Here is a 144,179-nt window from a genome sequence, read left to right as displayed (position 1 = left end):
AGCCTATAAGAGACAGAGTACAGTGACAGATATTTCAGCCTATCCACATAAGTCATGGTTTGAAGGCCTGTACTTTCTTGGTGAAGAACCTCTGTGGTCTCTCTAGCTGCTGCTAGTGTCTGGTCAGGTACCTGCAGAAGGGAGCATTGTACTCTATTAATGGTCTGATGAGGGTTGAGTACAGTGGAGTTATAACATCCTTAGACTTGGATGGAATGCTCTTATGTATGAGATGCACAATGTAGAAGGCCTTCCTTACCACTGTGGACAATTGGTGGTCGAAGTTCAGACTGCCATCTACCTGTGTTCCCAGATCTCACACCCTGAGTTTGAACTTAAGGGGGGGGGGGGGTGCTGTCAGTATTGTAATTATCAGGGAATTCCATTTTGCCAAAGGGAATAACAGTGCATGTTTTGCATTTAGTTTTAGTCCATGGCTTTGGCACCAGTCATTTGTCCAGGTTAGCCCCTCCTATAATATGTTATCATTGGGGGACTCAATGATTGCACCCAATTTGCAATCATCAATGAACTTGGTAAGCCAAAGGCAGTGTACTTTAACTTGGACTTCCAAAGAACAGATCCCAAACTGTAAAGGGTCCAGCACAGATCCTTGTGGTATGCCACAGGCGATGAGTCTACTGATAGAGGTGGAGTTACCAACTTTGACCGTATGTGTTCTGTCAGTGAGCCAATTGGTTACCAATCTAGTGACAAGGGTTAATCCCCATCTGGAAGTGTTTCTCAAGGATAACAGAGTTGGGGATTGTGTCAAAAGACTTGGCTAGGTCAAGATAGGCAGTATGCACTGTTTTACCATCATCCAGGGTTTTGGTAACTTTCTCGAAGACATCTACTAGGTTTGAAAAGCATGATTTACCCTTAATGATGTCAAACTGGGTTGGGTCTAGAGGAGTATTAACGTCACATATGTCCTTGTTGATAAGGTCTATGATGATTCTTTCCATTTTCATGGCCTTACAGTTGAGGCTAGTCAGACTTATGGGTCTACAGTGCTCAGAGTCGGTTGACATTCTCCACTGTGCTGGAATAAAAGCCAGTTCTCAGGCTATGGTTAGAGAGAACACCAAGTGGGTCTTCTAGGTACTGTTGTAGATCACTTAATAAGCAACCTGGGATGTTATCTGTTCCCACTGAGGTCATGTTTTTGGCCTGGGAGTGTGGAGATATGACCTAATCTCTAGAGATACCAGGCAGAGGACTAGTGTCAGGTGTGCTTTGAGATGACTGGTGGGACAGGGGGGTGAAGTTCGAGCCAAATCTGTCAGCTAGCAGGTTGGAAATTTCCTCAGGTACAGTATGACTGGTACCATCTACAACCATTTTGACATATAGCTAGGCATTCCCTTTTAGATTTTGGATGCTATTTTACCTTTGTAATCAGCTTTAGCAGACCTTACAAGATTTACGTTTTGGTTGTTCAAGATGTTGAGGGAATTCTTCCTCTGCTGAGTTCTCTCTTGTTCTTAGACATCAGTTTCATCTTTTTTCTGCTTATACCTTAGGTCTACCAGGGTGGCTTGTTTTTCTGGAAGGACCTGGTTTTAATCCAGTCAGGCACAGCTGAGTTTATACACAGTTACATTTTTATACAGGACATTTGTGTACACCTCTGCATAGGAGTCATTGTTGTCTGTGATTGCAGGGGCTATAACATTTTTATACCATTACTTAATTGCTTGCTTTTGAAAAGTTTTTTATATTTTTTTTTTTTTGCTCCTGTGGTTGTGACAGGTTCAACAGTTACTTTGGAGAAGACTGATTTATGGTCTGACCTTACTGGAGGGGGGGGGCATAACACAGAGGGGGTGGGAGTGCAGTGACCATGTTGGTCAATACTATGTCTAGGACACTGGAACCTTTTGTTGGGGTGCAGACTATCTGTTCCAGAGCATTTGTATTGACAAAATCCAGAAACCTCTGGGAGAGCATATTCATTCTTATGTATGTCACCAAGTCAAAAGAAAGATAGTTAAAATCTAAGGTGATGGGCTATATGGCGAGTGACTCCAGTAAGTTCAGGTAGGTGGTATGCTTTTCTTGGTTCCTGGTTGGGGACCTATATTTAGCAATTATGTGGTAGGATATTTTGACTATAGTTACTTGGACATGGAGTAGTTTGAGATGGTCATACTCTTTGACCAGTCTCAAAGTGTACTTGGCTTTAATGAAGCAAGATATGCCTCCACCTTTGGTTCTTTCATGCTCGTTTTGAGGTCTGAACATGCGGAAGGCATTGTTGCCTTGCACAGCTGGGGTGTTCTCTGTGGCCTTGAACCATGTCTCTGTGACTGATGAGACATCAGCATCTTCCAAGGTGAGGAGTGATTCCAGGAAGTGCAGTTTCATGTTTAGATTCTGACCATTAAGCAGCAGAACTTTGAGTTTGTCTTGAGTGGATTTTGCTACATCGGAAATTTTGTTTTGACACTGGCTAAAAAAGGTACTATGGGGGAGTCAAGCACATTTGCCAGTATCTGAAACCCTAAAGGAGATGGGCGCAGAACATCTCTGGCAAAGCAGCATAGCCTGACGACCATGTCTTACCAGGTGATGGATACTGGATCCCCCTAGACTGACACCACAAGCTAAGTCAATTGTTAAAGTCAATCATTTTTTTTGTGTCCTGGCATCATCCTGGGTGAAGGGAGAAGGTTGCTTAGGGCTAGAGTCATAATGCCTGGGACCCATAATCTGAGAATTCAGTCATGTCTCTCTTCATATAGTCCAGTGAGGTATGTCTAAAGTCATTCACCACAACATGGACTATGACAGAGTCATAACGGTACTTGTTGTTGAGAGACTGGAGTATGAGTGATTTGATGGATCCTGGCACCTGACAGGCAGCTTACTGTGACCTTCTCCTTGTTCATTTTGGTGAGGGGGATATGTGTGTGTCTCACTACAGAGTTGCCTATGGTCAAGACATTAGGTTTTGAGGCGTTTTGCCTTAGGGGCTTATTTGCTGAGACACTATGTGTTGTTATGCATAGTGGTCTCTATTTGCATAGCATTGTCTGCAAGTGGTTTACGTTTGGGAGGTCTCTGATCTTTTGGTAGGCTTCTAGTTTGTGTCATGACCTCATGTTGTGCGAGAGGTGAAATGTGTGTGCTGACAACCTGTTTGATATCCAGTTTATTACGGCATGACAGAACTGCTTCCAATTTCACAGTGTAATTAAATCTCTCACATACGGCATTTGTTTTAGAAGTGGCTGTCACTATACATGAGGCAATTACTACATTGCCTTAGAATGGCCGTGTCACTCAGACTGGCTGGTGAAAAGATAGGAAACTGCCCATCTATAAGAGCAGGTTTGTACTGTATGTACTATTAGGGAAGGGACTGGACTAGTTTGACCAGTTTTTGTGCTAGGATTAAAGATGCTTATTCTATTGAAGACTATGGATTGTGGCAATGCTGCTCAGTGCACCTGAAGTGCAGTAGGGAAGCTTGGGAGGGTTCAACTGACAGATGTCAAGGGAAAAATTGGGTTTCAAGTGTTTGCATCTATACAGGACATCCCTAACCCCTGTTTTATGGTGCACTGCAACACTCAAACGTGAGGCTTAAATACAGGTGAAATGAAGACACTTTTAAGCTAATCTACCAATAGAAACGCACACAGTGAACCTTCCTACAGCAATCCCCAGCTCAGACCAGGCTGGATCCACACTCGTCTGTCACAAAGGTGCAGGAAAGCCCTTCTTAAAGTTAGGTGCTTCAGCAAAGTATTAGTTTAAGGGTCTGCACACTTATGCAACCAGCTTATTGTATGTTTTTTGTTTTTCATATTTTTCCCCCCAACAGATTTGTTTGCTTTTTAATTGAATTGTACAGGTTATAGGTCACATTAAAGGTAGGAAAAGTTTTGAAATTATTTATTGTGGTCTCATTTTTTATATCACAAAAACCTGCCATTTTACCAGGGGTGTGTCCACTTTTTATATCCTCTGTAGATGTTGGCCGATAGTTTTTTTTTTTTTTGATTTATATATATCCAAGAGGAACTGGTCAGAGCTCCTGAGAGCTAGGAGTCTATAAGGAGACGAGGGATGAGATTTGCAGGGCAGGGGATAGGTTTATTGAGGATAGTGTGAAAGAGGAGAAGTTGAGAAAATAAAGAGTTGGTGGGAGAGTTCAAGCCAGGAAAGAAATTTGAGGGAAAGGCAGTGGTGAGAACTGAAAGGGTGGTTTGTAGCAAATCTAGTGAATTCATTGTAAGCGAGTTCAAGCCAGGACTTTAGGGTGGATTGTAGGTTGGTTAGGACTGATGAGGCATAGAGTAGACTGGGTAGAAGGGTATGCATGGGCAAGGGAAAGTCTAGAATCCTTGGTGAGGAATTTTTTTGTTATGGTAGAAGAGGCCCAGTTTCTGGAGTTTTGAACGAGATCATCAAATTTAAGTTGATCGTCAGTTATAGCCTCCGGGATCTTTATAATGAGATTCTACACTGATAATAGTGTTGTCAAGCAAGTAAAGATATGGTAAATGATTTACACAGAAAGATTTTGGGAGGAACAAGAGAAATTTAGTTTTCTTGGGGGTTAAGAATTAGTTGATTCTCAGTTAACCAGTTTTCGACAGATGTGAAAGAGTTTTGGATTAAAGTGTGGAGGTGAGGCAGACTGTCTCAGATGGAGATGAAAGTTGAATCCTCAGCATACTGGATGAGAGAGGAGTGAGAGCAGAAAGTGTACAAGCCATTAGTGAATATATTAAATAGCAGTAGTCCAAGAATGGAGCCCCTGGGTTACACCTGTAAAAACAGACAGGAAAGAGGAGGAGGCAAAGTGCCATCAAACAGACTGCTGACTGTTAAACAGGTAGCTTATTAACCATTTTAGTGAGGAACAGGAGATACTGAGATCAGAGAAGAAGTTTCTGGTGAGAGACCATTTCAAAGGCTTTGGAGAGGTCAAGAAATAGACAGGAAATAAGTTTATTATTGTCTTTGGCTTGGCAGACAGTTTGCGAAAAGGAAATTAGAGCAGTAGTTGTGCTGTGGTTAGGGCAGAAGCCAGGTTGGGTAAGACTGAAGAGAATTTGCTGAAGAAGGTAATCAAGGAGCTGCTTATGTATACATTTTTCAAGAAGGTTGGGGGAGGGGAATTAGGGCTACAGGTCTGTAGTTAGAGGTCTGTGGATTGTCCTCCCTTATGAACAGGTATAGTAAAGAATTTTTTCCAGATAGAGGGGGTGGTAGATTCCTGAACAGATCGACTGATCAGGATAGAAATAGGAAAGGCTATTGAGTTATCAGCCAGTTTTAGGAAGAGGGTTGGTAGATTGTCAGCAGAGGCAGAGCATGGCTTTAGTTTAATGAGTAGGGATCTTATGTAAGCAGTGAGAACAGGTTTCAGACAGAAGGTGTTTTTGTGATCGGGATGGGGGGAATAAAGAGGTTAGGTGGTGTCACCACATTGAGTAAGTTTGCTAATGGAGTCGAAGTAAGAGTTAAGAATGGTGGCTGTTTCAGTTAGAGAGTTGCTGGGGCAGGGATTGGTATTGTGGGGTTACTAGGATGTAGAATCTTATTTATGGTGTTCCAGAACATTTTTGGATGTTTACGGTAGTGGAAATTTGAAAAATGGGAAGGAGATCAAAATTACGGCTACAAAAGATGGCAAGGAGACCAAACTTATGGGGTACCTCTAAAGGGATTCACACCTGAAGAAAACTGAGTCATTATTATGTAAGCATGGAGTGGAAAAGATTGACATCTGGTAAGAATCAGGTGTGCACCAATCATCCCTGACAGGAATCACCTGCTCTTATCCCTACTGCTGTCACAAATATGATGACCTTCAGAGGTGTAGGCATGACCATTTTGCCGAGTGGGTAGACCAGGTGACAGCAACAGGGCCAGTGTTGTATAGTAAGTATTTTTACATTTTGTTTTAAATCTTATTAAGGCAAGGTTTAAAACACACAGTACAGAACTATTCCATAAATGTACACAAATGCAAAAAGAAAATGTATGTGTAAGTGTAAATGTGTGTCTATATGTAATCCAAAGGCATGAATAAGTGTAAACATATCTGTAAACAGAAATGCATCAGTATAAAAATATGACATGTTTATGTGCTGATCATCTTTTGTGTATAAATACAAATTTATAAAAAAAGAGTAAAGAAATTGGTTGCACTAGAGTCAATTTTTAGAAACAAAAGATTTGGTTTGTGCAGGCCATAAAAGATTTATTAATGTAACAACTGTACAAGACATTCATTTCTTCCAAAGCATTAACTGCATGTACAAGATAGCTGAACTCAGTTAGCCACCACACCCTAGGCAGCACAGTGGATACTAAGAAATGCACTGTTTGATTAATTCTGTACACATTTCTACTTAATCCTATTATATACTTACATGTGTTAAGTCACAAATTATCAAGGCACACATTAACATGAAATATTTCTAGTGCATCCATCTGTAAAAGTAAATATGTTTTATTTCATGTAAGCTGAACTGGAAGGATGTCATAACTTACTTTGAATGGTTACATTTTTATACATTTGTCCACAGTTTGTGTACAGCTTGTGTTTTGATGGAAGGTAAAAGCAGATATAATTCACACCATATTACTTAAAACTGCCTGTACAGTATGGAAAACATGGTGTAAACAAAAACTACAGTGGAATTGTATAAACAGCGTTGCAAACAATATCCATCCCTCAAAGAGGAAAACTGTGCAGAGACATAAAAATGTAACAATTGGAAGGAAGCCATTCAATCCTAGTTCCACTTGCACTGAAATACTTCTTAGTAAAGATGGACTGGGTATAATGAATTTATGAAAATCTGTGTTTTGTTGTTTTCCTGTTTAATAAATGAAAACCTATAGGCAAAACTCTCAATATAAATATGAACAGAAATAAGCACACATTAAGCAAGTTCAAGAATAACTTCAGTGCCTTGCTTAACAGTAGATGTAATCACATCTGAAATATTGCAAAACACCCATCTGAGATAGTTAAGTAAACATCATCTAGCTGTTCCCTATGCAACAGAAGTGTAGTTTTCTTATAATAGAGCCTAGTAGAGCTAGAGATTAAAGAGACTGACCGAGGATACTTGTGTGTATGCAAAAAATAATACATATTTCCATTACAATGTTAATAAATGTGTTTATACTTATTTTGTAACTAACTATAAATGCAAAAAGTTATTCAAACACAAATAAAGTGGCTTCAATACACTACTGCAGCATAATCCACATAAGCCAGAAATATAAACATATCATTTCTTTTGTAATATCATCATAAGTCATAAGAATCAGTAGACTGCAAATGTAAAAATCACCACCACTAGATATCAATATACTGTTACCGTATTTCCAGAATCATTCCCCAGAATTTTTTTATTTGAATAAGGTGTTCAAAAAGGTAAAAAAAATGACTGTTAAGAAAAACAGAGAGGGAGGGTAAAGGGAGACAAACAAGAAACTCAAACAATATATTGACTCTAGAACTTTTTATTACCTTAATTGTTCACTACTTTGTCCTTCTTTATTTTCTCTCTCTCCCATTTTTGCTCCTAAATTAAAGCAATGCTCTTGCAGCCTGGTCACATATTATGGGAGCAACTATTTCAGTATACTGGCAGATCAGAAAGGCATTATTGTCCATTCTTTAAATATTTGTAAGTATATATGCATGTATGACAGGGGCAGTGCCAATCCACACATACTTTTTGAGACTCATTTCCTTAGCATCTCATATGATCAGAAATGGGTTTACTATAAAAATTTGGAAAATCAAAATAATATTCTACCTTTTGATCGAACCAGTTAGCCAAAATTGGTAGTAACTAATTACCAGAATTTCAGAAACAGTAACAAGGAATCAACATGTGAACACCGAATGTTCCAATGTCAAAAGTCCATGTTACCGGTAACGTTTTTGTAGGGAAAGAAGCCAACTCCGAGATCACACTACAGTGAGAAAAGGGTAGCTTTCCCGATCCCCAATGTAGTGCGATCTGTTATCAGAATGTTGACTGCACATTCGCTAATGTGGAATCGAACATTTTCCGGATTGGCATTATGAGAACTTGTAAACAGCCTTTCATCCTTCCAGGTTCTGCCTAAGTGCCAATCTAAATTTTGATAGTAAACTTAGAAATGGCATCATCACATAGTGCCTCTACACTTCTGCACTTTTCTATCATTTGTGAATCATTAAAATGAGTTTTCAGTCAAATGTGTTTTATCTATGTGAATTTCATTCAAGTGTAATTTGATCAACTGTCAGAACCCCTCCAAAACACACACACACAGGATCTATATATATATATATATATATATATATATATATATATATATATATATATATATATATATATATAGATCCTATCAGTTGACAGAGTTTTCAGAAACTCGAAATTCATATGGTCGAGTCCATATGATTGATCTTTGAAAACTTGAAGCTTTTGAATGAAGATCGCGGTATAGTGAGGATTGGGAAAATTACCCTTTTCTTCACTGTAGTGTGATCTTGGGAGTTGGTATATATAATTTGCAGGGGGTGCGGAGGGGCATAGCCCCTCACATAGGAGATGTAGGGGGGGGCTTACCCACCTGCATAAACACAAACAAAAAAAAAGTAGATTTTTGTGTTTTTTGTTTTGATGTTTGAGTTTTCAGAAACTCGATCATATGGTCTGATCTGTATGAATTTCGATTTCTGAAAACTCTATCATCTTGGAGCTATATATATATATATATATATATATATATATATATAAATATACATACACACACACACACACACACACACACACACACATTTATAATCAATAATGCTTGAAAAGGTCAACACTGTGGGGAAATAGTTAAACAACATCCAGGGGTATTTTGAGGCCTAATGCTGCTGACAGACAGCCTCCCTACACTAACCAAATTTGTTTTGTCCTTAAGGAATATCCTGGGGGATATTATTGAATTTGGACATCAGCCTGTGTTGTTTGTTTTCCTTGTGGAGTTTATTTTTTTTGAACTGCACATTTTATAGGATGGTTTTGTTGGCTTCTTGGTGTTTTTATAGGGTAATTTTTAACATTTTGTAATTTTACAAGCCTTTAGATAACAGTGAATGTATGTATGTATTGTATTACAGACCCGCATGAATGCGCATATGCTTGTGGGTGTCTGCTCATGTCTGTTTGTTTCTGGGTCAGTGAATTCTGTGTGGCTCTATGCATGTACGAGTGCTTTACTAGTTATAGAAGCAGCATTTAGCACTTTAGTACTTTTCTGAACTTGTTACTTTCTGCTCTTTCACAGTTTTATTAGAAGGAAGACATATTTTAACTTACAGAGATATAGCTAATGTGAGGTGAAGGCAGCAGCCGCTCTGGGATCAAAGGGTTAAGGGGTGCAGTCAGGAGATGCAGACCAATTGCTAGTGAAGTGCTGACATTAATTTATGAATACTGACACAGAAATGAAAGCGAACACTGGATGTTCTTCGTGTTTCACTGTTGCAGTCATTACATTTGGGTTATCTGCTTGCAGGTAGCCCACAATTGGCCTGATTAACAAAGTCTTGTGTCCTGCGTCGGTTGCTCTCACTTCTTCCATGACGTCAGGTTGTCAGGGTATAAAGCATGCAGCTGATGCCATTACATCAGTTTTTCTTGCCCCAGATATCAGGTTCCCCCCAATGGGGAGCAATTAAATATAAAAGTACAATGATATACCTCCAACAAAAAAGCAAATACACCAAAAAGGCTTTTAAGCATAGTAAAATAAAGTAGAGGTATAGCAATAAGAAGTTAGGGAGCTGGATGGAGGGTAACCAGGACTGCAACAGTGAATACACTCGAACATCTACATTTATGGGACACAACTGTACTATGTTCTTCGTGTTTCACTGTTGCAATCATTACATTTGGGTAGATTCCCAAAGCTATGGTTGGGAGGAGGAATTTAGATAGCATTAAGACCAACTATAAGGCCCTGCAAGACTGCAGTGGCAAAGCCAGTTCTAGATTTACAGAAAAATGGCAAATGATAATGCTTGGTGAAAGTATGTACAGAACTCCAGGTAGCAGCTTCTAGGATGTCTCTGGTAGGGACGCCTCTGAGAAAGGCTGTAGAGGCAGATGCAGCCCTGGTGAAGTGAGGTCTGATCCCCTGGGGGATAGGTTTTCCATGGTGCTTATAACAGAAATTAATGCAATGGCCTATCCATTTAAAAATGGTTTGCTTTGAAATAGCCTTCCCCTCTGTCCCTGCAGCAAATGCTACCAGCAGTTGTTCAGATTTCCTTTGAGGCTTAGTCCTGTCCAAGTAGAATCTGAGTTGTCTGTGCACATTTAAGGAATGCAGTATCCATTTCCCTTTGTTCTGTGGATTGGGAAAGAAGGTTGACAAATGAATGGACTGATTAAGAGCCACACTGGATACCACCTTGGGCATGAAGGATGGATTGGTTCTGAGGGACACCCTGTCCGCATGAAAGATGATGAAAGGCTCCACTGCCATAAGGGCCTATAATTCAGATACCCTTCTAGCTGAAGCCATTTTCCAAGAAAGAAATTTTAAATCTGCAGTAGCAGCTGGCTCAAAAGGAGGTAGAGTGAGTTTTTCCAAAACAAAGTTGAGGTCCCAGGCTGGGGTTGCAGCTCTCCTGGGTGGTCTCAAATTTCTGACCCCTCTGAGGAACTGCTTGAGCAGTGGATGAGAGAAGAGGGGGGGGGGTTCTGTGTTATAATGAGCTGAAATGGCTGAGGCGTGGATTTTAATGGAGGATAAAGACAGGCCCTTGTGAAGCATCTCTGTTAAGTATTGCAAAATCTGATGTAAATTGTGCCCTGCTGTGCTTATCCCTTGAGATTGGTTTCCAGGCACAGAATCTTTTCCATTTTTCAGCATAAGATTTTCTAATGCTAGGCCTCTTTGCCTCTAAAATGATATCCATCACAGGTTTACTGAGGGAAGGTAAAGGAGAGGCTATGTAATTAGCCAGGCTGCAAGATTCAGTGTTTGAAGCTGAGGGTGCAGAATCTGGTTCTCCTGCTGAGACAACAGGGAAGGAGTCTGAGGCAGGTGCCATGGGGATAACCGTGACACACTGTGCAGGAGGGGGTACCAGTGTTGGCATGGCCAGTCTGAAGCAATCAAAATCATCCTTGGTTTGTCCTGTTTGATTTTTATTAGTACTTTGGAGAGCAGAGGCAGAGGGGGGAAGGCATAGACTGATAGGTTTTACCAGCTGAAGACAGAGCATCTACTTTCCAGGCTTGTTTGCGGGGAGTCCTTCTGCAAAATTTATCCAATTGGTAGTTCTGGGGAGAGGCAAACAGGCTTCCCCATTTGCTTGTCAACATGTTGAAAATCCTTGGTTCCAGTTTCCACTCATGTGGGTCCATGAGGTTTCTGTTTAGTCCGTCTGCCAGTGTATTTAATTTTCCTGGCAGGAACTGAGCTTGTAGGTGTACTTGGTAGCTCTAGGCTGTGTTCCACAATGCCATGGCTAGTCTGCAGAGGGGGTAAGAATGTGTACTAATATTTTCTGTTAAAGTGAAAGATGGCTAGCACAGCTTACCACAATGCTAAATTTATTATATAGTTTTACTGTGCTCTCCGCTACAGAAGGAGACTTTATACAAACCCAATTAGAAACCCTTTGAAATAGTAATCAAATTGATGAGAATATTTACGCAAGTCTATTCCAGCACAATTTCTCCCCAAATCGCCAGTTTTAGAAGGTGTGGTTGTTTATTTAGTACATTTGTTTACAATCAATGTCTGACCCCCCTTTTCAGTGAATTCCTGGGGGAGTACAAAAAGAAAATGTGATGCAAAGTACAAATAATAATCAAAATAATCTGATATAAACTACAAATGTGATATAAGAACAGTTTGCAGTGTAGGCATGTTTACAAAGAAATAGCAGCTGTTTTGTGCACCTAAAGTACTAGTACCCAGTGCATTCAATCTGGAGTAGTTTATGAGAGTTTCAGTTAACAATAGCAGTAAATGCATTTGAGAGGAAAATAAAGGACATTGTAGCAATATTATTTAAGGAGGATACTATGCTGGTGAGATAAATAATAGATCAGTAAGAGGTGGAGATATATTTATTGGGTTGGAGAGCATGTGCAGAGCCAGTTGTTGAACTAATGATACTTTTATTTGATTTTGAAAGACTTTACATTTAGAATTTGCCTCAGATGCTGCTGGAGTATAGTGAGTTGCCAGCAGTGGTTTAGGTTTTAGTTATATTCAGTAGTAGTTTATCTTTGGAGCCTAAGGGTTTGCTAAGATTTTATAAGCATGTTCAGGCTTGGACAACTTTCTGGAGTTTATGGGCTAGCAGTAGTTGAGTGAGTAAGAAAGTGGGTTAGTCTGAGGCAGTTAATGGCTATACAGTGGTGGGTCCAACTAGGTAGGCTGGATACAAATTTGGTTATTAGCTGCTACAGCGGTTGTTAAACTTGTGAAACCTGGAGCAGCATATAAGATGGCGGGTATTAGGTAGGCTATGGCAATATGACTCCTAGCAGTTTCTGTGAAGGAAAGTTTTGTTTGGTAGAGGCTATCTAGCTTTTGGCTTGTCTGAAATTCACTAATGTGATGGAACTTTCTCCCCGGACCTCCGCTGAATGTGCTCTTAGTTCAACTTTCCCAGTCAGCAAGTTCAAATAAATACATGCATTTATTTTTTACGGCTTGTTGGAAATGGTAATCATATTTCAGTTGGTTGTAATTTGGTGTGTGATGTCCTTAATTTTTGTGTTATTCACAGGTTGTTGTGAAGAAGTCTTTTTTGCTGAAGTCTGAAATCAGGTCTATCATAAGCTATATATTTTCATCTAGATCTCTCGTTGTTAAATGGATAACTATCCCACCTTTTAGTTACTCTAACAGGATTAGCTCTACACTGACATATAAACATTTCCATAGGTCATCCCAAATTTACAGTACTTGCTGCTACTGTGTGCTTTCAAAGAAGGGTGCATTTCTGCCCGGTGTGACTGCACACGCGCTTACCATGTAAATATTGCTCTTACTGCTGCTGTAACTGTCCAATTGACAGCTAGCATCCCTAACGGGGCTTGTTTCCAACAAGCAGATACACATTTCAACTGGCCCCTTAATTTCTCATCTCTAGCTGCTGTGGTCATGCTTCAACAAGTGTGTTTCTCTGCTTGATGATATTTGTGATTGCAATGGCAATGATCGGGTAACTCTACAGTATAAATGCACTGTAACTGAATTATTTGTCTCTTTCTGCACTTGCAGATTATTTGGTCATTTAACAAAGCTCAGAACTGTAGCAAAGATTACAATCGTTTGGATGTGGTGTATGTAGTTAGTAGATGGGGCCGCACCTGTATAAACAGTCATCTAGTCTCTTGGGCTGTAGGGAGCCATGCTGTGTGCTGTGAAATCATGCTTCGGATTACAGAAGTGGGTGCAAATGCTACAGTACATGCAGAGAAGTGGAGAAAAAAGTAGAGATGATGTCTGAGAAGTGGAATTATATAATTTACATTCAATTTTCAGTAATAAACCTTAGCAACAACTCTGGTCTTTCTGTGGGACATCGGTAGTGAGGGTTGTACAAATGTAAAGCTGTTGTGCCGCACCCCCATTTATCGTGATACCACTTTAATTAGTTGTAGTGTGATAGAGAGCAGATTAATGTGTGCAGTAATGCTTTGGAGAGTTTGTTTGTTTGTGTCTTTTGGCTTTTCCCGGTTAGGGGTCGCCACAGCGGAACTCCAGTCCGCTAATGATTTTTACGTGCCGAGTTACCAGCCCTGCTTTGGAGAGTGACGTGTGTAAATACAGAATGTTGACTTGGAAGTACTGTTTTTTCTTTAAAAGTTGCAGTTTGTAAATGAGGCTTTTCCATGAATGATCGATAGTTTTCTGTAATGTTCTTTTGCAGTCATACCTCCCAAGTGTAATTCATTATTGTCAATGTTTTTAACTGGGAAATAAAAATGAATCTGATTAACCCATCAAACGAACTATTCTAAAAGACCTATTCAAAAAGTGAAAAAATATCACATTTAACCACCCTGTGATCTTCCTAGTGTTCCATATTTTGCCATTTTCCCACATTTTAAGAGGTAGTGTTTATTTTGAATATGGAAGGTTGAGACCATCTCCCTGATTTTAACTCAAGTTTTCACTGCATTCCTCCTAAAAAGGGTTGACTTTGGGAGAAAAGGTGGTGTATTACATAAGTTTAGAATTCGGACCAGATAAGATATCTGCCACTCACAACTCACTAATTTTGAATAGAACAAGGTACTTGGTAATTGCTTTTATTTTTAGTTTTTTTGTTACCTTCTGGATGGTTCACACCTTGCTTCTTATCTTCAACTGTGGATACTATGTGTTGAGCTGTGTATCGAAGGCTGTGGTTTAATAAACACGAGGTGCTGTGATTTTTTTTATTAGAGAGAGAAACATTTTGTGTGGAAATGATCTTTATGTGCTGTTTACTGGCCGTGCTTCTGCTCTGTGCAGATGACACAACCTTTGTTAATGTCCAAGACATTTTGTAGTAAACTTGCATGTGAGTGGTTTACATTTCCATGGCAGTGTTCATACAGGTATGTAATGTGGTGTGTACTATATGCATCTGTGTGTCATGGACAGTGTCAGATCGGGCTTAGACTGCTAGCTGCAGGTTCACCGTTGGCTGGGTAAACCTGGTATGGCTCATGGTCCTCTGTTTTAGTAGCACCGTCACTTTTATCCAGTTAGATTTGTGAGGCAGTCCTTGCTTTAGATGTAGCTATGCAAGCTGCTGGGAAAGTCAGTAATACCTTCTCTTTATTTTTCAACTTGTAAAAGAAAAACTCAGTAGCCCTCTTTAAGAGCAACCTGGATGACTGGATGGGAAACAGAAAATACACCCCTGGGATCCCAACTGTGTCCCTGCTGGACAGGGGTAACAGGTGCTGACTTTGTGGGAACATGGGTGAAATTCTTGGACAATAGCCTAGTAGCATGCTATAATCATGTGACTCACTTAATTAGTAGCACACCTGAATTGCCATAAACCAAGAGCTGGCCTTTGTTCATTTCAGGACCAGAAACTCAAAATAAACTTTGCATTATACTTGAAGAGGTTGTTTACAGGATCTCAAAGTGCAAGGCATGTGGTTTCTATTTCACAGTGAATATCATGAGATAAGAGTATTGTATCGGCATGAAGGAAAATAGTTGGCCATCGATTTGGCTGAGACAGTCTTCTATTTATTCAGTTGCTGCTAACACTAGACCAAATGAGAACTTCTACATGTAAACATCAATGCACCTTGCAAAAAGAAGTTAATACTGTCTTTCGTGACTGCAGATGAACGCTACACTAGCAACAAATCAAGCAGGTTTATTAAGGAGAATTCAACCTTGAATTGCAGTCAACCACACTACAAGGTATCTGTTACAGTATGACTGTTTTTTCATGCATTTAAACATTGAAAGAACTGGAGTGGGTTTTGTGGGAGTGACCCATCTGTGGGTGTGGCTCAAATACGGGTGTTCCTTGAGTTCGGTGTGGGTGGAGCTTGAGGGGCGCCACAGCAGTACTTCGCCTAGGGCGTCGTTTCAGCTAAGGCCGGCCCTGAATGTAGGGAGTGTTTAGATGTCAGGCTGGCTTCAGTTCTGCCTCATCTACTGATGGGGGATTCTGCTATAATCAGTTTTGGTCCAACAGACTATTCATTTTTTTCCCAGACAGTCCCCCTTGGTGTATCACCTACAATCCCTAAGGAGCAGGACATAAACACATTCTCTTTGGCTATGAGGATGCTCTGTGTGATCAATGGAGAACTACACTTGTCAGTTTCAGGGGAAGAGGCAAGTGTTTTACCTAATAGCTGAGATAAGTGGCCTTGGTCCCTGAACAGTGTGCCTGATTTGGGTTTGTCCTATTTCAAGGGAATCTCCTAGGAAAAAAAAAAGAGAAAAATAAAACATTCCTGTTTCAATTTCCATGGACAGGGAAGGCTGGCTGAGATTGGATAGGGAGGATATTTCTGCTTTTTCTGCTCCCATTTCCTCTGCTGTGAAGAAAAGAAAGTGTTTCATCATCTTTGACAGATATTCAACTAGGAGAGCAGAACTGGAGTGGTGATGTTTTGCTTCTGGATTTTCTTCTCAGTCTGAAGATTCTGATTCTGCTTTTTTTCTTGAAGAACCTTTATTAGTAGATATTTCAAAGGAAAAGAGAGAAATAATAATGTGAGGTAGAAAAAGAAAATCTTAAAAGAAGTCTGAAATGCTTGTCAATGGGAATGTCAAGGTAAGCATCTTTCAAATCAGGATTTATCATTTAAGCTAGTAAAAAAAAACAGAGTCAACTCGGTCTCAGAGGACAACATTTTGAATTTTGGAACCTCTACAAAAGACTGAAAATGGAGAAGTGGTGCACAGGCCTCCAAGTCTTTTCTCTGTTTGGCACCAGAAGCATCCTTATATAAAATCATTTGCCATTCTGGTCCACAAGAATTGGTTTTATGACACTCTGAGGTAACATTGGTTCTAGTAAAGGAGGAAACAGGGAAACACAAGTTACTGGAAAGGATCCAAGAAATTCAAAGAGTATACAAGAATGCCAGACTCTTGAGATTACAGCAGGGAACTTACAAGATGGCAAAGACCCTTTGAGCTGATTGAGAAAATGAACAAAATGAGCTAAGAAATAACTACAAAAATGACTGGAAAAAAAGAACAAAGCACATGCATTATTTATATTTTTTAAAACAATAGAGGGATGCTGAAGCTTTTCTATTTAGTCTGGAATCAAAGCTAGATACCAATAATAAGGGACTGAAGAATACTATCGCTGTATAGTCACATGGCTGAGATGTTGTATAAGGACCAGAAATAAGAAAAAAAAAGAAATATCCCTGGGAAATAAAGAATGTCTCTCAGAATTACCTGGAAGAACAAACTTAATTCAAAATTATAGCACAGTCATTAACTTGGAAAGGTGAACCTAAACCATATAGAGTACCAGAGTCCCACTGAAAGAAATAAGTAAGGAAGTGAATATGAAATATGCTTAAACTGTGAGTTACTGAAGATTGCTAAAGTGAGTGGGACAGTCCCAGTAATGATTTGCAAACTGGAGATCTTGAGACTTTGTAATGACTTCTGGAAATTGAACAAGATATCCAAGTTTGACACTCGCACAATACTCAGTCTGGGTGAGCTCATCAAAAAGTTGGTTAAAGCAAAGTCTGTAGCCACCCTAGGTTTCACTAAAGGGTCCTGGCAGATTCCCATTACTCCTGAAGCCAAAGAAAAGACAGCCTTCTCAACCCCTGAAGGTCTCTTTCACTACTCAACTACCAATGGATTTCACAGACGTACTACAACCCTTTAAATGGTCATGCACAGTTCTGAGCTGAATTCTTTGATGAAGCAGAAAATTTATTAAGAAGACTGGCAATCACATTTATCCAACAAAAAAATCTATGCTAGGACAAAAGTAAGTCTAATTATACAAAAGGTAATCTCTGAATAATGGAATCAGGTACTTAAGAGTATGTGATACAAGAGTAATCAAACCCCAAATAGTTAAGATAGACATTGTGAAGAAACGACCCTTACAACTATGCCAAGTACCAAATAAAGGTATTTCTAGGGCTAGTAGGCTATTACCGGAAGTTTGCATCCAACTTTGCTTCTATGAAGTATCTTCTAATAGACACCATGGAAAGAAAGACACCCATCCAAGGCAGGTGGACTGCAGATGATACCTTTAATCAGCTAAAAAAAGACATCCTGTAATCAGATCAATCCCATGCTAGTTGTCCTTGACTTTGACAAAGCACTTATTGGTTTTATTGTTTATTCCAAAGACATGCATCTGGAGCATTTCTCCCCAGGCCTCTGGTGAAAATGGGCTCTGTCCTAGTTGGACTTCCCAGTCAACAAATGTTAAATAAATAAATACATAAATAAACATGAATGCATCTGAAGTGGAAGTAGGAGCTGTAAAGTTGGCAGAGGAGAGATGAAATATTCTACCACTGAGTATAAGTGGCGGAGTAGAGATTAAACAATGATGAATATGCCGTTTTTGAGTAAATGTACTGTTTCTGTGTTTGTGTGTGTTTTTATTTATCGTTATGATGTGCAATGTACTTTGCTATTTTGGATGTCTCTAACCTGTAAACTTGAAAAGTGTACGTACTATTAATGAACAGCAGAGAGGACAACACTTACCTGATCAGAGGACAACACTTACCTGATCCAACGCAACTACTAGTAGGGAAATGAGAGCGACTGTAGCCCCACACATCGCATACGTTTGCTTCTCAGTGTAGAAAGAATATTTGTACAGAAAAGGGAGAGAATTGTCTGGAAGAGGTGTTTGCCTCTCAGGACAGAGAGAACATTGCCTAGAGAGTTGATTGCCTTTTGTTTAGGAGGATTCTTGCTGGAAGAGAGACTTGCATGCTGGTACAGTGGAAGAAATTTTGCAGGAGTAGAGAATCTTATTGCCATATAGCAGACTTTCTAGAGGTGGTGGCCTGCAAGACTTGTGTTTTTTCTCTTCCCCAATACAGAATTCCTTTCATATGATTTTGACTTAACAGTATAAAAAAGGGAGCAGACTTAAGTAAATGGTGAACCTACTTTTAGTAGACTGTCATTCATAGATACACACATGCACTTACCTGCATATCTATAAAACTCACTCAACCACAGGGAGGACGTGGACTCTGCACAGAAGGCACCCCAGCGAGAATCAAACTAGAACACCTCTTGCTGTGAGGCAGCAATGCTAACCGCTGCACCACAGTTAAGGGACAGGGAAGAGATTTAGCAGGGTGAGTATGTGTATGTATGAATGTGTGTGGCAGAAGGACTGAGGGGATGCAACTGCCAACACAATGTATGGCCCCCAAAGGTGAGGTAGTGGTAACAAACTGGCCAATAATGACAACTTCCCTCATTGTATCTAATACATCTCTGAAGCACATTTGCTGAGATTGTGGAAACAGACCCTTTTGCCTGCAGTGCTACACCAAAGTAAGCCTTTTGGAGTCTGGTCTCTGATGTAAGGTTTCCTTATTGACAGACCTTACATCAGACTTAGTCACTTAAAGCAAGAGCAAATCATTTTTGAAGTGGAGCAGGCTTACTCTGGAGTAAGTCATTTACACTGAGGTCAAGTCTTTTGGAACTGGCCCCTAATGTTTTGGTCAAGAAAATTAATGAAGAGCTTTTGAGGAGTGATTAAGAATAACTTGGCAAACAGATATTTCCCTTATACAGCAGAGGTTATAACACTGTAATTTTGTTAAGGCAGAGATAAAAACTGAAGTAATAAAGATCACACGTAAATATCCTTGTGAGTCTACAGTTTACTATAAACTGCTGACTAATAAACATTCTTCTCACTGCAGAGTTCATTATAACAGTAACACTGAATCTTAGTTATGCTCTGTTATGTGTATATAATAAGGTTTACACTGGAAGACTAAAAGCCCTGAGGCATGTAATTTCACTTCAGTACATAACAGGAATTTTTTCTTTTTTCTTTTCTTAAAGCTATTTTTGAAAGTCTTGTAACAGCATTACATTTATTCAGGATTTAAAAATAAAACAACTAAGGATAAACAAAGCCTTTCGATATTGAAATCGAACACTACAAACTCTTATAGGCTTAACAGTGAATTGTCATGGAAACACTTTATGAACCGATCATATGCTGTTTGTTTCCTGTTTCACTGGTTACTTGCTTTGCATTCTGTCTGTCTGTTTACTGGATAGTGTGTAATATATTATTGTTTTTTACCCCTGAGTAGAATGCAGCAGAGGTAACAGGGATAATAAAGTTTGATGGTGCTGTGGTATGTCATCACTTTAATTTACTTTTTACTTTAACATAATTAACAGCACTGTGACCTCAACTCTATAACAGCAGTAGTGAGACAGTGAATGGAAATGAACTTTCACACCTTCTACTGTTAATAATTTTGTAGATGATAGTTTTATACCTTGTAACAATATATGTGGTGTTCCATTATAAACAAGTAATAGTCTCCTTCTTTATGGCCGCGGTGGTGCAGTGGTTAGCATTGTTGCCTCATAGCAAGAGGTTCTCCCGTTAGATTCTCGGCTGGAGCGCCTTCTGTGTGGAGTCTGCATGTCCTGCCCGAGGTCGAGTGACGTTTAAAGACATGCAGGTAGGAGCGTGCACGAATGGGTGTACCTTGTGTGAAGGCTGGGCATCGGGCTGGCAACTCGGCACCGTAAAAATCCACTGCCAATCATTAGTGGATCAGAGTTCCGCTGTTCATACTTCTTATTTAGATTGTTTATAATCTGAACCTGTTTTACAACTTATTACTTTGGGGATATCTAGAAATTGTAGTTATATTTTGAACTCCAACATATTCATAAATATTTTGAATTATTAACTTTCATTCTGAGGACTGTTACATGAAATTAAGATATTGGGTAGCTCATATTTTTTCCGCAAATGTGCTATTGCGAATAATGATAATGCTTATATTTGTAATATTTCCTAAGTTTAACTACTGAATACTCTGAATAGTAGTCAACAAACAAGAGCTTGTAGGCTTCCTTAAAATGGAACTAGTCTGTCTCAAGGGGATCATCTGTTCTCATGGTACCCGATTTTAGTAAATGTTACATACTTCAGAACTCCGAACTACCTTCTAATTTGTTCCGACATTCCTTTCAAGTATGTTTCACCATATGCTCTTTCATAGCATTTTGCTGTTCACAGATGAGATTTCCTTGATTTTCACAAGCATTGTCTCTCTGTGCTGATTCAGTACCAAGATACAATCTGATTTAAAGAAAAAGGTGTGTATACAACTGATCTCATTGGCTAACATTTTTTTTTACTTTTTTTCCTGGCATAACTGGCAAATGTCCTTCTGCTTATATTACTTACATTCTTTTGAGTTTTTCTGACATTTCTGTTAATTGCAGTATGATCCAGGTCATTGTTCAACAGATTTCAGCTTTCTTGTAAATTGCCTGTACTCAGGAAATGTGCTAAGTACATCCATTTACCTGGCTTATAGGTTCATAGGTAGGTACTAGGCTATCTGCCCGAAGGTATCTGTAAGCCTAGCCAGAATGTGTTGGCTTTCGCCACCCCCTTAGATTAGTTCCCTATGCCTCTGTCCAGCAGAGCTACTGAAGTGATCCCTGGGGTAAACTTTCTGTTTCCCACCCACTCGTCAAGGTTTCTCTTGAAGAGTGTTAGCGAGGAGCTCTGCCTAATGTATATTGGAATCTTGTTCCAAAGCATGGGAAGTCTCTGGGACAGGAATCTATCCCTCCAGCACATCTTATTGTTGTGGTGAGGTTTAGATCCCTAGAGCGTGTGGCTCGAGGGGATATGGTTTTCTTTAGGTGGGGCATGTCCATCAATTCTGGGTTGAACATGGCCTTGTATGTCAGGCAGAGATCACCTCTGAGTAGGTGGTATGCAACCGAGTACAGCTGGATTATGACTTGTACCATATTGGCTCCTATGTATACACTCATGAAATAACTCAGCATCCATTGCCAATGGCTAGCATTTTTCAATTTGGGCAAATCTGGCCTTTGCACCCACAACATGTTAACTATATGTTATAGGATTATTCTCTTGTGTAAGTACTCTTACGTTTCTAAATAGATTGGTACACTGTTGCAAAACAGATTCCATGATGAAATATATAAAAACTGATACTTCAATTACAGATTCTCTGATATCTCAAAATGCCTGTTTTAATTAAGTGGCCATTCCAATGTTGCCCCATGTTTTAAAAGCTTCCTAAAAATTCTCATATCATCTGATATATTTGGATGTGTAATGAATTTTGCTAAATACTCTACCTTCCATAGAACCTCACCTGTGCACCCTGATCAATCACAGCCTCACTTAAGACTTTGTACCTACCTAATGGCGCACTGCTACAGTCATCCCTCTCCACAAAGGAGGAACAACTACAGACCCTGGGAACTATCGCCCCATTAGCCTGATGAGTCTGATATGCAAAACTATGGAACGCATCATCATGGACCTAATAAACAAGTATATAGGAAATCTCCAAACTCTGGATCTCACACAGTTTGGTTTTGTGAAGGGTAGATCACGCCTGCTCAACTTGGTCGACTTCTTTGAGTCAGTCACCAGAGCTGTGGATGAAGGCAAGGTGGTTCATACAGTCTACCTTGATCTGGGCAAGGCTTCTGATACCATTCCCCACTCAGGAATCATACAAAAAAAAACTCACTAAGCTAGGCATCAACCCCTATATCACTAGGTGGGTTGCAAACTGGCTCACAGATAGAACCCACAGTGTGAAAGTAGCTGATTCCAAGTTAGACTGCTGATTAGTCACAAGTGGAGTCCCACAGGGTTCAGTCCTGGGTCCTCTTCTGTTTGGTATCTATTTCTCTGAAGTCCAGGCCAACACCAAGGGACTCTGGCTGACAAAGTTTGCAGACGATTGCAAGTTGGAAGCTATTATTAACTCCCCAAATGATGCTGACATCCTACAGAATTGCCTCACTGAGACCGAAGACTGGTGTCAGAACCATGGCCTTAAGCTCAGTGCCAGAAAATGTGCTGTCATCCCTTTGGGAAAAACCTGATTCACATGAATTACCACATTAATGGTAGTCCACTGAACACAGAAGGCGTTATAAGACATCTGGCAACACAGGTTGACAGCAACCTCTCTTTTGATCACCAAAGTGCCACTGTGGTCAGAAAGTCCTTCTATGTGGCACATCTCATTATTAAGGGTTTTGCATCCAGGAAGAAAGAGGTCATTGTCTCCCTCTACTCTTCCCTAATTAGGCCAATCATCGAGTATAATGTCCCATTTTGCATGTACCTCACTAGGCAACTGCAGACGCCGCAAAAGTACCTCATAAAGAAGATCCTAGGCCTTAAACACTTGTCCTATATGGACAGACTCAAAAAACTCCAACTATTCTCTGTCTCATATCACCTACTTAGAGACAATCTCCGCTTGACTTACCAAGCCATGTTTGACTTAACTCTGTTAGAAATGCTACATCTAAAGAAATCCCAATCCCTCCACATCACATGCTTCAGAGACCTCAACCTCATTACCACAATTAACATAACATGCTGGAGGGACAGGTTCATAACTGAGAGACTGCCCATGCTATGGAACTGACTTACCATACACGTCAAGCAGAGCAACTCGCTGAACCTCTTCAAGAGAAATCTTGATGAGTGGATGGGAAACAAAAATTTCACCCCTGGGATAACTCCAGTGGCTCTACTCGACAGAGGCACTAGGAACTAAGGTCGGGTGGAACCATGCCAGGGTAATCCAATGGCTAGACTTGTAAAGGCCCCAGGGCCATTAGCCTAGTACACACCTATGAACCTATAAATTTTATTAGATCTTTTTTATCCATTGGTTTAAGCTCTAAATTTCTCAACATTCACTGTTAGACCTTCTGAGGTCAACATATGATCCATATATACTTGCTTCTCTCTAAATCTGAATTCTAATACCTTGTCAAGTGACTAGCTGAATCCTGTATTATGCTTCTGTTTGATCCAACCTCCACACAAGCACATCACCAATACTTGGTACATCATCCAGACATACTGAAGTCTTTGTTATAGCTTTTCTGAATGCTTCTGGTTGCAATGTTCTAAAATGGCAACTCAAGAAATCTATATTCTCTCAGTGGAACGTTAATTACATAAAACTTTGAACTTTCTGTATCTACCTTGAACTCTCAGACTGAGTTACACATACTGAACACATTTTCAACTCTTAGCAATGGAATGTTCGCTCTTTTGATGACTGCAAATCTTGCATGTCTCTACAAATTCCAAACTTGTCCTGTTTCAGCACTGTAAACATGCTCTCAGACTTTCTGCAGAGGTTCTCACAACTTTAGAAACCTTCACAAACTTTCACAACTTTAGAGATCCTGCACTATCCTCTTCTAGGTGCATGGATTAGTTATACAAAATCTGGAAATACATTCAAGGGTTTAAATATGCATATTTCTACAAAATGTTACTACTGAACCTTTCTGACTAATACTGTGATTCCAGCTAATCCAAAAATGACTTTAGTTGCTAGACTGCTTTATCTCAGTCTGAACTGTTTTTTTTTTTCTTATCTGATTTCAACATCTGAAATATCATTCATTAACTTAGCAATAAAACTTTCTACACTGCTAAGATTGGCATTAAAATAAACAATCTAACTTGATTCACTATGAGAATACCACTGTTTTATCCAGTCTTATCTGCTCTCACTGGCTATCACAATTATACTTGCAGTAAATGTACATCTATATTTGCTTCCTACTAAACTACTTCATCTTTGATGATAACTATGGTAGCTTCTGTTCCTCCTCACCTCTGTCCTAGTCTTTATTAATTTAAACTGCTACCTCATTTCTTTTTCTGTCTGCTCACATTTCATCACTTTCCACTATTCTGCCCATTTTATCTTATATCACTCATATCACTTTGTGAGATACTTTCTTGCCGGGCTATTTCTTGCACTAAATTCTTGCCACGTACTATAACACAAGGATTGTTTTTCTTTCGGGTCTATATCACGTGGTCAAAAGCTAATAATATTGAATGACCACAACTTCGAAAACACCGGAACTCGATGTTGCAATTGTGGGGGGCTGCTCCCCCACACCCTCACTAAATATATATACCAACTGCAAGATTGCACTACAGTGAGGAAAGGGCAAATACCCCTATCTACACTGTAGTGAGACCCCACAATAATAACTTTGAGTTCCGGTGTTTTCGAAGTTGTGTTCTTTCGCTATTAGCTTTCGGCCACGTGATATAGACCCTTTTCTTTCATTTATGTGTTACTGGCTTCTTCCTGCTAGAATTATTACATCCAATAATGCCTTTTCATGTGGGCTCCATTTCTCTTTCTTAGAAATTCACAGCAGTAATGTCACTTTAGTTAGGCCCCCAACTCACCACAACCTGTCTACATCACTGCATCTAGTTTCCATAACTATTTCTTATATACACATAACCTGGGACATTCCTAAAAGATATGCCTCCAGTTACCCAAAATATTCCCCCTGCATCTCCAGCAGTTACTAAGCATAGCAGGATGCATTTTGACTAGCTTGCTTTATGTATAAAAATACTTGGAGACATTTTCATATAAAAATTCTGAATTTACTGAGTTTATAGCCTTTACATTGTTGTATATTTTTTGCTATCATCTCTCAATTTTACCCCAAGATTTCAGTCCCAGTCTCTTTCTAATTCATACCTGATTTTACTGCTCAGTTCCCCATTTCTTTGGCAAAGTTTAGATACCAGTTTCTTTGGCACCTCACCCAGGTTAGTTACCACTGAAAAATATGTGCCCCATGTGGGCAAATCTAGATATTCATTTATGCCATTTTTTAATTGCTTAAAATACCCTCCTCAGACCCTACATGTTGTGCAGTCGGTTTGATTAACTTTTCACTTTTCCTTGAATGTTTCTCATGTTAGAAAAGTATGACCCTCTTCCATTTAGCATCAATATTTGGCCTCTTTGTGCCTGCCCATCCATCTTACTAAATGAAACCGGACATATTTATAGTCAAACCACTCTAATAGTGCAGACCAAATTCTCACTGCTTACAAACCCACCATGTTAAATAGTTCTGAATACCTGAAATCTCTCTCCAAATTGTATATTTGGTAAAGTTGCACTGTGGTCCAAAATGCCAAGCCTAGATCTTGTGTAGACATCCATTAATTTTGAACCTATTCCAATCCATTTTACTGCTAATCATAACTGATTTTAGGTCAGGCACTCCTAAACCTCCCTGGTGTTTTGGGAGTATTTGTTTTCCCCATGCATCTAGATCTTTCCTGCCCCCAGACAAAGCTATTCACTGCATTATTCCTAAAAAAAGCTTCTAGTGATGATGTAGTAAAAAAAAAAAAAAAAACAAGCCATATAAGCACATTGCCTTAGACAGTTTAGGCATTCATGTCTTATCGAAGCAATTGTTATAGCAACAGTCTTCTTTACTAGAGTCAAAAGTATCAACATATTTTACTTATTCTATATCTGAACTTCTAGAAATGTCTCCATCAGCTTTACTGATAGTTATTAATTTATTGCAGTACTTCATGATTTATGTATATTTACCATATAACCAGAGATTTTAGGGATCACAAGTAAAATATGAAGCAATTCCCAAACTTAACTTCTAAGTCTGATAAATATACTTGGATGTCTATGCAGAAGGATAACTTGTCCTCCTTTTCTCCTATTCTAAAATCTTTGATCCTCGAGTTTCTTATGTGCAATTCTTGCAGTTCCAGATAAAGGGCAAACAGAACTGTGAATTGCGGAATCCTTATCTGTTTCCTCTGCTAAAGTTAAATGAATATAATTCTGCATCAACCTTAATGCAGGCATGCACTCCTACGAGATGTTTCTTATCAGCCTGGTGAATTCTGCTGGGAACTGCATTGACCATAATACTTCAAACAGGTATTTCCAGCTTACTCTATCAAATGAACTTTTGGTGTTTTGGAATACTATCAACATTTTTTTGCCCTCTATTTTCTCTCTTGTCTATCTATTTGTATTACCATTTTGATAATATCATCAGACATTTACTTTCTCTTCATGAATCAACAGTGGTCATCCATCACAAAGTTAGGAATACTGGCTGCTACACTCTGCAGTAGGATTTCCATAAATATTTCATAATCTTGATTGAGGACATATATAGCCCTATATAGTCTTATTTCCAGCTTGTCCTTATCCTGTTTTAATAATACTGAGACCACCACACCTGATCATGGTTGAGGTATTTCCTGGGGGGCACAATACAGTATTAAATATTAACAGCATTCCTAACACCTCCTGCCTGAACTTACATAGCACCACTGCAAACCCAGTCAACTCCAGGGATTTTCTCTTTTACTGATTGCTCATTCGATCTTTAGTTCCTCCCACTTTATGGGTGCCATAAGTTTACAAGATTCCTCAAGTCAAAATGGGAACCTCCACCCTCTCTAAATACCTATTACACCCTTTCTACAATCCAGATAGTGTCTTCTTCTCTTGTATACAAGTCCTTAAACTATTTTTGGAAATATTCCAGTATCCTTTCAGGTAGCAGAGTCCATGATCCTGTGCATATACCTCCCCATCACAGATTGCCTTAGTCTCACAGCTAGGATGCTCTGCACTGTAGGTAAGTTACACTAGAAAGCTTTCTGGATAGCTTTTATTTTGAACGGTCTTTCAGTTGTTCTAATAATTTCTCTTATCTTATTTCATACCCAGCCTCATTCTCTCCCAGTACTTGTCATTCCTGTGTTTTTTTTTTCTAACGACTCTGATCATTCCAGGATTACCTACATCTCATATTTATTTTTTCATGTGAACATAATCTCTTAGGATTATACACACTCTACCTTCTTCAGGGATGTGAAAAAGCATGAAAAGCATTGCTATTACATAAAACCACTCAATTTCCAAACATTAAAAAAACATTTCACTAAATCCATGACATCTCAGGCAAAACTGCATACCACCAGGACCTACAAACCACCCACCAGAATAATCCAAAACTCTTCTGGAAAAACCTGAATAATCTCTTACATCCAGGTAGATGCTCACAGCCTAGCCCTTTCCAAAATCAAGCAAATCAATTTACTGTATCCATATTCAATACTCCATAAATACGGTTGCCTTACTGGTTAAAGACTCTTCCATTATCAATACTTTAATTACATCCAGTCCAGGTTAGGCAGAATCCCTCATTGACTCTCTTCAAGAGGAATCTTGATGAGTGGATGGGGGATCATAGGTTTACCCCGGGTATCACTTCTGTGTCACTGTTAGACAGAGGCACAGTATACTAACCTCGAAAAAGGGCATAGCAAAATTAATTTAAAATGGGTGGCGAAAGCCAAACACACTCTGGCTAGGCTTATAAATGCCCTAGGGCAGATAGCCTAGTATGAACCTATGAACCTATCTCCAGCCAAGAGCATTACCCTACCTTCAGTTTGAACCCTGTCCCAAAGACCATACTCAAAATCTAGTTAAGCTTAAACCTACTGCACAAGCAGTGCATGATTTACCAACAGACTAGACTGGGATCTCTGCCAGTGCTCAAGTTTACCCTGAGTCTACTCTCATCAATAGTTCCATACATGAATCCCCATGTACCATCAGTGTGGAAACAACGTTACATAATTTCCTTCCACAAATGAGGTATTTTAGTACATTTCTTTAGCTATCATATTGTCATCCACTCTGCTCTGTTAAAAATTCATTGAAAGTTTATACATTCAAACCTACTTAAATAACTCCTAAACTAAGAACTCCTATCCCCCATCCAACATGTTTTCTTGCCCTTTCCACAGCACTAGCATTTCCTTACTCAATCTGCTACTCAACCCCAAAAAACACCCCTGTCCTATCTCCTCTTTCACTATCTCTTCATCCTTCAAAACTACAAGTGAAGTAATGCCCCAGACTACTCTGTCATTTGTTCTTTATTTCTTTATTGTTTATAGCACTTTGTGTACTGTGTATTTTTTCTAGCTAGTTTCACTGTGTGTGAGGTATTAACTGGAAATTGTCCACTCTTATTAAGCATCTGTTGGGTTGTTTGTTTATGATAACTTGTTGCAGTTAAGCTCTTTTTTTCTAGTGGCTCCTTTAGCTGTTTAATACTTTCATTTAAAGGCTCACTGCTGCTTTTCAGCTGTGAGTAACATTTCTGCAGTTTGTTTCCCAACCTCCCACCCTGTTGGTATAGTGTTTTTATAGTTGGTGGCTTTGCAGTTGCCCGCCCCTAGTGTAAATTTGATCTGGGACCCTCCTCCCAGTCTAGTGTCATTACCTCATTCTACCCAGTACAGGGAGAGCATTTGAGAAGGCCAATCAGCTTAGTTTCTGCTACTCCTTTCTCTCTTACCAAAAAAAAAAAATATCTGCTTTTACTGTATTTGTGTTTTTTCCTACTTTATTTTGCTTTTGCGTCATCTTAAAAGTACTCAATTGTATTTATTACTGCTTGGTGTAACTCATTCTAAGCCTTTTAGTTTAAGCACCTGGGCTTCAGACCAGTTTTACATTAGGAAGGTTTGTGGTCTGCACTGTAGTGGCAGAACAGGTAGCTTACATTCTTCTAAGTTGGGAACTGCTGATTGAGGGCTCTGTGTCTGTTATTCTAATAGTGTATTAATTCTGGTTTAAGCACTTGGGCTTGAGGCCAGTTATTTTACATTAAGAGGGTTCGTGTTCTGCACTCTTGTGGGAGGAGAGGCTGGACTCTGTCCTTCTGAGCTGGGAATTTCTGGTTAAAGCTTATAGTGCCTGCATATTTGAACTGCTTCTTACTGAAATTGGTACACCTCGTTTGCTGTAGCATAGACTAGATCCAGGCCTGCTGAATCTAGCTTTGTTTGTATAACTTGAGCACTAATCCAGGCATTCTTTAAAGTATTCAGTTGTATTTATTACTGCTGGTAGTAACTTGATTAAAGTGTAGCTATCATTTCTAAGTCTTTTGGATTAAGCACTTGGGCTTCAGACCAGTTGTTTTACATTAGGAAGGTTTGTGGCCTGCACTGTGGTGGCAGGACAGGTAGCTTACATCCTTCTAAGTTGGGAACTGCTGATTGAGAGCTCAGTGTCTGTTATTCTAAAAGTGTATTAGTTCTGGTTTAAGCACTTGGGCTTCAGGCCAGTTATTTTACGTTAAGAAGGATTGCGGTCTGCACTCTTGTGGGAGGAGAGGCTGGACTCTGCCCTTCTGAGCAGGAATTTCTGGTTAAAGGCTTATAGTGCCTGCATATTCTAACTGTTTCTTACTGAAATTGGTACATCTTGTTTGCTGTAGCATAGACTAGATCCAGGCCTGCTGAATCTAGCTTTATTTGTATGCTTGTTGTTTGTTTATTTCCTGAAACGCTAATTCCACCTAAAACGCGGCCTTGTAGCACTTCTGTGGATCCCTAGTGATATCTGCATTGCTTACTGTACTTATTTCCTTGTTTCACTTGAAAGAAAGTTACTGTTTGTCGTTTTGCATTTAAGTTACCTGTAACACATTGCATTTAAGTTACCTGGCACTTGCTCACTAAAACAATTATATAAGTCAGCTCTAAAAATTAAAAGCACTACACCCTCACAAACTCCCTTGAGAACCTTGTTCCCCATTGGCCCTTTTTTCAATTATAAAGGAATTCCCAATACTATTCTAGCATGTCCAAAGGTCAGTTGTCAATCTCCTCTCCGGTCCAGCTGGTGAATCTGGGAATCTTGAGGCAATGTTACAACTGCCTCATGTACACAGACAACCCTCTCCTCCTCCCAACAAATTCCAACACATGTGAGAGATGCAACCATATAGCCAAACTGGAGGCTAAGCTCTCTCAACTCAGTACTGGCGTAACCAGTCAGGAGGAGAAGGAAACCACACTCACTACAATTCCAGTCTCACATAGACCTACCACGACAACAAACCAAACACATAAACACACAAAAACATACTCGGAGGCTCTAAATAAAAATCTGCCTAAGCAGCAGAGACCTCCAAAGCAGACACCCAAGCAACCGCTACCCCAAAACAAAACACGGGCAACACATAGCTCACAAAGCCAATGTGCCGAACAGTCACAGCCCTTAAGGCTAAACAACACACTTGATACACTTGTAATAGGTGACTATCGTCAGGCACACTGACGTCCCGCTCACCAGGCTGAACAAGGAGAAGGTCATGGTGAGCTGCCTGTCGGGTGCTAGGATCCGCCACATAACACAAGCACTCAGGTCACTCCAAGGCAAGTACAAATATGACTCAGTCATTGTCCATGCTGGTGTGAATGACCTGAGACGTACCTCCCTGGACTACATGAAAAGAGACATAGAGGAGCTCTCTGAGCATGTAGCCCAGGCCGGTATGACCCTGACCTTGAGTAGCATCTTACCCTCACCAAGAATGATGCCACAATATGAAGACAAGATGATCAATTTCAACAATTGGCTTAAGTGTTGGTGTCATTCAAACGCCTGTCAGCCTGGGATGACATGCTCGACAAGCCACGATGCTTCGCTAGGGACGGCTTGCACCTGTCACCCCTGGGCTTTCGGATATTGGCAAAGGCTCTTGCTACCCTCATAGTGCCTTTTTAGGCAAGGCTCAAAAGACAAACCCACCTCCATAGGTATCACAAGGGATAAGAAACTAAGAGTAATGCTGCTCAATGCCAGAAGTCTAAACCTCAAGATGCATGCACTCAAAACTCTCCTTAGCATGGAGAACATCGATATCTGTGCAGTAACAGAAACCTGGTTCAAGGCTCCCGAGAGCACCCCAGCACTACCAGGTTATACCTCATACCATGCTTTTCAGTCCCAAAACTTGGACAGAACCACAAAAGGAGGGGGAGTATCAATATTCGTCAAAGATACCCACACCTCCAGGTTGGTGGCACAGCATGAAGCATCAGAGACTATCCATGTGCAACTAACTGTGGGTAAAACTGCCTTCCAGTTTATAGCCTGCTACAGACCACCCTCCCAAACACAGGAACCCCACTTGGCCTTCCGGAGAATACTGGAAAATATGAAGGTCTCTCCAAACACCATTATATTGGGCGACTTCAAATACCCAAACATAGACTGGGAGCATTACTCTAGCTCCAACACTCTAGCCCAAAGGTTCCTAGAATTTATAAACTCAAATGCTATGGAAAAACTTGTTACCACTCCCACAAGAGGGGAAAACATACTAGACCTGATCATCACCAACATGGGGACACTATGCTCCAGACCAGAAGTGTATCCCTCACTGGTAAGATCAGACCATAAACTAATCTCACTGGATATTCACATCCCGACCCCACCCCCTGCCCAGAAAACCACAGTGAAAAACTTCTCTAAAGCAAATTTCACACGCCTTAAAACCGAGGCGAAATCCTTCAAAGCCCCCGGGCCTGTGGAAAATACAGCCCAGACCGTGGAATCCTTTATAAATGCATTCTATGAACACCTTCAGGAATGCATGGATCATGCAATCCCAAATAAAACCAAGACCCAATCCTCCAAAGGCAGACATCCTGTCTGGTGGACCCCAGCCATAAACAAACTATACAATAGGAGGAGGAAGCTACTACATGATAGAGCAAAATCCCAAAAAGGGAAGGCATCTCTGATCAGTATTAGCAAAAAACTACGGGCACTCATAAAATAGTCTAAGGCCAGCTTTGAGAGAAAAATTGCACAGGACACTAAGGATAATCACAAGGCTTTCTTTAGTTATGTTAGGAACCTGGGTAGGAATTCCCAGATATGCTCAGAATTAGTCCAAAATGACAAAAAATACACCGAGCCCACAGACATTGCCAACATCCTAGCTGACAGGTTCAGTGCAAACTTCTCCCCCCTCTCCCCACCAAAAGGGCAAATATCTATCCCAACAGAGTGCTGCCCCCCTGACATCTCAGATGCTCAGGTAACAGCCGCCCTCTCCAAAGCAAAAAACACAGCATCAATGGGACCAGATGGTGTCCCGGGCTGCGTCCTACATGAACTCCAAGAAGAGCTAAACCCAAACATAAAACTACTGTTCAATCTTAGCCTTACTACAGGATATGTACCCAAAGAGTGGCGTACAGCAACAGTGGTCCCTCTCCACAAAGGTGGTGTCTCAACGGATCCTGGAAACTATCGCCCCATAAGCCTGACTAGCTTGGTCTGCAAAGCTATGGAAAGGATCATCATGGACCTCATAAATAAAGATATTGGGGACCTACAGTTACTGGATCCTACCCAGTTTGGCTTTGTTAAGGGCAGATCCTGCCTCTTAAACCCGGTCGATTTCTTTGAAACAGTCACCAAGGCCATTGATGAGGGGAAGGTGGTCCACACAGCCTACCTGGACCTCGCAAAAGCCTTCGATACAATACCCCACTCGGGCATTATAGAAAAGCTCACCAGCTTAAATATAAACCCCTATGTCACTAGATGGGTTGCAAACTGGCTCAAGGACAGAACCCACATGGTTAGAATTGCTGGAGCGATGTCAGACTCCAAACCAGTTACAAGTGGCGTCCCACAAGGCTCAGTCCTGGGACCTCTCTTGTTCGGTACATATTTCTCGGCGGTACAGGCCAACACGGAAGGACTGTGGCTGACCAAGTTCGCAGATGACTGCAAACTGGGTGCCATAATCAACTCTCCAGCCGACACAAGCATCCTCCAAAAGGGCCTCATAGAAACAGACAACTGGTGCCAGAGCCATGGCCTCAAGCTAAACGCCAAAAAGTGTATAGTCATCCCCTTTGGCAAAAACAAAGTGCCCACAAATTACCACATAGGTGGTAATCCATTAAGTACAGAAGTCGTCATTAGGGACCTGGGGACCCAAGTTGATAGCAATCTCTCATTTGACAACCACGTGGCCAAAGTGGTTAGAAAAACATTTTATATAGCCCACCTAATCATGAAGGGATTCACATCTAGGAGGTCATCGTGCCTCTTTACTCATCCCTCATCAGGCCCATAATTGAGTACAATGCCACTTTTGGGATGTACCTTACCAGACACCTGCAGCAACTGGAAAGACCCCAAAAGTACCTCACCAAGAGGATCAAAGGGCTCAAACAGATGCCATATGCTGCCCGGTTAAAGAAACTCCAGCTCTACTCAGTGGCATACCGCCTGCTCAGAGGCGATCTGTGCCTGACGTATAAAGCCATGTCCAACCCGGAATTAATGGACATGCTGCACCTCAGAAAATCCAAATCCCATCGAGCTACGCACTCGAGAGACTTGAACCTCAGTACTGAAATAAATAGGACATGCTGGAGGGACAGATTCATAACCCAGAGGCTCCCTTCACTCTGCCTAACCTAGACTGGGATTTTATTCCAGAGTCCCACATTGACTCTCTTCAAGAGGAATCTTGATGAGTGGATGGGAGATCGTAGGTTTACCCCGGCTATCACTTCTGTGTCACTGTTAGACAGAGGCACAGTATACTAACCTCAAAAAAAGGCATAGCAAAATTAATTTAAAATGGGTGGCGAAAGCCAAACACACTCTGGCTAGGCTTAGAAATGCCCTAGGGCAGATAGCCTAGTATGAACCTATGAACCTATTACAGACAATAAGCTAAAATCCATTTTTATCCTTCACCACAGAATTAAATCTTTCTTAACACTTAACAGACACAGGCAGAAAGACATTAGGCTGTGCCTATGTAGCACCAAGTCTCTTACAGTCTTCCCCTGTTTATACAAATCCTTCATTCCCCCAACTAACCAACCTTGCACAGTTACATAATAAAGTAGCCAAGCTTACTGTCAGCCTTGCATCCAGAACCCATCACTGCTTATTCCTAAAGTAGATAAACTGGAAGGAGTTACCAAACTAACTCTTTCTCTGAATTAAATGCAGTCCAAAACAACATCATCTCAAAAATGCCTATTCCTACTTAATCACATTCAAAAATATGTACCCAATAAAACACTCTGCTCCAATGACAACCTTTCTCTGCTTCTTGTCATTATACAGCTTGCAATGCCCTCTTCTCCAGCTATAGGGAAAAGCAATGGAATAAAATCACCCTTTCTTTGAGGCAAACTGACAACTCACATCTATTTAGATCATACCTACAACTCCAAATGAAGTCTTCACTGCTCTGTAAATGACCCATTGCACTTGAATAGCTTCATTAATCCTAAGCCTAGAAGTCTTCTTGAAATCTTATACCTCTACACATTTCCATTTTTCTTTGTCACAAGTCTCTCCTAATGATCCCAGCTGTGTCCTACTTGTACGCAAGGTATTCTGAATATATCATCATCATCATCATCATCATCATCATCATCATCATCTTTTTACTGGAATGTATCTAACATTATTTTTTGGTGTTTGCTGAAAAAAATGTATTCTGGAGCTTTTGTACAAAACTCTGGGCTGTGTTGTAACTTAATAGCATTGTATTATATGCTCCTTTAATTTCTTTCATTTTTAGAACTTCTCTCCCAGGCCTCCACTGAAACGTTTGTGTGTGTGTGTGTGTGTGTGTGTGTGTGTGTCTATACACACCCAACTGGACTCCCTCTGGTAAATAAATGCTAACAAATAATAATAAAGTCCAGTAATAATAACAATAATAATAATAAACAATAATACAATTTCCACTGCGTTACCCACTATCAATGTCTTCTATTCTTTTAACTTCTCAACCCATCTCTCCACAGATTTTAGGAATGAACTACCAGGCTTTTGGGGATGAAGTGCCAGGTTATGGAAAGCTCAGGTGCTTTATTTTTCCTCTCTTGTTTATTTTAACTCCATTATGAGGGGTGCATGATATGAAATAGTACAGATAACATGTCCCAGTTATTTATCAAATTATCTTCCCTGGGAATGTAAATTCTTCTAATCAATGAATATTTGTGGTACACTTTTGAATAATGTTTACATATATGGTTAATATATCCCTCCCTAACACATACATCCCTAGCACCTCCACTAGTTTAATAAAATATTTTCCCATATTGGGAATGGGCTCCTCCCTCCATATCTTCTGTAGTAATCAAGTCAAAATCTCACATCCATATCCAAATGCATTCTTAAACATATATTAATTCTTTACATATTAGTCAGAATTCCCTTAATGACTACTCTGGGATCTATATATTCCTGTCAAAGTAAAAACCCTTATGTGGCTCTAAAGTTACAAATCAGATCGACCATTTCTGTCCATCAGCTTACTTATCTCTTGGTACTATAAACCTCTTTTCCTACATTGCTGCTGTTCCTCTGAACTGACCACTGGGTAGCCAATTTCTCTAATTGTTATGTTTATCTCAGTTCATGTATGGTTCCTGGAGGTATATTATTTGAGGCAATGATCTACACAGGTACTTAAATACCCTCGCCTTCTTTGCAGACCTTCCTATTCCAGTTATATTCCTTGATATTATCTGTATCATGTTAAGGGGTTATTGCCCTCTCCTTTATCCCACATTACTTCCCTTAACTAAAATTCCTTTATAAACCCATCCTACTGTAACCTGCCTAGTAACTATCTTTTTGTCTTGTCGAACACTTACATTAACTTTATTATATTCCCTCAGCTCATCCAGACTGAATGAAATAAAAACATTAGCACAGGTAAACCAGTTCAATAACAACATGACTCTACAATCCAACAGATATTTCTTTGTTGTATTCTTTCAAAGTACTTTTACCTTCTATTATTTTGAATATCAGCATGGAAATACTACATGGGAAACACCCATGGAATGTTCTTGGATGTCTAATCAAAGCAACAATTTTCAAGTTGCAATAAATTCTGATCGTTAATATCTACAATGCAGGTGACCCTTGAGGGGTTCAAGCCCTTATTTAGGCTGGTCAAATTTGACAGTGTTGATGTAGAAGTGCAGAGAAGGTCAGAAGGAGTTGTATTGTGTCTTTGTGGACTTAGAGAAAGCATATGACAGAGAGGAGAGGAGAGGAGTTGTGGTATTGCATGAGGAAGTCTGGAGTAGCAGAGAAGTATGCAAGAGTGGTACAGGATATGTACAAGAGTAGTGTGACAGTGGTGAGGCCTGCAATGGGAGTGACTGATGCTTTAAGGTGGAGGTGGGATTACATCAAGGATCAGCTCTGAGCCCTTATTTGCAATGGTGATGGAAAGGTTGACAGACGAGATCAGACAGGAGGCCCCTATGATGTTTGCAGATTATATTGTGGTCTGTAGCGAGAGTAGGGACCAGGTTGAGGAGATCCTGGAGAGGTGGAGCTATGCTCTAGAGAGGAGAGGAATGAAGGTCAGCAGGACTAAAACAGAATATATGTGTGAATGAGAGGGAGGATAGAGTAATGGTGAGGATGCAGGGAGTAGAGCTGGTGAAGGTGGATGAGTTTAAATACTTGGGATCAACAGTTCAGAGTAATGGTGAGTGTGGAAGAGAGGTGGAGAAGAGTGTCAGGAGTGATTTGTGACAGATGAGTACCAGTAAGAGTGAAAAGGAAGGTCTATAAGAGGGTAGTGAGACCAGTTATGTTATATGGGTTGGAGACAGTGGCATTGACAAAAAGGCAGGAGTCAGAAATGGATGTGGCAGAGTTAAAGATTTGCACTGGGTGTGATGAGGGTGGACAGGATTAGGAATGAGTATATTAGAGGGTCAGCCGAGGTTGGAAGGTTTGGAGACAAAGCCAGAGAGGCAAGATTACATTGGTTTGGACATGTGCTGAGGAGGGATGCAGAGTATATTGGGAAAAAGATGCTAAGGATGAAGCTGCCAGGTAACAGGAAAAGTGGAAGGCCTAAGATAAGGTTTATCGATGTGGTGAGACAGGACATGCAGGTGGTTGATGTGACAGAGCAAGATGCAGAGGACAGGAAGAAATGGAAACAGATCTGCTGTGGTGACCCCTAACGGGGGCAGCCAAAAGAAGAAGACACTATTTTGTTAAGATGTGTTTAAGCCACACAGTGGTATTAGTGTGAAGATTAATGATTCAATCTCACATAATACAAAAATTATGTTTATCCTCTTATATGAATATAGGCTTTACTGTTTAACTAACAGGATGTAAAACTTAAGTCTGCAGGTTCTATCTGCAATCAATTAAAATCAGCATCCCTACTACTTGCTAGCAACACTTGAGTTAATTTCCATCTTCAGCATTAGTTAAATCACCTACCTTGGTATGTTTCTTGTCTAGAAACTTAGGAAAGGCAGGAAGACAACTAAAATCACTGCAGAGCTTCCTAATAAAAGAGGTCTCACTTACTTCTACATTTTGAACAAAGCTATGATTCATCCAGGTTCATAAACTACCACGGAGTTGCCTGTGAACTTTTAGCATTTACCTTCATATGCTCAAGCTATTTGCACATTTTCAGATCCTGAAGCTGTTGTTCCTTTATCAGTTGTTTTTAGATAGGTATGTTGTTGTGTCTTTTGGCTTTTCCCAGTTAGGGGTTGCCACAGCGGAACTCCGGTCCGATAATGATTGGCAGCAGATTTTTACGTGCCAAGTTGCCAGCCCTGATGCACAACCTTCAATGAAGGTACGGCCATTCACGCATGTCTTCACACACAAGACGCTCTAGCTGAGAATCGAACAGGACAACGTCTTCCTGTGAGGCAACAACACTACCGCAGCACCACCACTGCAGTTGGTTTTAGATATATATATATATATTTATTACATGTATAAAACCAGAAAGTAATGTTAATAGATGTATTCCAAGGCTGAAAGGTAGTACAGACTGAGTCACCCTTATTTAAATGTTTTATAAATGCTCTGTCCCTCACAAAGTTGAAGTGTCTTTGGAAAAGTCTATAAGTGGGAATGTGGGGTGCTTAGGCTTGCCTCCTGCAAAAAGGCTTACTTTTGACTTTGCATATAAGCACAAAGTCATGACCTGCTCCTGTCCATATGTTCAGTGGTTTTATGTACTTGACTTAATAGCTTTCATGCTGAAAATATGGCTACTGTGTCTAGAGCTCATGCATTTGGACATAGCATACTAAACCCTTTAAAAGCAGAGTTTTCATTTTATACTTGAGTGAGTTCCAAAGCCTACAGAATGAGCATTTTTACAGTCATCTCTAAGTTCAGTCACAGTGAAATACAACTCAGCCTTCCAGAATTAAAACTGGTATTTCCTTGACATTACCATGCAGCCAGAGAGAGGGAGGTCTGAATGGAGAGATGATAAAATCAGCAAGCAAATGAGATTATTATTGCTGGAAATGAATTCATCCTCAAGTCTTGGTGAGCATCTTCAGGAGACTGACCCTGTTTTTACAAAATCTCACTGTAACAACACTGATATATAGACTATTTTATACAGAATATATCATGGACAGAAGTAGGTTAAACAATTAAAAAAGGGCAGCTGGATGCACAAGTCCCAGGATAAAAAGTGCCCAATCCTGGGAGGTGAAATGGTGCCAGGACTGGGAAAAATGGCAATGTACAAAATCAAGACATGGAAACACTGCTACAATGGGGATAGGGCAGGCTCAGGGGAGGAAGGCCTCCTGATACAGAAACAGTGGTCCACAAAAAAGAGCCATAAAGATGATAAAGTGGACAGAGAAGATTAACAAATAAATAAATAAATAATAAAGAGAATACAAATAAATTATGCACTTCTATTATGCAAGAAGTCCAGAATATCAGGGCAAAAGATATTCAAAAAGATTAACACAAAAATCAGAGGAAAGGAAAAGACTTGCACAAGAAAAACTGTCAAAAGCTTCAAATGCAAATTTGTGTTTAGTAATACAACACACTCAAGAAAAACATTAAATAGACCAAAAAAACCTTGGGCCATTTGGAAAAAGAACTGACTGAGGAAGTGTGAAACTATAAAGAACAAAATCTACAGATTTTTGAAAGGTATTAAAAATATGGACATGGGGAAAAAAAAGACAGATCTAGTATGGTGCATTATTTATTTATTTATTTAATTTTTATTTTATTTATTTCCAGTTTGATGGCCGTGGAGGTCCACTGGGCTCAAAGAGCCCGTTTTCAGTGGAGGCCTGGGGAGAAAGCTCCATAACATGAAGTACAATACATAGTGGAAACGGAAACAAACTAAGCAAATTTTACAGACAAAATAGCAAAAACTAAACAAAAGTTAAACAGCAGCTTGCAGAAGGATGTAAAGCATATTGACATGTTTGAGAACAGTAGTACAAGGTTAAATTAATACAGAGGTTTAAATCATCTGTGAATGATATAGAAGTAACATTAGCATGGATGAGTTCTTTATGCATGAATATTAGCATGAGTTAAATTAATAGAGATTTAAATCCTCTGAGAGTGGTATAGAGGCAGCATTAGCATGAAGGCAGTACATAGCTTTAATCAATAATTTGTAAGGAAGAACAAACTTTGTGTTATAAAGTATTTATGTATTAAACGGGTTAGGTAGGTGGAGTGCAATTGCATTTCCATTTTTGGAGAGGTAAGAATGCAGCTGAGTTTTGAAGTGTTCAGAGTTCTCAGAAATTCTTAGAGATGGAGGGAGAGAATCCCATTTTTTGGCAACGGAAAAGGATAGGAAAAGCTGACCAGTGGGTCGGTTTGGTTTATAAACAGAGATTAGATTTTGGTGGGTAGATCTTTCTGTTTGGGGTGTATAATGTTAAGATGTTTGTTAGTGCTGAGCATATAGTTTGAAAATAAGCTTGTGAGTGGTGATGAGTTGGAGGTAGTCAAGGTAGTTTGGGAGTTCTAGCCATTGCAGCTGGTGGAGAGGTTTACAGTGGTGAGTGGAGTATTTGGAAGTGGTGGCAAACTTTGAGATTTTATTGTAACAGGATTCTAGTTTAGAAGAGATGGAGGAAGATAGGTTGGTTAGTAGGGGAGCACCATACATTAGTGAAGGTAGTGGCGGGGGTCTGTCTTGTTGAGGGGGAGAGGAAGTGGGAGTTTCTGTACAGCATGCCAAGATTCTGATGGGTTTTCTTTATATATAGCTGAATATGGGTATCGAATTTTAGGTGTTTGTCAACAGTAACTCAAAGAGGGTTAGCAAAAGGAACAACTTCTATAGTGGAGTTGGCAAGGCTTGTAATCTTGAAAGAGGTTTTGTCTAGGCGGATAGATTTTGAGGGAGAGAATAGAAGGATCTTTGATTTGTTGGCATTCAAAGAGAGGCAGTTTTGGAGCATCCAGTTCTCAGTAGTTGAGAAGGCAGTTTGAGTTTTTGTTTGGAACTTTTGATGCAGAGCAAACTAAAGTAGAGTCATCTGCATATTGTACTATCTTAGTGTTAGGAATGACTGCATGGAAATCATTAATGAAGATATTGAAGAGCATAGGGCCAAGAATGGATCCCTGGTGTACCGCGGTTGGGGTGGGAAGGAAGGCTAATGTGCCAGTCTTCCATTTTACTGCCTGAGATCTGTCAGAGAGGTAGCTGCTGAACCAGGTAATGGTGTTTTGTGAGAGGTTAAGATTGGAAAGGTGGTAAAGAAGGTGGGTATGGGAGACTGTGTCGAAAGCCTTGGAGATGTCAAGGAGGACTGCCAATACAAGTTCTCTGGAGTCATGGGCATGGTTTATGATGTCTAGAAAAGAGAGAAGAGCTGTTATTATGTTATGGCCAGGACGGAACCCATGTTGTGTTGGGGTGAGGAGTTGGTTATGTATAATGAATGGCATGAGCTGGAGGTGGATGCACTTCTCAAGAATTTTTGAAATAGGGGAGAGACTCGCTATGGGTCAGAAGTTGGAAATATTATTTTTGCCTCCTTTATGGAGGGGTAGGATAAAGGCTACATGCCACAGTTTGAGGACATATGATTCTTTTATGGATCTGTTGATGAGTATGCTAATGGGGATGGTGATGCTGCCTGCTCAGGGCATTGGAACAAGGCTTAAGCTTAGAGAGAAGTTTTTTTATATATGAGATGGGGATGGGTTTGAGATGGAATATAGGAGGTGAGTTTGTGGTGGAAGGTTGGGCAGAGGGTTTGATTTGGGGGAAGGTGTTGTTTGGGAATGTTTTAGTGAGCTCTGCTATAGAGTTAGTAAAGAAGGAGTTGAACAGAGTAGCTATTTCTGGGTCAGATTTATTTGTGTCAGGGCAAGGGTTGTTTTTGGTGCCTGGGTTGAGAAGTGAGTTGATGTATTTCCAGAATTGTTTGGGGTTAGAGGAGTGGTTAGACTGGAGTTTGATATAGTATGCTTTTTTGTCTTGTATGATACATTTTTTGGATAAGTTGCGGAGTTGTTTATATTTAAGAAGGGTGTCAGGGTGCATATTACGATGGTAGAGTTTCCAGGTCTTGTCCCTTTATTGCATGAGTGCTTTGGTATCTTTACTAAGCCAAGGGGGGGAATTGTTTTTTATACGTTTTATTCTTGGAGGGGCTTGGGAGTTAAGAGTGTCTAAAAAGGTTGAGTTGAAGAATTCAACTGCACTGTCCAGATGTAGAGTTTAGTGTGTCCCAATTTATCAGTTTGAAAGAACTGGAAAAAGTTGTAGAGTTAAAGTTGTTGAGATTCCGAGTATGGATATATTGGTGTAGATGAGGTGAGGAGGGGGTTGCTCTATGGATGAAGGCTGGTAAGTGATCACTGATAGAGTCTGGTAAGGTGCTAGTGTGGGTTCATAGGTTCATAGGTAGGTACTAGGCTATGACCCTAGGGCCTATATAAGCCTAGCCAAAAATGTACCCTGGCTTTCGCCACCCAAGAAAATTATTTTCCTGTGCCCCTGTCAAGCAGAGCCACAGAAGTGATCCATGGGGTGAATTTCCTATTTCCCATCCAATCATCAAGATTTTTCTTGAAGAGTGCTAATGAGGAGCTCTGTTTGACATAGTTAGGTAGTCTGTTCCAGAGTATGGGATGTCTCTTGGACAGGAATCTATCCCTCCAGCATGTTCTGTTTATTGTGGTGACAAGGTTTAGGTCCCTAGAGCGTGTAGCTCAGAGGGATTGGGATTTCTTTAAGTGGAGCACGTCCAACAGCTCTGGGTTTGACATAGCTTTGTATGTTAGGCAGAGATCACCTCTGAGTAGGCAATATGCGACGAAGTAAAGCTGGAGTTTTTTGAGACGGTCTGCATAGGGCATCTGTTTGAGGCCAGTAATCCTCTTTGTGAGGTATTCTGTGGCCTTTCCAGTTGTTGTAGATGTCTTCTGAGGTACATACCAAAAGAGGAGTTGAACTCTATAATGGGTCTAATGAGTGATGAGTAGAGGGGAACAATGACCTCTTTTTCTGGATGAGAAACCTTTTGTGATGAGGTGAGCCACGTAGAAGGATTTCCTGACCACTGTGGAGATGTGATTATCAAAGGAGAGACTACTGTCCACCTGTGTCCAAAGGTCTCATCACATTTTCGGCGTTAATTAGACTACCAGCTATGTGGTAGTTCATGGCTGCAGAGTTTTTACCAAAGGGGATGACAATACACTTTTTGGCATTGAGCGTCAGGCCATGGCTTTGACACCAGGCATCTGCCTCAGTGAGGCCAATTTGTAGTATGTCCACATCGTTAGGAGTTTCAATTATGGCTCCTAGTTTGCAGTCATCTGCAAACTTGGTTAGCCAAAGACCTTCTGTGTTAGCCTGTACGTCAGAGAAGTAGATACCAAACAGGACTGATCCCTGTGGTACTCCACTTGTCACTGGTGTGAAGTCAGGTTTGGAGTCTGCTACATTCACAGTGTGGGTTATGTCCATGAGCCAGTTGGCAACCCATCTTGTGACATAGGGATTTATACCTAGTTTAGTGAGCTTATCTATAATTCCAGAGTGGGTGATGGGGTTGAAAGCCTTGGCGAGATCTAGATATGCTGTGTGAACCACCTTACTCTCATCTATGGCTTTGGTGACTGCTTCAAAGAAGTCAATCAGGTTTAGGAGACATGATCTGCCTTTTACAAATCCGAACTGGGTAGGGTCCAGAGTTTGGAGATTACCAATGTCTTTGTTTATGAGTTCCATGATGATACGTTCCATGGCCTTGCAGACCAGGCTCGTCAGGCTAATGGGGCAGTAGTTCCCAGAGTCTGTCATGGCTCCCCCTTTGTGGAGCGGGATAACCATCATGGTGCGCCATTCAGTGGGCACAAAGCCTGAGGTGAAGCTATGACTGAACATGGTACTTGGGTAGGGTGCCAGTTCATTCTGTAGTTCATGTAGAAATCAGCCTGGGATATTGTCAGGTCTCATGGATGCTGTGTTCTTGGCTTTGGAGAGTGTGTTTTTTTACCTGTGCAGCCGTGATTACAGAACTTTGCATTCTTCCTGTACAGAGATGGGCCTCTAGGGGGTGAGAGGGGGGTAAAGTTAGCACTGAACCTATCTGCCAGGATGTTGGCAATATCAGTTGGTTCTGTATATTTAGTGCCATTGTGCTGTAACTCAGAGCAGATCTGAGTGTTGCCATTGAGATTCTTGACATAGCTATAAAATGCTTTGTGGTTGTCTTTAGAGTCAGTGGCAATTTTGTTTTCGTAACTACTTTGGAGGATTTTATGAGGGATCTCAGCTTCTTACTGAGGTTGACCAGGGAGTTCCTCCAGTTATGGGACTTTACTCTTTTTCTGCAACAGTTTCTTTCTTCTGTTGTAGAGTTTGTTTATGGCAGAAGACCACCAGATTGGCTTCCTTTTTTTGGAGGATAGCATCTTGGATCTATTAGGGATAGCATGATCCATGAACAGCTGTAAGTGCTTATAAAGTGCATTTGTGTAGGATTCAGCAGTCGTACCTCTACTGTCCATCTGCATGGGTGTCATGAAGTTTGCCACTTCTATCTTAATAAGTGTGAAGTTGGCTTTGGAAAAGTTTTTTTACGGTGGTTTCCCTAATTGGGGGTGGGGGCGGGATGTGGATGTCTAGGGTGATTAACTTGTGGTCGGATCTGACCAATGAGAAATTGACCTCTGGTGTGGAACACCGGTTGCCCATGTTGGTAATGACCAGGTCTAGGATATTGCTGCCCCTGGTGGGGGTGTGAATAAGTTGATCCAAGGCATTGGAATTTATGAATTCCAGAAAACGTTGAGCAAATGAGTTGGTACATGAGTAGTTTTCCCAGTTAATGGTGGGGTAGTTGAAATCGCCTATTATTAGGGTGATAGGCTGTACCCGAATACTTTCCAGTGTATCGAGAAGTGAGGAATGGGAATCCTGGGGCATGATGGGGGGGGTCTGCAGCAAGCTACAATTTGGATTGCGGTCTTGCCCAGAGTTAGTTGTACTTGGATAATCTCGGATGCATTATGTTGTGTATCTAGCCTGGAGGTGTGGATTTCCTTAATAAATATGGACACGCCTCCACCTTTACTGCTTCGTTCTGGGCTAGGTGGTCGAAAGGTGTGGTATGAATTATAGCCTGGTAATGCAGGGGTGCTCTCTGGAGCTTTGAACCAGGTCTCTGTCACTGTACAGATGTCGATGTTCACCATTTTAAGGAGTGCCTCGAGTGAGTGCATTTTGAGGTTTAGACTTCTAGCATTGAGTATCATTACTGGGAGATTTTGTTTGGGTGGGAGACAAGGATCCAGTCTAGTATGGAGCCTGGGGGGTTATTTTTTTATTAGGTCTGGTTATAGCATTTGTGAGTTGAGTGAAATTCCATAGATTGATTGAAATGGTGGGGTTATTGGCAGTAATTTTGTTCCAGTCAATGTTCACATCTCCTAGGATGCATGTCTCAAGCTTGATATTATATGAGGCCCATAGAAGAATTTCCTCAAGTGTGTTAGTGTTGTTTCCAGTGGGGATATAGAGGGCTATAACACAAATGCTTTTCTGGTTATTTAGTTTGAGATTTCCTATGACTAGTTCAGCGTTGTTTAACTGTGGAATAGGATTCTGGTAGGGAGTGATGGAGAGTAGGCTAGAGTAAATTAAGGCTACTCCTTCACCCTTCTTTTTTAGGAAATCTTGTCTAAGTACTTGAAACCCAGGGGGTAGTATTTCAGAGTATGAAATGTTGGGTTTTAGCCATGTCTCAGAGACAGCTGCTATGTCAGGTTAAGTATGGGATAGCCAAGCATGGAAGTGAGCTAATTTGTTTCTTAGACTCTGGGTATTGATGGTCAAGATCTTGAGGTATTTAGGGTTGGTAGTATGGGTGGTAATGGGGGAGATGGATTGCTGCTGGTACTAGGTCCTGGGTTGGGGTGTATGCCTCCTGCTAGGCATCGGCAGTTAAATGGGAATGAGAGCAGTGGTCTGGTGGGAGGTACAATAGTGCTCTGGGAATATGCTGTTTCATTGAGGAGGATAGGAGTTTTAGTTTAAAGCAGAGAAGTGGGTTTGGAAGCACTAGGGAGGAGGATATAGTGTGGAAATGAGATATGGCAGAGTTATGATGTGTGTTAGGGGTGATGGTGGGGTGAAGAGGGGATAGGAAAGAAGGGGGTAGTTTGTAAGAGGAATAGATGGTAGCATGGTATAGAGAAAATAGGAGTAGTAGGCTAAGGGAAAGGATGAAAATGGTTTGAAGAGACATGGTGTGATTTAGGTATAATGAAAATGTTGGGGGTTAGGTGTTGAGGATGTAATAGGATTATTGGTGACAGCGTAGGAGGGAGGAGTATAGACGTGTATCTAGAGCTTTAAGGATTAGGGATGGGGAGGGGTGAGAGAGTATTGGAGGATGGGAGTGGATAGTAAGGAGATGAGAGTGGATTATGTGAGACAGGGGGAGGGGACTTATGGCTAGAATAAGTGTAGGAGCACTGTGGGTGGGTGGAAAGTGGGGGTAGGGTAGGGGGGCAGAGTGAGCCCGCAGGGTGAATGGACCGGGTAGAGCCAAGGAGAAGGAAGAAGGCAAGACTGTGAAGAACAATCAGTGGTTAGGTAGGTAAGCTCAGAGGTAAGGAAAGTATGGATAATGTAGCAATTGTTTACTGTAGTTGTATGCATCACATAACACAATTCTCCAGACAAATTCTTTGTAAGCATAACAGCATATTTAACAGAAAACAGTTTATTTAGTAAAAGCAGTCACAGCTTCAGTTAGTCCCTTAGGCTATTGTGAGCATAACAGCATATGTAACAGTAAACAGTTTATTTTTATTATTCATGCAAAGCAGAAAGCCAAATTAATCAATATAAAAAAGCAGCTCCAAAGAAATTCAAAGAAAATTATAGTCAAAGACACCCAGATATGGAAAATTTTACAATATAAAAAATAAGAACACAAAGGGGGAACATAGAACAAAGGATTAGTAAAGTAAAAGTTAAAAATATAGAAACTATACAAAAAAATAAGATAGATGTTAGGGAATACCTGCAAAGTGAAAGATTTAGCATAGAAAGTCTAACACAGGTTGCATCACAGCATGATGGAACAACGTGTCAGCCCAAAAGTACAGAGAAACAGGAGGAGCAGGAGACATCTGAAGAAGAGATGTGGACATGGGAAAGAAGAGATTTACTATGGTGCAATATTTATGCACAGAAAAAAAGCAAAACTAATCAATACAAAAGAGCAGCACCAAAGATATTTGAAGAGAAATGCAGGCAAATTCATCTGGATATAGAACATTTTACAATACAAAAAATAAGAAAACAAAGGAAGTAGAAAAGAGGATTAGTAATGGAGAAGTTAAATAAATAGAAACTGAAGTTTTAGATTACCTGCAAGGTGAAGGATTTAGTGTAGAAAATCTAACTTTGATAATATCACAGCAGGACAGAATAATGAGTCTCCAAATCAAGACGAAACAAGTGGAATGGAAAGCATCTGATCAGTTGGCATATGTACTTTGGAGCCTTCAGCAGGATACTAGTTCAGTTGAAGTTGCACAGCAAGGGAAGGCACGGGAAACTGTAGCAACTCTGATGCAGTCAATACTGTGAAGTGATAGGCCAGTGAGCTGCCATTTGAAAGAGCAACAGATGACAGAGGATGAGGCTGTAAAGACTGTGGCACAGGAAGATGTGCTGGAACTTTCTGTAGAATGCCTGCAGGAAACAGAACAAAGAATGTGTCTTTTATTTAGAAGAAAATGATCTAAGGGAAGAGTTGGCTGATTTAATAATGATGAATAGATATATTAAGATCAATGAAAGAAAGAAACTACACAAAGTCAGTAAAACCAATATGTTAGAAGTTTGATAAAACAAATGTGAACACAGTAATCAAGACTGTTCATGGAAATTCATTTGATATAACAGAAGTAAATAGGATATATTAATGTGGCTAAATTAATAACATATAAAGTCTTGCCACGAAAACACAGGGCAGTAAGGGAAAGACAGGAGAGAAATCAAATGTCGTCTTGAAAGTATCATACAGAGAAAACTATATAGGAATTAAGACAAATGTGTCACTGTTAGAAGAGTACAGAAGAGGGAACAGATCAACAATAATACACAGAAAAAAAGGCATGATAAAAGCAATGCAAAGTATCAGAACAGACCAGAATCTATCGTACATTATTGCAAATAAACTAAAGATATCAGCACAGGCAGATAAATATAAAGGAAAAGTACAAAATAAGCAATTTACTGATGACTCCAAAATTTTTTTGGAGAATTGGGAAATAAGGCAAAAGGAATAGAAACACCACACATTTTGGAGAAATATCTATGAAGGTCCTGTGGAACATAACAAAGATGCCATATATATATATACTGTTTCTAGACACTTAACCTTCAGGTAGTGGTACCCCACTTCATTCAACCTCGCTATTCCTGGCTTCTCTTCACTATCCTACCTTACTTTCAATCATCGCCCAACCCCTTTAACTTTACATTTGTTCTTTTCCTAGTTTACCACTACCCAATCACAGAGTACCTTCCATACTTCAGAACCAATCACATTACTCCTATTTGCTCTACCACAGGAAACCACAGCCTGCCAAGCTTATATAGTCTGTCAAAGTCTACCTTCCCCTTACTATTTGCCACTGTGATATTGTAAAATCAAACTCACTGTACTACTAACTCTATATCCTCATATGCAGAATAACTCCAACAAATCCCATTATGCCCAACAAACCCAAGACCTACAGTTTTATCTCCTTCCAGCTGGTTAATAAAGCCATAAATAACATCCACTGACAGCATTACATTTTCTATATTTCTATCCCCACCTACTCCTCACATTACCTGGCATACTCTAACAACTATCTCCCACCAAGATCCCTCCACAAGGATACATTTCCTATAGTAACTCCATTCCATATCACCCTGGTATATTTCTGGCACTTGCACCATACATTTCCCATACAACTATGCTTCTGACTTCCCAACACTCATCACTTAGTTGTACTTTCTTGCTTCAACGTTTACCAAGTAACAGTCCCCTAAACACACACACACACACACACACACACACACACACACACACACACACACACACACACACACACACACCACTAACCGTCTCATCATCAGGCCTATGCTGTTTCATAATCAGTCTATTTATTCAACCAAAATATATACCACTAAAAACTGAGAGAGAGAGATTATACCCAGACTACCAAAAAATTTCATCTTACTTTACTCTACAACTAGTCTAGCCTCTCATAATACATTAACATAATGAAGAGATGTCTACCCAAACTCAGGCCCAAATGTTGTTATAACTTGTTGCCCTCCAGAACATATTTCAACATGCTGCCAAAACTTCTAAAAGACCAACTGATATCAATTGCTTAAAACTATTTAAGGTCTCTGCACTGAACACCTAAAGTATATGCTTGGCTCTCCTTCCACTACCCAGATGTTCTTATTCTGACAGATAGATGTCTCAACCCAAATATATCCAAGTAGGATGTCCTATCTTCGGATTATAAGATGTTTAGACTAGATCAATAAAACAGACATGAAGATGGTGTAGTAGTAATGCATAAAATAGTTTCTAGTCTCACATCTACACAAATAGCATTCCTAAGATTAACTATGCAGAAGTACTAACATCCATTTTCAATTAAATCCAAACAAATCAGTATGTACAGCTTTATATATATCCCTCCAGGCAATAACCATGCTATACTTAAGGCATTCTATCCTGGCTATCAAAAACATTAAACTAGAATCTCTCATACTAGGCAATATTAATATAAAATGGGCTACATTGCATACTTCTATCATCTCTTCCCTCAGTCTTAATTTCGCTCAACTTATCATTACTATTCCAACCATGGATTCCAAGGCCAATAACTTTACATCAGTCTTGCACAGGACACTTACTACCAACCCCAAAAGATCATTGATTTTTTAAGTGATCTCCACTCCAGGTATAGCATTAGCAAAGAAAACAAATTGAGAAAACTGATTTAAGGTCCACAGAGTACAAAAAAATCTTTAGCGAACAGACCAATGTAGACCACGACAATCCTTCGATAAAACACTAATTTAATATGACAAGGCAAAATTCAACAAGCAGTTTTTAACACAGATAAGTGCTTATGCAGGTATAGCATTAGAAAGTAAAAAAATAATGTCTTTCGGCTTTTCTCACTTAGGGGTCGCCACAGCAGAATGCCGGTTTGCTTATGATTGGCAGTAAATTTTTACGGTGCCGAGGTGCCAGCCCAATGCCCAACCTTCAACAAAGGCACACCCATTCACGCATGCACCTACCTGCATGTCTTTAAACATCACTCAGCCATGGGGAGGACATGCAGACTCCACACAGAAGGTGCTCCAGCCAAGAACTGAACCAGAGAACCTCTTGCTGTGAGGCGACAATGCTAACCGCTCTACCACCACAGCCATCTATAGCATTAGAAAGTATAGCAGAGAAATTCTCATCACTATAACCTACTTAGCAATCTCAGTAAATAAATTGCTGACTCTTTCACTAATGCCCTGTGTCAGGTCAACTAGCACTGCTTAATACAGCTACCCCTAAATGAAGCCACTACCACAGTTAATCAAATCTTCTTAAAATTACTAATTAAGCATGCACCACTTAGAGAAACATGTAAAAAATTTAGATCTGCACCCTGGCTAACTCACACCCCTAAGCATGTCTTGAGACTTTAGGACAAAGCTCAGAAAATCTAGCAGAATAACAGAACTCTTCCAAACTATCATACCTACTGTTCCCTATGGAACCAAGCAAAAGTCCTTATGAGAAAGAACAAAAAAATATTATGTAAACATGCAGAACAGATCCCAGAATAATCTAAACACCTTCTGGTCCACCATCACTAACCTACTTTATTAAGACAGCAAAACCCAACGTAATCATATGTCATATTATATAGATAGCATGATGGCAAACTCCTATAACTTCCACTTCATCAATACAGCAATCACACCAAGTAATTCCACAGGTCTTGGACTGTGCAATGATCAACCTGAAAAAAACTCGTCAACACTAACTCCTTTACAGTACTGTTCTTAAATTGAAGTCAACTGCTCTATCAGCTCATAGTCTGTTTGCAGAATGCATCAACATAACTGAGAACTTAACATTTTCTCTCTCCATTATTATAAATAGATACAATACCGAGTTGTATGTTACTGAAATAAACAATCATACACTGCATCACAACATAAGGGAGAAAACTCTTCTGAACTAGGTAGCTAATGCCCTTATTTAATGCCCTTGCAACTCCCACTCTAATATCATCCACCCCATCCAACCACTACCTTTCTTTCCACTCCACTAACTACCTTGATTATAGCAAGCTCAGATGCTCATAAGCCTAGTACTTATTATACAGCAGGAACTTCTCATTGTAACATTTGTTAATGTCTGTTATGTATTTCACAGATAAAGATTCTAGTTGTCTACTGATGTACTATGTTCTTCATCTGTAAATATGTTGTAAGTAATTGCTATGTTAAATTGTTAATCGCTATGTAATCCAATGTAACTACTGTCTGTTTATTTTAACTGTGGAGCTTTTCTCCCTGGGCCTCCGCTGAAAATGGACCTACGTCCAGTCGAACACTCCCGGTCAACAAATTTAAAAAAATAAAAATAAATAAATAGATAGCTACTGATCCATTGCTCTACTTCTTTCCCCATAAATCCTACAGCATTGTGTGCACATTCAAATCTGATAACTATTCAACAATAATCTCCTCTCACCTACCAAACATGGCTTCATTCCCAACACAGCACCCCTACTGCTTTACTATCATTTCTGGACAATTTCAAACTGCTCCTTAATGCTGGCAAACCAGTCTCAGCCATTTCTGGACTTCTGCAAGGTATCTCATACTGTTCCACACCCAAAAATGATTCAAACCATAGCAGAATTTACCTCATATGACATTATCATAGTTCAAGAGTTACTTATTTAATCACATCCAAGCAATAAGGTGGCAAAATACTTGTTCCTCCTTCCTCCCAGTCTATGTAGGTATCCCCAAGAATTCATTCTTAGACCCTTGCTATTCAACATAAGCATAAATAAGCTAGCTTTACACTGTCACGTTTCTTCCTTCCAAGCTGATTCAATACATCAATGATGATACAATTATTTTCTCTACCCCCCCCCCCCCTTGGATCAGTTACAGGCCATTCCGTGAGAATTCTACTCAGCAGTATAATAGTAGATAAAAAAATGATCACCTTACATTTAATGCTAAAAAAACAAAACTGATGTTATGTTTAAATCCAGTTCTCAAAAAAAAAAAAAATAAAACCAAAACTTACTACTTCCTCTGCTCAAAACATTAACTTTGCCCAGGTTTCCAACACCAAGCAACTTGGTGTAACAAATGATAAGCTCAAGTATTATTTTCATATAAGCAATGCCATAAAGAAAACTAACCAAAGGCTAGTAGCTTTATACAATGCCAAGCAGTTCTTCACCCACTTAGGTCATAAATATATTGCACAAGCTTCTCTCCTACCAATACTCCAACATGTGACATAAATAATGCTTAAATGTTTTTTTTTTCTGTCCGTAATGGAGCGTTTCTCTCCGGGCCTCCACTGAAAAGGGGTCTTTTATGTGACCCAGTCGGATAACACTGATAAATAATAATAAATTAAATAAATGTTTATTTACATTTGTTGACCTGGAAATTCCAACTGGACACAGGTCCTTTTATAGTGGAGGCCCAGGGAGAAAAACTCCATAATATAGATGAATTTAAGTATATGATTACAAGAAGTAGATATAGTTGCATGTATAAAAGTAACAGTAATACAATCCTAGTTCATGATGAATAACATAATACATACAGTACTCACAAGTTCCACGTTTTTGGAGAAAAGAAAGAAACAAAATATATATACACACACACACACACACACACACACACACACACACACACACACACATGTTTACAATCAAAATGTTGAGGTGGCTTACCTCAACAGTGAGATGGATGAACACTGAGTGGGAGAGATGCAAAACTGCAAACACAATTCCTGTCAACTTTGAAATGTTGATACGGAGACTGTGTTCGCAGTTTGGAGTGTTTTGAAGTGCATCGCACTACAGTTGGGATCGGGAAAATTACCCTTTTCTTCACTGTAATGTGATCTTGGAGTTAGAATATACAAGTACCAGGGTGTGTCTGGTGGTGCAGGGGTGCTTGCCCCCCTGCAAAATGGTAGGAAGTTCCCATCTCATAGCGGATTTCTTTTCTGGATGGTGATCGGTTGAATGTCGATTCTTTCCTCTGAATAAATCGACATTTTAAGCAATTGGCATGATGCTGTTTCATTGTTCCAGGTCAGGGATGTGAATAGTCGAGGTAAGCAACCTCGAAATTTTGATAGTAAACTATATATATATATATATCTATATATATATATATATATATATATATATATATACACACATACATACATATATACATACATAGATATATACACTGCACACACACACACACATATATATATATATATATATATATATATATATATAGCGCATTTACCTCTTATGTAATAACAACTTGACACACAATCTAGACATGTATTTCTTTCCCACTTTACTGGAAAATTTTATATATATATATATATATATATATATATATATATATATATATATATATATATATATAGTGCATTTACCTCTTATGTAATAAGAGCTTGATACACAATCTAGACATGTAGTTCTTTCCCACTTTACTGGAAAATATATAAAAATAATTACATCCGTTATAATGACAGTCTGGCTGGTAAGACAATTTGGTGATGAACCATGCTCACCTCCCAGACAGCAGACATGCATTCACTCTATAAGCTGAAACAGAGTGTAACAAACGTTTTCAGCTTGATACATTCGAATGGTCATGTAGGCTTATTGGTGGAGCCTATTCATTCAGGGTAATAACTAGAAAAGAGTTGGACTTTTACCAAAATTGTATGGAGTGAAAATCTAGATATACAAGAGATAAGATATACTTAAGTCATGCAGAAACAACAGAATAGCTGCATGTGAGTTTCTGAGCATCAGTTTGCAATTCCTGTTAAAGTTTTTTGGTTACATGTATGAATATTTTTAGATGCTCACATCCATTACTGTAATATCCAAAGACATCCATTTTTGTTTAGTGATTATATATAAAACACAATACATGCATGATTTAATGTACTACATATTTGCCCCAGTCAGAAAATGTGCATGTTTGTTATAAACTGAATCTAATGACATCTAGAGTAGGACATTATGAGATTGTGGAAATCAAAAACTTGTAAGCAAATGCTGGTGGGTTGATACATCGCTGACGTTGAATGATAGTCTATAGTGCCAGCAGTTTACAAGTAGGTGGGGGATCACATCAGAACCAAACAATTTTAGACTCTGCAGCCTGACCATTATTCTTTATAAAACTATACAAAACGCCACAATGGAGATTATCCAAAAGTGACACAGGATTCCAATAACTGAATTTGGAGATATTTGTTGAAGAAGTAACATCAGATTTTGATGATGGGCTGACATTGCATATTGTTTACCTTGATCCTTCTAAGGTTTCTGACATTAATCCACATAGTAAAACGTAATAAAAGCGTTAAATGTCAAACCACGTTATTCAATGTGGAAAAATATTGACTAGGCAATAAGGCACAAGTCAGGGTAGATGTTATTTGTACATTTCAGCAGGGGTTACTACTAGAGGTCCATGGGGCTCTATCTTTTGAGTTATTTCTTCTCAGATATAAATGTGGAGTAAAGGCAATAGGTAACCAAATATGATAACTACAAACTGTGTAAGGCTATTAACAAATGATATTAAGGTTCTCTAACATGGCCTTCAAAGGATACTTACCTAGTATAGAAGTAATGTCATCACCTACAAGTTCAATAAATGTAACACCGTAAGACTTGCCAAGAAAGAAGCAAGGTAATGATTAAAAAAAATTTTCAGATTATAGAAAAATATACCATCTTGGGGACAAAATCCAATTTAAGCTTTGACCTCTGAATATCTACACAAAAAAAAAAAAAAATTCAGAAAAAGCATATTCTGTAGCCTACATAATTCTTCAGTTCACTTCTAATCACCCCAGGGGGATCACTGTATTACTTTATACCTTGAATACAATGAGGAACTCTAACATTTTAACAAACCACCCATTAAAAAAAATACAATCAGAAAACATTAACTTTTCAAGAAAGCACCAGGAACTGACATACTTTTTTTTCATGGTGATTAGTAAGAGATTGCTTCTTCCTGGTCTACACCACAATTCACAAACTGGTTCTTTTTCTATATCTCTATCTGAAATGAATCACAAGGTATGCTAACATAAGACCAGGAAACCTAACACTAAAATAATCATTAATAGAAAACAAATGACAGAAACATTGATAACATCCTCCATGATAATAAGAGGTTGCACTAGCAACCAGAAATAATTTATTAACTTACTTCAAACTTCTAGGGGTTATCATAGACAATCTCAAATTTGACCTACAGGCCAACAAAACCATACAGACCATCAATAAGAAGCTTGGATCACTGTATAGAAACAAGACATTTTTACCCCCACTGGCTAGGACTGCAATCGCCCAATCACACCTACTCTCTACTCTTTTATATGCCTCGCCTGTACTCTCAAACCTCAACAAATCCAAACTAGGTAAGCTGTCCCATAGCTACAATCATATTGCCAGATTCGCCACTGGCTCCACCTATAGAACCCACCACTGCCAGAACCTTAAACAACTAGAGTGGCTAGAACTATCCAGCTTAATTCAACTCAATCAACTCTTAATAGCGTACAAATTTTTGTACCACTCGGAGGATACCCCCTCACTTATGTTATGAAGCCTTATAGCAACCTGAGATCCCTATGGTCAGCCGATAAACTACTGGTCCAAACCCACAAAGCTAACAACTCGTCTGGTGAATCTCTGTTTGCCAACTTCATTGGCAAAACTTGAATTCTTGCTAAACTATATAACCCTACAATCCTCCAAAAGTCTCTTAAAAAAACCCTCAAACAGTACCTCAAAGTGAATTGGCTATGCCCGTATACCAACCCTGATTAAGTTATAAACTCAAAGCATATTCTGTAATTATCATAACTTGTAACTACGTCACCAAGCTCTGCTTCCAATCTAATGTCTCTTACTTTTAATTGTGTCTGTCCATGAGAATTGTGAGTCCCAACTATGGAACACTATTAAGCCTTTGTATATAATCACTTTGTTTTTATAATTGTTTACTAACTTCTGTGTAATCTATGTAAGTTTGTCTATGTGGAGCTTTTCTCCCCAGTCCTCCACTGAAAATTGACATGTATCCAGTCTAACTATCCCGGTAAACAAATGTAAAATATAATAAATAAATAATGTTGATGGTTATATGGAACAGAAAACTGCACCATGACAAGCCTATCATAGATTATTTAATAATAAGTAAGTAACTTCACACTAATTTAAGTCTTCCTCCCTATAACCTTCTACAAAAAGTAACCATATTTTGGGGGCCTCTCTACTTTCCAGATGTTAGCCTGTGACCACAGTGAACAAAAAAAATAATGGTAGGGCAGTAATGTATTTCCCCTTGCTACTTTCAGAGATATTTGATGCTTGTCCATTACAAGCCATAATAAAGACCGTTTTAATAGTGTTCAAGTAAATGGATGTCTCCTTCACACAGTCTGCTTTTCCACCACTTATACCAAAAACATTCTGTTGACCATAGTGCTCGACTCTAATCATACTGAAAGAAATAGCTACAATATCATATTCAGTTTGATATACTTAGACACAGACCTTGCCCCTCTTTGAAAATCCACACCCAGGATAGTTTAACTGGGATCATGTAAATCCAATGTTCCTTCCCCTTACTCATAAGCTGTCTTCATACTCACAAACTTTGGATAGTATCCCCCTCTCATTTTTGAATATGATAAAATTGAAGGAAAATGGCCATAGTAATATATTTCAGCTTACAACACTTACAAACACACCCTGGCATTCTTTTCAGAATCTATGCTGAGAAGTGCTTAGCCATGTACTAGCAAGCAAATAAAGACTCCCTTACCTTCACATGGAGTATGGCTTCCCAGTCCACACCCCCCAAAGATAGCTAATATCTGAATGGTTACACTTTTAATGTACAACTGTGATCAAGAGAAAGTAAGGTGCTGCTCTCTGGTACAAATTATACTGATGACCATTTAACAGAAATCAAGCAACAGACATTTGTTTTCTTACAGTCATTTCACCACCTAGAAACAAACAAATAAATATATTGACTGCCTTAGAATCATGAAAGAAAAATCCCTAAAGATCACTGTCTGATCCCATCAACATTCTCTAGTCTGATGACAGGGCAGCTGACAGATTAATGACATTAGCTGCTCTGACCAATTGGTATCAATGTTTGCCTTGCTCCATGGGTCCTGATAATGTGCGAGGCTGCCTTCTTGTCAGCACCAGACACTGCTTGACAGACTCACTATTAAGCCTATTCAAGTTCAGCCTCTCCACTGGATCCATGCCAGAGGAATGGAAAACTGTGGTAGTCACCCTGCTCCATACGAGGGTATCCACTACTGATCCAGGAAACTACAGACCTACAAGCCCCACGACCCTTATCTGCAAAGCAATGGAATGCATCATTATGGAAATTAACAAGGACATATGTAGTCTACTAATCCTGAACCTGATGGTCTTCTTTGAACATGTTACATGTACCAGATGCAAATTCATTCATCTTGTCTACCCAGACTTGGTGAAGGTCTCTTATACCATTCCACATACTGGCATTCTCATACCATTCCACATACTAGCATGATCAACAAGATAATCAGACTAAATGGAAAACCCTACATTACCCCCTGGATAGCAAAACTGTTGAAATGACAGAACCCAATCAATTATTGTGGTAGACAGGTTCTCTTCAAAAAAAAAAAAAAAAAAAAAAAAAAGTAGTTACCAGTGGTATCCTTCAAGGATTGGCCCAAGGCCACTTCACTTTGTTATGTACTTTTCGAATGTCAAAGCTGACATCAAGGGTTGGTGGCTATAAGATTAAAGCCGTCATTAACTCCCTATCCAACTTTAAACACTTCAAAAGAAGCTAACACACAATAAATGGTGCCTGGACCACGGCCTAAAACTAAATGCCAAGAAATGAAGCAGTCTCTCCTTAAGCAAAATTGGGGAATTGTAAACCCACCACATATTTAACACTGCTTTGAAAATTGATTCAGCCATTACGGACTTGGGCACTTTCATTGATGAAGAACTATCCTTGGATTACCATGTATCTACTGTTGTTAGGAAATCCTTTTTGCCTCCCAGACTAATCCGCAGGGGTATTTCTTATAGATATAAGGAAGTTATCAACCAACACTACTTCATCAGGCTCATAACACAGTATAATACACACTTTAGCATGTACCTGTCAAAGCATATAACCCAGCTTGAGAGACCTCACCACTTTCTCAACAAGATAACCAATGGCATGACTTTCTTCAGCTACCCAGACCACCTGAAGGTACTCTCTCTAATTTCTATTTTCTACAGACGCTTGAGAACTGACCTCTCTAGTCTACAGTGCCTCAAAGGATCCAGTTATAGGAAACCAGCATGTCTGCAAAACTAATAATACCCCATCACCCACTCAAGAGTTCTTCACTGCCACCGAAGTATAAAAAAGATCTGCTGACTTCTAGTGAAACATAAACAGGACCTGCTGGCAAGATAGATGTATATCCCAGAGAATCCCCTTTTTACTGAACAGATGTGCCTTGAATGTACAAAGTACTTCTCCAACCTACTTAAGTTTAAACTGGATGAATGGATGAGCAATTGTAAATACACCCTGGGTTTAGGCTCTCAAGCCCTAACTCAAAGGGATCAAAATTAAGTATACATTAGTCCTGTTAATGGGTGCTTACAATTTGGGTACTGTTGCTAGGTCACTAATACTAATACATACACTAATACTAATAGTAATACTAACATACTAATGCTCTGCATTACCAACTTAGCACTGCACTATGAAGCTTACATAATAATAGGCCATGGAACGGGGCTGGCTTGGCAACTATGAGACCACAACTTAGATCACCACTATGTCAACATTAAAGTATGATTCTACTTCAAAAACAGGAAATTCTGAAACTTGCTATTACAAAACAAGAGTTGTTTTATGGGCCCTGACTAACCTGCACCACACACAAATTGGAAGATTTCTGCACCTCACAATGAGGGGAAAAGTGTAAGACAGCACAACCTCAACCTTACTATTTATCATACAAGACATTCATCCTAATTTACCATCATTACTTTGACATTCCACTTTCCAATTAACACAGCTGCAACTCTCAGAATTTTATCAGTCACCCAGACTGAACTTCTCTTGTCAGAGCCTATTACCATGAAAGAAGAGAGAAAAGATGAAGTACGCTAGTAAGAAACATGTTTGTCTTCTATTAACTATGTTATAGTAATTGCTTCATTAATACATTAAATAAACTAACATAAGTACCCTAAAGTTTATTAATTGCAGAAAAGGGTTTCTTTTATTTAAAATTTTTTTTTTTATTTAAAAAAAATTACCACAACAAATACTACAATACTAACTTGTCCTGACACCTACAATTCTGGCCATTGGCCTTAGTGCTGTGATAACTCAGCACCTAATGCAAACAGGCTATAAAAAGAGTTTTCATTTCCACTTTTAATACTGATACTAAATTCTTCCATTTGCAGCTACACAAGTATAATAAAATAGAGATTATTGCTTTTTAACAGTACCAGAAAATATTTTTCTACTTTAGCTATGCTTTAAAATCTTTGCTTAGCAACTGATGAGATAAAAAAGGTAAAGCTTTAGCATAGCTTCATGATTGGGTTATAGTGACCGGACAATAATCACTCAGGATGTTAGGTGTTATACTGGTACATAATTTGTCTCACCTAGAAAGAAAGTGCATTTTTATGAGGGAATGGACTTTTTGGACAGTGGACAAAGATACAAGCCACCTCATGGAGAGTAAAGTGCCCTATGCTTTCCTGATCTTTAAATAACTAACCCAAGCTCTCTACATTTACTGGGAAATCAGAAATATCCCCTTGCAGTGACCATCCACAGAAAATATAAATCAGCGGATGAAATGGTCTCAAACGACACCTATTGTTTTTGGCTAAAAGTCTCACTTAAAAGTATAATGATGCTGCATCATCTGTCAGGTTTACCAATTTGGTACCAGTCCAGAGTAACATAAGTAACGTGTGACCTTTTATAACATCAGTTCTTGTGCACAAGGTTTCTACAAAAGTTATGCTACAGACATTGAGGCATTTAACAGGAAATCACTAGCCATAACAGTGCACAAGTTTAGCAAAGTTCCCTATTATACAGCAGAAAAAAGTTACTTTCTTGAACTGATGGGAGCAGAAGGCATTCCGACTTATATGGTGGCAGGGCTGAAGATGGTCAATGTCTGCAGTATGGTGAACTGTTATGTGAAACAACACCATCAGTAATCGGGACATTTGTATTGTGACGAAGGACTCCCTTTATGGTCTGACATACAAAAGGATGACCCACTTAATCCTGGGCTAGGACTTTCAACTCTAAAGTAGTGGAAATGGATTTTAAAATGGGTACAAATGTGAACAGGGTTTTAAACATGATTCAGGGATGGCAGGAAAGACAGGACTGTACTAATCCATACTTTATTCAAGTTGCTTACTGTCCACTTTGGTTGATGTAGGTATTTCTAAGATTTCTATCCATTCTGAATGGGTCAAGAGGGGATAGACTGCAACTTTCAAGAATTAAAGGGCATGATTAATTTAATACTCTAACAACTAGGAAATTATTTTTTAGCTAAATGAGGAAAAGGTTTTGATAAATAAATTGTGTGTTATAGCATGACAGAAAATATAGTATTTAGGTATTAGGGCAGGTAGAGGAAGAAATTAACGCAATGTAAGTATGTATTTAAATAGACAAATATAAAAGTTATGATAAACTGCAGAGATAAACTTAATAACGTACAAAAACTTTATGAACAGGAGGAAACATCAGTTGTAAGCTGGATAAGTAGCAGGAAAGTGACAAAGAAGAGAGAAAGCATGCATCCGAAGCATATATTAAAACGAAGGATATTGAAAAGAGTGAAGATTATCATAGTGGGAGATGGTACTATGGGAAGAAAAGTAGATGGTGGTAGGAATGTCAGAAATGCTTATTAAAGGATGAATGGGTATCTATTTTTACAATAGAATAATTATAATGTGTCAATTACTGAGAGATAGTCTGTCTAACAATATCTTCCAATACCCACACCCTGTGCTATATGACTTATTGCACTAATGCAGCCCACACAAAAATATGAGACTATAAACAGGCCCTAACCTTTTCCTAATTATGCCTTTGGAAGGACAGGTAGAGTCAATATGTGCAGGGGAAAACACATGGATGAGGAATATGGTAAATCCAGAAGCAACTTGTGTGTCAGGAACAAGGGAGACTGGAATGGCCACAGCTCTGCAAGACCAATAACAGACAAGAAAGACCCATACTGCAGGTACAAGAAGGAGGTAGGCCAACATATTAACCTGCGGAGAGCTATCTGGAAATGGCCAACAGAAAATGAAGAGGTGGACACAAACTGCTAGACCAAATGAGAAGGAAAAAAGTGACTGATAAGGAAGGCTGTACAGGTTTCATACAGAAAAGGGGGATTGACATGGAAAGTGGAGGAAGATTGTAGAAAGCTGGAGAAAGGATGGTAGCAGAATTGAGCTCCTAATATACAATGCAGCTTTAAAGAAGGAATGCCATAGTATTCAGGGAGTGATATGAGAGAAAACTTTACATTTCAGTAAGAAAGCAGCTTTTTAGCTTTTATTTTTTTTCTGCATACCCTCATAGTGCTTCGTAAATTCTAATGACCTTAGCTGTGAGTTTGCACTACCAAGCTTCATTGTCTGAAGAGAGAATGTGGGTCTTGTCATAGAACAGCAGTAAAACTCCTTGTATGATGTTGAGTAAAACAACTAAAGATGAAACCTGCAAAAGGAAAGGAAACAAACAAAACCTAACGTAGGGAAGTTAGGCCAGATGAATTAAATCAGCCATAATGTTAAGCTACAAGTTTGCAGCCTTTGACAGTCCAAGAAAAATAAATAAATAAATAAATCACAGTGACTCAGACATCTGCACTAATGCAGGAGCTGTCAAACATTTATCAGTGCAATCCTGTCATTCCATTCTGGTGGAGGAATAGCAGTGTTCTCGAGGTAATGAACTGGAACTTTATCTGTACTTCTTGACCACAACAGGAAGTGTAATTTGGGAAAGTTGATTAACAGAATAAATGGATGGCACCTCTGTTTTAGTTGAGCATTGCTACTTAACCATAAACTAGAACACTATATATAAAAAAAAAAATATATATATATATATATGTGTGTGTGTGTGTGTGTGATCATATCTAATGTGTATTAGCGTGTATAAAAACTAAGTTATTTATAGATCAGAAAAAAAGATTTTTTGAAAAAAATTAGTGCTCTACTTAGATAATGTTTACAGTTAAATAGCTATGTGTTTCTACTTTTATTAATCTAGTTAACTCTTTTTACTTATCTACCTATGTATATAATTTTAGTTCTTGTCACAGACCTAATGAAAGCTTTATTGCATTAGTTAGCCAAAATAAATTTCAGTTAAAAGTCAGTCTTGTTGTATGTATGTTATGCTTTTCTTAATACCCGATTTGAGAATGTGGATAGCAAATAGATAGGTATTGTTTTCCTTAACTAGATTTTAGTTTGACCTAATCAGTAGTAGTGCGTGGGAGTGGGTACTTGCTGTTCTTAAATGTACTTTTACGGCCCTGTCTACATTGTTTGCCTGGAACAGGTTGGTTTAAAATTAATTAATACATACATTTCCACACCAAGTTCTAAGTATATAAAGGCTGATGTGTTTAACATTGTAAAATATTTCTGATTTTTGTTACTGAGGATCATGTCTGATGAATAAAGGCTTTTTGCCTTTGAACACCACCTGGTTTTCATGATTTTGGGGGGAATTATTGTGACTAAGCTCATCAACAAAGTTTTAAGACCACTAGTTTCAGTAAGTTTTTTTTTTTGTTTGTTTTTGACTTTTTCCTCAGCACTCATGCTGGTGAGGTTAGAAACAGACAGATTCCTCTGCTTGTTCATTTTTTATAAGTAGCAAACTGTCTCCCCAATCAATATTCTAAGTAACTACACAACAATAATGGCTGTTCACCATGAAATACAACATGTCTGCACCGTGGCATTCTATGCCCACTTGCTTGCTATTATCACAAAACCCTGTTCAGTATCACTAGGGATACTACTCGAGAAGTGACCTTCCATTTGGATTAAAAGCTGCCTATGAGACATGGAGATTGTAATCATCTTTGCAACATCAGCTCAATAGAGCCAATGCAAAGTCATGTAATTATCTTTGCAACATCAGCTCAATAGAGCCAATGCACAGTCTCTCCTGTGTACTTATGGGGACCTGCCGTGTATGCAGATTATCCAGTTCTCCTGGAATCACACCAGGCAAGTGTGTACAATACCATCTACACAGACAGTACAGAGCTTAGGGTATATACTCTGGCTACTGCGGGCATTCTTACTTGTGTGTTTCTGCCTTGATGTCCATCATATGTATGCTATATGTAGTATTTTTAAGTCCAGTGCACATATGTAACACATATGGGGGTTGGAGGTCATTCTTTGCTTTCTAGAGCTAGCTGTTGTCACAGATGATGTGTGTCATGCTGCAGTTCTGATGGACATCCACAAGGCACTGAGGAGAAGGCCTCACTGAGTAAGCAATGTGATCCATGGCCCAGGATATTTATTTATTTACCGGGAAATTCAAACTGGACACAGGTCCGTTTTCAGTGGAGGCCCGGAGAGAAAAGCTCCACAGAACAATAAATGAGCAGCAGAGTACATGAAGAACAACTGAATATATATACAATGGCAAATAATACATACTGCAGCAAACATTAGCTATACATACAATATGAAACATGGTAATCAACAGATATACCAATATCTAGCTAGAGGCTAGGAACAAAGGTAGGATGTATATACAGACAGTCTTAAGCTCAAACGGATACTGTTCTAAATCATATACCTAAATCTTATACACAAATTTTGCACTAAACTCAAACAGATATAAAGCAGATGCTCCACATAAAGGTGGAACAAGCTAGAAGGGCTAATAGGATGGAAGGGAAAGACAGAGGAGTGACAGCGGGTACTGAGTGAGTAGTATATGTGTTAGTGAAGATAAGGAGTTTAGTCTTGCTCAGGTTGGGTAATAACTGGGCATTAGATAGCCAGCTTTGTACAGGTGAAAAGGCTTCCTGTGTGATCTTGTGAAGTTCAGGTATAGCTGGGGTTGAGCAGATGAGGGTAGAGTCATCTGCATACTGTGTAAGAGAAGTATGCTGTTTAACAAGGATGTGAGGCATACTAACAAGGTGGTCCAGGTAACCAAACAGGATGCAGTGGCATTGAATGGGATTTTCATCATTGCTGGCATGTTTCTTGAATGTCATTGACATACAATCTGCAATGACAGACAAGAAGTGGGCTATGGTTGTGAAATGACTCATCTAGCAAGATACATGTTGATGGGAAGGGAATGAGGGGCACCTCAGATTCTAATATTGCTGAGGCTTTACTTGACCACAACCTTTTGCAGCCACTGCACAAGGATTTATTAGGGTCTGGATGCACCATTGAGTGGTACATGATGTCACAAAAATAAAAATTGCCAGCATGACTAGCTGGAATTTTGTAAATAATTATACGTCATTTGTGAATATCAAAATGATTTATATAAGATGCTCGTGTTACAACTGCATTAGAACTGTATGTCATGTGTATATTAAACTGGTTTGTACAGACGTGTGTCAAAAAAGTATTTTATAAAAGTGTTTGTCTCTCAAATGCATCCACAGTGTGCCCTGCTGGAAGAAAGCAGAAATGTGCATGCACTATTCTGTCTAAATGTATATGTTTTAACAGTGAAAATTGGAATACAGGAGGTTAACTTCAGTCCAGCAAATTTTAGAAAATAGCTGAAATTAAATTACTTTATAGGCTATGCAATAAAAGACAGTATCTTTCAGTTTTCAATGCAGCTGAGAGACAGAGTCTGTGCTGAGAAGCTTTCTATATTGTCTTTAGGGTGAATTAATTACTGGTCTTGAAAGCATGAAGGGATGCAATTGTTTTTTGACTTCCGTATCTGCCAAAGATTTCAAGTCTATGTATTTTCACAGGTAGATGCTAAATACTGCCAGCTTCCAGCAGTTGGGGGTTTGCCTGGGAACTAGAGTCAGATGACAAGAAGGGGTGTCATTCTGCAAGCTATCCCAGCAGTAATATTTGAGATATCATTCTGCAAGCTATCCCAGCAGTAATATTTGAAATATTAATCTGAGAAGTCTCTTAGTGAGACAGAGCATTCTGTATTCTGTCTTGGACCTGACAACAACTAGAAAATCCATTCACCACATCTGCCTTGCTCTATTAGTAAGTTCTTATGATATATTAATTCTCTTAGATACAGTCAAGAATACAGTAAAGCTTAGTTTAGATATTTGTCTTTATTTATTTGAGACTGTTGTGTAATGTTATTTTAAATATTTCCTGTGGTTTTGAACTCTGATGTTACTGTGAATACATACTTACTATTGTCTTGTTCTTTCATTATTTATTATTAAATATATTTAAACCTTTCATTGTGGCTGATCTGTGTAGAGATATTTTAAGTTTTGAGAGTACTTGCATGCTTATTTGGTGACACTGTGTGGGCTGCTCCTAACAGCCTTGCTCTTAGTCAAACTACCATTTGTGTTAATATTAATATTGCACAGTAAGTTTGGACACCCTTGGTTAAGGGTCTTAAAGTAGCTGATAAGGAGTTGACTGGTGGCAGTAGGAACACTTATATTCTGGGCAGAATAGGGAATAGCTAGTAAACCTGTGCCAGTCTTTCCCAGGTGTGTGTGCGTGTGCGTGTGTGTAAATCAAACCTCAAAGAGTGCGTGTGTCTGCTACTTGGGCAGGGGCATGAAGCACTGGTTGGAGAGACAGGGTGCTGGAGGTCTTGGCTTGGTCACTCAGCTGAGATCTCAACTCTATAGCTGTGCCCAGTGGGGAGTCTTATTGGGGACCAGGGGAAAGAGGAACCAGCCCTGGACTGACTGATCTCTGTGTGCTCTTAAGGGAAACTGCACTTGATGCAGAGAGCTGCATCTGGAAATACTGTGTGTGTACCTGTCATCCTCCCAGTGTACATCCCACACTGGTGCCAGTGGTGAGGATTGAGACTCCTTGGTTACTGGTCCAGTGGTGTGTCGTCACACACGATGCGACATGCATGAATATACCATCCCATGCTAATATCATGGAAGTCTGAAATTACTGTGAGCTATTCCTTCCAACCTCAGTGTCCCCACCAGGATGCCCACACATGATACTTGTGATTACCTTTACACTGGACTATCTGTACTGCAGAGTGCAGTCCCACACATAAGGTGGCATCTTTAAATGATGTAGGTGTGATTATGGCATTAATGTTTATGTGGACAAATGACTGTGTGTGCTGATGGTCGGGGGGGCATAGTCAGGTCTTTGAAAGACTTGGAATGCTTTCATGTTACTAGAATTTTTTGTGTGATATATCCTGTTTTGACCATCATTACATTTCTTTTAATGTTTTAATGGTGCATTCTCAGAATGAATATATGCTAGTATGATACTGTAATTTTGTCTTATAGCAGTTATCTGTGTACACTGCTACACTATATGACAAGCATTAGCATTACATACAATGTATCAGCCAGACTAGAGTTTTCTATGTGTTCACAAAGAATAGCGATTATGTAACATGCCGATTTTATTTATTTATTTCATTTTACATTTGTTGACCGGGAAAAGTCTGACTGTCCTGAAAATAGCCTTTTTTCAGTGGAGGCCCGGGGAGAAAAGCTCCACAACATTATACACTACATTAAAAGGTACATTTTCTGATGATTAGATAACTAGAAAAATTTACATAAAATATTAAAACATTTTTGTTATATTTACAAGCCATTCTATTTTACAGGAAATATGTGATGAAACAGTCTTACATGTTGCTATACACTTCCACAACCTGGAAGTACACCATGTACACCATGAAGAACTTGTTTAGATATAGGATGGGTGTTGCATGTCAACTTACATATGGCTTTGCCTGTGTTATAACATGCCTGTGTCTACATAGTATCTGGATGTTCCTAACTGTATATGTATCCTTTCTGGGTAGGCTGCTTCCTGCACAAATGAAGTAGTAGCAGACATGAAGGCAGGTATGGAAGTGTGAAGGCCAACATCAGTAACACATATGTACATACATATGTACCCCTGATGCTGCATTCATGTTATGTTGCAACCTAGACACTGCTGCCCTGTGCCAGGTCCTACAATTCTGTCCTGAGTAGTGCCTTTAATTGAAGGCTTTGCTCACTGGGGGCTCGTCACATTGTATATTTTTGCAGTGTAGGTCTGGTGCATCACATATGGTATAGTCCAACAGTTTAACAAAATGCTTGTAATTTGATTCATGAACATGAAATGCAGTTCTCTCTATCTTGTGTGTCTCCATATCATGTCACGGTTGCCTGGTGAAAATATATGCACCAGGCATTATCTGTATTCCAGTGGGTTAACAGCATGCTTGGGCTATGACTCATACACATACTGAATGCAGTAGTTCTCTTTTTCCTGTTTGTCTCTTAATTGTGCCAAGGTTTGGTAGCAGGGTCATTTGCATACATCCCATGGGCTTCCATTACAGGAGGTTTACCGTATCACACAGTGAAAACTCTAGCTTGGCTGGCTTTTTCTTGCAGTTTTTACTGAATAGTTTGTCTGTGTGACCTTTTTACCCATTGCTTTGGTATTTGTTGATAACTGGAGTATATGCCTGAGAATCTACCAATGACATTATGACTTTTTCAGAGCCATCATGGATCTTACAGCAGAGTAAATTGATCTTGTTGCAGTCTGTCAAACAAATTAAAATGCAACGAAAAAATTATTTCATATAGCTAGAGGTCTTAGCTTCAAACATGCTACTAATGAAGTAGCGCAGTTGACATAATGATTGAAAACATAATGTCTTTGTATACTTTTACTATAGCAGCCAAAAGCTGCATTTGGTTGTGAACATTACCCTGATGCATATAAACGAAGACATTTTCCTACCTACCTACTGTGTACATGTTTCAGTGGCATGAACATTCATTACATATTTACTGCATTACAAAGGGTGCACTCTAAATGTTTTAAGGCAGCTACAGTTTTAAAGACAGAGTTAAACAGCTTTGACCAATGTTGTTAAATCCATATGAGTCATCCCTTCTTTTTGAATTAAGATCATGAGACCTAGCTTAATTTCCAACTCTATGCCACACAAATATACATAGTATTGAGGGATATAACTTGATTTTAGCTCCAGGTTTGCTGAGTACTATTCACAAACACTGTGTGCCATGAGCTAGCCCTAATACACAGTAGTACTGTGCTGAAATCCTTTACTTCAAAACACATGTACCAAAGCCCTGCCTGACTCAAAAGTAGCAACACAACAGACTAAGGCCATTGGAAGTAAATCTTATCTTCGTCTGTATGAACAGTACGTATTGCATAAAATACGTACATAAATGCATCCAGCAGGATTGCAACAAGATTCACAAACAAATGCTGTAAAGGACAGCAGCTGCTTACAGATTGTGTACTAAGTGCAATGATCAACTCTTTCGTACTAATGAGTTTCTCAGTATTTACAGCTGAGCAGCAATTCGATGTTGAAATACAGCAATAAAAAAATCTCCTTTGTGCTACCAGTGAAGTTCCCTGTGGGGTATTTAGTCAGGCTACCATGACCACACTGTTCCGTACCCCCTCACAGTGACTTTGACAAACTCCTGCCAATGGCTGCTTTCATAGCATCAGATGCCTTTATTGTTATATTATGGGAAAGACTGTAGATCCAGACATGTGCCTAATGATTCATAAATCTTTACGACTCACAACTGGGTATGACTGTGGGCACAGTACTACAGGGAAAAATAAATCTGGAAACGTAAATGCAGCTACTCTGCACAATATGTTAGACCATCCTAAGCTACATTTCCCAGCTGTGTTGCCTAGCTCAGTCACTGATCTCCACCCCCCCCCCAGCAAAACACCAGTGCACAACACTGTATGCACTCCTGTGCAATATTCATAGATAATCAAGGTCTTCTGCCCACTTTCTTTTAGGAGTACAATCTGTGTGTATGTCTAACAGAACTTAAAAATTATATTCTAAACACAGTACACAGTCTCACTTGCATCAGCGCAACACACTTATGAATCCAGGCAATTGTCTCTCTCCTAAAATCTGCCATTCTGTTTTAGTAAGTAAGGTGTGTTGAAATCCTTTACTTCAAAACACAAAAGCGAATTCAAATTTTCAATTTGTGCCAACTTTCTAAATCAATCGTACCCACATCCTTGTTTCAGAGCTTTTGACTTTCACTAGTTTTGGCTTTGTCCCTTACTGTTTTGGTAAGAGGTGGAGGGTTATATCCAGATCTTTTTACTACCAAAAAGATTCTAATTTTACTGCTCTTGTATCTGTAATAAAAATATGCATCATCACTTTTCCCTACCACAGAAAATATGCTACAGATCATTTAAATGGAACGATGGTCTTGCTGGAAATATAATAATGTATTTATTTAACAGAATATATAAACCTTGCATTGATATTGTAAATAAAAATCCACTACTCTCTATAGACACAATATATTATTTTGCCATCCTGTAAATCACTAATCATTTGCAATTTTCACTTTGTCCTGTTATGCCAGCCAGACAGGCAGATATTTGAGTAGAATGCATTTCATCTGAATTCATGCAGCAGTCAGAATGCTGGTAATCTAGAATTACGACAAATAATATTTTGTTTTGCAGTGAAGTTCAGCTCAAACACTATGAAACAAAACATTGTTATTAATGTATTCTGTAGCACAATAGTCTGAAGTATAGTATTATGTTTTTTTTTTTTTCAAATAGCAGTTGTAACTGAAATTAGCAAAGGCAGGAAATGTACTTCATATAATCATATTCATCCCAACGGATGTTTTTCTCTTAAGTGTTTTATGGCATACCCTAATGGATAAACATTTAGGAATGCTGCTTCAGAATGAAAACATGTAGTTAACAGCAACCATTATAGCATAATGTAGCACTACTGTCCAGAGAGAAAGAATTTTTCCAAAATCTACAAAAGATTCAAGTAACTAAATGCCGTAACAAAATGTTATTATTAAATCTTTTGTACACTATCATCTTTTCTTTCTGCAAGTTTACAGAGGACCAATCAATGGCTTGAAAGAACAAAATGTACTTAATACTCTTGCTAAGCATTACAGCATTGGTTATCGGTTCTATTCTCAGACATGGTATTAAAAATCACTACTTGCAAAAGTGCTTATCGAATCATCATATCCATAAGCAAAACAGGTTAGTGCTTCAGTTTTAGTTATAGGGAAGCACTTGGAGCAAAATTCCTGGTAGGAACCTCAGTAGTGATCATAGAGTTGAAGTTTGTATTTATCGTAAAGTACACAAGTTTTCGAAGATGCTCAAGCAAAACACTTGGATCTTCTAAAGACATTTATATGATTATCGTTTTCCTTATTTGTTAATGAGTAAGTAAACGTGTCCATTGTTTTAAACACAAACACACACACACTTAGCATGTACATAATGCACAGTAAGTTAATTAGCAAAATAATGTTGTCCATAATTAGAGAGCCTTTGCATTCTTTAATAATAGTATTTCTGCATGTAGAAAACAAAATAATAATAGTGAACTGCATATGAGCCATCAATATAAAACTGAATGATAACCACAACATGCTAAGATGGGGGAGGCAAAGCCCTCCTAAGATGGGGGCCAATAGAATGAATATCTGAAAGAAGCTCTTTGCTAAACCAGTTGGTTTTGATTTAAAGTCAACCCTCATAAAACCATAGTGGTGACCAAAGAGAAGACATATTTTGCCCTACTTTATGATGAATGCACACTTTGGTATTTCATGTTTAGACTATCAGCTAGTTGCAATTGTTACCCATTTGATATTACCTAATCCTCTACTACTCTCCGACAGTCTTATACCTACTTAATGGAAGGTGGCATTTTTCCTACTGTAGAATAAATTACATTACACCTATTTCCTCTCCAGTGATTTTCACTAGATATAAACAATCTACTTAAAGCTGGTGTTACTGGAATACATCTATATACTGTTTTGTCATAAGGATTTCTCATGACATACATCAATTCTTGTAAGCAGAGAGACAGGACATTAGGCTTGGTGGTATCACATATTGAAGCTCAGTGTATACACTTTTACATTCCTCCATGAATAATGCACCTCATGCCCTGGTTAGATCTCCAGTATGTCTCCAGTCTCCAGAGGGGATTTATTAGTGGGTTCTATACACCATGATATGTCCTTAACCTCCCTGGGAGAGGTATATAGTAACTGCCTCTTCCCTCAGCTCCCATAAACAAGTTTTCTGATGGCTGGGCTTTACAAACCCGGGCCAGCTATGCTGTAGCCATGACACCATCTGTGCTAACCAAAGAAGCAACTCCTGAGCTTTTTATCTAATGCATGCACAGACTACATCTGCTATATGCCTTCACCAATAGTCTTGTGGTTGCCTCGATGACCTTTGTGCTTTTACATTGTGCATAATCAAGTTACCATGCTGTTTTCGTAGCTAACATCAGTGCTTTTGTTGATTGGTTACTCAATTTGTTCTTTATTTTGTGAGCCCTACTATGTACTCCTAATACCCCTGCTGTCTTTCCCATGTCTCATTAAACTATTCTGTCAGTACATGTGCTAGCTTGTTACGCATCCTTAATATCTTCGATATTGTTGTCCTTGTCCTTAGGGTATTTCATTTCCCAAAGATATACGTGTTATCTTGCTGTTTACCAGTAATATCTCTCCTGTGGTTCCCTAGTGCCCATTAAGCTATTTATACCACAGGCTACAGTCTGCCTTGTACAGCATCACAAACATCTCTGCTGCCAGTGTTTCACCGAAAGCTAGGATTTATTTTTCTGTGTCAACATATTTTGCCTTCATTGTGCAAACTATCTTTCTTGCCCAGCCATTCCATCTTCTCTCCAGAGCCAGTCATGGAGATTCCCCAGCTATGCTCAGTACAGCAGCAATGCCAGTTTCTTCCATTCGTCCCTCAGTTGTGCACTGAGCGTGCACTGATAAGGATAGAATTCCATCTATAAATCACATGCCTGAACATGGAGTTTGTTTATGAATCTCACTGAATAACAGAATTATGAATGAGGAATGAGTCATAAAACTCTATTATAAGAACCATTTGATTGTACAGTGCTTCACTCGTTCAGCTGCAATTACCTGCAGAGTTGCAGGAAATTTCTCTTTATTTTTAGATATATCTCAAACTTTTTAAGATAAAGTATAAAAGCTCTGTTTACAGAACTTATTAAAATAAAAGGGATTTATATATATATATATATATATATATATATATATATATATATCAGAAATGTAACAAATGAGTCTTGCTGTAATGCTCTAGTTAAAAGGACTGCAGGTAAAAATAAAGCATGTTTGCTTAATCAGTATTCCAGTACCAAATGGCTTGGTTGCTTAGCAACAGCATATGACAGAAGTTTTCAGTTTCTTTGCTTCTACCATCAGATACAGCAAATTTCCTACGCATGAATCCTTTTACAATTGCAGAACCATGAAAAAATAAGTCACAGACCTTAAAAGTTTTTTTAATTTATCTTTGTCATTTGTGGAAATGGTTTTATATCCCTTTTTAGCAGTGTAGACTACAGTCATAAAAGAACTTACTAAAATATTTATTTTAACCTGGGTATAACAGCTCACTGAAAGAACTGTGTCCAATGTAATATTTGCCACTGGATAAGTAAGAGGAAGCATGGATTTACTGGTGGTCCCTACTCTTGGAGAACTAATGGGCATTACTGGAACTGTATAAACAAAAGTGGATTGAGAGCATTACCACCCAATTCACTAGTCTCTAATGGGCAGCTGGCTATAGGTACTCATTGAAAGGTTGCAGTTTTCTGATTGGAGAAGTGAAGCAATATGCAGTTGGGCAGAGAAAGTGAGTGTCCCAGGCCTAGGAAAACAAAAGAAATATAAATCTTGTGTGTTACTGAGAGAGAGAGAGAAAAAGAGAGATCTTCAGGAATAAAGGACTTTTAGTGGGCAAGTGTAACTCAGCTACACACATTTCATTTTATAATACCAAAGCTAGTTTTGCCATCTCACACACACACACACACACACACACACACACACACACACACACACACACACACACACACACACACACACACACACACCAGTTACACCCATTATAAGCTCCTCTGGAATTCAAATAAGATGTATACAGATATCAGAGGAGATCTGTCTCCTAATAAATGCCCTACAGTTTTGATCCTTGCCTTTGATGACAAATCAGCTGATAGAGCAAAGTCACAAGGACCACTGCCTACCATCCCCGTGTTTATGCCATGCAAACTAGGAATAACATACTGTGTTTTTCCAGAGTAGCACTCTAAGGTCCTCAGTGCTATAACTGTAGTGCAGAAAAAATAATGGATTTCTTATATGCAGCCAGTGTTATTCTTTAAGGATAGTGAAGACACGGGAAATGATATGGAAATCTTCATGTCAGTTGAATTTAATATTATGTGTATCTATTACTGAAGAACATCAGTCGAACTTTACCACGTCCTAAAGTATATAGTTTCCCTTTGTGTACTTTCTTAGTGTCAATTTCCCCTTAGTGTACTAGAGTCATACTGTATTAAATTAATGTACACAATGAAAACTAAAATGCAACTGTGAATTATTTTAAAGTAGTGATATTGTAGGATTGTACATATTGTCGCTATTCTTCCATTAGAACAGAGTCCTGGGAGTCCTTCGCTCCAGTCTTTCAAAACATGATGGTACAAAAGATTAAGGGAGAGGCATCCCCCTTACTAATGGGATCAACAATAAGCAGTACACAGGAAACTATCAGAGATAACCGAAGATGTGCTCTCTTGAGAGCATCCTATAATGTGAAGTTATACAAGGCCACTATTTAAGTAGGGTCTATATTATGATATCATACGCTCAGAAGAGCGAACGACACAATCGACCCCATGTAAACGAAAGGTTACAATGTCGAAACCTCAGAACAGCGATTTTTTTTCCAAGGGAAAAAAATTGCTGTTCCGAGAAAAAAAAAAAAAACTATAAAACATTACATAATGTGGGGGGCTGTGACTCCCCATACCCCCCCAACATGGAGGGCTGCACCCCACACACACACCCTACTTAAATATACCAACTCCGAGATCGCACTACAGTGCCAAAAAGGCAAAGTAGCGAAAGCGGCCAAACAAATTCTTTCCCAGGGAAAGAATTCCCTGAAAAGCCGCTTCGCTATTTTGCCTTTTCGCACTTTTCAGCTCGACAAAGATGCATTCGACATCCTGTGTCTGCAACAGCATAATAGGGAGCCTTAAGTATTGCAGAGAAGTCAAAAAAATAAAAGGAAGGGATTCAGTTCAGTATATATGGCTGGTACATACAAGTTCATAATCAAATCTCTTCATAACTGCAAACAAAGTGGTCATTTTATTGCAACTCTTATATACCAGATACTCGCAATATCTGATCAATCTATTGTATAAAATGAAAACATATGGGCAGCAAAAACGGTCAATCTGCATATGACAGAGAAATTTCAACATGTTATTGGTGACATAAGCTTACAATGTGAATTCTTATATGCAGCAGAGGAGGGATATAGCAATGCAATTTCTTGCCTCTGGGTTTCAGGGAAACACTTCCCCAAATGCATTCATATTCTAAAGGGCTGAAAATTTCGGAAATGTTATTTTTGGTGTGAAGTTAATTTCTTATACATTCTGAGTTTAAAATATACAGAGGAAAAATCTGCTTCAACCTTATTTTAACATGTAACAATCTGACAATTCTTGTCAGAATTAAATGTTTATTTACTTCAAATAGTAGCAATACAAGAGTAAAAAGCTTTATCCAGAAAAAAATGGTTGCTAACCCTTTTTCTTTCTTGCAGGAAATATAAACAGCAGTAAATTGAAATGAATATCCAAGCACAACGAACAGTGAAAATCCATTTCATGAGCCAAATGAGTATCTACTCTAAAAGCTTTTTATCCCTTGCTCTGTCATTTGCCAATGTCATTTCAATCAGAAAAAACTGCAATGGAAAGCAATGATCTACTGCAATGTATTTCCACTATTTTTCATATTATATACACTGTATTCATTAATTTTCCTTCTTTTTTAACGTAACTTTGCCATTCTCAGATAAATATTCTAATTGAAATAAGTCAAATAACATGACAAACTGACAGATTAAAAAATAAACTGTCAGATTAAAAAATAAGGACATTTTTGAAGTCTTTTAATGCATCATAATATGTTCTGAACAAAATAGAGTTGCCATGATTCAGTTCATAAACTCAGTGGGTTCCCACTGTAAAATAGGTCAATATGCTTTGTAGTCTGCACTAAAAAGTTTATCTTGATTTAAACACTTGAAAAGCACTCCTGCATTTTCTTAGTGAAGGATCTTAAGCAATGAACATCACTATGAAGTGCCAAATGAGTTCCTAAACATATCGGATTACGGTAAACTGTAAACATACCTTTTGTTCACAAAGAATGCATGCTTGCTTGTAGCCAACCCACTGCACTCACATGCAAGCATAGGCAGATCATGACACAGAAACATCATATATCTTAACGGATAAAATGACTATAAGACTGAAAAGTGGATATTTGTAAAGGCATAATTCTGGTTGAGTTACATTCCCTGACAGATGCACATATGATTAGCCTACTTTTCTTTGATGTGGCTCCCTGGTGAAAAAGGATTCAAGGGACATTTCTAGGTTGGAGAGTACTTCTTTTCACCCACTGCCAACCATCAAGTTCACTTTCTACCAATGGATAAAAGGTCATCTTGAGAAACACCATTCAGCAATACTAATTTCATGAACTTTAAACATACTTTTTGACTTGGGAATGGGGTCTATCCCCATCATGGTATTAGAACCCCAAAAGACTTGGAGAAATTAAACTGGTAGACATGGGGAATTCATTGTTTAGTCATGTACTCTGACACATGACTACAGTCTCCAAGGTGTATCATACAATATGCATTGTTGCTGATGTTCACTCCTCTGAGTGCAATATAATCACAACAATGCCCCTTGTGGGGCAGCACCTCCATGTGATTCTCAGTTTCCACTTTTATTCTGCCACAAAGTATGTGTTTGAACATGTACTCCCCAACCGTACCCAAGATAAGACTTAACTGTCATTACTACTCCCCTTCCTCATCAGCAGCTCCAAAAAAGTCACTGGAGGTGCTATACGAATTCAGATTCTCAGGGTCACAAGCAGACATTTACGCACTGGGCTAGCACAGCTGGTCTGACACTGGTACTTAGTTGTAATTTTATTTATGTTTGTGTTATTTTCCAATGTATGCTTCATCCTAAGGTATCTGTATTGCATGTTTTAATTTACCAACAAAAAAGTAATCTCCGTGGTATCCCCGAAGTCTGAAAACAACCCACTAAAGTGTAGTGGGTCCAAAAAAAGTGTAAGAAACTTCTCTGTGTGGAAAATTTTCAGTCCATATATTTCTAGTTAATCACTGTATATTAATCAGATCAGACAATACTGGTAGAAGTAGCTAACTTAAACTCATCTTAAGTCAAAACAAACCAAAACAAAAATAATAATAATAGAAAATATATAATTGTACAGCATTACTAAGTATTCAAACGTAATCCAAGCAAGGCAGGCAGTCTGTTTCCAGTCGAAAATCCTTTATTAAGTACACAGAAAAGCGATCCAATATATCGTTTGTCTGTGTACTTAATAAAGGATTTTCGACTGGAAAAAGACCGCCTGTCTTGCTTGGATTACGTTCGAATACTTAGTAATGCTGTACAATTATATATTTTCTATTATTATTTTTTGTTTTGGTTTGTTTTGACAAGACAGTTAAGTTCGCTACTTCTACTACTATTGTCTGATCTGATTAATATACAGTGATTAACTACAAATATATGGACTGAAAATCTTCCAAACAGAGAAGTTTCTTACACTGTTTTGGCATGTTTTAATTTGCTGACTGTGTTTCTTGGGCTTACCACATTGTGCTCTACTAGTATGTTACTATATTAGTATATATTGCTGGATCATAAAGTTTGTAGTATATGCGCCTGCCTGCAGGTTTGAAACATAAGTATTTGTTAATTTTTAATTAGTCTACCTCCTGAGCGAATACAATAAATATATGCATCCAAACACATGTATACGACACATTCACATGTGCATATGTGCGTGCACTTGCACATACCCAACAAATACATATATGTCAAAAAGGAACTGTAATCCATCAAATCTCACACACTCGGAAGAAAATAAATCACAAAAATGTCAACAAAATGAGTAAGTGTAAAAAATAAATCAATAAAAATGAGCACCAACAATCTAACCTTAACATTATCACCTTACTGAAATCATCACAACATATACCTAATCAATACAACCTAGCAAAAAAATAAAAAATAAAAAAATCTTCAACTTACAAAGTGATCCCTAATACAATGAAAATATATTGCTTTACACATCAAGAAAATCATAACTATTTGCACAGTCACATATTCACCCACCTCCAGTTATCCAAAAGCATGAAGTTAATCCATAATATATATGCCTCCTGCCTTTTAGGAGCATATAAACATGAGGAATGCTAGGAACCATAACAGGTCTATAGCCATATACAACATTAAGCAGACATAAAGCTTCTTGCTATATTTTACAAGCATCTCTTCATGCCTTATATATTTTGTTTGCTGGTCATATGTGAACACTTGGGTAACTGGGGTCATTCTTCAAAGTAAGAGGAGACTGCAGATTAGTAACCATTTTATTTCTGTTGTGCTGCCAAATGAAAAAACAGTAGAATCTCTTACTGACCATTGTACTGTTGTACCTTATTTTTGCCTTTTAAGATATTCTACAGCTTCCACCTCTTCTGCAGGATTGGGGTTTCACCTCACTGATGACTGACTTGTTTACTTCCATCTTCAAGTGTCATCAGAAATACTTGCCATGTTGAATATAATTTGCCCTGAGATGACCAAATCACTTGGTTGTTTCATGTGGACAAAATAAACCACATCAGTTATTACAACATATGACCTAGGTCACATCACAGAGACTGATGCACCTCCAACACTGTCATTAATGGAGCATAATATACAGCCCTGGAATCAGAAAGGACATTTATGACCCAAAACAAAAATACCTACTCATTCATACAACAGCTGATAGACTTATTAAGGAAGGGAAAATAAGCTTATAAATCCATAAAAGTCTTGCTCTGGGCTGAGTTAATTTGACACACACTGCCTTCATGAAACAAATTAGTAAAAAAAAAAATGTTTCCTTTAAAATAAACACAGGATTTGTGGTTTGGATGCAGTGCTGGAGATAAGGACAGCACTGTTTTGAATTACTTTATGTTTTGATTAGATGGAGCAGCAGATGGAGCCTTTCACAACGCAGAAAAAAGGAACCCTGGATTGCATCGATATTTCCACGCTGTTGCTGGCAAATTAAGCAAACTACTGCATTTAGCAGATGAGTGAACAAATGATCTGTTGTTTACTAGCTAAACATGCCTCAGTAATCTTATGTCTATTTTTAACAAACATAAAAACATGAGCTGGTAATACAGAAATAAAGCATACCTCCCCTCTCTCAAATAATATCGTTCACTCAATGAACTAATCTCATGTGAAAAGCATTTTCTCAATTAAATCATTATAAAAGGTATTAAAAATACAAACATAAATTTAATTAAAAATGTTGTCATTTTGTCATTTAGACATTCCAAGCTAAAAAGCAATCTCTTTCAATTTACAGACCATATTAAAACTTATGTTCTTACTTCTTATATAATTTATTTATTTATTTGACTGCCCATGATACAGAAGTCTGAATGAATAAACAGATTTTTGTTTAAGGGTAAGTGGCAGAAAATGCCAAAATGTATTAGTAACTTTTATAACTATACCTCTGTAGTGTCGCTGCAAAAATACATTTTGTAAGAATTATTTTTGACTCAGCTTGATTTATACTCCTAATCCCAGATGCCAGTAATTTGATCGACAGCACTATAAATAGAGTGATAAATGATCAAAGACAAATCAGTGAAACAACTTTCACTGACAGTGGAGTTTTCTTTTTCTCCACTGTTGTGATACTTTGGAGTACAAAAATGTAATATCTGCATGTCCCCCACCCCACACAAGGGGTGCAGAGTGCCCTGCCCCATGCAAAAAAAAAAAAAAAAAAAAATACTCCCAAGGTTCATCAAAAGTAGTTTCACTGTTTTTTTGTCAATCATTCAGCATTCAATAATAGTCTGGTGATCAATCTCATGTATCCCATATTGCTGAAACATCAAAGTGCGCAGCGATTTACACACAATGGGTCTATATTATATCATTGAACGCTTAAAAAAAGTGAACAATGACTAATCGACTCCATGTAAGCAAAAGCTTAGAATCTCAAAAGCTCAGAACAGAAATCGATGTTCCCAAAAAAAAAAAATAAATAAATATTGAAAGAATACATAAAGTGGGGGGCTTCGCCCCCACCCCCCCTACTATACCAATTCCGAGATCGCACTACAGTGCCGAAAACAGCAAAGTAATGGAAACGGTTAAGCAAATTCTTTCCCTGGGAAAGAATTCGCTTAAAAGCCGCTTTGCTATTTTGCCTTTTCGTTGTTTTAAGTTTGACCAAGATGCATTCGATAGAATGCGTATTCAGTCATCTAATAGGAACCCACACACAACAATACACCTGCTGGATAGGAAAAACTATCAACATATTCAATGTTCTAAACACAGCAAATAACCATATGATTCTTTTCTGTAAATAACTTGAAAAATTTTAATACACAGTAAACAGACTTTTGTCAGCTGCATGAATTCTGGTACTGTTAGCAATTATAGATCAAGGGGGTGCTTAAAATGGAGACGACAAGTATCATAGTGATTACATTAACGTGGGGTGAGAATGATTATAAAATGTTTACATGTGACAAGCTTCAGCAAACTGACAAAAATGGGAGCAAGGCAATTTCAACATTTAGAAGTGTAAGTCGTGAAGAGTGACTTAGGTTTGTTTACATACTTGTTCTGAGAATGCAGACTGTATGATCTCAGAGATTCCCCTTTTCTCCAAGCTAGAGTAATCTCAGTAGTTACAGGGTTGTATGTATGTGGGAAAGACATGAAGCCTCCTTACAAAAAGTTATTTAAAACCTGTTGTGACAAAGGGAGATACTGCCAGCACAGCTATCTGGAATTTTGTAAATAATTATATGTCATTTGTGAATATCAACATGATCTATATAAGATGTGTCATACAAGATAGTTTGTATAGATGTGTGTTGAAGAGATATTTTGTAGAGTGCGTGTACTTTAAATGTATCCACAGTGTACCCTACTGGAAAAGAACAGAAATGTACTTGCACTATTGTAACTGTTTAAATGTATATTTTAACAGTGGAAACTGGAATACAAGAGGTTAAGTTCAGAAAAATAACTGAAATTAAATTACTTTATGTCCAGGCCATACAAAGATGTTATTTTTCAGTTTTAGTGCAGCAACAGATACAATGTACACTATGGAACTTTCACCATTGTCTTTAAGGTGAAATAATTACTAGTTTTGAAATGTGAAGAGATGCAATTGTTTTATGACTTCCACCATCTGCATCAGATATGAGGTCTATGTATTTTCACAGGTAGATGTTAAATGCTACCAGCTGCCATCAATGGTTATATACTGGGTCTGGGAACTAGGAGTCAGATAACAAGCAATGATGTCATTCTGCAAGTTATCCCAGCAGTAATGTTTGAGATATTAATTTGGGAAGTCTCTCAGACGAGACAGCATTATGTAGTCTGTCTTGGATCTGACAGGAAGACACACTCACCACACATTTGCCTTGCTCTGTAAGTTAAGTTAACTAAAGTATAGCATTTATCTGAGACTGTCCTGCAATGTTGTTTTAAATATTTCCTGTGATTTTGAACGCTGATGTCACTGTAAATGTATATTTAGTATTGTCTTGTTCTTTTATTATTTATTATTGATTATATTTAAATCTTTTATTGTGGCTGATCTGTGTAGAGATATTAAAATTCTGACAGTACTTGCATATTTATCTGGTGACACTGTGGGCCACTCCCAATAGCCTTGCTGTTGGTCAAACTACCATTTGTATTGACAGTAACATTACACAGTAAGATTGGACACCCTTTGTTAAGGGCCTTAAAGGAGCTGATAAGGGGTTCTGGTGGCAATGATAACTACCTTATAGCCCAGACAGAAGAGGGAATAGCTAGTAAACCTGTGCCAGCCTTTCCCAGGGGTGTGTGTGTGTTGTGTGTTTGTGTGTATAGAAAACAAATCTCCAAGAGTGTTTGTGTCAGCTATTTGGGCAGGGACACAAAGCACTGGTTGGACAGAGAGAGTGTTGGAGGACTTGGCTTGGAACCCTGGACTCAACTCTATAGCTGTGCCAGTGGAGAGTCTTAACGCGAATCTGCAGAAAGAGGGAGAAGCCAGCCCCGGACTGATTGTGCTCTCTGTGTGCTCTTAAGGGAAACTGCACTTGATGCAGAGGGCTGCATCTGGAAATACTGTGTGTGCACTTGCTATCCTCTCAGTGTACATTCCCCATTGGTGCCAGTGGTGAGGACCAAGGCTCCTCGATTACTGGTCCAGTGGTGTTGTGTCACATCTGTATAGTGAATTATTCTCACGGCATGCATGAAAAACCATTACTGTTCACATTTGCCAGAATTTATCCATATCTTTAGTTATGTATAGCTGTGTAAAACTGATTGCACACTACAGAAGCATAAATACATAATACATTTGTTTATTTAACATTTGTTAAATGGCTAAGTGAACTGGTTCATCAGACCCTTTTATGGCATGACCCAAGCCATCTTGTAGAAGCAGTGTAGAAACATACACAATATTACAGTTAAAACCATAAGCAAGATTTATGACAAGAACTTTGACATGAAAGCAATCAAAACTCATAAGAACATAATTGTAACAATAACAATGGAATTTCACTCAATGTAGTGTCTGAACACTTCTAACATTATACAATTATTGGCCAAAACTTCACCATTCTTAGGCAAAGTAAGTCTGCTTTATCTACCAAACTGAACTGTGACAGTATAAACATAGTGTTGCTCAATGCTAACAGTCTCAGCAAGAAACTCCCCTCCCTTGAATCCCTGCCAACATTAGAAATAAATTATATCTGCATTGTTACCTAAATGTGATGCCAGTGCTGTAACAGCTCACCTCCCTCACTAAGTTTCAAGGCTCAAAAGTCATTCAGACCCTCTACTGAGGGTGTCTCAATTCGGTGGTAGTGTATCCATTTTCCTCCATGACTCCATCACTTCAATAAATGTATGTGTAAACATTACCTCAAGCTCTTTTACATTTTAGCAATCTTAAGCAGGACAGTTAACACATATTACCTAACAGACTATTCATGTTGCCCAAAACCCATAAGGCTTATCTAAACGAGCTTCAAAATAAAGTCAAATACTATTTTGGGGGTGGGGGTTAATTATCCATGCATTAATTGGAGTACTTTACTACCAATAGATATGTTCATTGTTTCTTAGGGCCTCATCAGTGTAAATTCACCAGATCACATTACAGACACCAGTGTTTAGGATTTAGCCATCACTGATATAGTCCAAGTGTCTGCTCCCACTATGACATCTTATCTGGTCAAGTCCGACTATCAAGCAGAGATTTTCATCATTAGAACTTAGCATAAAGTTCCTATAAACCCCACTATCTTCAGAGATTTCTCCATGGCAAAGTTAATTCAATTGGATGATGACCTGTATAGCTTTAGAAGACACCTGCCCTTGAGGACCTATCAGCAAATAAAGCTTCTGTGCTGACAGATCTGATTTTTCTTTAATACCTGCATTGATAGCACATTCACAGTTTCTAACAAATACAGTGCCAAGTTTAGTAACAAGCCTCTTTGGTGGACACCTAACATTACTAAGCTATACAACAAAAGGAAAAAAATACTCTCACTTAGGAACAAAATTTAAACACTGTACCCCAGCATTACACTTAGGAAGACAAGGAAAGAGCTGAGAAGTAGAATTAAATAAGTCTAGGTATTAACTCAAAAGTTATGATGTTGTCAAGGAAAACCAAATTCCTTTTTCATTTAAACCAGAAAGGTCCGGAATAATACCAGTCAGTGCCCTGAGTTTATATATCATATATCACTATCAAATTAGTTCTGGAGTACAATGCTGGCATACTGGCAGACAAATTCACTTCAAAGTACCCCACCCATATCTGTATTGCCTCTATACCCTTGAAGCCCCAGTGGTCTAACCCTGAAATATCACCCTGCAACAAGTGCTCTCAAGGATGAGAAACACTAGCACCATGAGGCCTGATAACATGTTAGTCCATCTCCTTGTAAACGTGAGGCACAGTTTCACTGAAACTCCACAACCTGTTTGACCTCATCCTCTCATCTGGCTTTGTGCCTGTGGCACAGAAGACAGCTAAGGTTAACCCATTCACAATTTGGGAAACTAGGGACCCATAAACCTCACAAGCCCTAATTGAGAAGCTATAGAATAAATGATTTTTTTTTTATGCTCCTCTTCTGCTTTATTCCATCTGGCTTTCCCTACAAGCCTTGCTTACAGTCTCTAAGCTATCTCTATTCTAAGGCTTGGGCTGGCATGGAATCTAAGGGCATCCCGGGGGGGGGGGGGGTCATGCCTCAGACTGCTTCCACTGCTTCTCACAGTGCAAGCATTCATCCCACATGAGAATTTGTTTGATTTATGACAATCCCCTTGGTTCTCCCTCTCACCTGCATTTGCCTGTTTACATTCAAGGGCTACTCCACTGTATGTACCACATCCCCATAGGGAATACCAGAATGAATGCCCTGCCCATGGGCATGGTCATTCTCTATGCAGAGGTGGGGGACATAACCTAAGAAATCCAAGCTGCTTATCAAACCTTGGTAGCCTGCGATGTAGTTAAGGCTTTATCCATTTACATCATGGCACTGCCAAGGAATACATTAATGACCTCATAACCTCAGACACCAGAATCTTGCAGTCCCTTGTCCCCAATTAGTTTGGGTTTGTGAAGGGTTGTTGCCAACTTAACCTAGTGGACTTCCTCTAAAATCATTTAGGCTCTGCAGAAAGGTAAACTGGTAAACACAGCGTACATTGAACTAACTAAAGTTTTTGACAGTATTCAACATTCAGGCATCAAAAACAAGTTAATCAAACTAAATTCCAGTCCCTCCATTACTGGTAAATAGCAAACACAGACAGACCCCATCAAGTTAAGCCAGGACATACACTGTCATCCAAAAGGCCTGTCACCAGTATATTCCAACAAGGCACAATTCTCAGGTTGTTTCTATCTTCAGATGTACTTCTTAAAAGTCAAAGTTGATGTCAGGGGCCTCTGGCTAACCAACTTTGCAGATTATTAGTAACTTGATGCCATCATAAACTCCACAAAGTAGTTACAGATTTCTGAAGTAGGACCATCACATACAAATAAATGGTGCTTATGTACGGACTTAAGCTAAATGCAAAAAACATAAAAGTGCATCCTTTGCAAGGCAGGCTCACTTATGCTGCTTCTACATAAATGGTATCTCCCTCCAAAGATGGACACTTTTGAGGTACCTGGTCAGATTTGTAGATAACAAGCTCTTCTTTGATTGCCATGTATCCACTATTATTAGAAAACCCTTCTGTTGAACTCAGTTGATTACCAAGGGGATATCTTCTATATCCAAAGATGTTATCATACCTGTTTAGTCTTCACCCATTATGGAATACAATGTTCACTTCAGTGTGTACCTGTCCAGCTACTTTATTCATTTAAACAGCCCACATGTTTTCTTACTAGGATGATAAATGGCCTGAGCTCCATTCCTCTGAAGACTGCCATAAAGCTGTATTCCTACTTCTGTTTCATACAAATGCCTTAGGGGTGTTCCCATTCTAGCACACAGGACCTTAAAATATTCTGTCCTGACAGCATTGCTCTTTTATTTAGAAATATCTCTATTTAGCTGAAGGGTTTGTTTGGCCTGCTTGCTCTAAATATTGCTGATCTCTGGCTGCATTTTCCCCTCTCACCTACTCTGATCTTGTTGTGTTCTTAAATTTGGTGGCTTTTGAGTTGCGCGCCCCTACTAGAAATCTCAGTTTGGACACTCCTCCCAGTCCCATCTCATCAGCTCATTCTACTGAGAAGAGTGAGATCATTTGGGAAGGCCCATTCCCTTAGTTTCTCAGCCTTAAATTATCTTGTTTCCTCCTTTCCCATTTAACCTAAAGAAAAACAAAAACAAAAAAATTTGCACTTTATTCATCTGCTTTTATTATATTGTGTTTCTTCCTACGTTATTAATTTATTTTGCTTTTGTTGCTTTTTCTTAAAAGTATTCAACTGCATTTATTCTGCTGCATTTATTACTGCTTATTAATGGCCTGATTAAATAGTAACTGTTATTCTAAGCCTTTTGGTTTAAGCACTTTGGCTTCAGGCCAGTTGTTTTACATTAGGAAGGTTTGTGGTCTACACTGTTGTGACGGGAGATGTAGCTTACATCCTCCTAAGTTGGGAATTGCTGGTTGAAGGCTTAGTGTGTCTGTTGTTCTAAAAGTGTCTTACTTCTGGTTTAAGCACTTGGGCTTCAAGCTAGTTGTTTTACAATAAGGAAGTTTGCGGTCTACACTCTTTTGGGAGGAAAGGGTAGATTCTGCCCTTCTGAGCTGGGAATTGCTGGTTGAAGGCTTATTGTACCTGCTTATTTCAATTGTTTCTTTCGGAAATTGGTGCACCTTGTTTGCTGTAGCATAGACTAGATTCATACCTGCTGAATCTAGCTCTGTTTGTATAATTCAGCACTAAACCAGGCCAACTTTTGTTGGAGAGGGTTCCCTTGCACCCTAGCGGCAGGAGTGTACAGTTAGAACTCATCTGATTAAAGGTTGCTGGAACAGGACTCACTTTTGAGTTTTTTACTGGTTAACTGGTTAATTTGTTTACATCCATTTGCTCTTGTTTGCTACTGTTATATTTAAGTGTGTATCTGTTCTCCTGTGTTAAATCAACCTAAACAGAGTTTAAATATCTTTAGCATAGTTTGGTTACAGGTTTTGCTGTATCCAGATCTGTTTGTGTGATTCCTGTGTTTCCTGCTACGCAATCATGTGTTGCTTGGGGCCTGCCTGTACTTAGTGGGAGTAAGTGAACTGGTCTAGCATATGGTGTTTAGCTAAGAGCACAAGGACAAGGCATGATTGGTCAATTCAAGTGTTTCTAATTTACTTTCATTTTATGGAAATTAAACCCCATGTTTCCACAGCTTTGTGTTTGATTGCACATTTCCCACTGCCGCTATTTTAACCCTTTGTGAGGTATGTCAGGAGCATTTTTCCCTTACCAGCATTCCTGTGTAAGTGAGGCCCTCCCTTGCAGCTACTGTATTAATTTTATCCAGCCCTGCTCACAACGATAGGTACTCTCCTCAGATAGTACCCACTCTAATATCTATATCTTCTCTTCCACAGATTCTGACAACCATGAACAGACAACTTCCTATGGTTTCTCCTGCTAGTCTGGTTGATATTGGCATCCTGAGACAGTGTAGCAACTGCCTAATGTACATGGACAGCACCCTGCTACTACCACCTAAAACACAATATATGAGAGATACAATTACATTTAGAACCTAGAATCCTTACTGTCTCAGTCACAAGCCAGTACATCTGGTACTGTGAAGGTTTTCTTCTCAAACACTACAAACACCACACCTCTAACAACACCCACACCTGTACAACACCCTCCTACATATGCAGAGGTTCTCAATACAAACATACCTAAACAAGAGAGACCTCCGAAGCAAAACACACAAATGCACATCACAACTCACAGCACCAAGCACCACAAATAGTACACACGCCTGTGTCTCACAGCCTCTAAGACCCAGCCACAAACCCAACATACTAGTTATAGGAGACTATCGTGAGACACACAGATGTGCCCCACACCAGGCTAGACAAGCAGAAAGTCACGGTAAGTTGCTTGTCAGATGCTAAAATCTGCCATATCACGCATGCACTCAAGTCTCTTAACAACAGGTACTGTTATGACTGTGTCATAGGTTGATAGGTGTTTACTAGTATAACAACCACAAGGGCCTTTTTAAGCCATGCATCCCAAATCTCTGGCAAGTTCTGATACCCTTGATAAGTGTAAGCAAGGGCCTGGGAGATAAACCATTTACAGGATACCCATTTGCATTAGAGACATAGGTGCCAAACCAGGGATGAATTTCCGGTTTCCCATCCAATTATCCTAGTTGTACTTGAATTGGGTTATGGAGGAACTCTGCTTCACATGGATGGGGAGCCTGTTCCATAGATGGGGTAGTATCTGGGATACATACCTCTCTCTCCAGCAGGTCCTATTTATATCACAGGCAAGGTTTAAGTCTTTAGAATGGGTAATTCTGGTACTGTTTGTTTCGTGGATATGCAAGAGGTCCATCAGAGTGAAGTCTGACAATGCTCTGTATGCCAGGCATAGATCTCCCTCAAAAGCCTGTAGAAGACAGAATAAAGTGATAGGGCCTTGAGGTGGTCTGCATAGGACATATTCCTTACGCCCTGGATTATTTTAGTGAGGAACCTCTGTGGATGTTCCATTTGATGGATATGTCTGGTTAGGTACATGCCAAAGGGGGCATTGTACTTAATGACAGGTCTGATGAATGCCGGATACAGTGGAACAAGGACTTCATCGGACTTAGATGCCTTACCTTTGCTTATAAGTTGCACAACATAGAATTATTTCCTCACCACTGTAGACACATGATGAACAAAGGCTAGATTACTATCTATGTCTGTGTGTCCCTAATTCCCAGACAAATGGGTCAACTCTAAGGGGTGTGTTGTCAACCAGATAGCTACTAGGGATGGATGACTTCCTAAAGGATACTATTATGCATTTCTTGACATTTAGTTTTCGTCCATGGCTCTGACACCAGTTGTTTGTCTGTGTCTGCCCCTCCTGGAGAACATTTGTATCAGTGTGAGATTCAATGACAGCACCTAATTTGCAATCATCTGCAAATTTAGCCAGCCAGAGACCACTGACATTGGCCTACACTTCTGAGAAGTAAAGGCCAAAAAAGAGTGGTCCAAGGACTGATCCCTGAGGGACTCCACTTGTGACTGACCTCCTTGTAGAGGTGGACTCCTCAATTCTAACTTCTGTGTCCTGTCTGTGAGCCAGTTGGCTATCCACCGGGTGACATACGGGTTTGTACCTAACCTCTTGAATATGTCAACAATATCAGTGTGTGGTATTGTGTCAGATGCCTTGGCCAGGTCAAAGTAGGCAGTGCAAACAATTTTCCCCTCATCCAGTGCTTTGCTGACCTTCTCAAAGAAGTCCACCAGGTTGAGTAGGCCTGATCTGCTTTTGACGAAACTAAACTGGGTTGGGTCCAGTATTTGGAGGTTTAATACATCTCTATTGATCATCCCCATGATAATTCTTTCCATGGTTTTACACACATGACTAGTGAGACTTATAGGTCTGTAGTTTCCAGGATCTGTATATGGCCCACCTTTGTGCAGAGGGATGACTGTTGCCTTTCTCCATTCATGAGGCACGAAGCCTGTTTGGAGGCTACAGTTAAATAGTAATTCCAAAGGCCCTGATAGGTCATGTTTCATGCTATTTAGAAGGCATCCTGGGATACTGTTTGGGCCCATTAATGCAGTGTTCTTGGTCTTAGAGAGAGCATTAAGGACCTGTTCCCTAGTGATAGTAGGGAGAGTTACATTTGATGATATTTCCTGAGGGAAGGTTGAGGGGGAGAGAGGCATAAAGTTGGAGCTGAATTTATTGGCCAGTAGGTTTGCTATATCTTCTGGCTCAGTATAGGTGGCTCTATTTACAATGAGCTCTGCACACAATTGTGCATTGCCTTTGAGGTTGTGGACATAGCTAAAGAATGCCTTGTGGTTGTCCTTGGCCTGGGAGGCCAAATTCACCTCAAATTTGGCTTTGGTAGACTTTATTTGTCCTCCGAATTGTTTGTTTAGTTTGATGAGAGTGCTTTTATCCTGCTGGGTGCTGCACCTCCTAAATTTTGCCATAATTTTCTTCCTCCTGTTATACATCCGACTGATTTTGTGATTCCACCAGGGTGGTTTGTTGTTTTGAGTTAGTTCTGTCCTTCTTCCTGGTGAGTACAGCTGCCTCTGCGCAGCTATTAACATGCTTGTACAGGGTTTCTGTGAACAGTTCTGCATAGGCTGAATGTTCTCAAAGTTTATGGGGACTTTAAATTTTGCCAGGTTCTCACTTAATAGCAGGAGATTAGCCTTAGAATAATTCCTGAATATTCCCAGTTTAGCTGAGGATCCAGGTTTTATTTTTAGTTCAAAGGAGACCATTTTGTGGTCTGACCTTACTAGGGAAGACATTACAGTAGGGGGTGTGCAGTACTCTCCCATATTAGTGAGGACCAGATCCAGTATGGTTGCACCCTTGGTTGATGTATTTACTATCTGGTCCAGGGATTTTGTGTTTACATAATCCAGGAATCTCTGTGCATGTACGTTTGATGCCGTATAAGATTCCCAGTTAATAGTGGAGTTATTAAAGTCACCCACGAATATTGTATTGGTTTGGATGGTTAGTGTTTCTAATAAGTTTAAATACATAGTATGGGTTTCCTGGGTCATAGAGAGGGGAGCTTGCAAGAGATTGGTATTGGATTTTCCCTATGGTGATTTGAACATGGAGCAGCTCAAGTGCATTGTCCTGTTTGACCAGCCTTGAAGTATATTTATTTTTGATGTATAGAGAGACACCTCCACCTTTAATCCCTGCCTATAAAGTTGCTGGTCTAAATGTGACCATATGACAATATGTTTTAGTCCATATTGGTGTGAATGACTTGAGACGTACCTGTCTGGACTATATGAAGACAGACATGACTGAGCTTGCTGAACATGTGTCCCAGGCAAGTATGCCCTAGCCTTAAGCAGCATCCTACCGTTATCCAGAATGATGCCTCAATGCAAACCGAAAATTATTGAATTTAACAATTGGCTTGGTTTCTGGTGTCATTCCAAGGGGATCCAGTACCTGACAGCCTGGGAGGTCATGACTGACAGACCACGATTCTTTGCCAGAGATGGCCTTCCTCTGTCTCTCCTGGGCTTCAGGCTTCTGGCAAAGGCTCTTGCCTCTCCCATAGTGCCTTTTTTAGGCAAAGTCATGAGCACAAAACTACTAATGTGAAAAATCTTCTAAATTAAATTTAAAGGTTATGCTGCTAAACTCGAGGAGTCTTAGCATGAAACTGTACTCTTTGCAAGCAATCCTCACCCTGAAGGATGCCATTTGGGGTCTATACCATATGTTTGATGTTTTATAACTTCGAATGTTAAATTATCGAATTTAAATGCTTGAGAAATTATAAAACTGCAAACATATATATATATATATATAAAAAAAACACAAAACTAACGGGTGTAGGCAGGGGGGAAAGCCCCCCCCTGCACCCCCACACCACCTGCTCTTTAAATATACCAACTCCGAGACTGCACTGTAGTGCAGTAAGATAAATCCTCCCTTTACTGCAGTGTAGTGCATTCTCAGAGTTGGTATATTTAAAGAGAGGGCAGTGTGGGGGTTGCAGGGGTGCTTGCCCCCCTGCCTACACTAGTCAGATAAGTTCCGTTTTTTTTTAATATGTTCGGAGTTTGAAACTTTGAAATTTAAATTTGATTATTTAACGTTCAAAGTTTTCAAATTTCGAACATATAATATAGACCCGACATTTGTGCAATCACTGAAATCTGGTTCAAAGCTGCGCAGAGCATACCACCCTTACCAGGTTCCTCATTCTACCATACTTTCAGACCCCAAACAGAAGGCTACAAAGCCAAAGGAGGTGGAGTTTCAATATTTATCAAAGACATGCACACCTCCAGGCTGGTCACACAGTATGCTGCACAGGAGACACTCCAAGTGCAGTTAACTGTTAAAAATCACCTATTCAAATCATAGCTAGCTACAGACCCCCAACCATGACTCAGGACGCCCACTCCACCTATCTGGACTTACTTAAATCCATCAAGATTCAACCCTCTACCCTAATTTTGGGTGACTTTAACTACCCAACCATAGAGTGGAAGACCTATTCTAGCCCAAATATGAACGGCCAGAGATTATTCAACTTCGTCAATGCCAATGCATTGAATCAGCTGGTTGACACCACCACAGGAGGTTAAAATATCCAGGACCTAGTACTAACCAACATGAGTAGCCCTACAGTGTCAACCTCTTGATAAGATCTGACCACAAAGTGATCATTTTCAAAGTCACCATCTCCCCACCCCCCTCTTTGTCAGGGTCAAACAAAATAAATTTTCCAAAGCTGACTATAATCTCCTGACAGCAGGTATAAGCAAGCTTCACAGCCACCATTCCTTCAGTTGAAACTAGCACTAATGTCCAAGCCTACACCAAAAAACTATATGAGGACCTACATAGCTGTATGGACTCAGTAATACCCAACAAGATCAAATCATCTCCCTCAAGGAAGAGTAAACCTGTCTGGTGGACAGCATTAAACAAACTCTTTAATAAAAGGAACAAATTGCTGTCCAGGACCAAGAACGTGCTGGTGCCAAGTTGAAAGCAATCTCTCCTTTGTCTGAACAAGCAAAGGTCAGTGGTGAAATCCTCTAAGACTAACTTTGAGTCCAAATTGACCACATCCAATAAGGACAATCACAAGGCTGCCTTCACATATGTCTGCTATCTCAAAGGTAACATCCAAATCTGCGCTGAACTGGTGGTCAAGAGCACCACATACACAAAGCCATAGATATAGCCAACCTGCTGGCAGACGGGTACAGTGAAAACCTCACCCCCTGTCCCCCCTGGCATTAGTAAACCAGGACATCTCCAGCACCTGCCCCCTCCCCTCATCACCAGGGAGCAGATCTTTAATGCGCTCTTAAAGGTAAAAAATGCAATCTCCATGGGACCTGACAACATCACTGGCTGTGTCCTACATGAACTCAGGCATGAGCTCTCAGCTCCATTAGGCACCATATTCAACCAAAGCCTGAGCACTGGCTTCATCCCAGCTGAATGGAGGGCAGCCACTGTCATCCCTTTACAAAATGTTGAAGCTTCCACTGACTCAGGCAATTAAAAGCCCATCAACCTAACTAGCCTGATCTGCAAAGCCATGGAACACATTATCGTGGACCTTATAAACAAGGACATTGGCAACCTCCAAATACTTAACCCCACACAGCTTGTTTTTGGTCAAAGGGAGGTCATGCCTGTTAAACTTGGTCAACTTCTTTGAAACAGTCACCAAAGCCATGGACGAGGGGAGGATGGTGCACTCTGCCTACCTTGACCAAGCCAAAGCATTTGACACTATTCCCCACTTGGGCATAATAGATACACTCTCCTGGCTAGGCATCAACCCTATGTTACCAGACAGGTAACTAAATGGATCACTGATAGAACCCACTCAAAGTAGGGGAAGCCACCTCTAGTAGTAGACCCATAATGAGCGGTGTACCCAAAGGATCGGTCTTGTGGCCTCTACTGTTTTGGATATACTTTCCTGATGTGCAAGTCAAAACCAGTGGTCTGTGGCTGACCAAGTCTGCAGATGATTGCAAGCTGGGTGCTGTCTTAAATTCCCCTAGTGATGTGAACATCCTCCAAGAGGGCCTTACCCAAACTAATGACTGGTGCCAGAAGCATGGCCTCAAACTGAATACCAAGAAAGGCATTATTATCCCCTTTGGGGAAAATGATGTCTAAGCTAATTATCACTTTAATAATAATGTACTAAGCACACAATCAGTTGTGAGGGATTTAGGCACCTAGGTTGATAGCAACCTGACGTTTGACCACCATGTTAACTCTGTTGTAAAGGCTTTCTACATGGCTCACCTCATAAGCAAGGGTATTTCATCCAGGAACAAGGAGGTCATAACATCCTTGTACTCCTCCCCCCTTATCAGACCCATTATCGAGTACAATGCCCCCTTCAGCATGTACCTTGCCAAACACGTGCAGCAGCTGGAGAAACCACAAAGGTTCCTGACCAGAAAAATCCAGGGTCTCAAACACCTATCTATAGGATAAAAGCCCTATCCCCTCTACTCAGTCTCATACAGACTGCTCGGGGTGAACTGTGTCTGGCATACAGGGTCATCTCAGACCCAGCCTTGATGGAGTTGCATATCTATAAGTCAAACTCCACTCGATCAACCCACACACAAGGCCTCAACCTGGTCTGTGACATTAACAGAACTTGCTGGTGGGATAGATTTATGTCCCAAAGATTCCCCCATCTGTGGAATAGACTCCCTTCTCCATGTCAAGCAGAGTACCTCACTAGCCCTCTTAAGAGGAACCTGGACAACTGGATGGGAAACAGAAAATACACCCCTGGGATCCCACCCGTGTCCCTGCTGGACAGGAGTAACAGGTGCTGACTTTGTGGGAACATGGGTGAAATTCTTGGCTAGGCTTATAAGGGCCTCAGGGCCAATAGCCTAATATCATCCAATGAACCTATGAAAGTTTTTTAATGTTTACAAAACTGGGCATTCCCTGAACACCCATACAAAATACCTCGGTATTCACCATAACATAAGTAGAACCTACTGTCAAGATAGATCCCTCTCTCAAAGAATGTTCCTGCTATTTTTAGAAACCTCTTGCACGTTAAACAAAGTAAATCCCGCACCCTCTTCAAGCGCCACCTGGTGAATGGATGGGTAACCCTAAAATTATCTCCCAGTCTTTCCTCACATTCCATAATGAGAAGGGGGGTGCATGTAGCAGTTTTATTATGACTAGGCTTAAATGATTCACAAGATCAAATGCATACTAATAACCTATGAAGGTCTGAAATCCTATAGAGTTTAGACATGTAAGCATAATTTGGGTAGTTATGGGATTACATCTCAAGGGAGATGGTAGGAAATATGTCAATAAAGCATATGGCATTCACAATCATTTCTCCATTGTACTTGGCTTTATTATTATTACTATTATTAGCATTTTTTTTTTACAGGAAATGCCTGACTGTGCCATGACACCCCCCCTTTCAAAGGAAGTCTAGGGAGAAAATCTTCACAATTAACAAATTTTGTAAGATGCCACATACTAAAATACAATACAAGTCAAAACTGAAAATGATACCTATCACATGTAAGATGCAAAATTAGTACACAAAGAAAAGAAAACAGAAGAGAAAGATCCTAGAAATCATTACATTCCACAGTTGCATTTCGGTTTCACTTTTACATAGGTTAACAGACAGGTGCAATAGAAAGTGAAAGGCATTATTATTAGATAGCAGATTGTTTAGTAAGAATTTTTAGATCTCCTTATGAAAGCCCAGAAGCTTAGATTATGCAATAAGGCTTAAAAGACATGACATACAGATGACAGATGGCCAGAATTGTAGCAAAATTTTGCCAAAAGAAGAGTGGCAGGGGCACATTCTGAAATCCAAGATGTAGGTTCTAAGGTCTGCTTTGAAGTACTTTGGATTTATGATGAGTCTTAGCTCTTGTGAGAGATTATTCCAGCATATGGATATGTTTGAGCAATACACTGCTTCACCATGTTTACTGTTTGGTCTATGGGCTTTGGCAAGTTATGCATCTTCAGACCTGAGAGAGATCTAGAATGAAGCACCACAGCATTACTGTCTCCAGTGCTGCACATTTGGTGAACTATACTTTGGGCCAGTTTAAGGAGACTGAATTTTGATAGTTGGGGAGTCCCAATCAATTGAGCTGGTTGAGCACTAGGTAATCATAGGTTTTATTTGAAAAGCTGGTTGCAGATTTTACTACTTTATGATAACATTGCTCCAGTTTTGTTAAAACAGAGAAGTGGACATCTCTTAGAAGGGGAGTGGCATAGGAAAGAGGTGGCAATAAATATTTGAGGTCAGTGGTCATTCTGGAATGCAAGGTAAGGTAGGGAGATAGTTTGTAGAGGAGACCTAGTTTCATATGAGTTTGATTGGATTTTGGTTGTGTAAGTCAAGTTTTACATTATTGTCTATGGTGACCCAGAGAGATTTAATTTGTGTGGCAATCTAAGGTCTAGTCTTTTCTGTAGATGATATACTAAACATATTTTTGTGATCAGAGAATTGTTTTTATAGATTCATAATTTGTTATTAGGCTAATGACCCAGCGGGTTTGGGTGGGCTTTCTTAGCCTAGCCAAGTTTTCCCGAAAGAATAATGATGTCCTATATCCAAATAGGACACTGAGGGCCAGGCATTTATAAGCTACCTCTGTCCATAGGGACATGGATGCCAGGCCCGGTGTAAATTTCCTATTCCCCATCCACTGGTCTAGGTTGCTCTTAAAATAGGTAATAGACAAACTCATCTTCACATGGATGGGAAGCCTGTTCCATATGAGGGACAGTCTCTGGGACACATCTGTCTCTCCACCATGTCCTTGTATTTCTGGGACTATTTGACTTGTGCATATGCAGGAGAGTCATAAGTATGGGATTTGCGGATGCCTTGTAAGGCAAGCACAGTGTAAGAATTGATATATTGGATGATACTGGAAACAACTGCAATGAATGTTATCATCTGTTAATTATCCAAACTTGTGCTGCACAGGTGCCAGTCTCTCCTTGGGGCCAAGTCATCTTGTACCTTATACAGTAATGTCTGCAAACTGTAGTCTTGTTAAGAATGTTTTATTATGTACAGTGAAGCTAGATGTCAACAATATCCGAATAACATAATATTCTGGAATGCTGGATAATAGTAACAGTGCTGATAAATATATCCAAAGGTTGTGTGTGCATATTCTGATTCTCCTGAGTAATATTAACTGAAACAGTCTTTTCTTCCTGAATAGTAGCATTAACCCTGGATATATGACCTGACTTTGGTACTCAGGCTTGAGTGTCTGCACTGCTAAGACTTTTTGCATATCGGTTCAAAAACTAAGACATGCAAGTGGAATAGTCTTGGTGCATGCCATTGTACATGTTATGGCACTGCATAAATGTCTTACTGTTGTTATTGTTGGATTAGCATTAGTATATGTGTTACTGTTGTATTGATATTAGTATCAGTATATGTTGTATGCACATTGAGTTCAAAGTAATGCAATTTCATTCAGTTGCACTGTTGTGCAGTCTGAATGACAACAAAGTTCACTTTGACAGTGTCTGTCTATTCTTTATGTAGAATTCCACTTCAAGTACACATATCTTTCCACTGAGAAAGGAACATTCTCTAGCTTTCCCTTGAGAACTGTTATTTCTCATGCTTACTCAGCAAGATTTTATTTTCCCTTCTACTGAACTGTCTTTTCCTGAAACTGCATGCATAAATGAAGACACAAGTCTGACTATTTTCAGGCTTATTATTCTACCTTATGCTTAATAACTACTTTAAAGTGAAAACCCTCAGTCTAACACACAGATCACTCCTCAGCAATCTATAGGAGACTGAGTAAGGCACTCTGCATAAGGCAGGTTTGGTACATCTTATATTCTTTTTGTAAGGAATCTCTGAGTTTGACCTAGTTGCTGCATATGCTTTGTCAGGTACATACTGAAGGGAGCACTGTACCCTAGGATTGGTCTGATAAGGGTGGAGTACAGGGGATAATGACCTCTTTAGGCCAAGATGCCATGCCCTTACTTATAACATAAAAGGATTTCCTCACCACTGTGACCATTCAGTGGTTAAAAGTAAAGCTACTGACCAGCAGGTCGACTCTTAGGTGCATATTATCAACATGACAATTAGCTGGGATGGTTGACTTCCCAAAGGGTACAATTATGCATTTCTTAGCACTGCGCTTAAGACCATGGCTTTTGCACCATTTAGTAGACAGAGATAGGTCTTTCTTGAGGAATGCTAGTATCTGCAAGGTAGTCAGTGACAACCCCCAGCTAGCAATCATCTGAAAACTTAATCAGCCATAAACTTTCAGCATTTGCACCCATTTCATTTGGATGAAAAGTAGATTTTTTTTTTATTTATGTGGGTCCAGGAAAAGATTAGATACATTCAAAAAGATTTGATGAAGAAGTGGGGTTGTAGTGTAACAGTTTGCAGTGATGTCATGTTGGAGCTGATTAAAGTGGAGCTGTCTGCATACTGAACTAGGAAGCTCTCCAAGCTAGGACTCTGACTGAAGTTATTTAATGTGCTGTTTAATTTTATCCCTGCCAAATATTAACTGTCAGTTTTAAAAAACAACCTCAAGTCAACACTAAAAACAATTGTTACCCTACAGTGTGGATGGAAGTGCATCTACTATGATGATCCCATTAATTCAGCAGGTAGTAACTATAATACTGAAAAAGTTGTATACAGGGCCATGTGTAATGACTGCCCTGCATTTTATTTGGGTAGGACTATGAATAAACTGAAAAGGAGGATCTCAGGTCATCTTTCAGACATTACACATAAATGCCAAAAGGACACCTAATCCAAACACTTATTAGAACACCCCAGACATTTTGGTTTTAAATTGATCATTCTGGACTGTGTGAAGATGGATGAGCTTGACGGGAACGTCAATAGTGTTTTGGAGAAAAAAGAATTATGCTGGCAGTTGAAATTAAATGCATTCAGAAAACCAGGACTTAACTACTATTGTCCGTTGAGTGTGTTGAATTTACTTAGCTCCCACACAATCTGTAAAGGTTTTTTAGGGAATTTTTGAGGAAATATTTTATGTACTAAAGGTACCAACACATAATAAATAATAAATGTGTAGCATGTGTATAAATGTATGCATGTTTAGTTACTTTAACCTCAATTCTGCTTTGATTTGATTTAGTGCACACTTGCATCACATGAGAGATTTAAACGGTAAATTCAAAACACACATTTTTTTCATGCCGGCATTACCATGAAGTATTACCATGAAGTATCTGTAAAATTTCCCTATTTAGCATACTGGTGCACACTCATGCACACTTTTATACATTACCAGTTTACTTCATCCACCGTTTGCTATATTTTTGTTTGGTTTTTCTATTGGTTTTCACTGAAAAAACATGTTTTTGAATCTGTAAACATGAAAACTGTCATGACAGTTTTTTTTGAACTGCAAAACACAGACATTTTTTTTCTGAGCTATAAATAAAATACTTTTTTCCTATAATAATTTCTTTTAAATATGTTTTCTGAGCTATAAAAAAAAATATACATACTAATACATATTAGATGTTGTCTTTCGGCTTTTCCCGGTTAGGGGTCGCCACAGCGGAACTGTGGTCCGCTAATGTTTGGCAGTAGATTTTCACGGTGCCGAGTTGCCAGCTCGACGCTCAACCTGCAACGAAGGCACGCCCATTCACGCATGACTTTTGGAATGCCACTCAACCCACGGGGAGGACATGCAAACGCCACACAGAAGGCACTCCCCGCACTCCAGCCGAGAATTGAATGAGAGAACATCTTGCTGTGAGGCAACAACGCTACCACTGCACCACCGGGGCTAGATTAGACAAATATATATTTATATTTATAGTGTTCTAGTTAGATAATGTTTATTGTTTGACAGCTATGTGTTTTTTCTTGTATCAATCTAGTTAACTCATTGTACTTATCTACCTATATATATGATTTTTGTTCGTGTCACAGACCTGATGATGAAGGCTTTATTGTATTAGTTAGCCAAAAGCAATTTTAGTTGAAAGTCAGTCTTTTTATGTGTATGTTATGCTTTTCCTAATACCTGATTTGGGAATGTGGTTTGCAAGCAGGTAGTGTTCTCCTTAACTAGGATTTAGTTTGACCTAATCAGTAATAGTTTGCAAGCGTGTGTACTTGCTGTTCTAACATGCATTTTTTATGGCCCTATTTGTATTGTTCACCTTGAATAGCCTGGTTTAAAATTAAACAATACATATATTTTCCACACCTACTTCTAAGAGTATAAATGCTGATATGTTTAACATTGTAAAATATTTCTGATTTTTGTTACTGAAGATCACTTGTCTGTGATGAATAAAGGCTTGTTGCTTTGAAACACTACCTGGGTTTCATGATTTTTGTGAATTATTGTGACTGAGCTCATCAACAAAGTTTTAAGATCACTAGTTGCTCTGTTTTTTTTTAGTTTCATTGTTAGTCACTAGGCATACAGTTCAGTAGAGCATTACAAAGCTACTCAATTTCTCAATTTTCTCAGTGTTTGGTTAAGTGACTTGCTCAGAGTCACACAGTTGGCATCTAGAGGCTTATGGACTCAAACCCTAGAATACAGGAAGCAACTTATTAACAGTACAGAGCCATAATCCTCTGTGCTCATAGACTTTTTATTCTTACAGAATGGGACCGTGATCATTTACTAGTTGTAACAGTGCTCAGTTCAAATTCCAGTCTTTTATTTATGGTTATCACTGCATGTTAAGTCTCTGCTTATCATAAGGGCATACAAATTAATTATCCCTAAGGGGAGGAATAGTCCAGTAAGGGAAGTAGCCCTTGGACAAGGTCAGCAAATATAGGAGAGTGGTCGGGGTCTGTGGCAAGTCCTAAAATAAATTGAAGATAAATAACATCAATCCCCAGGATGCAGTTAAGCTACTAACTGGCCATCTTGAAATTTAGCATTGACCAGGGGGTGACTGGAGTGTCAGTAGATCCAATGAAGGATATGGGGCACAGAGATGGCTGTCAGTATGACAGAAAAGGGACAAAAAAATTAAAGGAAACATTACACATGATGTCAAAGATTAAAAGCAAGACAACTGGAGATGTAGAATATTCTAGATGTCTATCTCTCAACGTGTTTATATCACTTCCTTTAAAACGGTCTGTCAGGGCATCTAAAATCTGAAACATACACTACTAAAAATATAAAATAATATTTTTATATACCATGATCACACACTCCTACAGTATACTGATAATCAGAGACTCTTGAAACTTACAAAAATTTTTTCACACACACATAAGATTGTATGGAGTACAACCTGATCCGTGCATGGCTGTAGCTGTATTAGAATGTAACTATAATAAGTACAATTTCAACAGCTTTATGCACACCTTTTGGGCAGCAACATTTTTTTCTAATTCATTTCTTTCTTTAACATCTTACCAAAGAGGTTTTGATTACTTTTATATAAATTAAATTTGCCTACGTCATAAATGATAATTCAATAAAGGTGTTAAAAATGTAAAAAAGCTGTTTTGCTCCTGATATATAATGACATTGGTGCAGCCTATCAACATATGTTATTACTGGCTACTGCACCTTTGAATAAAAACTCATCTACTGATAAAGTATTATTTATATAAACCTGTTAGTCTACTGCTATGTGGGAAATGCTCACCTTCCTTGGTCATGGTACACACCTCTATAGGAATACGGTGCCTTTCCTTCTTTAATAGCTAGAATATTGCATTTATTTTTGTGTGATGATAATACTTAGCTTTTTTAGGTTGCTGAAAGAAGGATTTTTGATAATTAGAGGCCATGTACTATGTGAAATTAAGATACATGGCTACCAATTATGTTACATGTCTCTGCTTATCATAAGAGCATACCAATTAATTATTCCTACCTGATAAAGTAAACTTAGGAAATTTATATACAAGCTATACAGCAGAAATATCAGAGAAGACAAAGAGCATATGTCTGAATATCATAGCTATAGGGAGTCTAATATAATATGACCTCAACATGATATGCCCTCCTCCCACAACAAAAAAAAAAAAAAAAAAAATCGGAATTGTGATAGTTCCTAAAATGTTTTAGCTATGGTGAATTGGAGTTAAATAATGTTTTTATGTAAATACCTTAAACAAAGGTGAGCAAAAGTTAATTTGTGTGAATACATAAATGTCGACACATATTGCGCGAAAAGTACAGTTGTGTACACTTACCATAAATGTAGATGTTAGAGTGTATTCACTGTTGCAGTCATTACACTAGGGTTATCCTGCTGGCAGACTACCCTCAGTCGGCCTGAATTCCAAAGTGTAGGTCCGGCGTTGGTTGCTGTCGCCTCTTCCCTGACGTCAGTGTGCCAGGGGTATAAAAGATGCAGCAGACACCATTTTCTTCAGTTTTTCTTGCCCCAGATGTCAGGTGCTCCCAAAAGGGTAGGCTAAAAATATGCCAACAAAACATGCACGACATCTTCCAGCAAAGATATGGGGGATGGTGGGTGGGTAACCTGGACTGCAACAGTGAATACACTCTAACATCTACATTTATGGTAAGTTTACACAACTGTACTATGTTCTTCGTGTTTCACTGTTGCAGTCATTACACTTGGGTTGAATCCAAAAGCTATGGTTGGGAGGCTGGAGCTAGATGGCATTAGGAGCAGCTATGAGGCCCTGCAGAACTGCAGTGGCAAAGCCTGCCCTGGATTTAGAATAGAGTGGGAAATTATAGTGCTTTGTAAAGGTGTGCACTGAACTCCAGGTAGCAGCCTCTAAAATGTCTTTGGTTGGTACTCCCCTGAGGAAGGCTGCTGAAGAGACTGCTGCTCTGGATGAATGTGGCCTAATGCCCTTAGGCACTGGCTTGCCATGTTGTGAATAGCAGAAACGAATGCAGTGGCCTATCCACTTTGAAATAGTCTGCTTTGAGATAGCCTTTCCTTATGATCCTGCAGCATATGCCACTAGTAGTTGCTCAGTCTTTCTGAAAGCTTTGGTTCTGTGCAAGTAGAAGCGTAGCTGTCTGTGTATGTACAAAGGATGCAGAATTCTCTCCCCCTTATTCTGTGGGTTTGGATAAAAAGTAGGCAGATGAATAGTTTGGTTAAGGGCCACACTGGACACTACCTTAGGCATAAATGTCGGGTTTGTCCTCAGAGAAACCCTGTCTGGATAAAAAATGATAAAAGGTTCCACAGCCATGAGTGCCTGTAGCTCTGAGACTTGTCTTGCAGAGGTTATTGCTAGGAGCAGAGCTGTTTTCCAAGATAAAAACTTTATATCAGCTGTAGCGGCTGGCTCAAAAGGAGGTAGGGTGAGTTTTCCCAAGACATAGTTGAGGTCCCATGCAGGTATTGGTGATCTCCTTGGAGGCCTTAAGTTTTTGGCTCCTCTGAGGTACTGCCTTAAAGGATGAGAAAAGGTTGGTGGCTCTGTATTGTAATGAGCTGAAATGGCAGAGGCATGAATTTTAATTGATGAAAAGGATAGGCCTTTGTCCATCATCCCAGTTAAGTATTGCAAAATCTGAGGAATATTTGGTACAGCTGTGTCAATTCCTTGTGCCTGGTTGCAAGCACAGAATCTCTTCTATTTTACAGAGTAAGATAATCTTGTACTAGGCCTTCTGGCCTCCAAAATGACTTCCATCACAGCTTAAGTGAGAGGTGCATTTTGTATGACTACATTATCCACCATGCTGCCAGATTTAAGGTCTTTAGTTGGCTGTGCAGGATCTGATTGTTTTGTTGGGATAGTAGATGAGGTATTTGAGGCAAGGTCCAAGCCGGGCATTGAGACAAGCTCCTTAGGATTGGATACCAGTACTGGCGGGGCCAGTCTGGGGCAATCAGTATCATCTTTGGCTTCTCTTGTCTGACCTTTAGGAGTACCTTGGAGAGGAAAGGCAGTGGAGGAAAGGCATATACTGCTAAGCTTTTCCAGCTGAAAGATAGTGTGTCCACTTTCCATGCTTGTCTGTGATAAAGTCCTTGTGCAGAATCTTTTTAGTTGGTACTTGAGAGGAGAGGCAAATAGATCTATATCCGGGCATCCCCATTTCTTTGTTATAATGCTGAGGACTTGTGGATCCAATTTCTACTCATGAGGATCCATGAGGTTTCTGCTTAGTTCATCTGCCAGAGTATTTATCTTTCCTGGCAGGAATTGTGCCTGAAGATGTACTTGGTAAGTCAATGCTGTGTCCCACAAAGTCATGGCTAGTCTGCAAAGGGGGTAAGAATGAGTGCCTCCCTGCTTGTTTATATACCACATGACCATAGTGTTGTCTGTCTTTATCAGTAGTGGTCCCAGATGAAGTAGGTCCTTGAAGGCTGTCAGGGCATTCTGAACAGCTAGCATCTCTTTTTGATTGATATGTAGATGCATTTGGTTTGCGGACCAAGTGCCTTGAATACATCTTCCTGCCATTCGGGCTTCCCAAGCATAATCTGATGCATCCGTTGTTAGTGTCTGCCTGGCTGGGGGTAAAGTGAATGGCTGTCCCTTGTTCTGGTGACAGGCCTTCACCCACCATCGAAACTCCTGTTGCAGGCAGGGAATGAGGGTAATTATTGTTTCCAGGCTGTTGAGTCCAAACACTTTTTAGGTACCATTGAAGTTTCCTCATATGCAGTCTCGCATACGGAATTAGTAGAATGCAGGATGCCATGAAGCCCAAAGCCTGCAGAATTTTTCTTGCAGATAACTGGGCCTTTGTTGCTAACAGGTTGAAATAGGTAGTCAGTTGCCTTTGTTTGTCTGGCGTGAGATAAGCCATCTGGGCAGTTGTATTTAAGCTTGCACCCAGGAATATTATCTCTTGAGAGGGTACTAATTTTGATTTCTTTATGTTGACTGTGTACCCTAGGCCTGTTAAAAATATCTTTACAAAATGCCAGATGCTGTAGTAGAATGTCCTTGTTCTCTGCTTGAATGAGGCAGTCGTCCAAGTAAGGATATATTTGTATTCCTCTGTCTGCAGAATGCAATTACTGGTGCCAGGCACTTTGTGAAGACCCTGGGCACAGCAGATAAGCCAAAGGGCAGTGCAGAGAATTGGAAGTGCATTGAACCAGCTTTGGATCTGAGGTATCTTCTGCATGTTTGTCCGATTGGGACATGCAGGTATGCCTCTTTTAGGTCTAAAGTCACAAGCCAAGCCTTCTTGCCCAGCATGGGCAGAAGTTGCTGTAGAGTCAACATTTTGAATTTTGGTATATCCAGATATGTGTTTAGAATAGATAGGTCCAGTATTGGTCTCCGGGTCTTGTCCTTTCTTGGTACCAAGAAGAGTCTTGAATAAAATCCTTGTCCCTGCTCTTGCTCTGGTACTAGTTGAATGGCCCTCATGTCCATGAGGAATGAGACTTGCTTTTGTGCATCTGCCCATTGATGTTTTGGCAGGTCTGGCCAACCATTTGTCCTTGGCAGGGTATGGAAGTGAAACTTGTAGCCTTGTGACACTATGTTTAGGACCCATTTATCATGGGTTATGTGCCAGTTTTGAGAAAAAATGCTAGTTTTCTCCCTAAAGGTGCTGCCAGAAGATAAGTGCTTGGTGCAGGCAGGGGGAAGTCATTGGGACTGTTTCCTGTATGGCTGTGATTTGTCTTCTTTACTTTTGGAAGTAGAAGCACCCCATTGTTTAGACCTGTACGAACCTTGGTGCTGGGATCTGCCTCTTGGGTGTCTGTATCTGCCCCTTTCTGGTCTGTCTGACACTGGAAAGGACCAATTCTTTGTAGGCCAGAGTCTGCTAAATCTTGGAGGCTGTACCTGTAAGAAATCCGTAACAGTTTGCATAGATTTAGCTTTGTCCTCCATTTTCTTTAACACCAAACAAGGTATCATGCTGTAATGGAGCATCTAATAATTTTGCTTTGACATGATCAGGCAGATTTTGTTCCTTTAACCAAGCATGTCTCCTGATGACAGAACCCGTAACAGCAGCCCTGCAAGAGGCCTCCAAAGAATCAAAACCATATTGCAAAGTATGCTTTCCAACTTGTTCAGCTGCATGCAATAAATCCTGCATTTCTTTGTTTTCTGCACATTCAGAATTTACCAACATTTTATGTTTAAGCAGTGACATAATATATTGCTGATATTTGAGCATACGAAACTGACAATTTAAAGCCCTTATAGCCAAGGTAGCGGAAGTGTAAATCTTTTTTCCCCACCTGTCCAATGCCCTAGAATCCCTGTGAGAGGGGGTTGGGTTTTTTGCAGTGGAAGCCTTGACCCCTTTGGGACCCGGAGAGATAGTTTCTGGGTCAGCAGCAGGGTTTTTGAAAAGGAATTTATGAGAGTCAGGAACCCTGTAGTACCTGTCTGGCTTAACAGGAGCTGGAGGTAAGGAATCAAGGGTCAGACTGGACTCTGAAAATAAATCATCTACAATGTCTAACACAGGTGGAATAGCTAGGGGCCTGTGTTGTGGTAGTAAAATGAAGTCTCTGAGCCTTTTCTTAGATTCTGAAAAATCTTGGCTCTCCCAGTAGAAATGCTCCCTCATGGTATGCAAGGTTTCTCCAAAAGAGTAATCCTCAGGAGGAGAGGCTGAAGGGATAGATTCTTCAGCATCAGAATCCTCTTAGAGAGGAAGAGAGTATTCCTGATCAGAAGAGGAATCAGATGAAATGGAAACCTGATCTGAAGATTCATATTCTGTCTCTTGCCTAGGCCTTTTATCAGGTGAGGGGTGGGAACCACTGATCAAAGTAATTAAGTCTTCGGCCATTTTGAACATCTGTATTTTGGGCATGGAGGCCTGTCCATGAGGCTGTTGTACTTGTTTCTTTGTCTTTAAAGGTGCTTTAGTCTTTGCCTTTGAAGCTGAAGTCGTTTTAATGTATAATTGAGTAGGTCTGAAAACACCCTCAGAAGCCGATGCCTGCTCAGCGGCTCCGGACCCATCTGAGGGAATAGTCTCCGAAGGTCCAATACCTTGAGCTTCCAGTGGCCTAGTTGACTCCACATGGGAGTCGGTAGTGGCCTGCGGGTCTAAAGTAGTGGGCGTCAGGGGCTGCGAAGGCGCCTCACTGAGAACCGGCGACTGGCTTAGAAGAAGCCTCGTCGTCGGTTTTGGACCTCGGATGCCTGTCCTTTTCTTTTTCTTTGCATTTCTTGTGAATTCCGGTAGTCGGATGGCTATCCTATGACATTGTATAATTAAATCTTCTGCCAAAATAGTGTAATGCAAAATTGTACCGCTGCTTAATAGTGTGTTGGTTAAATCTAGCATAAAACCGACAACTAGCAATGTTGTGGTCAGGGCTTAGGCAAGGAATACAGTAAGAATGAAAGTCCTTATGAGGTATTTGCTTCCCACAAGAAATACAATTAACTTTTTCTGACATCGGTCTGGAGCAAGAAAAAAAAGTTTCCCCAATGGGGTACTTCGCTTTTAATGAAGACTTCGGATCTGAAATTCGAACACAAAAATCTCAGGAGTCGGCCGACTGGCACTTGCGAACTGCTTATGCTTCAGCCACCGCGCGGCAAGAAAGACTGGAGAAAATGGCATCGGCTGCATCTTTTATACCCCTGGTGCACTGACGTCAGGGAAGAGGCGACAGCAACAGACGCCGGACCTAGACTTTGGAATTCAGGCCGACTGAGGGTAGCCTGCCAACAGGATAACCCTACTGTAATGACTGCAACAGTGAAACACGAAGAACATCGGACTTATAGCGAACGTACAAAAGTGTGATTTCGGAAATGTCAAATTACCATGGTTGGCCCATCTGTGGAATAGCTGTATAAGGTAAGTGTTGGCTAGTTACGGACTTTAGGGTTAGGGTGCGGGTTAAGGTAAGTGCATAGATAGGGTGCGGGTTAAGGTAAGTGCATAGATAGGTTTTGTGTGTTAGATTTAGTGTAGGATTAGAAGTAAGGTTTTGCTAAATGTATGTATGTGGATTATTTATTTTGTGTATATTTTCGTAGGGAAAGTGTGCGGTAGTAACGGACCTTAGGGTTAGGGAGGGGTTAAGGATAGTGTATAGATAGTTGTGTAAGTGGGGTTTAGTGTAGGGTTAGAAGTAGGGTGTTTGTGCTTTACTTTAGGGTTAGAAGTAGGGTTTGGTTAGTGCATGTATGTGCTTTATTTATTTTGTTTGGGTAGGTATTATGTAGCGGGTAGTGGGGTTGGCCGAGTACGACAGTTCGACATTTAAAATTTCACGGTTTAGTGCATCCAGGATATCCGCTGTTCACACAATAGATGTCGGGGTTTTAGTATTTGCTTGATAATATTTTTGCTCTTGTAATATAGACCCGTTAGATTTGTATGTGCAAATATTTTAGCAGACTTGCGTTGTGTTTGTAATATGTGGCTGTATTTGTCATTTGCATTCACGTGATCACGTGAATGTAATGAAAATAAGCAGCATCTACATTTCAGGCGAATAAAATAAAATACAACTAGAAATGCTGTATGTTTTTGTTCCGCATTTTTTTCTATTTAGATGTACTTCTGGTAGGTGCAGAAAAGAAACTTAAAACATCCTGTAATGTCCTGGATGTTATGTCTAATTTGTTTACTAGCACTGTTGAAATAAATAAGATGTACACGTTTCCTTCAGGCAGTTATAATATTCATCTGTTCCCTGCTGACTAACCTCGTAACCTCTGACTTCTCAATCTCCACCTGTTCTCTGTGGGCATTACCCTAGGTCCTTACCAGGAAGGTCCTAAAAGTGTCCCTTTGTGATGCTGGCCCCTGACTTCACAAGGCGTCGGCCATGCAGTACAGTTTAACTTAGAGCTTGTGGAAAATGGATCGCTTTCAGAGAATTCAGGCCAGGTACCACATTACCGCCTTTGTGGTTCAGGCAGGTTAATTTCTCAGAGAAGAAACATGCAATTATATCAGCATTGTTAGTGCATATATCCACCAGCCAAAATGGTGATGCCATGCAGCTACCATACTGAGTCAGCATGTAAGGCTCGTGGCTTTCTATATCCACTTACCACAAATGACACTTCTAGCTGCCAGAATTTGTTCCCAATGGGGACCTTGCCTTTGCTCTATCAGGTCGGATGCAACTTGGATACAATTATGATTTTTACTATAAAATATTTCTGTATATAAACACAGCTTATGGGATTCCCCATATGTAAAACTACAAGACTTTGCATAACTCTTTTTAAAAGTAAAAATGTTACATCTTGTTTGTAATAGATATCAAAGAGCAGCACAAAAGTAACCGATAATTAAAACAAATTAAATAAAAATAAAACAGCCTGTCAGTCAGTTATAATCTGAAATGAAAATGTTGCTGGAAATAACTTAAACCAAGCCACATATTTACTAGTGTATTTTCATACCTGGCATTCTAAAATGGATATGTTTCTCCAAAATGTCTACCAAGCAATCATTGTTTTTCTGTCCTGCCTTTCTTAAAAACTTAGCTTGAGTATTTGCTTTCACTATAACCATCACTTTCATCATTTGACTCTTGGCGTGTACTCTTAGATGGTTTACAGATTTCTGCTAAATCTATCAACAAAGAGCTGACTTACACAGAGCTGAATGTCTGAAAGCTTAACAGGTCAATAAAGAAGGGGAACATTCCTGACCTGGTGAGATATGGAGGTGAGACAGCAACTATGATAATCCCTCAGTTTAACGAACAGCCCCCTGAGGTTAATGAAAGACAAGAAGTCTAGAGGACTGACAGAAGAGGAAGTCACGCTCAATTTCACAATAAAAAAGAACAAGTAATATGGATGGTGGTTGTGAATTGAAGAATGAAATGAAAGTGCAAAAAAAGGACTAAAAATAAGATGTAATTGCAGATCAGAAAAAGAAGAAAGCGCTGGAGAAAGACAAATTTCCTTGCTACAAGTGGATGTAAAAGTGGTGCTGCAACAGAAAGCACAAAGGCATTTAAAAGACTTAGAAAGCAGGCACACACACACACACACACACACACACACACACACACACACACACACACACACACACACACACACTAAAATAAAAGTACAGCTATGTAAAATCTTACCATAACAGTAGATGCCCTTCTCTTCACTGTTGCGATATTCATAACTGAATGGATCCCCTGCTAAGGATAGTCCAACATCAGTCCAGTATACTAAAGCTTTTAGTACTTGCAGGTGAAATGTCACATGCACACTTCCCATGTTAGGTGTAGGGCATAAAGGTGACATATGAATGCACACACTCAGAACTAAAAAAAAGTCCCATGTGCATCCAGAAGGATAAAAGGAAGAAGAGCCCCATCTGCAAGAAAGGCATGAAAGAACAGGCTAGATCAGAGGGGGGGAGTGAATACTGCAACAGTGAAGAGAAGAACATCTACTGTTATGGTGAGATTTTATAAAACTGAACTAAGCCCTTCCAGTATTCAAAGCTGAAGGGAGAGTACAAAAGCTCAAGAGGAAACTGGGATGGAGGATGGCACTGAACAGCCTTCCAGAAAACCAAGCAGGATAGCCCTGGCAAAGCCATCTCTAACACTGGAAATGACATCCGACTTGCAATGCTTAGTGAAGGTATGAACAGAAGACCAAGTAGCAGCCTCAAGGATGGAATTGTTATCCAACCCCTTGAAAAAAGCACCAGAGGAGGCAACTGCCCTGGTAGAATGAGTGTACTGATGAGGAATGACATTTACCATGAAAAGAACAAAAATGAACCCAGAAAGAGATGGTTTGTTTAGAAACAGCCAAACCCAAAGACTTGGAATAAAAGGAAACAAAAAGCTGCTTAGATTTGTGAATAACCTTAGTTTTATACAAATAATAATTGAGCCATCTATGCAAATCCAAGGTGTGAAGGACCTTCTCAGTGGCAGACAGAAGAGAGGGAATAAAAAGTAACCAAGATGAATAAACTGTTTAAGAAGCAATGCTTCTGTTTATTTTTTTCTGTGGGATGAATGCACAAAACAACCTATGAGGGTCAGACCCTTGGTGACAGTCAATAAGCACAGTAGAGATCTCCTCCCTCACTAAAATCTGTGAAATCCCCCTCTGTCCCTTGGATATAATCAGCTTAGGTTCCTCCTCAGCATCTGGAACAGAGGTTGGAAAGCTTTCGAGGACATACAGGAAGTTGGATCCATGCCGGCCTCTGACAGGGTTGCGACAGGGATATGAAGCAACCACTGGATGATCCTCTGGTCTTTCATCAACCTCAAGTGAGATGCCTGGGGGAGCTTAACAGCAGCAGTATCAGACCTAAGTTTTTCTGCCTTTTTCTTGGCAAATGGCTGACCCTTCAGAATGGGATGACTCCACCATAGCACCTTGAGCCAACAGCTTAAGATGCTAGTTTTCAAGGCAAATAGACAAGTAGGAGACATGACTATGTAGGGTCTTAGGGACAAAAGTTTGGCAGAGCGAACACTATGTATGGTCATGAGAAGCACCCAAACAGAAGAGACACTAGTTGTGATGGTCTTTATGGGGAATCATGGATGGCACAGTGGTGCAGCGGTAGCATTGTCACCTCACAGCAAGAGGTTCTTCAGTTTGATTCTCAGCTGGGGTGCCTTCTGTGCGGAGTCTGCATGTCCTCCCTGTGTTCGTGTGGGTTTTCTCTGGGTACTCCGGTTTCCTCCCACGTTACAAAGACATGCATCTGGAGAATTTCTCCTCAGGCCTCCACTAAAAACTGGCTTCATTCCAAGTCGTACTTTCTCGATAAACAAATGTTAAATAAATAAATAAATCTGCCACCCAAACTGACATCTTCCTTTTCTGGTTGACATGAAACCAACCAATGTTAAAGAAAAAGAAGATAAGGAGAAACCCCAACAAAGTACTTACCTGAAAAAAGGCTCAATAACCAGCACAGTAGAAAGGTGTTCAAACTCTTGACAAAGAAGTTCGGAGTGTGTGCATCCATACATTACCTTTATGCCCTATTCCTTATGTGGCGAGAGTATGTGTGCTTTGGTATACTGTCTGGATGCTGGGCTATCCTTGGCAGGAGATCCCTTCAGTTATGAATACTACAACAGTAATATGGAAGGACATGGTTTACTATTAGAATGTTGGACATTATAATTTTTTAGCAATTAATAAAACTGTTATGTCGAATTTGGTAATGGAGTTTTGGAACAATGTCGAAAATATCACTGCTAAGATCAACATTCACAGGTATTCACAATTTCCTTGGCTATGAGGAGATGATGTCAGACCCTCGGGCTGTTGTAGTGAAGGTGCCATAGGAATTGTATAAAAGTAGCACTGAGGCTAGAGTACAGATGATAGTACAAAATAAACCTAGCAGATTACATTGAATTTACAGAACTCACACATACATATATGGATCTACTTCATATGATCGAAAGCTCATATGATCGATAACCATTTGACTGACACCAAAACACCTAAAGCTCATATGATTGAAACTAATAACATTGACATATGAAATCCAAAGCATTATGCCCTTTTCCCACTGTAGAGTGACCCTGGAGTAGGAATAATAGTTGGTGGTGTGGGGGGCACAGTCCCCCACACTGGGGGGTGAGGGGGGGGCAGAGTCCCCCACATTATTTAGATAAATATAGTAATTTCTGTTACATGTGTATGTTTAAAATTTAACAGAAATGACTATATTTATCTAAATAATGTGCCCCCCACACCCCCAACTATTTATTCCTACTCCAGGGTCGCGCTACAGTGAGGAAAGGGCATAATGCTTTGGATTTCATGTGTTGATGCTATGCATTTCGATCATATGAGCTTTAGGTGTTTTGGTGTCAGTCAAATGGTTGTCAATCATATGAGCTGTCGATCATATGAAGTAGACCCACACACACACACACACACACACACACACACACACACACACACACACGCTTTTGACGGTTTTGCAGGGCGGGCAAGTCCCCTGCAAAATATACTTAACAACTCCGAGATCGCACTACAGTGAGGAAAAGGGTAAACCTCCTGATCCTCACTGTACCGCAATCTCCATTCACAACCCCAAACTTACATTAGTGAATTGAGACTCACTTTCATTATGAGTTCGGAATATGTCAGTTCTACATTACAAAGATTTTAAACTATGCATTTAACCATATCATTTTCACCAAGTGCCATTCGACACTTTGATAGTAAACCAAAGGACATAGATGATTATCTAGAAGGTCAAGGCAACCCTCTAAAAGAAGGTGGTCAGAGATACAAGGGATGGGAAAATACATTAATGCAATACACCAGAAAATGCAGAATACAGTTATTGGTTACTGCAAATCATGTTGGGAAGAAAGGATGAGGAAGGTAAATCAAGTTGAAATGTTTAGCATTCTTAAGTTTTGTATTCACATAAAAGCAGGAAGTCAGTTTGCTATTTGGAAAACTAAAATGAATATGGCTGGGAAACAGCGGCCAAAAGAGGCACAATAGGGAGTGCACTACTTGACATAGGATCATAGGAAGTTACTAGGCTAATGGCCTTATGGCCCTTACAAGCTAAGCCAACTTCTACCCTTATTTCCATGATCAACACCTAATGTCTGTGTCCATGAGGGACATAAGTGGAATCCCCAGCATGAATTTTCAGTTACCCATCCAATTGTACAGAGTGCATTTAGGAGAGGGCCAGTGAGATGCACTGTTTGACATGAAGTGGTAGTCTGTTCCAAAGGTGTTGTAACCTCTGGGAGACGATCTGTCCCTCCAGCAGGTTCGATTAATGTCACATACCAGGTTAAGGTGTTTAGAGCGAGTAAGCCATGTACCATTTGACATGCAGATATGCAGCATTTCCAATAAAGCAGGGTTCAAGATTGCCTTATACACAAGGCAGAGATCACTTCTCAGTAGTCTGTATGAAACAGAATAAAGTGACAATGATTTCAGATGATCCACATAGGACAGATGCTGAAGACCTTGAATTTTCCTTGTGAGGAACCTTTGTGGTTTCTCCAATTGTGGTAGGTGCTTGGAAAGTTACATAAACAAAAGGGGCATTGTAATCAATTACTAGCCTGATGAGGGAAGAGTACAGGTAAGTTATAACTTTTTTTCTGAAGGCAATGCCCTTACTTATGAGATGAGAAAAAGAGAATGCCCTTCTTACCACTGTGGATACATGGTGGTCAAAGGTAAGATCGCTGTCAACCTGTGTGCCCAGGTCTCTCACCACTGAGTGTGTACTTAGGGTATTACTATTGATGTGGTAGTTAGCAGGAACATTGGTATTACCGAAAGGGATGATAATACATTTTTCTTTGCATTGAGTTTAAAGCCATGGCATCCGTGGCATTTTTCCTGGATGGTTTCTTTGGTTTGGTTTCCTTGTAAAATGGCATATTCCAGTGTGGAACTAGGAATTTCAAGTCTACCAATGCTACTTTCACTAAGATAGGTTATGAACCAATTATGTTTGGCAATTTGTTGTATTGTAGCTTAAACATATTGCTGACCAACATTATATATTCCTGCACGGAAAGATTGTTTAACCCCATTACTATATTATATACTACATAACCGAGTTACCTCTTCTCAAAGCTGCCAGAAAGTGAAAGTAGCATAAGAAATTACTAATGCCAAAAGGACAGTGTCACTGCATATTTCTGTTTTGTTTCATCAACCCTCCATTGGGGGAGCTGGTAGCCCTCCACTGAGTCAGCCCTTAGGACTCCTTTGGACCACTTCTAAATGGGGCTGGCATTTTAAAAAATAACACTTAACCCCATTTTAGTTTGCTAAGCATATGCATTATAACTGGTGATCCAAGATGTGTGGTTTCTTGCTTGCACTACATCTGAATACATGACTATATCAGGATCGTATTACTTCAGTTAGGTCAGATAACAAGCATGCATGATAAAAAGAAGTTATGTACTCACCATAAGGTTCCATCTGTGTTGTCCATTTTCATTCTTCCTCAACAATTGGGTTCAGATCCTTTCCTCGATTCTGACTCATCTGTTATTTTCAGTTTGTGGCCACTAAAACTTTCAAGCTCCTCCCTTACCCCTAATGGTCTATCCCCTAATATGCCTCATATCTTGTTTGCTGGCTTGTTAAGTAAAAGAAAAAATATTAGCAACATATTAATAGAAATCCATATCTAGAGCTCAACATAAGGAAAGTACAGTTGTGTAAAATCTTACCATAACAGTAGATATCATTGTCTTCACTGCTGCAGTATTCTTAACTATATGAGATTCCCTGCCACGGAAGCCCAGCATCCAGCCAGTCTTCCAAAGACTTCTAAATTTAAAAGGTATGCCGAATGTCACAATACGCACCCTGCAAAATGTAGAACATACAGGTCATGTTCAGTTTTACCAAAAGCAGAATTTATTGCCCCAGGAGGAACACCAGTCCAAGGATCCCAAGAGGTAACGTGTACATCAAGGAAGGTAAAGAACTAGGGGGATGATGGGAGGGAGCGAATACTGCAGCAGTGAAGGCAAGGAGATTTATGTCCTTATATTCACTGCTGCAGTATTCTTAACTATATGGGAGAGTGCCAAAGCTCAAGAGAAAACTAGGGAGGAGGGGCAAAAGAATCCCCTAAAAAGCCATGAAGAACTGAAAAAGCAAAACCATGTCTAGCTCTGGAGATACCATCCAACTTGTAGTGCTTGGTAAAGGTATGCTCAGAGGTCCAGGTAGCTGTTTCAAGAATAGAATTAGTATCTAAGCCTTTGAAAAAGCACCAGAAGAAGCCACGACTCTAGAAACATGAGCCTTAATTGAAAAAGGAAGACTCTTGCCATGAAAAGTGTAACAAAAGGAAATAGCCTTAGAAATCCAAGAAGAAATAGTCTGCTTGGATACAGCAAGCTCCAAAGATCTAGGATGAAAAGAAACAAATAACTGATCAGATTTTCCGATAGAGTTTATTTGGATACGAGCAAGGTTAAGTTGCCTATGCAGGTCCAAAGCATGCAGCACCCTCTCACTGTCTGTTTGCAGAGAGGGGGAAAAAGTAGGCAGATTAATAGACTGATTAAGAGAGAGCTCATCAACCACCTTCAGCATAAAAGAAGGGTTAGTGAGCAAGGACACACTGTCCTCATGAAAAAAACAAAAAAGGAGGAGAAGCCATAAAGGGACTGCAACTCAGACACCCACCTGGCAGAAGTAAGCTCTAACAAAAGAACAGTCTTCCAGGAACAATGTTTCAAGGAAGCTGAAGCAGCAGGCTCAAAGGCAGCCTGAGTCAACTTCTCGAAAACAAAATTATAATCCCAGGGAGGAGGAACAGGCTTCCTGGGAGGTCTAATATTAAGGACACCTTTAAGACATTATTTCAACTCAAATCTAGCAGCCAAACCAAAGGTGAAGAAAAAGGCAGGCAAGCAGAGATAGCTGATTAGTCGGCCTTAACAGAAGAATAGGCCAAATCAAGACCAAGCAACTCACACAAGTAAGGGATAACCAAAGAAGCATTTACATTAAGTGGATCAAAGTTACGAAACAGATACCAAAAAGAAAACCTCTTCCATTTGCATAAGCAGGATTTCCTAGTTTTAGGTTTCCTGGCCTCCTGCAGAACTTGCAGCATGTCCTCAGAAAAAGGCATCTATGAGGAATCAAGATCCTATCACTATACAGTGTCAGCTGAAGTGTGGACAGGTGGGGATGGATAAGAGATCCCTTGTCTTAGGTGATTAGATCCACCCTGTGAGGTAACCTGTGATGATTGCCTCTGGCTAGATGCAGAAAAGCAGGGAAGCAATGTTGTTGTGGCCAAAAGGGAGTCACCAACAAGATTTTGAGAGCATCCTGTTGAATTTTGAACAGGACTTTCAAAATGAGAGGAAGGGAAGGGAATGCATAAGAAACATCCCCTTCTAAGAGAATGAGGAGGCATCCACTTCCATATCAAAAGACCTGGGTCTTTGGCACAAAAAATAAGTTGTCTGTTCAGAGAGGAGGCAAAAAGATCCACTTGAGGAGTATCCCACTGGTGGAGAAAGTCCAGAAACACATCCCTGTGAAGCATCTATTCATGGGGCTGAGTTAAGGACCTGCTTACAGTGTCTGCCATAATGTTCTGACTGAAAGGGATATAAACTGCCTGAAGAGTCACTTGACAGCAAGATCCCATACCAGAAGTGCCAATTGGCAAAGAAAATAAGATCTAATTTCTCCCAGTTTGTTGATGTACCACATCAGTGTGGTATTGTCTGTGAATACCTTGAAAGGCCCGGGAGAAAAGAGAGACTGAAATGCCTGAAGAGCCAGCAGGAGAGCTCTCAAGAGTACTGGTCCCAGACACAGAATTTGAAAGTTTCTTAATCAGATCCATCTGTAATCTTGTGAAGTGTGCCAAATAATTCAATGATCTGAGTGTAGAGGTCAATGAAGCATACACATGCTTCCCAAATCTATCTAATGCCCTAGATTCTCTGCTAGGGGATGAAAAAAAAAAAAAAAAAAAAAACCTCTGCTCTGCAAATCTTTTCTTGGTGGCCACCACCACAACCATGGCATCTACGGGGACTCCCTTACTCCAAAATTCCTTTCCTGCAGTTGGTGCCAAAATCCAGTCTTGTCTTTTGAGAATTGGCTCACCTGTGTCTGGTTCCTTCCATGCCTGCTTAGAGATCAAATCAATATGCTCACTGGTGAGTGAGTCACCCAGGAAGTAGACAGGCCAGACCCAAAGTTCTCCAGAAACACAGATTCCGCTTTGAAGGGTTATCAGTGGACCAACCACCCCTCTGCTTAAGGATTTCTAGGATGCCTCCAAATAAGATGTCTTCAGGTGGAGATCTTGGGGATCATTCCCTATCATCAAAATCTGTATCTTCAGTGACAGACTCTTTAGGAGAGTAAAAGTACCTCCTCTTGCACTTCCTCTTCCTAGGGACTTCTTCAGTGGGATGTTCCTGAGAAGTATTGGAAAAAATAGTAATACCCTGCTGTGTAGCCTGGAGACTTTGGGCTGGCTGTCCCTGTGAAGTGGAATGATGTAGCTCAAAATGCAGAGACATACAGGATCCAGACAGTAGATCAAAGGGAAAAGGAACCATCCACCTTGCAGGAGCAGAGTTCACTCTCTCCACCACCTCAAAGGCAGAATGCCCCAGGAAGAAGTAAGCCTGGGAAGAAGGAAACAGACAAAGCCAAGAAATCAAGCTTCTGATCCATCAACTCCCTCTGCTCTGAAGGCAATCCACCCAAGGCAAAGTCTGGAGCCGAGCTATCCAATTCCAAAGCCCGGAGGGGCACAGATGGCTCTGACAGCTTCAAAATATAAACTCTAATGCCTCAGAGACACATGCTCCAGGGATCAAAACCTTGTCATCACAATGAACAAAACATGCTTGAGGGGACACATTCCTGACCCAGAGACTCCCCAGACTCAGGAATAGACTGCCCTTACATGTCAAGCAGAGCTCCTCTTTGTCCCTCTTCAAAAGGAACCTTGATGATTGGATGAGAGATAGGAAATTCACCCTGGGAATCACGTCAGTCACCCTGATAGACAGAGGTCCAGGGAAGTAAATACTATGGGAATAAATAGCCAGGGAATTTTTATGGCTAAGCTTGTACTGGCCCTACAGCCGATAGCCAAGTACCAACCTATGAACCTCTGAAAGTAGTCCAGCTCCAAAGCACTTGGAGCTGACACCCTCAGAGAAATCCTTGGAACCAAAGATACTATGATCTTCAGATCTAAACCAGATGGTTACAGGATACTTGGATCCAAGGGCTCTGAAACGACAAGACAGGTTGGAGAAGGAGCTGACATTAGACATGTAGTATTAGCAAGGGCTTCCTGACCCAAAAGGTATCAGATGGAAGTTCTTCCATTTGCATCTGCGCTGAAAGAAACTTCCTCATCATTTTGTCCACATCAGTTTTGGTCAGGCTTCTGGAAGAATGAGATTATAACACTGAGGGAGATCTCAAACACCGGCAGGATTCCAAAAAGTAAGAAGGTACCCAAGAGGGTATTGGAGCTATGTACGAAGAGTAAGGAGTCTTTGGTAACAACTTCAGATCCAAAAGATTAAGATCTGAGGAAGTCTATTTAGTCTCTGATGCAGGCTTTGTAGAAGCAGCAGGCATTGGATCAGATTTCTTAGGCTTTTTCTTCGAGGTTTCCATCATTGGATCTGAGGATGGGGTTGAGGACCCAGATGTTCCCAAAGGTTTGCCAGAAAGCTCCTTTTGCTTAGGTTTGGGTTGAGTCACAGATACAGCTTTCGAGAAAGATGAAGGTAGCAAACCTTTTAAAATCAGTTTTTCCTGTCAACGATGTCCCTAGGATTAAAAGATTTACAATTCTTACAGTCTATTTGAAGGTGATCTGCTCAAAAGCAATACACGCATAAGGCATGAAAGTCAGAAAGCAATAATTTGTGATCACATTTTTGATATTTTTTAAACCCAGTCAGCTTATCAGATATTTTAAAGCAACTAGCAGAAAAATACAAGATACTTTTTTTAGTAAGCAAAGAAAAGAAGAAATAGAGAAAGATACCAACAATGGTATCGAGAATACACTGTACAAGTATAAAAAGGGGTACAGGAAAAGTTTACCAACTATGGTAAAAAAAAAAAAAAGTACACAAAAGTGTAGGAAAGGGAGGTAAAGCAGATAGTACAATAACAAAGATAAATATAAAGGTTATATTAATGATATAAGGACATAAAGAGTGTAAATACAATAACTTTAGATTTATCTCCAAAATAACATTCCAGAGCTCACAACAACCATGTCCAAACATGACAGCAGCAAACGAGATCTGGGGTATGTTAGGGGATAGAGCATTATGGGTAATGGAGGAGCTCAAGAGTTTGTTGGTGGCCACAAGCTGAAAATAATGGCCGAGTCAGATCCAGGGGATAGGATCTGAACCCAATCATTGAGGAATTAATAAAAACTGAAATCAGATCACTTGGATTAAGAGCTGTTAAACTGGGTACACATTGTTTCTCTCTCTCTATGACTTGACTCTCTTAGGCTCTCTTTGGGAGATTAACTGCTGCACAAAGTGAAAAGTTGCCTTGTAGCAAAAAAAGAAACCACCACCAGTATATCCAACAAATTTAATAAAACTCTGACATCTAGGCCAAAGCCTTCAAGGAGTATAACACAATGTAAAAAACTTGCCCCATATATACACATACAAATGCCTAAATTAAACAATTAAAGAAATACCCTCCAATTACATTCTTCATTTAGTCCCCTTGGAGACAGGGTATCAATTTTTAAAATGTAAGTGGATTCTTTTAAAAGCAACTTTTTCTTAATAAAAGAAACATCAAACCTAGATATTTGTATTTTTTCCAAAACAGTCCCTTGTAGCTCTTTACTTGCTTCATCATGAAACAAGCTAAAATGTTCAGCTATAGAGCTCTCTGATTTTTTGTTAACAATATCCCTCACATGTTCTAAAATTCTAGCTTTAAACCACCTTTTTGTTTCTCCAATATAGAGTTTGTTACAAGGACATCTCAAGGTGTATATAACGTTTGTATGTGTATATATGGGGCAAGTTTTTTTACATTGTGTTATACTCCTTGAAGGCTTTGGTCAAGACGTCAGAGTTTTGTTAAATTTGTTGGATATACTTGTGGTTGTTTCTATCTATGGAAGATTATCTGGTTTCCTCTGACCATGTTACCTGCAGTAAATTAGACATTTATATACATATTCACTACAAAGTAAATTACAGTCAGAAATACAAGTTCAGTAATCAAAGTATTATCAAATAGTGCTCAACTTTGTGTCATTTCCTGTCAACCACTAGTAAGCTGTTCAGTTCCTACTGCAAATACATGGTCTAATTGTTACAGCCATCAATTACACCATTATACTCAGCCTAATATTATATAACCAAACAAAGAAGGGATGTTAAATGGAAATAAAATTCTTGTTGAAAGAATCTGACTGGCTGGGATGACTGTTCCACATCCATGTTTGTATTATGGACAATATCAGACTATGAAGACACAAAATAAAATCAGGAGGTTACAGAGTGACATTATTTTCAACAACAATGTCATGTACAGTTTTGCAGAAAACAGTGAAAGAGAAAGACAAACACAGTGGTAGGCAGATTAATAAAAATATATTAGACTAAATGATTATCTTTTATAAAACTATAATACCACTGTTTACTAGTCTGTTTTTCAGTAAATGACTAGGGTCTTCAAGGTCATACTTTGGCTAACAGATTTAGCTCAAATTTCGTCCTCCACTCCACCCTGATAGTCCAAAAGATATGCCACAAAACACAATCCCCCCAACCAATACATCAATGTCATCAATGTACTTTCAAAGGCCAAAAGCACTGCATCGATAGGCCCAGATAAAATCCTGGGATGTTTAATAAATAGCATAAATCATGATCTCTCTGGTCCACTTGAATCACTTTTCAAACGGAGCCTTCAGTCAGGTTTTGAGTCCATGGAATGGAAGATGGCTATCTGGGTAAGTACAGGCCAATTACGTCTTACCAGCCTCATATGTAAGACTATGGAAAGAATGATCATGGACATGATAAACGAGGACACAGATAACCTGCAAATGCAGGACCCAACACAGTTCAGCTTTGTAAGTCATGCCTATTAAATCTGGTAGACTTTCTTGAAAAGGTCACCAAGCACTGGATGAAGGTAAGACTGTGCACATAGCTTACCCTGACTGAGTCAAGGCTTTTGATTCAATACTCCACTCAGGCATTGTAGACAAGTTCACTAACTTATGTATAAACCCTTGTATCACCCACTGGATAGCCAGCTGACTCCCTGATGGGACCCAGGAGGTCAAAATAGGTGAGGCCACCTGTATCAAGAGGCCAGTTACTAGTGGAGTCCCCAGGGCTCAGTAATGGGCCTGCTCATTTTTGGCATTTATTTCTCTGAAATGGAAGCAAATGCTGAAGGTTTACAGCTGATTAAGTTTGCGGATGATTAAAAACTGGGGTTACCATCAACTCCCTTACAGACACTAGCATTTTTCAAGAAGGTTTATCTCTGACTAACAAATGGTGCCACAGTCATGGTTTTAAACTCAATGCTAAGAAATGCATCATTGTATACCTTGGGACATCAACCATCCCAGCTAATTACCATGTTGATAATACACACCTAAGAGTCAACCCACTGGTCAGGTATCTGGGTACAAACGTAACAGTAGCCATACCTTCGACCCCACGTGGCCACAGTGGTGAGGAAATCTTTTTATGTTGTACAACTTACAAGAAAGGGTGTGGCATCTAGGTCCAAAGAGGTCATTATCCCACTCTACTCTGCCCTTATCAGACCAGTCACAGAGTACAATGCTCCCTTTGTTTGTACCTGAACAGGCATATGCAACAACTACAGTGACCTCAAAGGTTCCATATAAAAACAATACAAGGCATAACAAGCCTGCCTTATGCAGACAGCCTTAAAGCCCTTTCCCTCTACTCAGTCACCTATAGATTGCTAAGAGGTGATCTAGGCCTTGCTTTCAAGACATCCGCAAACCCCACACTTATGAATCTCCTCATAAGTCAAAGAATACCAGAAATACAAGGTCTAGTGACCTGAATTTTGTCTGCGACTTAAACAGAACATGCTGGAGAGACAGATATGTGTCACAGAGACTGCCCCTGCTATGGAACTGGCTTCCCATCCTTGTGAAGCTGAGTTCATCTATTACCCAGTTTACGCACAACCTAGACAAGTGGATGGGGAATTGGAAATTTACACCAGGTCTGGCACCCATGTCCCTTATAGACAGAGCAGAGGTAGGTTATAAATGCCGGCTCTCAATGTCCTGTTTGGATACAGGACATTACTACTGTTTCGGGAAAACTTGGCTAGGCTTAGAATGGCTAACGGGGTTATTAACCTAGTTGCAGTGTATGAATCTATAAAATCACTAATTTTACAATGCCCTATAATTAGTCTAAAAGCAGATGTGACTAATGCTAAGAATGATTCAACAAATATTTTTTTACCATTTCATAATATACTAGTCCTGCAATTAAGACTTCAATAAACTGATTCTCTTTCTACTTTTAAAAGAGGCTAAACATTTGGTTTGGTACCGAGGTTTATTCTCCTAATTTGACTGTATTGGCACTCTTAGATGGCCTCTCAGCCTAAATACTGTTTGTTGTATTTAAGATCTTATAAAACTATCAAAATCAGAAGTACATGTGGGCTCTAGTTTTATTTTGATTGGCAAATCAAAAGGAGACATCCTACTGTAGGATTAGAGTTGCTTTACAATAAGTAATGGTAAAGATATTTACATGCTGAGAATCTTTTATTAAGTTGTATTGTATTTTATTTTGTTAGAATAATTGCACTGGAACCATAATTCCCAAAAAAAGCTAACCTAAAACTTTGCATCCATTGCAAAGCCATAATAGCATATTGCATTTTATTTTATTAGAATAATTGTATTGGAACCATAATTCCCAAAAAAAGCTAACCTAAAACTTTGCATCCATTGCAAAACCATAATAGCATATTGTATTTTATTTTATTAGAATCATTGCATTGGAACCATAATTCCCTAAAAAAGCTAGCTTAAAACTTTGCATCCATTGCAAAACCATAATAGCATAACATACTTTATAAACAAAAAGCACACAGCACATACTCTAGGCATGTGAAGTGATAACCCTGAAGATAAGATGTACAAAACTGAACTGTACTAAAGGTGCATATTTTTTTACAAGCGTTTTTAGCCCATCATTTCATTTCACAATGGACAAGTGTTCCATACCTCAATGTCTAAATATACACAATGAAGTACTTGCACCTCAGGGTATGAACAGTACTTTGATCACAATCATTTATCTTCCCATTTATCTTCCATACATTAAGGTAGCCCAACTCCAGCTTAGTATGCGAATACTCATGTAAATCACTTAGAAGTCAAGTGAATACAATTTTCATGGCAACATGTTAGTGCTGTCTTCCACGTTCGTATACAGTTTTGTTTTACAAAACAAAATGCTAGACTCCATATTCACTGAAAAAATGCATACCTTATAGGCATTTGAGAAAAATAGAACACAAATAAATTAACCACTATCTAGTTTAGGAGAATCACATTTGTGGTATAAATTAAGTATTACATAAGCACAAAGAAGAAAGTATAAAAATATTCTGGATGGGCAGTGAATAATTCCATGGACATCTATATGCAATCACATGTGCATTTCTAAAGTTAGTAAAGCATTATATAACATGAATGCAGAATAATCCACTCTTGGTCCCACAAATTCAGTATAAAAGTTTAAGGTGAACAATACTAAGGCCTTTGGACTAACATTAAGGTATTATTCTATACATAGGAATACTTAGAATAAAAAAGCAATGCAAACCATAATGTTTTACAGTTAGCTACCATTACAGTGCTACAGACAACTTAATCCTGTTGTTACCATTAAGGATAGCATTTCGTAAAGTTCATTAAAAGTAAATAGCCTGACAGATACATGTTCAAATTACCATAAGCAAAATCAAATGCTACTTCCTTGCAAGCTATAGGTCCCCCTCTACGACCCAAGAAACCCATACTATGTATTTAAACTTATTGGAAACACTCACCATCCAACCCAGTACCATATGCATGGCTGACTTTAATTACCCCACTGTTAACTGGGAATTGTATACGATACCAAACATACAGGCACAGAGATTCCTGGATTTTGAATAAATGAAAAACTCCAGCAAAGCTAGAACTTCCACTGAGTGACCTCCCAAACTGCTTGTATCAGAGGCACACGGGATATATGCAAATTATCCTTATAAATATCAGGTGTTTCAGCTAATTGGCGATTCTGAATGCCCATGACTTGTTTCGTCATTTTAATGAACAATTTCAGGCCAATAAAGCCAAACCCCACTAGCTGTGGATATGCATATCTCAGCCTTGTTAGGGCCTCATCAGCACAGCACAAGCAGAATGTTTGACTAAGCACTGGAAACACAGGGCTGTTATACCCAACTGATGTCCATTATCATTAGGGTCACTGCAAAAATATCCCAAACAACAAACTAAAACAATGAGTGTAAAGGTCACTGAAAAACCAATCAGTAAAAATAAAATGAAAACTCCAGCAAAGCTAGAACTTCCACTGAGTGACCTCGGGAGGTCATTCAGTGGAAGTTCTAGCTTTGCTGGAGTTTTCACTTTATTTTTACTGATTGTTTTTTTTCAAAATCCAAAACAATGAGTGAGAAGGTCACTGAAAAAACAAACTCCCTGTACCACATTGTCAATAAATCAACCAGGGGTACAATCATACTGAATCTGGTCTTCACTAAAATGGGACAGTGCTATGTCTTCCCTGGTAAGGTCAGACCACAAAATGGTCTCCTTTTAAGTAAAAATAAAACCTGGACTTCCACCTAACCTAACGTCATGCTAAAAAGTGATAACCTGGCAAAATGTGAAGCCCCCATAAACCCTGAGAACACTGCTACCTATGCAGAACTATTCACAGAAACCCTATGCAAACATGTTAACAGCTGCATAGAGGCAGCTGTACCCACCAGGAAGAAGTACAGAACTAACTCAAAAAACAAAACACTTTGGTGGAATCACAAAATCAATAGGCTGTATAACAGAAGGAAGATAATCATGGTAAAAATTAGGAGGCATGGCATCCCAGCAAGATAAAAACATTCTCAACAAACTAAGCAAACAACTCAAAAGACAAATTAAATCTACCAAAGCCAAATTTGACATAAATTTGGTGTCCCAGGCCAAGAACAACCATAAAGCATTCTTTAGCTATGTCCGCAACCTCAAAGGCAATATACAATTGTGTGCAGAACTCATTCCCACCTATAATGAGCCAGAAAATACAGCAAACCTTCTTGCTGACAAATTCAGCTTCAACTTTACCCCTCTCTCCCCTTCAACCTTTTCCACCTGCTATCACTAGGGAACAGATCCTTAATGCTCTTTCTAAGGCCAGGAGCACTGCATCAATCAGAGCCAGATCATGGTCAAATGGGGCCCTAGGCAGGGTAATAGATTGGGACCCCCCAGAGTAGCCCCTCCTGCAGCAACCTTCTATACCCCCACCCACAATAACCCCCTCCTTAGCCATTCTAGTGCTCTATTTCTCGGCTATTTCTCCCCAGTTACCATAAACACTGTTCGAACCTATCAGTATGTATATGGTTTTCTTATTTACATCTACAATTATTACAGATATCGAAATAAACTAGCATAAACTCTGATAGCCATTTGCTAAACAAACAATACAGTCTCAAAATGAAAACAGACTTACCATGAGCAATACACTTATCTGACCCTGAAACTCACATTCATTGAAACAGCATTAAAGTAAAATGCATCTGTCCAGTGGAGAATTAAGTTTACCTTTGGGATGTTTTCAAATTATAGGCTCCTTGCACACATTTTTAGGGTCATGCATACATGTATATGCTCTTTGATTCACCTTTCTGATTGCATAAATTATATTCCTTGTATACTACAGCACCACTTGTCAAGAAGTGTGTTTTAAATTTGTAGTTTTGAACATTTTTCCAGTAAGCAATGTAATAAAATGTATGACCCAGTAATGACAAAACTGCTCATTTAAGAACATTCTAATCATAAAAGGCCACTCAAATTTCTGTCATTACAATCCACCAGTATCAGTCATCATCATCTCCTCTCAGCTTATCGTTAGGGGTCCCACAGCAGAAAAACGGTTCACAGAACGATTGGCAGTGGAGTTTTACGGTGTTGAGTTGCCAGCTTGGTGCCCACCCTTCCACAGAAGGCACACACAAGCACACACTCACACCTAGGGCCAATTGAGAGTGTCCAATCCACCTACAGCATGTCTTTTGGATGTGGGAGGAAACTGGAGCACCCGAAGGAAACCTACGCGACCACAGGGAGGACATGCAGACTCTGCACAGAAGGCACCTCAGCCGAGAATCGAACCAGAGAGCCTCTTGCTGTGAGGTGGCAACGCTAACCACTGCACTACCGCAGCCGCCCCTAACCCACCAGTATCAGTCAATAAGCACAATCTTTGCAGAAGTAAAAGCCACCCGAATAAATCCACATTAAAGAGATCTGTAACTAATGAAGAGGTTACTACTGGCAAACAACTTTACACAAATTCAATACCTGCTGCCCTTGAAGAATTAATTGCCTACGTTGCATTAAAAAAATTAGTAAGCTGATAATGTTGCAATAGGGACTGACTGACAAATTGACGAGTCAATAGTTACTAGGTATGTCATACAAAGGAGGGCACACTCAGAAGTGCAGGACCCCTTTCACCCCCTTAAAATGCACCAAATAATCCTCAATCAAAAGGGCACTGCAATATCAGCACTCTATCTACATGGTGTGGGAGTAAAATCCACAGTATTCTGCACCAAAGGCAATTATGCTACTAATACTGCTTTCAAATTCTACAGCCCAAACAGTGACTGCCTTTTGCTAAATAAAGCCATTAGTCTCAAACTGAAAACAGACTTAGCATGAGCAACAGTAAACCTCTCTTTGCTGAAACTCAAAATTCCATGAAAATGCAGAGCAACTCATAATCCCTTGAACGTGCACAGAAACTCATAATTCCTTGAAAATGTACTGAAACTCAAACTCATTTCTGTAAGCAGTCTGGTAGTTGATGTAGAGGACTCAGGCTCTTGGCTCCACTGAAGCTCACAATTCCTTCAGCAGTCTGCTAGTTGGTGTAGATGATTCAGACTCTTGTCTCCTGTAACCAAGTTTCAGGGTCAAGCCTGATCAAGTTAATTGACCAACTTGCCCCCTTCCCCCAACTGTGGCATTACATACCATACCACCAAACCTATCAAGAGCTTAGCACAAGAAATCTGGGCAAAGCCAAAAATAATGGGGGGGGGCCTAAATAGGGACAGACTATAAATATTGTTCTTATAGACTTAGAAAGTTGCTGGAATAACAGCATTTGTCTTAGCGTGCATTTTCTGAAGGAAATGAAGTCTGAAACTCATGCATGACATTAGTTATTTCAAGCTTAATAAATTTGCCAGAAAACCACACATTTTATGAGGAATAGAACAGGTCAAAAATATGAGGCAAACATATGGGCATTCTGCAAAAATCTGGAAAGTGGAGAGGTACACATACCTCTTAACCTCTTAGTGCAAGAAATCTGGACAAAGCCTATAATAATAGGGATATAATGGCCCAAAAATAGGGATAGATTTTAAATATTGCTCTTTTTAACTTGGAAAGTTGCTAAAATACCAGTATTTCTGTTTACATGTATTTTCTGAAGGATATGACATCTGAAACATATATATATATATATATATATATATATATATATATATATATATATACATACACACACACATATATAAACACTTATTTAATGACTTCAATCCTCTGTGCTTTGCCAGAAAACCACAAATTTTATGATTAACAGACCAAAATTATGAGGCTAAATCTGGACAGTTCAGAGCTGTGTTAAAACACACACATCTACCTTCTCTCTGCTCTCACACACACACACACACACACACACACACACACACACACACACACACACACACACACACACACACACCTTCTCTATGGCTCTCTCTCACACACAAACCTACCTTCTCTCTGCTCACACACACACACACACACACACACACACACACACACACACACACACACACACACACACACACACACACACCTTCTCTCTGCTTTCACACAGCAACACACACCCACTCTCTTAGACTGACCTGCCATCTCTCTTCTTTCACACAGCAACACACACATATATACACAAACCTACTCTCTCAGAGCAATACACACACACAAACACACCTTCTCTTTCATATAGCAATACACACACACCATCTCTCATACAAACTGAATGGATAGTTTAAATTGCATACACATACATATGCATAATCTCTCTCTCATAAAGAAACATCAGAACTGGTAGTTGAAATTATACACACTCACACATGCAGTTACCTTCTCTATAAATGGAATGGCTTGTTTAAATTCTGTGTGCAAGTGAAGAATGCATTTACATCCACATTGGTGTCGTATGAGCGATGCACTCATGGCCTTCCTTAAACAAGAAGATGACACCACAGTGGTGTTAAGTATCATTTTTTTATGTTGGAGCCTCCTGGTCAGACTGGGCCCCTGTAGCCACTGGGCCCTAGGTGCTGCATATGTTGCCTTGTGATGGATCCAGCTCTGGCATCAATGGGCCCAAACAATATCCCAGGATGCCTTCTAAATATCATGAAACATGACAATCAAGCCCTCTGGAATTGCTATTTAACTGTAGCCTCTAAACAGACTTCATGTCTCATGAATGAAGAACAGCAACAGACATCCCTCTGCACAATGGGGGGCCATCTACAGACCCTGGAAACTACAGACCCATAAGTTTCACTAGTCTTATATGCAAAGCCATGGAAAGAGTTATCATGGAAATGATCAATAATGATATAGTAAACCTCCAGACACTGGATCCAACCCAGTTTGGTTTCATCAAGGGCAGGTCATGCCTACTGAACTGGGCAGATTTCTTTGAGAAGGTTACCAAAACAATGGATGAGGGGAAAATGGTTCACACTGCCTACCTTGACCTGGCCAAGGTATTTAACACAATATCCCACTCAGGCATTGCTGTCAAACTAGGGTGGTTAGGCACAATCCCGTATCTCACCCAGTGGATAGCCAACTGGCTCACAGATAGGACTCAGGAAGTTAAAATTGGGGAGTCCACCTCTACAAATAGGCCAATCACAAGTGGAGTCCTTCAGGGATCAGTCCTTGGACCACTCCTTTTTAGCATTTACTTCTCTGAAATTAAGGTCAATGTCAATCATCTCTGACTGACTAAATTTGCAGATGATTGCAAATTAGGAGCTGTCATTGAATCCCACACCAATACAAATGTTCTCCAGGAAGGGCTGACACATACAAACAACTGGTGTCAGAGCCACAGACTTAAACTAAATGCCAAGAAATGCATAATAGTATCCTTCAGGACGTCATCCACCCCTGGTAACAATCATACTGATAATACACACACTTAAAGTTGACACAGTACCCAGGGACTTGGGTCATGCACAAGCAGTAATCTAGCATTTGATCATCATGTGTCTACAGTAGTGAGGAAATCAGTCTATGTTGCACAACTTATAAATACAGGTATGGCATCTAGATCCAAGGAGGTCATTGTTCCACTGTATTCGGCATTCATCAAAACTATCATTGAGTACAATGCCCCCTTTCGTATGCAGCTAACCAGGCATACCCAACAAATGGAATGTCCACAGAGGTTCCTCACTATAAGGATACAGAGCATAAGTAAAATGTCTTATACAGACTGCTTCAGGGCCCTATCCCTGTACTCTGTCTCCTACAGGGTGTTGAGGGGGAGATCTATGCCTGGAGTACAGGACATTCTCAGACCCCACTCTGATGGACCTCCTGCATATCAGCAAAACAAACAGCACCAGTATTATCCATTCTAAAAACTTAAACCTTGCCTGTGATATAAACAGGACCTGCTGGAGAGACAGGAATGTACCCCAGAGACAACCACCTGTCTGGAACAGGTATGTGAAGCAGAGTTCCTCCCCAACTCAATTCAGGTGTAACTTGGACAACTGAATGGGGAAAAGGAAATTCATCTCCAGCTTGACACCTAGGTAATGGACACAGCCAACCTGTTAATAGTTATCTCCCAGGCACCTGCTTTTAAACGTTTCATCTCCCAAGCCCCTGCTTACACTTATCAAGGGTACCAGAACTTGTCAGGGAACTGGGATGCATGGCCAGGCTTAAAAAGACCTTTGTAGTCATTAGCTTAGTAAACAACTATGAACCTATAAGATAGCAACAGAAAGAGGATCAATGCCTGCTAATGTAATATAAGTAAGTAGTACAACAGGGTTCCTTAGTAAGAGAACATTAAGAATAATACTTCACATTCACATGGGGTATAATTTTGGGGTAGATTTTTAAATCTGTTATTCACAACACAAGTGCAGCAAACAGAAAGATAACATACAAGAGTCCAAATAGGATGCACTGGGAAAATCATAGTAGGATTATGTAAGAGGAACAATATCACACAAATGCTTTGATAAAATTTTGCAACTCATTTACAAATGTAAAAAGGAGCATCTAAAACAGTGCATGTGTGATTTTGCTACATGCAAACCTGAATTTCAGAGCTTTTAGCCAAAAACATGGTACAACTCAGACAGCATGTATGGGTTCTTTCAGTGCTACAGAGACCTATGTAAAATACAGTTGTGTAACATCTTACCATATCAGCAGATGTCCTTTTCTTCACATAACTTAAGGGATCTCCTGCCAAGGATAGCCCAATGTTAGGCCAGTATACCAAAGCCATTAGTACTTACGGATGCTATACATCACATGAAAGCTCCCCACACAAGGCACAGTCACAGAGATGACATACGGACTTACAACAGGAAAAGCCTCAGGAGGAACAGAATGTCCCTTGGGGAAAGGAAAAACGTGCATCCAGAAAGAGAAAGGAGAAGAGCCCCAGGCCAAGAGGGCAAGAAAAATATGTAGGGCAGAGGGGGCAGGAGGGGAAAAAGGGAGTGAATACAGTGAAGAAAAGGACATCTACTTTTATGGTAAGATTTTACACAACTGTACTATGTCCTTCCATATCACTGTTGCAGTATTTATAACCTAAGGGAGAGTACAAAAGTTCAAGAGGAAGCCTGGGAGCAGGACGGCAAGGAAGAGCCCTCCAGAAACCCATGCAGGACAGCCCTGTCAAAGCCAGCTCTGGCCCTGGAAATAACATCCAACTTGTAATGCTGAGTGAAAATATGAATAGAGGAACAAGTAGCATGGAAATGGTATCCAGCCCCTTAAAAAAGGCATCAGAGTAGGCAACAGCCCTGGTAGAATGAGCCTTTATGGAAGAGGAAGGACATTTACCATGCAAAAACAAATGGCCCTATTAATCCAGGAAGAGAAACTTTGCTTAGAAACAGCCAAATCCAAAGACCTGGGATGAAAGGGGAAAAAAGATGCTCAGATTGGTGAATAGCTTTAGTCATATCCAGATAATATCCGAGCTGCCCTGGCAAATCCAAGGTATCAAGAACCTTCTCACTGGCAGACTGTGGGGAAGGAAAAAGAAAGATAAATATAACGGATAAGTCATTGACCACTTTGGGCATAAAAGGATTAGTAAAGAGAGACACCCTCCCTCTGTAAAAAAAAACTAAGAAAAGAGGAAGTCATGAAAGCCTGAAGTTCAGACATTCTCTTAGCTGAGGTGTGGGCCAAAAGAAGAACAGTCTTCCATGTATAATGTTGCAAGGAAGCTGAAGCAGCAGGCTCCAAAGTAGCCCGAGTCAATTTTTCAAGTACAAAACTGAGGTCCCAGGAAGGCAGAACTAGCTTCCTGGAGGCCGGTTATGAAGGACGCATTTAACAAATTATTTGACCTCAAATCTAGAGGCCACAGGAGTCGTCAAGGACAGAGAAGCAGAAACTGCTGACAGGCGAGCTTTCAGTAAAGGATATGCTAACCCAGCATGGAGCAGATCACATAAATAAGAGAGAACCAGAGGAACCTCCATATATAGGGGATCCTGATAGCGAGAGAGGCACCAGGCAGAAAATCACTTCTTTTTGGACATATATTGTTTCTTGGTAGTGAGCTTCCCTGGCCTCGTGCAGGACCCAAAACACATCCTCAAAAAAGAGGTGCCTAAAGAGATCAAAACCCTGTCACCCACAGCCTCATTTGAAGAGTGGATATGTGAGAATGGATAAGAGACCCCTTTTGTTGTGTGAGAAAGTCCACCTGTTGTGGTAACTTGGCCAAGTGAGAAAGAACGGAGAACCAATGCTGTCTGGGCCAAAAGGGAGTATCTGTTTTTGAGCTTGTGTGCTGGACCTGCTCATGAGTCTGCCACTAGATTGTTCTCTGAAGGAACATAAACTGCCTGAAGAGTCACTTGATACTGGACAGCTAGATCCAAGATCTGAACAGCTAGTCTGCAAAGATGACAGAACCTTGTACCGCCTTGCTTGTTTTCATACCAAATCACTGTGGTGTTGCCTGCAAAAATTGAGGGGCCCAGGATGAAAGAGGGAACAAAAAGCTTTAATAGCTAGAAGCACAGCCTTCATCTCCTTTATACTGATGTGGTCTGACCTCTGATGCAGAGGCCAAATACCCTGAACGTTAAGAGGATGAAGAAGGCCCCCATCCACTGTCTGAGGCATCTGTAAAGAGCTCTTGAGTTAGGGTTGGAGTTTGGAAAGGAAGCTCTGGGTTGAGAGAAAGTTGATAAATCCACCACTAAATTTAAGCTTGAGACAGGGAAGAAGTCCAGAGGGTGGCAATGTTGGTGCCACTAAACTCTTCTCAAATGGAACCTGGCCAGAAGGAGCATGGGAATGGTGGAAGCGATGAACCTTAAGATCCTGAAAAGTTTCTTGTCTGTAACTGATACCAGAGGAAGAAGAGACTGGAAAAAGGCAAGGAGAGACAGGGCCTTGGGAGCAGTCAGAGATGCCAGCATGGAGATGGTCTGAAGCCTCCAACTGAGGAAAGCATTATCCTGAGAAATGATCAGTGCTGATTGCTGGAAGTTTATGGTGAACCCCAGAACAGAGAAATAGTAAACTGAAAGTCCTGAAGCACAACACTGGGGGAAGAAGCTTGAATGGGTAAATCATCCAGATAGGAAAACATCAGAACTCCTCATCCTGCAAAAGGCGATGACAGGAGCAAATTATTTGGTGAATACCCTTGGGGCACTAGAGAGGCCAAAGAGCAAAGCAGAGAACTGAAAATGTAAGGAAGAAATAGAGTGACAGACATTTACTGAAAAGGGGGTGAATGGGGATATGAAGGAAGACATCTCTGAGGTCCAGAGAGGCCAGAAAGGCCTGGAGAAGAACAAGAAAAAGAGTCTGTAGAGACAACATTTGAAAGGGAGGAATTTTGAGGAAGGTGTTGACATGGAAAATGTCAAGAACTGGTCTACAACAGCATTTCTTGAGGGGAACCAAAAACATTCTGGAATAAAAAAACCCTCCCTACATGGGCAGGAGGCAAAGCTTGAATACTACCCTGGACAAAGAGAGACTGGAGTATGTCTGGGAAAAGAAAAGGTTGTTCCCAAGGAGGTTGAAGGATTCTCAAAAAGGAAGGAAGGGATTTCCAAACAATGAAATATCCCTGATGGCTAATGGACTAAATCCAAGAGTCTGTTGTGATCTTTAACCAATTTGGAAGGGAGAAGGAGGGATAAGGGAACCTGGCCAAGGGAAAAGGGAAAGAAACTGTCAAATGTAACCTGGCTTATCCTGAAAAGCAGGCTTCTGGGAAGAGTAGACTTAGCGGGAGGCATGTCTAGAACCCATTTTCCCCTTAGGCGAAGGGTGAGACTACCTACGAACAAATGCAAATTTGGATGGATAATTCCTCTAAAAATTAGGAATAGGAGAAACAAAAATATGTTTCAGCTCCTGCAAGGCTTTACCCTTATCCTGGACAGACTTGAAAAGTTCAGCAGTGGCAGCACCAACAAGATTTTTATTATCCAGAGAAGCATCCAACAGTTTGGCCTTAATGAGTTTGCCTTCAGGTTACGCCTGATGACAAGAGTAACACATCGTAAATGAACCAAAGAGCCCTGGAGGAGGCATCAGCTACATCACAGCTACATTTGACAGAGTGGAGAGCAACTTGAGAGATACAGACAACAGGGACAGGGCAGACGTCTTCCCCTTAGTCAGGAAGGTCAGAGACCACTTTGGAAACCTGAGAAATGAGGGCCAAACCATACCTGGTCTTATCAGTCTGGAAGTTGATGGGCCAAAAGAATAAGGTAGCAGCAGTGTAAACCTTTTCACCCAACCTTTCCATAGCCCTACTATCCTTACCTGAAGGGAGCAACATGGCAGATGGCAATAACTTGGAGGGCCTGACAGAACTGACAGACAATACAGAAGGATCAGCAAAAGGGCATTTATAAAGGAATTTACATTCATCAGGCACCTTGCAGAATCGATCAGGTTTCTTGGGTGCAGCTGCCAAAACAGTATCCAGGAGGGCAGCCAGAACAGTGGGATCACCTAATGGCTTAGGAGACACCATCTGGAGAAGATCAGAATATCTTTTCTGAATGTCAGAGACTTGACAATAATCCCACTTAAAAAAAAACCTCATCATGTGGGCAACAGTATCCCCAAAGCAGATTTCCTCCAAAGGGGAATCTGGACTAACAGAATTCTCTTCTTCTGAAACATAGTCCAAGGTGGACGTAATATGAGAAGTCTAAGCCAGGGACTCTTCACCCAAAACCAGATCCTCATCAGAAGAATCAGTTTTCTCTGGGTCTTTTAAGAGAAGTGGAAGACCAGGGAGGGGCAGGCCTGGAATCCCTTGAGGAGGTTTTACAGCCACTAAGGAATTAAACACCCAAGTAAAATCCTGCAATTCACACTGGGGATCCGTATGCTTGGTTTTCCATTTCTTCTTCTGCAGGATGTCTGCACGAAACACCCTTGGAGGGTCAGACCCCTGGTAGCATTCAATAAGCAGAATAGGGATTTTCTCCTTAACTAACATCTGCAGAATCCCCCTTGGTTCCTCAGACACATTCAGCAGAGGTTCCCCCTAAATGTCAGGAGCAGACATTTGTAAAACCTCAGAGGGTGTGCGAGAAGTCAGATCCGTGCCACCTTCTGAAGGGGTCGGGGCAAGGGAATCTGAAGCAATCACCCGATGATCCTCTGTACTTTCACTTGCCTTGAGACAGACATCTGGGGGAGGCTGGATAGCAGCTGTATCAGACCTAAGTTTTTTGGTCTGCTTGGCAGACAGCTGACTCTCAGGACAGGAAGCCTCCACCATAGCCCTTTGAGCCAACAACACTGATTTTCAAGGTAAAAAGATAAAAAGAAGAGATGACTACTTAGGGTCTGAGGATTGAAGCCCTGACAGATTAAATACTGAGTATGGTCGTGGGAAGCACCAAAACAAAAAAAGCCAATGGTCATGATCGTCTTTATGGGGACCTACCTCCCACACTGACATTTTCCCTTTGTGGATGACATAAACCCAACAGCACTAAAATAAAAGAAAGAAAGATAACACCAGTGGGGCAGACATCTGAACAGGGCTTGGTAACCAGCACAGCAGAAGGGCGTTCAGACTGATGGTAATAATGGAGTTTGGACTGGCGGCAAAGAAGTTCTGAGTGTGTGCATCCATACATCAGCTTCATGTCTTATGCCTTGTACAGAGAACATTGTGTAATGCTTGACACCCATTAAGTACTAAAGGCTTTGTTATACTGACCAGACATTGGGTTATCCTTGGCAGGAGGTCTCTTAGGTTATGAATACTGCAAAAGTAATATGGAAGGACATCAACAGTTATAGTGCACACACACACACACACACACACACACACACACACACACACACACACACACACACACACACACACACACACACACACATTTACTGGCCTGGATGTGTATACACAAATTGCCATCAAGGCAGTAATTACTAAAGAAGGAAGAATCATGTGCTACCCAGCATGCAGGTTTAGTATCATGGGTAATGCTATTACTTAACGTGGGACCTACTACTGTATCCATGACATCCGTCTTTTTGAGCTATGTATGCTGTATTCAACTTTTACAAATATTACTAACTACACTATAATACAGTAGTCACATAAAATACAATGTGCATATGGATCATATCGACATTTTGCAAGAGACTAACATTTTAGCATATATATATATATATATATATATATATATATATATATATATGTATATACACAATATATAAATAAAACAGATGAAATTATTAGTCTTTGTTAATATACCAGTTAACGTTGTATTTTCATCTTCTAGACCTCTATCTGTCTTTCATGTCTGTAGATTTGTAGATTTGCTGTCGGAGTGGTCACTGCTGCTGTCGGAAAGGTCACCGCTGGTAATGTAATCATGTCAAATTATTCAGAGTCACTATTAGCACAGGTGAGGAGATGCATTTTCGCACTCCAAATAATCTTGCAGAAATCAGGCATGGCATTCTCTGTCTGTGCCTTGTCAACTCCTGCTATAGGTTCATCATGTCAGGGAGCTGCACTGACATTTCACAATTCTGAGATGAAGGCCATCTGTTTTACAGAAATGTCTTCTGTTTTGTCAGAAGATTTCCTTGCTTAGTCTCAGCTGTGTAGGATCTCACAGACTAGTACCTGTTTAATGACAACAGGTTCATGCTGCATTGTGTTTGCCATTTCAGTTTTACATTCTTGTAAGTTCTCCTTGAAGTGTGGACATTGTTTTGCGTGTTCTGCCACAGTAGCACCTCTACATTTGTTGAGCTCCTTGTGAAGCACATTTGGTATAAGCTCCAGCTGTAGTATAACAAATGAATTAGGCAACTTTGCATTCAGTCTTCTCTGTGTCACTGGCTGAGAAGGTGATAGTGCAACAGGTTGCATTGGAAGGTTTCTGTACTTGACAAAGCCAAGTAACAAATCTGGCTCCCTACTGAAATGTGCTGGAAAGCCAAAAAACAAAAAGACAAAATACAGGAGACGAGTGAATTACGAAAACTGTTGTTCTCCTTTAAACGTCTTTTTTCCGGGGAATTGACAGTTGGGGTCTCCATGATTTTCTTCTGGGCAGTACACCGGCACAGTAGATAGCATTGTTATCTAATAGCAAGAGGTCCTCCAGTTTGATTCTCAGCTGGGGTGCCTCCTATGTGGAGTCTGCATACCCTACCTGTGTTCACTTGGGTTTTCTCCAGGTGCTCTGGTTCCATCCCACATTCCAAAGACATACACTTTTATGATACCAAAAAATAAATAAATAAAAAATAAAAAAATGGCCTTGCAACGCACTTCACTTTACCCTCCCTTGCCTTGTAAACTCCTTGGATTGTGGTAGCTGTTCAGAGGGTCAGGATAAGAGTCAGCTGGCACTGTGTTTTACTTAATATATTGCAGATCTGATCTGATGCCAGAACAAAACATTGTCACTTACTCTCATTTCACTTTGCTATTCACAAATGTAACTCATATATTCTTGTCACAAGTCTCTTATTATGGAACAGTTCATGTATTAATATCTGCTGGATTTTAGTAACATACCTTCTGAAAAGCTGATTTAATCACAGAATGTGTAACACATTTGGATGAGAAGTGGAACTTTTTCTTCTAATCTGTCCTGCCTGTTTGTACCATATTTCTCAGTATCTGCATATCCAGTTCAGTATTGTGGAAATTATTGTAGCCATTCTTCAGACACTTTAAGGGACAACAGATATAACTTCCAAGTCAGTTTCTAATGGGTCCTCTCTTTCAGATATGCCCTAGTAAGTGCACTAGCAAAGCAGATCTATCTGACAGGTTTTGTATACAACTTAGAGATCACACTTCTGTAATGACAGCAACATTCCTTAAGTAATGACTGTAAACGTTTTCACACAACATAAATATATTCATAGAACTTATCACAGCCATACACAATAGCCAAATGCTGTTTTTCTGTCTGAGCGTATCTCATCTGGGAATCAATCAATCAATCCTCTGGAACCATGGGCAATATGTTGTTCTTGTTTCAATCACACCTCATCAATACCTGAATGACTGGTATCATCTTGTCATGTGATTGGTTTTGTTACATTATAAAAGCATCGAGTAAGAGACTCTGGCTTCTTTAAAAAACTGAAAAACTTGTTTTTAATGCTAAATCTTACTGCTATAATGTGCTCTTTTCAAGTAACTTCCTCAATGGCATAGGCAATTTATGTACTTTGGTAAATATTTTTGCTTACCTAAAAACCTCTAGAATGATTTTTGATAGTCTCTCCATAACAATTTCTCTCAATTTTGCAGGATCGGTTTGAATATACTGACTAGCTAGAACAAGTGCCATGGACAGAAAACTTCAGGTTTTGTGTCATCTGATCATATAATTCTTTTTACTTTCATGTCAAGCTGTTCTTTGGATTCATCCCAAATTGGTATGTTATCAATAATGTTTTAAACACCCACCTTCCAAACCTTCAATGATTTGTGCTACAGTTCTCTGGAACACCCCTGGTGCCAAAGAAAATATATTTAGCTAGCTTATTTACCACAGTAGTACACTGATCAAAATAGACAATTTGCAGCTATGACCTTGGTAATCTGTATATTCCATGTGGGGGAGGTAAAAATACCTAGCTTTGACATGTCTGAGTCAAGTATGATTTACTGAAAAACACTTCGATTAGGCATCACAGACTCTACTTCCCCAAGTGTTTTTAGTCAGTAGTGTTCCCCAGAATAGATATATTCAAGTATTGTGGGTTTAAGCATATTCCAGTCTGGCTTTTTATTTAAATGTGTTAACTGCAGAAATACACTAATCACAAGGAACCATACTGAGGTTCCACCTGGGGCTTAAGCTAAGTATAACAAAAACAGATTTGTAAACAATACCATAGTGAATAAAGAACAGCAAATAATATGTATGAACAAGAACAGGATACAGAATAGGTGCTACATACATTAATAAAAGGGTGTTGGATAAAGCTATTCTATAAGATACTAACCTTTTGCCTGATTCAACCTTTAACAAACTGCTCACTCATGGTTCTGGTCCAATTTGCCCTACAAATATACCCATTTGCTCCATTCATTCCATGTTTTTCCCAGTTTTCTGTCTAATATGTTACAGGCATACCTCTCAGCTCTATAGATTTTCACACAATGTCCAGAGTTTTGGTTCATATTTTTGGTCTCTTCCTCATAAAATTTGTGGTTTTCTGGCAAATCACTGGGATGATTTGAGGACCGAAGTCACTAAATAATGGCATACATTTGAGTTTCAGACTTTACATCCTTCAGGAAATGTATGTTAAAACAAATCATGTTACTCTAACAACTTTCGAAACTTATAAGATCAATATTTAAAATGTGTCCCTATTTTTGGGCCTTTGCCCCCCAATTTTCTCGGCCTTTGTCCAGATTTGTTGCACAAAGATGTTGAGAGGTATGGTTACAGGGACTTTTTTACTGCATGAATCAGAATATGGACAGTCTGTAAGCAAATCAGCATACTGTAAAAATATAAAGTGAAATATTGAACAGACCACACTGCTTAAATGTGTGAATTTGTGTGTGTCACAGACATGAAAGCTATCACAATCAGAAACATATGAATTACTGTCTCTATGACCTTGAGAGAAGATGACTACTTCGTGATCATGCAGGGATTGCCTTTGTGAATCTGTGAATCTACAAATCATTTTGTGCTTAAATTTGTATGCTTTACTTTGACGAACTAGCCACTTCCCTCCAGTGCATTGGGAATGTAATTGCACAAGTGTATTCATTTATACATGACCAACTGCTAACAAAGGACTCTGCTCAAAATATTTGATTGTCGTATTGACACAGACATAAAAACTAGCTTCATTGTTTTTTTCTTTTATGAACACAAAACAGGATTGTCTGATTCAGTGGTCAGTTTATGATTATAATAAGCCAACACACCATAGCTCTTTAGACCATTTTTCAGAGCTTTTGGCCTAAAGTCTCTGAACATGCTGTCAGCAAGATGTTTCTCTATGTATTTAAATCAAACTTAAAACTGGTGCTTTTGGCATTTGTATAGAGTCTCTCACTCTAGTGAGTCGTTTGGAGGCACCATTACATAATTTTAGCCTCTTCTGCAAAAACAGTACTCCTAAAACACATACGAGATAAATTCACAAACAGATCTTTCTCAGTTTCAGATTTATGAGATTCAGAAACTGTAGAATAGACGCATTTATTTACAATACGCCTTTGCAAGGGTTTAGTCTACCTTCTGTTCCTTCTTTTACGCATATGCATTGTAAAGAAATGGTTTAATGCAGAAATGTTTCCAAATTTTCTTTTATGCTGCACAACACTTCTCCACATGCACATAACCACATGTCAAACAACATGGTACTTCTTCAGCAAAACTGAAGAACTTCTATTTTTATCTGTGACAGAATGACAATTAGTTTTGCTATGTATTTTTACTGCCATGTGTTTTGTAGCATGACCGTCTCATAGTGCCCTATTTCCGGAAAGACTTGCGTTTATTTTTAGTAGATTTTTGCTTCACATTAAATTTTGCACACTTCTAGATCTTCTGCAAGCTCCTTCATTTAAATGCTTGTTGGATCTACATCTTTACAGACATTCATGACCTTTTCAACTGCTCACTCAGACTCTGTCAAAAATTGGCTTCGCACTTTATCATCCTTTATGCAACAGATAAATCTGCCAACAGTCAGTTCACCTCTCCAGACTCGCATGCTTGTTCTGTGCCTCAGTTCATTAACACAGTTATCACAGAATTTCATACCTTAAACTGTATGGATTTTTGCAGCATGTCCACATTTTCGCCTCATATTTTTGGTCTGCTCCTCCAAAAAATTGTGTTTTTCTGGCAAGTCACTATAGAGTGAAGTCACCAAATAATGACAGACATTTAAGCTTCAGACTTCATGCCCTTCAAAAATGCATGCTAATAAAAAACTATTATTCTACTGAATTTATAAGAACAAGAGGTTTAGATATGCTCTAGAGAGGAGAGGAATGAAGGTCAGCAGGACTAAGATAGAATATATGTGTGTGAATGAGAGGGAGGATAAGATAGAGGGATGGTGAGGATGCAGGGAGTAGAGTTGGGGAAAGTGGATGAGTTTAAATACTTGGGATCAACAGTTCAGAGTAATGGCGAGTGTGGAAGTGAGGTGAAGAAGAGAGTACAGTCAGGGTGGAGTGGGTGGAGAAGAGTGTCAAGAGTGGTTTGTGACAGACGAGTACGAATAAGAATGAAAGGGAAGGTCTACAAGAGGGTAGTGAGACCAGCTATGTTATATGGGTTGGAGACACTGGCATTGACAAAAAGGCAGGAGTCAGAGCTGGATGTGGCAGAGTTAAAGATGTTAAATTTGCACTGGGTGTGACGAGGGTAGACAGGATTAGGAATAAGTATATTAAGAGGGTCAGCACAGGTTGGACGGTTTGGAGTCAAAGCCAGAGAGGTGAGATTGCATTGGTTTGGACATGTGCTGAGGAGGGATGATGGGTATATTGGGAAAAGGATGTTGAGGATGAAGCTGCCAAGTTAAGAGGAAAAGAGGAAGGCCTAAGATAAGGTTTATGGATGTGGTGACAGAGGACATGCAGGTGGTTGGTGTGACAGAGCAAGATGCAGAGGACAGGAAGAAATGGAAACAGATGATCCGCTGTGGCGACCCCTAATGGGAACAGCCGAAAGAAAAAGAAGAATATTTTAAAAACTGTCCTTATTTTTGGGTGTTTGATCCCCCGTTATTTTTGTTTTTGCCAAGGATTTTTGCACTAAGCAGTTGATTTTGTGGCCCTCATTTCTAGTGTAAAATAAAAGACGTATAGAGGATTTTAAGTGACACAATATTGCTTAAATCTACATTTGATAAGAGCTAGGTCAAACTATTGCTCACTAGGAAGATGTATTAATTACCTTGATTTCCTCATTTATCTCTCTCACTTTCGCTCCAGCTAGGTGAAAAATTCAGCATCTTTTATTTCCTTACTTTTTCTGCAATACCAGAAGCAACACTGAAGAGAGAAAATTTCTGCAGCCTAGGTTTCCTGCCAAATTAAATAAATGCAATAATGGATGCCATGATGAAAGTACCACTGTAGATAAAAGGATGATGGTAGCTGCAAAAATCTCCCAGTGAATTTGAAAGGTATTATAAGATCAGTTATCATGTAAATGTACCAAAATACAGCATTCTCTTTTCATAAGTCTAGAAATGCAGCCATGTTAAAGCAAGCCTTCACAGTGTGCATATGGTTTCAGTGAATGCACTTTCAAAATAACAGTCAATCAAGAATACAGAGAACAGAATGTTCAGTACATTGAGAGCAAACAGATCTTACAAGGCTTGGGAACCAAGGCTTAAAGAGGAGTGTAGAAACATACAGGGTTTTGGTATTATTAGGAGATATTTCAGACATAGTTAGTTCATTTTGGACTGATATGCAGAAAAGTACTGCAGTACAGACACTCGAGTAAGAGTGCAGACGTCAGATCAAATATCCAGCATTGCAGAATATTAATTATACTATTCAGGAGGAAAGGAATATGAAGAATATAAATGCAGAAGCGAAGGACTACTTTAGTTTATCAGCACTGTTACAGGAGACAGTAGTTGGATACCGCTGACATCTACCTCCACTGTACATAATAAAGCATTCTTCAATCTACAGTGTTTGCAAACTTTATTCTCAAATGTACAACATGATTTGGCAGAATGGACAGACTGGCACCTGTTCAGCACAGTTCTGCATAATTAACAGATAAAGACATTCATTCCATTCTCATTCAGCTTCTTCCAGTTATCTCCAGTTCATACCTGTATCCTACAGCAATATCAATTCTTATACGTATGTTGCTTATTTATTTCATATTTTTATTTCTTCATCATTTCAAGTCTTGTGGAATTTCTTATCTCCTTGTAGTTCACTGTTTTATAACTGGGTTTTACTTATTTTGCATATTTCAGGCATTTGGTACCATCTTGTTTGCTTGTTTTCTATTTCATCAGTTGTCTGCACTGTTTTGCTCTTTTTTTCTCTAATTTCACTGAAGGGTTATCTTGTTTAAAAATGTCACACAGTGGTTTAGCAGCAGTACTTCTTTCACTGCACCATTTTTCACCAGTATAACCACTGGCAGTAATGTAAGCATGCATTACAGCCGCATGGGAGGAGTATTTGTGCGCCTCTGTTCACTGGGCAGTGCCCTAAGTACTACCCAATCCCTGGGTGGCACCATGCAATGTTTACTTACACTTAGATAAGAGTGGTTATAACAAACATAAAATTGGATGCATTAGCAAAATGTACTTATACAATAGGTGCTATAACAAACGTAAAATTGGATCCATCATCACAATTTGCTGTAGCAACAAGCACCAAAGAAGGGAGAACCTTCTGACACCCAGCTTGCAGGATAGCCTAATTGTGTACTGCTGCTTAAAGTGGTACTTTATATAGCAAACTAGACAGAAGCTGTCCAGCATTTAAAAGTGCAGATATTGGTGTTGGTACTAAAGTGTAGTAGCAACTCATACATGTTCAATCTACGAGGAAACGCCATGGAAAAATAAATGCAAATGCTGCAATCCAGTGAGATACACATGGTTTCTATGAACATACTGATATCCAAGTACTGCAACACCACCATCATGTATGTGCACAGACAGACTGTGCAAAGAATGCACTAAAGTAATATGACTGCAGCTACTCAATATAACAAGTTATTATGGTCTGTAGGGTCCATAATTCATGCAGGCCATGTCATTACAGATACTGAACATTGAGGTCGACCCAGTGCACAAACCTCTTGAATTGCATCACTTAACACTGTGCACCAGGCCTTCAAGTGCCTGTTCACACAGCATATCCAGACTAACATGTAGCTACAGACATAAGGTGAGACACTAACACATACATGCTCTATTAATTGTGTGTGACTATGTGGCTATGCTCGTGTGTGTGTGTGTGTGTGTGTGTGTGTGTGTGTGTGTGTGTGTGTGTGTGTGTGAGCGTATCTGTGTGAGCGTATCTGTGTGAGCGTATCTGTGTGAGCGTATCTGTGTGAGTGTGTGTGCACCTCTAGGTTGTGTCTATAGTGTTGCTGTATGTCACATCACCCCAGCAGTATATTCTGCAAAAGATAATGAATATGCACAATGCCCATGTAGGGTACACTCAGCTCTGTATTATGCCACTGTACGGCTACCCATGCATCTATCTGATGCTGGAACTGCATTCATCTCCTCGTAATATACAATTCTGGGACAATCTACACACATTGAGTGCATTCTGTATTCTCTCTATACCACCTCAAGAGGGTGCCCTAACAATGCAATGCTCACCCACTGTATGGATGCAAAGCATCATCATCGTCTGCTCAGTCCATTGCTATCACTGGGGTAAACAGTTATGTGCACAGACAGCACGTGTTATTTATTCTAGGCATATCTCTATGTGCTCTAGCAGTCCGAACAGTTTTATGCCTGGTCTTGCTCTGCCCCCCTTTACCATGTGTTGTGGGCCTGGCCTGCTGCCTATGTTGTCACAAGAGTTCTGTGTGCTCATGACTGCCTGCTGTATAACCCGTTTT

Source organism: Protopterus annectens, chromosome 11.part0 (genome assembly GCF_019279795.1).
Source record: "Protopterus annectens isolate FY-2018-M chromosome 11.part0, PAN1.0, whole genome shotgun sequence".
In the NCBI taxonomy this organism is placed as follows: Eukaryota; Metazoa; Chordata; order Ceratodontiformes; family Protopteridae; genus Protopterus; species Protopterus annectens.
Note: the sequence above shows the minus strand (reverse complement) of the source record.